This window comes from Lepidothrix coronata, unplaced genomic scaffold (genome assembly GCF_001604755.1).
Source record: "Lepidothrix coronata isolate B3197 unplaced genomic scaffold, Lepidothrix_coronata-1.0 Scaffold220, whole genome shotgun sequence".
NCBI classification, from domain to species: Eukaryota; Metazoa; Chordata; class Aves; order Passeriformes; family Pipridae; genus Lepidothrix; species Lepidothrix coronata.
The window spans coordinates 87,945-194,098 of NW_016690400.1; the positions used below are offsets into that span (position 1 = coordinate 87,945).

At 40.9% G+C, this 106,154-nt stretch overlaps 1 protein-coding gene across 1 annotated transcript; it reads right to left on the reverse strand.

The window, feature by feature from the left end:
- Positions 1-5,828: 5,828 nt before the first annotated feature.
- On the reverse strand, positions 5,829-99,817 carry DGKQ (diacylglycerol kinase theta). The gene is made up of 23 exons (XM_017833746.1): positions 99,619-99,817; positions 74,298-74,377; positions 64,738-64,837; positions 59,565-59,650; positions 58,746-58,871; positions 57,193-57,346; positions 53,163-53,231; positions 44,896-44,996; positions 43,201-43,424; positions 42,285-42,375; positions 38,577-38,631; positions 37,348-37,409; positions 36,947-37,097; positions 36,130-36,168; positions 34,422-34,537; positions 26,512-26,663; positions 25,020-25,168; positions 24,271-24,452; positions 22,713-22,813; positions 18,600-18,746; positions 16,926-17,037; positions 15,596-15,748; positions 5,829-14,425 (listed from the first exon to the last, which is right to left on the reverse strand). The coding sequence occupies exons 1-23, from the start codon at positions 99,815-99,817 to the stop codon at positions 14,327-14,329; spliced, it is 2,748 nt and encodes a 915-aa protein (XP_017689235.1). The 3' UTR covers positions 5,829-14,326.
- Between the last annotated feature and the right edge of the window lie 6,337 nt (positions 99,818-106,154).

Here is a 106,154-nt window from a genome sequence, read left to right on the forward strand (position 1 = left end):
ACTGGGAGAGGAGGATGTGCTTGGAGCACTCGTTAGAGCAGCAGCTGCCCAAGCTTTAGTGCCTGAAACCATAGTGTTTTGTTGACCGCTGATAGCACTGCCTTGTAACTTTCCAGCAGCTCATCCACAAAGGGCCCTTTGCTTTGGCAGTGCCTGTTGTGCTTTCCCAGCTAGTGCTGATGGAGTGGGCAGGTGCCCCAGGAGGGGGAGGCAGTCTTGGGACTGCAGGGTGGATCTGCTGGGGCTTTGCTCTGGGGCAGGGCTCTTCTCAGGGGCAGGAGTCACTCCTTGCGTTTGGACCATGGCTGTAGCAGCAGCTGTTTGGAGCACCCAGGCAGAAATTTGGAGGAGTTAGGAGGCAGGTAGTGATTACTGCAGAGCCAGAGACTATAAAACTGAGGTGGGCATGAGGGGATAAGTGGCAGGATCAGGGAGGAAGCCAGAGGAGCTGGCTGTGTGAGGAGTGGAGGTCTTGGAGGTAGAGGCCAGGGAAGAGAGACGTGCTGAGAAGGACCAAGCCATCCAGCTGCACAGGAAAGATTTGTTCTGCAGGTCCTTCCACCTCAGGCCCCCCTTGAGCCCAGCACTTTTTGACCTAGTCCTTGGACCATGCAGACCCTGCCCCAGCAACTTCTTGGTGCTTGTGCACCCACAGCTCTTGAGGGCTTTTCTCCCCACTTTTGTCCAGGCCAAGCCAGTAGTGTCTGGCTGGGGTTGTGCAATCACTGTCCACCACACCCATGTGCAGAGTGCTGTGGGCCCTGGCCTCTAGCCATGCTGGACCATGAATTTCAGGCTCCTACTTGATAGGAGCACTATGACAGTTTCCTGAAGGCAGGCAGACCTTTGCCACCAAGGCTGCCCAACTCTCAGCGACCTTGGAGCTGGCCCTGGAGCAGTGCTGGGCTTAGTTCCCCACTGCTGAATGCTATGGTTTGGCCCTCATGCTTTCAAACGCCTTGACCTTCCCCTCCTCAGGCTGCATGAAACATTGTTTTCTGAGCTCACTTCAAGCCCAGCACCATGAGGGCTCGCTGTAAGGCTACACCTTGGGCTGCCCTGTGTCCCTTTGCAGGCAGGTTTCAGAGAGCTGAACTCCCCATGCTGAATTTTCCCCCACAGGGGACTGGGTCCCTTGTTCCCTTCCTGTGTGGGGTGCCCCCAGGGCACATCTTGCCAGTACTTCTCCAGCATGCATGCCCCCTTCCAGAGGGGAATGAGCAGCACCCCACACCTTCCTGCTGCTCCTCCTTGCCGTGCTGAGTGCTGCTCTTGGGGGCTGGGCCACCTCACTGCCTAAAGAGACCCAGCAAGACCTGCTGCTGTGTCACCTGTCACCTGCTGGTGACATGCTCCTCAGCATCAACACTGGGAAAGCAGCTTTAGAAACTTATGCCCTCAGTACCCCATCACACTGCCATTTTTTTTCTTCCCCAAACTGGTGATAATTTCAGAGGATGATGCCCTAAAAAAAAAAAGCAGAATAAAATTTTTAAATCCATGAACCAGACAGTTAAAGCATAAACAGCTTTGCATAACGACAGCACAACATTTATCTTACAACAATTTTTAAATCGCAGCAATTTCACATCCAGTGTCTGTGCAGCTCCTCAAGCCTTCCATAATTCAGGTGAGGGTTTTGCTATCCTCAGTTAGAAAGCAAGAGGGCAGCAATCTCCACTTTGTGGGTTAACTAGGCGGCAAAATCGTGAAGCTGTCGGTGCCCAGCAGCAAACGTCCTTGTTTGTATTAAAAAAGACTCACTAGACCTAAAATCCCTGTTTTAGTAGCATGATACTTTAATGACACTGCTCCGTTTTTGTGCCAACACTTATCATAAAACTTGACAGACACCTGGGAGAATATTTACAATTAACAGAAACTCAAGCAGCTCCTTCTAACAGGCAGATGTAGCTGAGACTTTGGACACATTTTAGCAGGATGCAGTTTAAAGTTTATGATCAGAACTGCTAACACATCACAGTTACAAACGTAAAGGTACTGAAAAAAAATCTTCACACTGTTCACTTATAACCCAAAGAAGCCTGAAAAAAGTGTTAAATGGGAATGGCTGATGAGGAGTTAGGAAGAGGATGGAGGTACCAGCAGGGACTAAAGGTTGGGAAGCTGAGGTGGCAGAGTGAAGAATTAAAACATGTCACCCACTCAACTGAAGCAATCTCCTTTCCTGTAACAGAGCTGATGGAGGCTCTTCAGTTCTGGCATGTCCTAGATGAGGACTGTTTTTGTTGCAGACATGCTGAGACTCTGTCAGATGGCCTCCTCAAGTTTTTTGTTTAGACTGGAGATGATGGGGTTTGGCTGTGAGGACTGTGGCATATGAGAGTCATAGGTGACTTGCTACCAGTGCTGCTCCATGTTTTGTAGGGGAGGCTGCTATAGCAGAGGACACCAAGCTGTTGTGACAGAAAGATGTGGGAGCAGGACCTTCCATGCAAGGTTGTGTAGTAGCCATGTAACTGGATTAATTTGTTTCAACTTGGCCAGTTTGAAGCAGGACTGGCAAGATCCATTGCAAGTGTCCTTGCTGTTGGGAATGTTTTATGCTTCCTGAGCTACTGCAGTTGCTTGCAGGAGGGAAAGCTTCTTCGTGCCAGCAAGTCCTGACCTCAAAGTGGTGTGCAAATGGGTGGAGTTGTGAGCAGCATCCTCAGAAGTCCTGGGCTCACAGCAGCCTCAGGTAGCTGGCACAGACTCGAGGGCACTGTTCCAGCAGTGGTGTCAGCACTTGCCTGTGAGAGTGGTTGCTTATGATAAATGATCAATTTGATTCACAGCACAGGTTGGCTGAGGGAAGCCCTGAAGGTGACAGAGGTTGTCCCTACCCCATTTTCCAGTCTGGGATGAGGCACTGTCTGTATGAAGTTTCTCTGGATGTTTTCTGATGCCTACTTTGACCCTGACCCCATCTTATTACAAGGGCCCCATATTAAGTCAGCAGGCTCCTGGCCAGAGCACTTGTCTGGGCAGACTCCGTGCCTGACCTGTTCTACTCTTTAAACTCTGTCTATAACTGTTTTTGTTGTTGTCGATTTTCTCTCCTCTCTCTCTCGGATCCCTAGGAGAATTTCAAGGTGGATTTCTTGGTTGCAGCGTGAAAGCCAGATTCTGGAGAGACCAAGAGATTATGGTGCCATGAGAGGTCTCCAGAAATTGAGAGCCAGAGATGCATTCAGCAGTGAACTTTGAGCCCCGTTAGTTGGTGAGAAGATGCAGGTTTGGCTTATTTACGTTATTCATGTCGATGCTGCTTGCCTGTATGCGGGTGCCTGTATTGGCATGGCTCTGTTTGTTTACAACATGCTCCCATCACCCAGCATTTGGTCATTCAGCCAGTCATTCAGAGGAATCATGTGTGGTGCAGCACACGAGTTGTCCACAATAAGAAAGTATCTGTTTTAGGGGGCCAAAGCTGTCATCTGACGATCAATTTGAAGACCAAAATGGCTCCATCAACCCTTCAATTTAATTTCCTTGTGACTTTATTTGTCTAAAAGTTTTTTTTTTTTTTTCCTTAACTGTACTTCAGACACTATTTGTCTAACTGCTAACAATCCACTTGGAAGTCAAACTGGGATTCATCATGGCCAAACCATCCTTCCCATTCTCAGACACCAGTTCCCTTGATGGGAATGTGGCATGGCCAGATTGCAAGGCACAACCATACATGAGCAGGGAGAAATGCTGGAAGTTGTCTGCTCCAGCTGCAAAACAGATCCTTGTTCTTTTCTCAGCTCAGAGGAGGGCAGAGGTAGAATTCACTGGTGGATCATCACCAGTATAGGCAGACAACATTGCATCTTGGAAGTACCCGAGTTCCTGAATGTGTATTGAACTCTGTAAATATGAATTCTTCACTGAAGCCTATGGTGTCTCACTCTGAAATGGCAGGCAACTTGACCTGGTACCTTTCCTGACTGCACATAGGCCACTTCAGGTGTACTCCATGCACTGAAGTACACTCCATACATGGGGTGCAACCCACTGGGTACCCACACACACCTTTCTCCCCCAGATCCCTCCAACAATTTCTAGGCCATCTGGAGCCCAAGCTAGGAAGTCCCTCCACTTGTATTTCTTTGCTTGTTTTCCTCTTTCCCTTTGGCAGTTAGAGCACTCTCATTTAGGCCTAGGTAAAGGTTTCAAAGCCTCCCTGCACATGGGTAGGACTGAGGTTGTGCCTTTATGCTCACTAAGCAACTTTAAAGGAGCCACACAAGGTATCACAGCTTAGGTGTGCTGGCTGCACCTCCTGTTGGCAGGTTGGGTGCCACTCCCACAGCTTTGAGGAGGTGTTAGTCAGGTGTGATACCTGAGCCTCTAGCAGTGCTCTGCTAAGAAGGAGGATCATGAATTCATCACTGCTCACTTGTTCCCGGTTACTGGAGAATTAGATCATACTCTCTTTCAGTTTCGGGACTATGTATGAAGATGAATTTTTTGGTCATGTCTCCTGAAAACCAAGTTCATGTAGCTCCTGCACGCTGTTGTCTCACAAAGGTGTACCACAATCCCACCTGCACCATTTGGAGGGATTTCACCACATTCAGCACCTGCAGAGATACCTTCCAGATACCTTTGTTTTACCTACTAGACAGCTCAGCTGGCTCTTGTATTAGTCTATTTGAAATAAGTGCTGGGTTGCAACATGTAGAAGTTGAAAAGAAGTCCATGTGGTGCAAACAGCATTATGTTCTACTCTGCCACACCACCACTAGGACCTGAGGGAATAATAAGTGGAAAACGCTACTTTGCTTTCCTCAGTTAAGGGAAAAAGAACAATTTCTCTTCCGTTTTTAGGGCAAGCCACTTGGTGTAAAGCTTGATTAAATGGTGAACACTTCACTTGGATGTTTATGGTTTTTTTTCCCCCCCTACATGAAGGTCAGTACTTTGGATGCTTCCCCTCTTTTCCTACAACAGTAGTCTCAAACTGCAATTTTCTATGTATGGTTTTTAAATATAATTGTAGCTGCTTCAGAGCTTGTTGATTTGCAGTCCAGCAAGGAACAGTAAGGTTTACCCTGAGATGCTATGGCAAAACCGAGCCCTCCCCTGTTCTGCAATCAGTTGTTGAATAGAGTGGGGAGAACCAACTGCTCACTGCCAGAGGCAGGGTTAGTGCAGCAGGGACACCCCAAGTGCCAAGCTGATGGATTCCCCCATCAGCCAGGAAAGGCAGATCTTAACCTCCAGGGAGGGGTGGGCTGTGCACCCAGAGTGGGGCAGTTTCCACCTGGATCCAGCTCACTGTAGAGCCCTCCCACTTGTCCCAGCTGACTCCCTCCAAGCCAAGGTCCATGACGTGTGGCTTGAGTTGTGCAGGCCAGGTCCCCCACTGCTCACCAGAGCCACGCACAACGAGAGTATGAGTGGGCCTGTTCTCCACAACCTGACAAAACCAGGTCATGTGTTTCCAGAGGAGGGCAAATAGGGCAAGCAGATGTACAAAACTACCCTGGAAAAGCTGGATCATCATTAAAGTAACTCGAAACACCAGAAATGCTTAACACACTACAGTGCTATTGCAGAAAGACTCTTACAGTAAGTGCTATCCACAAAAATAAGGGTTCTAGACATGCTTGAATGTTGCAGGGTTCAAACTCAGTGTGTAGGTGTCGTCTCAAAATGAAAACATATGAAATCACACTTTTAGAACACAGCCACCCTCCCACAGGGCATGACCCAATCTCAACCAGCAAGGCTAGAGACTTCCTATAAAAGCAGTGTGCAGCTGAGACAAGGTATGTTTGTCTCTGCGTAAGTGTATTTCACTATTTTTAAAGCATGACTACTTCAAAAACATCCAGGGCAGAAGAGATGTTGTATTTTTCACAGACAAAGTCTAGTTACAGATCTCTGGGAACTTGTAAATTATATTTAGAATACAGAATTTCAAATTGGTGCAAAATGTACAGTCAAACACAAAACACATATTGCAAAATATATACAGAATTGTTCTAAGAACAGAACCCAAGGACAAACAGATGTTTAAATATAAGAGAAAAGTCCACCTTTTATAAATTACTTTTTCAAAAACCAATTATTACACCAGGTATGTTATTTGTAGACGAGTTACCACAATATAGTGACATGTCTCATTTGCAAGGCAGGCATTGAGAAACAAGCTACATCACTCAAAGCCAGTTTCTGAGACCAATCCACAAGTAAACATGTGTGATAATGCATTACTGGTTTGAGGCACACAATGTGTTTTCAACCACTTTAATGTTTATGCTTAGGCGCTTTTTATTCTGAGAATTAGGCAGGTGCACAAAGAATAAGCACTAGACACTAACTTGTCATCTTACATTAGTTTATTGGGCCAAGATGATTTATTACCAATGTATTAGAACATTCACAAGAAATGCTATGAGACACCTTAAGAGTATCCTGATAATAAAACAACATTCATACAACTGCATGAATTTGGATAATTTAAATAGTCAGAGGTGAAAAACAGTTATTTAAGCAATAGTGAAGCCACAGTTTGAATTAAGATGTCATAGGTTGTTCATAAGTAGGAAGGACACTGAAATCTATAGCAAACTCTGATGCTTTGCATTCAAAGCAGAGATGTTCTCTTCCAATAATCAGAACTTGCAGCTTCAAGGTATTGATTGCTACTAGCTATACAATTGCTAATTAAACTATCACAAGGATAACTTGCTTTGGGCATGTTTGGAATGCTGGAGTTGTACAGCTATTGCTATGCTACAGATCCCCGAATTGTGCTTTAAAATAGCAGTGAAGGCTTTATATGCACCTAAAATTACACGATAAATACTCAGTAATTCTTCAAGCACCTCTTGCTACTCGATTTGGCAAGACCAGCAGCACTAGGAAATGGGTGCCATGGTGAGCCAAACTGCTAGCAGTTTGACTCAGGCACTCCTGGTTTGTGCCTGCCTGCCTGCCTTCAGAAAGCAAAAGGGCTAATGTGGAACACTGTGTGACAGTGAGAGAGGAGGACTGTAAGTGCCAGTCACCAGACGTGTACCTTCCTGCAGTCAAGCACAAGGGCAGGCTCTCTGCTCTTCAACCTGATCCATTTGGGGAGAAGTTCTGCCTTGTAGAGCTGATGTTTATATTAGGAGTTGCTGCCAGAGGCATAGCAGGTGATACACACAATATAAATGAAACCACACCTTCTGAAATCAAGTTGTCCCCTAAATAACACACTTGAGCAGTGCACAGTGACACGCTAAGTGGGTGTGCTGCTAGGAGAGCTCTGAGGGGTAACTACACCACTAACAGTGCCCTATTAAAAAATTATTTGCTTTAGGATAGGTCTTTAATATCTACACACATTTATTTCAAGACTTCAGACCAACTTTTACAAGAACACTGATCTGCTTATAAAACATTCTCATAAATTATCTTCACCAAAAAAAAAGTCACTTTTTCAGAAAACATGTTCAGTACAACATTATCAGTAGAAATTCAGTCCTGTGAGTCCATGGCAGAAAAGTCATAATCTGCACTTAAATCTCTCCAAAGTGACATATGGTAAGCAGAAACAATGCTTCCAAAACACACAGAGTGCACTGTTTCAGTGAACACGTATGCATTTACAATCAATAGTCACTGTCCTGTAAACATTGAAACTGCTGCTCTAACTGCAGGTTAAGATCAGTAATTTGCATTCATTTCACTGCACTCCACACATAAAAAAGCTACATTGTTAAAAAAAAAAAATCCCCAAAAACATTAAATAGCAAAAGGAATGAAGACTTTGAGCTGGATCTCTCCTGCAACTAAATGTCAAATCAGTAAATATTGACATTATAAATTAAACTTGAACGTTACTTAAAACCTAAAACTTAGAATAGCAGCCAATTTGCTCAAAAGCATACATGAACTTTCAGTCAGCTGTAAATACATACTGTGATGGGAGGAAGAAGCCATCTCTCATTCCCAAACAGGCTTTCAAGAAGAACACAGTATTAGATATGGATGGGGATCAGGAACACTGCAGTCAGAGAAACTCCTTAACAATTGCATTCTACAAACTTGTTTTCTTTGCTACCTGAAAGTGCATCTTTGTATCTGTAGAATCATCCCCATATTTATACAAAAAGTACAAACATTGTGATTTTGTCACAGCCTAAGCCTATCTAACGTGTAGTTTCTAGTAAGTGCAAAAAGTGTAATGAAGTTATATGTGCACTGTGCATATATAAGATCAAAGCCTGAAAATGAGGCAACTTAATCACCATGAATTCAAGGTAGTTCAGTAGTTGCTGAGCCTTTACTGCACAGCTGTTAAATGGCTAAAGTAGAAGCTGAAGCAGAAATTAAAAATAGTCTAAGCCCATTAACAAAGCAGTGTTTTAGAGCAGGAACTCCATTCCCCCACTCACCATGCACATTTACCATCACGGGCTCATGCCTTTAGTACCAGTTTCTGTACAGAGCTAGGCCTGAAGGGCAAGAGGGCAGCCTAGCAGAAGATGTACAGTTACACTGAAGGTTGTGAGGAAGAGGTATGGGGTGCAGAATGAAAGAGTATCTACTGCCAGATCTCTCAAGGGCACAACTCCAATGCACCCCCATTATCACGAAGTGCTGGAATATGGACCAGAGGCTATGCAGCACAGAGCATACCCGCTCAGCACATTATCAAATACATATGCAGCTAAATCTGCCGTGTCTTCAACATAAGCCCTTTTAAGTGTCACAACAGCTCCACTTGCCTTCTCCTCCCACAAAATGAGGCTTCATTTGATAATGAGAGGTTTATATGTCAAGAGACTGCTACAGAGTCACATGCACACATAAATACTTAGCAATTCGAAAAATACTTAGCAATTCGAAACAGCTGGTATTCAAAACAAGTGCGTTATTTGCTCTTTAAAGAAACGAAATCTGTACAATACTTGTAAGAGGGTAACCGTGAAGATTAACAAACAATTGTCTAGAACAGTTCAATTAGTTTTGTTCCTTAGTTAAGTCTTGCAGTGGACTATGCTCAGCTTTTTCTATATTTTAAAATGCTACGATAGCCATTGCCATTGATTTTAAACACACAAAGACTTGATTAAAATCTAGAAAGAGCAAGAGGAGCTCAAACTGTACATGCACAGAGACTGTACTCTAAACACAGCTGTGTTTTTCACTGTATTGCCATCACGTGTCTTGTTGGAAAGCACAAGTCCTGCCTCCTGTCCAAAACTGGTGAGAGAAAGATCCAGAAGTGAGTGCTATCAGAATGCTCTAACGGAGCAAAAGCTGTACAATTAGGCACTGTGGAAGGAAATACAATAAGGCGTATTTTCAAAGGGTGTGTGCACATGTATGTATATGCATGTATGTACACGCACATATATACACATACATAAATAGTTTTTGGCAAAATGACAGTTTCATTTAAAAATCAATGCAGTGAAAACACCAGCAATTTAAATTATACAAATCAAGTGTAAAAGCCACGGGGAAAAAAGCAGCAAATATTCTAAGTAGCACCTGTATCTCAGGGATGAGCTTTTGAATTTCAGTTCTCCCAGTTCAAGGCAGAGGTTTGTTTACCCATCAGAACAGATTTTAACCAACTGACCACCTTCTCTCCTATGCAATATTGGGCTATTTCAAAGGAACCATGATTTTCAGGACCCTTCTCTCCCCAGCACTGGCAAAGCTTAAGTAGGACACTAGTAAAAGGTCAGGAGAGGGTATCTCAGCAGGAGGGATGCTAGTTGTGCTATCCGTGCCTGCCGTGATTTATAGGCAAGGACAATGGAGAGAGAATGAAGGAGTGTGTACTCAGGATAGCAATGAGCCTGTCTACAGTTACAGCTCCTGGTCCTGTGTCCCTCACATTCATTAACACCTGTTTAAACTAAACTGAGCCTCTTCCCCACCACCATTGCTACTGCGTTATTTAAAGTACTTGGCCTGTGACCACTAGGTTCTCATACAATGTTACTCTAAGAGTGAGTATGGAGACTCATCTATCTGCCCACTGTCGTGAAAATTATACTGCATTGTTTTGTTCAATGTAAAGACCGAGTCTAAATGTTTTGTATTAACTGCAGAGTTATCTCCCTCTTTCATTCAAGTCTTACATACTATGCAAGACAATACTAGGCCTTCTCAGACACTGTGTGTGATGAAAATGTAAAAAAGAAAAAAAAAAGAAGAAGAAAAAAAAATATTCTTGATACACTGGCCTTTACAGAACCTGAAAATGGAACATCTTAATAGAGGGGCTAAAGAGTGAGTTTCTCTTTTTAAAAGTTCTACAAGGGGTTTCCTATCTCAACTGCCCAGGAATCTATTTTGGCATCAAAACACAATAAACATCACTTTACAGTGCATAAAAATCTTAGAGGCCAAGTGCCTTTTTCTTAAGATACATTTTCATTCCAGTGTGGCACTCATCTACTCAAACAATATGGCAGTTGCTTTCTGGAAAAAAAAAAAAAAGAAAGAAAGAAAAACGTAACTCAGAGACTTCTTGTCCTGTAGGAGTCGGGTTACAGGAAGGATGCTGGATGAGGCATCCTGGGAAATAAAGTCCTGAAGTACTCCCACACATGGGCAGTGAGAAACCCATGGTGATGGGTCAAGGGAGTCACGTGTTACTTTGAAACCACATATATAAGGTGTTGTTTCATTTGAATAAAGCGGATTTGGCTCAGAACCCCCAACCAAGCTAGCCGGGTCCATGTAATTCATTTACGTATTATATTAATATGCCACGTTGTCCTCCACCAGGACCTCCTCTGCAAGTTGCAAAAAGAATACATTCATACTTCAGTGTCACATTGCTTCCATGATGCTACCCCGAGACAGGCTTGTACAGAGTTCCAGGGATGGAAAATCTCCTGGGGAGGACATGCCACACTAAGGGGACCTCTGATTAAAATACTGTGATCTGCGAGTTTCATGTTATTTCAGAAAACAGATACTGAGCAAAAGGGAGAGACAGTCAGGTCCTTAACAAGCCAAAAACTTGAAACACTGTCAGGCACATGCTGAAGGGTTATATATGTCTGGAAAATAATAAGACAGGTTTATTTACTTGGGTTGCAGAAGACAGCACCAGCAATCTTAAAATTTATGCACATTTTCTGTAACAAAAAGTCAAGTTTTCCTTTCTGTTACTGTCAGCAACTGAAAAGTAAGACCATGCATTCTTTCTGCTGCCCCAAGGATACAAAGCATTTTCTCTGTCTTTCTGGACAATTATGAAGCAGCATTCTATTTCAGATTTCCTCTCTAATTTGTGAGATTCATCCAGGGAGTGCATACCCTCAAATACAACACTTCATTCCTCCTACTTGTATTGCTGGTACCAGGATGCCAGAAGAGCTCCAGCTGATCCTTCATGCCCAGGGTCTGAAGCAGACAACCCTGTGTTTAATGATCAGGAAGACAAGGATTTTAGCTCTGTACTATCCAAACTATCTCCTTCATAGCACGAATCCAGTTTGCATGTCAGATAAAAGTTAAGTTGTAGCCCACACTGTGGTACCTGAAGAACATCCCTGAAATTAAATTAAGAATTTAAACAATTAAGAAGAGGTTTCACTGAAAACAGGAGTCAGTCCTCCAATTGCATCTCTACCAGAACATAAGAACAGACAGAATCACTAGATAGGAAGGAGAGGCTGCAGGCACCTGCCATTTTTCCATGGCTGTTTTGTCTCTATAGTTTTAGCTGTATCATTCTGTTGCTATAGATGACTCTCTTGTAGCACCCACATTCACACCTTTGTCTGCACCACGACTGGAAAGTAGAAAGCACAGATGTTGCTAAAGTTGGCCAAGTGCTTAGAGTACAGACTCATCAACAAGACCCCGTAAGAACTGCCTCAGCACGTAACTGGCTCCATCACAAAATGGCTTTTGCATATTTAAAAGTTAAATTTAAGTCCCCTGAAGCAGCGGGTGATGTTTTTTAGACACACTGGCAGGAGGAATGCTCCTAAAGCTGACACTTAAATGATGAATTCATGCCACCCATAGCTGAATTAGTTATTACTGTGCAACAGAGGACAAGTAAGCCCACTGTCTAGCTGAGTGGGCTCTAGGCAACATGGCTTAAGTAGCTCCAAGCAGCAGATACAAGTGGCAAAATAATGCAGGCCCCACCCCCTGCCCACAAGTGGCTCACAGGGCCCCTTGAGTATGATGATGACCCAAGGTGAAAGGTTCAGTCCCTGGAGAACGAAGGTGAGATGAGCCCAGCAGAGATGTGAGAGAAGAACAACATGACCACAAGCCATGGACAGCAGATACATGTGCATGGCAGGACCAGCACAGCTGCTCCAGTGCCAGTCTCTAGCACAAAGCTGTAAAAGGAGTACCAGATCTCCACACCTTCAGCAGATGAATAAACGCAGAGCATCTGAAGAGCACACCCTCATCCAAGTGAAAAAAGACAGCCACTGCGTCCCTGGGCCCACACCTGATAACAACACCAGCAACACCATCGAGGACTTGAGAAGCTGTATCAGGGGTTAATTACGCTGATACTTTTGGTCCATGTTTGGCCCAGCCACCTGTAAAAGTTTTGTTCTTTCCCTGCCAAGATATGAGAAAACAAGCACTGATAAAACGGAAACTTCGTCCTTGGAGACAGTTTTTGTATAAACTATATTTAATTGCTATTTTATGATTGGCTGATCGTCCTCCAAGGTTGCTCGAAGGAGAAACCGAAGACTACAGGTATGAAGTAAACCTCTAGACTCATTAGGAAGAGATCCCCCGGGTGCAGTGCGCAGGCGCGGGGAAAGCCATGCATGCGCAGAAGAGATATCACTTGCATCACGAGGGGTGGGACTGGGGGCCTCTGGCTGGGCAGTGCTGGCCACACCTGCCTAGGCTGAAGTCACTCAGTTAATTGTATAAAAGCAGAAAGCTCTTTCTTGGAGGGCAGCAAGCTTCACATCAAGGATAATGTTGCCTTTTGGCGGGGACGCCTGCCAATTTGTGAACTTACTGACTCTCCAAGGATGCAGATTCTGCAATGGGTAATTACAGGCACGCTAGGTCGGCAAGATAACTTTATGGGCAACAGCTAGGTGACGGGGGAGGTTGTGTTGGGGGCTTATTTCTCTCCTCCTTCTTCACTTTTGGGTTTGTTTGTTTTGTTGGCCACCTCTTGGTAATAAATATCAGTTTTGTTGAGCTTTCAATGGTGTCATGGTTTCAGATTTCAGTATGCTCTGAACCCTCCCTAATAATGAAGCCCAAACAGGTAAGTGAATTTTCATGATGGCTCTTTCATTCCCAGTTATTTGAAGCCTACAGCATGTTCCATGCACACTACAGGCTTCAACACTGCCCAAGGCTCCTCAGAGAAGCTATGCTGTACTTCATCTCTAACAGATGACTGTTCTAATTCACTTAACACTAAGTGGTACTTCTTTTACACTAATTAGTGATGATTCTTTTAGTCTCTGAGCTTGCTGTTATATAATAGTCCAACTGTGACAAATTCATGAAAAAGAAACAGCACAATTAAAGACAAGAAGAAAACTCTGGTGTCAAAGATAATGGTTTCAGTGACAGAAAAAAATTGGTATACCATAATACTGTCTTGGGTATTCTTATTTCTTTTTTACGTTAGCATTGTAGCTGCTGAAATTCAAATGCCTTCTAAAACAGGCTTTGGCTGACTAATGAGAAACTAAGTTGCAGCTGAAAAATTGTTCTACAGGTTGTTTCCCCTTCATTCATACTGCCCAAGTACTGTTGAAGTAAACTCTCTGAAATATTTTGACTCAACTGTTCCAGTACTTTCTCTCTTTCCAGTGCACTGGGCTCCTGTTATAGAAATAATCTCTCCTGTGTTTTGTGTTTTTCTCTTTACGGTAGTACTGTTTCAGCTGTGCTATTTGGACTGATCCAAGTTCTCAGCAGCTCATGTCTTTGCCTTCTTTTGGTTAGGACGCTATTGCAAACATTAATTTAAAGGAACACATTTTCAATTATGGAACAACTCACCAAAATTTATCTATGGAATGATTTTAAGAAGGAGCTAGAAGGAGGGGAGGAGTCTTTGTGAAGGCAGATGCAGAAATCTCAGCCTCCTGGAATCTCTGTTTGGCTGGAAAATGGAAATGGCTTATTGAAAAGCAACCCAAAGTAAACATTTCAGATGAGACAAGTGTTACATGATATTTGTGACAATGAGGCACTATCTTTGAAAGACAAAGTAGAACCCAGTACTGTCAAAATGTAATGAAAGGCACGCTCGTAGGCAACACTCTTCAGGAGTTGTCTGCACTTGGTTTTACTGAACCAGCTTGGTATCTACAGTAGGTGTGCTGCATCACTTCTGAACACAGGTCTCCACTTAGCGTCCTCCTTCAGAGACTGACATGCTATCCACTTTCATCTCTCTCAGGCTTCCAGTTTTTTTCTGTTTCTGCTTGGATTTTTTCAACATATGGACCTAAAATTGAAAATTTTAAAAGAAAGTGAGTGAGTATTAAAAGACCTGTAGTAAACAATAAGCTGATCTAAGGCAACTAACTAATAACCAAATAAAATGCTGGAACTGCCACAGAAAAACATGTAAATACACAACTATCTGACGCATCTATCCTTATAAAGCTACAGGATTAACTGGTTTTTTTACATAAACATATACACACATGTTATATGTATGCATATAGATGTATATGTATGTATGTGCATATATATATATTCCTGTACACTCATATACATACACATATATACAGATAACAGTACTAGTCACTAACTTGATAGAAAGATAAGAAATGTTTCTCACTGAAGGGCAAGTTAGGTTTGTTCTCCCTCTTTCTTTGGATTTCCCCCCCTTCTTCTCAGGAAAAGAATAAAGTTTAACATATTCTGAAACTTTGAGATATGACCCTCTCTTTCAGCCATTTTCCTTCTGCAAGGACCATTGTCCTGGTAGCTCTTCCAGGAGAGCTACAATTCTCTGAGACTGTCAAGACTGTCTGTAGCAACACATTTCTGCAAGTTGAAAAGGCATTCTTAAAGTAGCAGGCAAATGTGTAGACTGGTGTGCACCACAGTCAACTACCGCAAAATGTTTATTTCACAACTTCGAAGTCAATAGAGAAGCTAAATTCTTAGGCAGCTGATACTGTCTTCCTTTTACATACACATTGAGATATCAAGGAAAAACAGACACTGATTACTGCAGAGTTTCTTTTTTGCAGACCCTGCTCATCCATCACTCATTTTTCTCCTTTGCTACTCTGTGACAAACCTTCCCTTCTCCAGCAAACTGATGCCTACTTTGCACACTGCAATAGTATCATGGTCCTTATAGCTGTGACCTGCTTCAAGGCAAGCAACACTGCCTGGAAATCAGAATACAGAGGAAAAAATTAAGTCACTAGGCTGAAGCTCAGGGACTATTTTTTTAAACACAAGCCTCATCTCAGCCGCTGGAGAGACCCCTCAAAATACATTCTGTAGGAACTGCTGTGTATTTATCCAACAGTTAACCACATGTGCTGACTAGCTCCTTTAAGGTTGAGCACCAGAACACAACAGACAAGCAAGATAATATGATAACATCCAGTAGAGGAACAAAGTCATCTTGCTAAGAGAGACCTACAGCCAGTACCTTTGGTCCTGCAGCAGAAATTATAATCTGGCCAGGGGCCTGAATCCAGGGCTCTCCATCAACTTGAACTGGAATTGGCTTAAGGAGTGTTACACGAAAATATGAGCCTTGGGCTATGCGGATTCCTGATCGAAAACCACCTTGGACTTGACCCTGTTAGGAAGTAAAAGCCAGGATATCTATGACCCCAATTAACAAGAAGCACAAATACTAGCTGTGATTAAACTGGGTGGATAGTATCTTATTCTCACCTGACATTCTAAGTTTCAAGTAAAAGAACTTCTTAGGCAAAATCTGCACAGGATGCCTTTAGTGCCCTAGCATTAATTATTTCAGTTAGTGCAGAACTTGGACACCCCTGCAGGCTGCTGGAGGCAAAACAACTTCCACAGCGAAGTTGTTTGTACTCCAAAGCAACAGGTACACTCCTTGCTGCTTCTGCTTTCATGGAAGATTTAAGGATCTCTACCAAAATACTTCTTCAGTGTCTTTTAAAAGATCTAAATTAAAAAATGGTAAAGTTGGCCAACACCAAAGATGGAGCTGCACAAAATTTTAAGCACTCACCTTTCAGTTTTTGGTTGTTTTATAGATTAGTTATCTCTAGTTACCTGACCGCATATACTTTTTCAGCAGCAGATTTCTTTAAATAGTGAAAAAAATACGAATAAAAGACAAAAATAACCTGCTGTTCTACAGGACTGTGTTACCAGTAGCAGGCCACTGTATGGCCTGCTACGTAATATGTCATACCTCAAAGAATTAAAGTTCCATAAGTTGAGTCATAATATTCTTTGCAGAATGGCATACCATCTGCTTCACGTAGCGTTCAGATGAAGAGCAGCTAGCACCAGATTCTCAGCAACAGGGGCTGGAAACCCTGTGGCAGAAAATTATAAAGCCACCTGTCTAGAAGGAATCTCCACCCTGATTGCGATGAGGTACAACAAGATTTTTTTGCAAATACCCTAGGTGAAGAGTGCATGTTTTTGTAGTATTAGAGTGAGATCTTGTTTTCATCCCATGAACTGTTTGGTTCTGACACTATGTAACGAGAAAGCAAGTGCATTCTACAATACATACATATATGTGCATTTAATATATATGCATGCATGTAAGTTTCTGGACTTGGTTCAAAGTCTAGTCGAGTTATGAAGCATTGCCCCACCTGCTTTTAACAAGTTCTTCACACTCCTATTACTTCTTATCCAGCCTTAACGAAGAGGCATCATTTTTAGGACTACGCACTTGCAACGCACTGTTTGTTACAGAAATGAGCCTGTCTGAAAGAATGTGTGCTTCTTCTGTGCTTACTGGGATGCCAACTTACCATGTGAACGACGCCAGTCACACCAACAACTTCCAGCAGGCCGTCATCGATGCGCGGCTTCTCGAAGCGATTATCGCTGTCAGAGCCCCAGAGATCGGCTCCAGAGCCCCAGCTGTGAGGAGAACACACCACAGTCACCACCCACCCCTGCCTCAGGGCACCCTCCCTGGCACCCTGCTGGGGTGGCTGGTTTGACAGGCTTCCAAAGCCAGACACTCTGCTCAACCCTCATCAGCTGGAGGGATTGCAGTTCCTGCGTTGTGAAAACAGTAACTGTTTTTCCTAAAATCTGGAAGAATTCTGATAAGATCTTCTGGTGGTAAAAGAAGGAGTGAAGTAAATAGTTTCCACTGGAAAGAAAAAAAATGTAAGTAAGAAGAAAGTCATTCTGAATAGTTTTAGTTTGCTGGGAAATACAGGTTACAGCTTCACTAACCCTTACCTTTCAAGACTTAAGAACTTAACATAGCCCTTACTGGTCTTTTCAATATTCACAGAAGCTACTGAACAGAAACTAAAGCTACTGAACAGAAACAAGTACTAAGTTTTTATTCTTGTACCTGGCCAAACTCACTTGCAGTTATTAGCAGGTATTCATGCACTTCAATCCTCTGACATGCCTCTGACAATTAAACACCATGTTCCTTTCCGTGCAATACTGACCCTCCTCACTCAAATCACTCGCTTATTGTTTTTGTGCACGGACTGCTCGTCACTAATCGTGATTTTTTTTCTTCCACACAGTTCTCATGTGCAATGTATATTTGTGTACGTGTATGTGCACAGGTGTGTATACACGTAAAAATACGTATTTGAATAAAAAGTTGAAACATTTTCAGACTAAAATGCAAAGAGATACGGGTTGCTTAAGATAAGAGGGTACTCGAAAAATAATAGTATGGCAGCACTAATTACCTGCTGGTTTAGTGCAAACAAAAAACCTTCCTCTACCAACAGTACATCTAAGGAAGCCAGAATTCTGCAGACATGGCTTCCTTTCTTCCATGGCAGTAAGTCTAGCTCCCTGCAGGTGTCCCACAGCCCCGCAAAAGGTAGCTGAACTGAGGGTTTTCAACAGCTACCCAGGCAGCATCACAGACTCCATGTATATTGACCAGCTGCCTGTATGACCTGGGCAGTGTTTGACAGTTGAATTCTGTCTGGCCTTCGCTGTGAAACCCAGTCAACTATCTGAACAGTGGAGGAACAGGGGAAGATGACAGTGGACAGAAGTCATGGGCCTAGAGCCATGTCTAAAAAGCTATGTTTTGCTAGGAAACTGTGCCAAAAGAATTCTGAAGACCTTTGGTGGGGAAATTATTCCAAATTACTGCTAGGACAGAGAAGAAATAGCAAATGTATGGGGTTTGCACTGGGAAAACAGGATGGTATAACCTTATTATCATAAAAACGTCACCTTTATGTGGAATGAAATTGTGAGTTTCAATGAATCACAAAACCAGTGCCAAAATAGTATTAAAAACTAGCTCTTTACACATAGTTGCAAAGCCAGCGAGTCATGCAGTAATCAAAAATACCCAGTAATACACCTACTGATCTAAACCGTTTAACATTTTATCTAACCATCTGACATTTGATGTTCAAATACCAAGCAGCAATTCCACACATACAGCCAGGCATGCCTCCACAAGGGATCCTTCCTCTCCTTTTTACCTGGGTATATTAATAAAAATGAGTCCTTCTATACTTGGTAACTCCACCTCGTGCTGGTCCACTTGCAGCTTTATGTCCTTGTGAAGGTTTCTAGTATGACTTATCTTCTGCAGCCCAACTTTCACATAAACTCCTTTGTTGTGAAACCTAGGAGCAGACAAGTATCTTGTAAATAAAAAGTGAGGCCCAGCATATTGTATTGTCCTCTAGCAGGTATGTTTAAAGACTTTTTCAATTAGCATCCTCTTCAAATTCTTCTAGCTTTACTGCAGAAACAAAGCATAAGCCATGAACTGCTACTTTATATACCTTTTACTTAAGAGATGATTGCGCTGTCGAAGCGTGTGGAGATTGTGAAATTTTATTACAGAAAAATCATCCCTTTTAAAGCATTGCCTGAATGCAATGCCTCTTTGAAATGTAAACTTCTGGGTTGGAAGATTATATTTTTAGAGGTCTTCAGGACACATTTTAAAGTGTTTTCTCATGCAATGCTAGAACACTTATGGCACAAAAACATTTTATAATCTTTGCTCATTAATTTGAAATATACTTAGCTGCAGAAACTTAAAACAGGCTTAGGAGTGTTAATTTGTAACAGAGCTCTAACATCTCTAATTTTAGAATTAAAAAGATGAGGATTTTTATGGCAAAATATTTTAAGAATAACATAAACAAATGATAGTTAAACACACAGACTATTTTCTTCTATAATGGAAACGTTTGGATATATGGTCTTCAGGGCAACCTTAAAATAAGAAGCATAAATTTTCATTATTTGACCCTAATAGCACATGGGTGTCATTGGAATCCAACTCTGCAAAATCTCTCTAGCATTATGTCTAAATACTGTAGATATTCAAATGGGGAAGACAGACAGTTTAGCATGCAGGTTCTAGTCAACTCTTCAGAGACTTTTTCAGTTATTTTAAATTATTATATTGGGAATAATTAGTCCTGTGTCCTAACAGTTTTAAATAGCACTGAATTAAAGGTACCTCATGTAACACCATTTAAAATATACTTCTCCAGACAAGACAGTAACTGTCTATGCTAAGAAAGGTTTTGTCTAATTTGGATACAAATGAAAAATACTGGAATATCACTAGGAAACATAATATTTTAAATATCCCCAAGGAGTATTAATTTTCATTGCATGAAGCAGAAAGCCTGCAGAAACTGAAAGAATACAACACAGTGCCCTAACTGCAGAACACTGGTCTCAAACAACTGTAAAACAATTCTAAACGTGCATTAAATTGTGCAGAATATTCTCTCCTGCCATTTTGGATGGCACAAAAAAGATGTGGCCTCTTCTGTGACACGCGATCCTAAAGACTGCTCCAGTGGGAATGACTTGGATGAAGGGGTAGATGCCTTCACTGCTGACACAAAGGTTGGAGGAGTGGCTGACACCCCAGAGGGCTGTGCAGCCCTTCAGAAGGATATTGACAGGTTGGAGAGCTGGGCAGAGTGGAACTGTCTGAAATTCAACAAAGGCAAGTTCAGGGTCCTGTACTTGAGGAGGAATAACCCCATGCACCAGTACAGGCCTGGAGAGCAGCTCTGTGAAGAAGGACCTGGGGGTCCTGGTGGACAACAAGCTGTCCATGAACCAGCAGTGTGCCCTTGTGGCCAACAAGGCCAATGGTATCCTGGGGTGCATTAGGAAGAGCCTTGTCAGCAGGTCGAGGGAGGTGATCCTGTCCCTCTATTCAGCCCTGGAGAGGCCACACTGGGAGTGCTGAGATCCAGTTTTGGGCTCCTCAGCACAAGAGACAGGAGCTCCTGTCCAGTGGAGGATAATAAAGATGATCAGGGGACTGGAGCAACTCTCTTATGAAGAAAGGCTGAGAGAGCTGGGCCTGTTTAGCCTTGAAAAGAGATGACTGAGAGGGGACCTCATCTATGCGTGTAAGTATCTGAAGGCTGGGTGTGAAGAGGATGGAGCCGGGCTCTTCTTGGTGGTCCCAAGCAATAGGACAAGAGGCAACAGGCAGAAACTACTGCACTGCAAGTTCCACCTGAATATGAGGAACTTCTTTACTGTGTGAGTGACCTTGCACTGGAACGGGTTGCCCAGAGAGGTTGTGCAGTTTCCCTCATTGGAGACATTCAGGAACTGTCCATACGCAATCCTGTGCCATGTGCTCTGGGATGACCCTGCTTGAGCAGGGAGGTTGGACCAGATGACCCACTGTGGTCTTTTCCAGCCTGACCCATTCTGTGATTCTGTGAATGAAGGCAGATGTCCTGATCATTAAATTTTACACTGTGAAAAGAACTCACACAGCTTGGCACTCAGCAATGCAAAAACCATCACTGTCACAACATACACTATTTTTATCTGCCCTGCAATGCAAGTTCAGCATTAAATTCCCACAGGGAAGTCATCGCTGCACTTTGAGCTGCTAGCCTGAGCACATAAAGAGACTCCACTGAGTGAGGCAAGACAGCACACAGCTTTTGGGACATTTTCCATTTTAAGGTCTTGCTTCACAAGAGCACTCAACCCCATATTTCTTCCAAGGACTACCTGGAATTTCTGCTGCCACAACCTGAAACCTCCTGTTCTGCACTCAGGAGCAGCCAGTTCACATGCCAGCAGCTGCTGCATCGGATACCCTTTTTAGTTAATTTATTAAAAATAGTTTTAAAAAAGCGCTACTAATGCTGACAAGACTGTGCACTTGCTTACCATGGGAAAGTGAAAAGCCAGCCCTTTTAACAGTCATTGTCACAGGCAGTCAAAGGTAAATATCACGTGTCAGCACTGTTAACCTGCACAAGCTGTTTGCCTTCTGTGAAAACGTACCTCAGATTCAATAATTATTTCAGATTTCTTTTCCAGAAACATATAGCCCTTCAGATTTGAGGGAGGGGAAGGGGGAATCATTTCTTCTTTCCCACAAGCCCTTCAAGAATGGTACCAAGTCATTGCCCACTGAGCTGCAGGTGCTGCACACTGGGACTGACTGAGATAAAGATTACAGGAATGAAAAGCACATAGGACAATAGAAATCAAAGTATAACCCTTATATGGAGTGGCAATAAGAAAAGGACATATCTTTTAAGTACTGTTGCTTTGCAAACACAGAGGAGTTTATTCTGAAGAAAGAATGAAGATAACTCTTACATTATATTAACTGCAAAAGAAAATCTAGAAAAGTTTCATATACTAGAACAGGCACTGCCATACACTAACTTGTTGCCTGATTTTGCTACCTATGATGTCTTTAATCCAGTTGACTGAAAATGCAAACCAGTGCCTAATAGTAACCATAGAAACAATACCTTGTGTTATTCAGTTTTTAAGAAAAACACCATGAGCAATGCCTGTAATGACAGACAGAACACGGCAAGACAGGTGGGATTACACATCATTACACTCATAACCAGCTGGAGGATATTTTTAATAGCTTGAACACTGCACACTTGTAACTGACTGTAACTCTGGCAACCAAGACACAAATTAGAGGACATTTAATCATAGAGGAAAGCAGACAAAACAGCTTCTACAAGCAATTATAGATAATTACACAATTGTGATTTCTTTTGCTCATCAATTTGAGTGATTATGAGAAGAAAAAAAGTCCCATTATTGGTTGATCTGCATGCCAGAAAGGAGGAAGGTCTCTCTCAATACCTTTTTTATCAGTCTCACTTGAGATGGAGATTTTTTCTTTATCCTTAATACCAGCATGCAGGTGCTACCACAGCACTAAGCAAGGGTGTAAAAGGTACAGAAGTTCTGAAGAAGTTTTGAAAAGACTTTTAGCATGAGATATTTCCACTATCTCAAAATTTCACTGAACTCAATTTCACTCAAAATTTCACTGAACACTGCAAACTAAGAATACTAAATAACAATGACATGGCTTCCAAAAACTGCTTTGGTGCTCTCTCTTTGCAGAGGAAAAACCCCAAACCAAAGCAAACAAAATTCTGTGCCTACGAGTTCCTGGCTAACTTAATTCCTCCCTGTCCTAGCTCTGCCTCAAGCAATACTGATTTGTGGATAACTGTAGCATTTAAGATTATCAGCTGTAGTGTAAATTGGAAGTAATGCAACACCACAGAGCTGATCTTCACACCTGGTTTCCCCAGGATTACCTGCTATTAAATTTCCCTGGTTCTTCTTCTCTAGCATGATGGAAGTCCAAGCTCAACTCTGCATCAATGCCAAGACCACAGTAATTGTTCATCTGTACAATCTGATAAAAAAAAAAAAGGTTTTATTTCCTGCTTACATTCATAAACGAAGAAGTTCCAAAGTTTTTCAACAAAAGCAAGCTTTGCAGATGATCCTTCCAAGTCACTTGCATCTTGACAGATTCTGGAAAACATTTTCCAGAAACACTGCACTAAAAATAAAGCTGTAGGAAAAACTGTTGATATGCAGTCATTATTTCCAAAGTATCAGAAACTTCAAATTTTAATCTTAATTAAAAGTGACAGGCATAATAAGGCAGAAATAAAAACTAATGCAGAAATAAAACCAATCAACCTCTCAAAGCAATTCTTCACAAAGAACTGGACAATAACTTCACAAATTGCTGGACTCTAATGCCACTATTATTTTTGGCATCAACCATGGATTTATCATTACATCGCTAGGAAGATGCTCTTCCTTACTTTGGAAGGTGACCAGCTTACATCAGAGTGTAGAACTTGACTTCACCTACTCAGCTGTGTTTTATATAGCTCCCTATATGCCAGTCTCCAGTTTCTACAGATTTCTACCATTTCTGCCATTAATTCTTCCTTTGCATGCCATAGCTTTTTTATCCTAGTCCTTGACTCTCCCACCCTTCACCTTTAAAAAGCAGATTAGGCACCCAGGGAAAATCAACCCCCGTCTCCACCAAGTGAAAAATAGCTGGAACCTGAGTAACTTAAATCCTCCAACTGACTCATAATGCCTAGGATTTTCCAGTGACCAGACTAAAGGCTTAGATAATTGCTACCATTGTTACAATTTCCTCCTTTTTTTGTCACTCCCTTTTCCAATTTCTTCTTTTTGTCTGAAGACAGACAGAACCAGGATTCACATACAGCTCTGAAAGTCAACATCTACAACCAACATTTTTATTTTCCTAAATAGAAACAAGTTAATATGAACCAAGGACCAGTGACTTTCATTCAAAAAAGTGCAAATAATGGATGCCACATATACAGACATGCAGTGGCAGTAAGATGGCAGAAGGATTTACTTCCTGTATATGCTAGGAACAACTAGTAATTTCTTAAATTGTGAAAGGAAAGATGAGAGTACCTTTTGAGGAGGGGGGTGTTTTTGGGTTGACACTCCAGTTTTACAAGTGTTCTGGAAAGTGTTTGGCATTTTTTCCAAACCTTTCTCTTATTTGAAAAATAATTTTCTTTCCAGCTGAAGCAGACAGGTATGCCATTGCCATGTGAATCTTTTCATTAATCCTCTATCAGATGCTTTTTGCCAAACAGCTATGAAGCGTGCTCTGCAGTCAACCAGTCCTGCCCAGACTGAAACACTAGATCCAGATGCTGCTGTATCCACTGAGAAACAGCTCAGTGAGGCCCAAGCACGAAGCCAAGTGAGCAAAAAATTAAACTGTGTTAATATCCATCATCCTTGTGGTTTTTGATAGAACAACAGTTCCTAAGAATCAAACCCAAATGGTACTCAGCTCACCTTTGGAGGCTCAGGTTCTCCAATGCCATTCTCTGCACCTTCAGCCGGCTCTTCCGCATCCAAAAGGATAGTCCAGCGGTCCATAAGAACATCATCTGCCTCATCCACAGACACCAAAATGGAGTATGGGTCCTCCCCACTGTAGCCAGCTCCCCATCGCAAGACCCTCCCCAGGTCATTACCTGGGCAACAACAAAGAATGCCAAATTAAGACTGTACTTCACAATTAGAGCATCAGCCCTGTTCTACAAACCACATTGCATTGAGGTGCTCCAAACAAGTCATAGTTAGTTTGGAACAAAAAGTCAACAAGCAGAAAAAAATATCTTAAGTTTTGTTGTGATTGCACGTGTGCTTACTATTACATACAGACACAATCCCAGCTGGAATGTTTTCACACACACAAAAAAATGAAAAAACCTGTTATTGAGTTAAGATGTCAGGGAGCAACTGAGTTCACTGGTTTAGAGAAATGGCTGATGGTTGTCAGGAGGAGAACATCTTGCTTTCTTCAACTCCTGCCAACTCCCATATACCCCATACACTCTGGCTGCTTGCTTTTCCTTCAGAAAGCATGGCTGATATTTCCTTGAAAAGCTGATACTGCAATTTACCCTCCAGCACCAGCCAGCACTGATCACAGCATCTCTGCTGCAGAACTAAGTTCTTCATCAGAAAGAAAAATAAAGATAAAGCTTCTGGAGGACTCCTGCCCTTGGAAGAGGAATGGTTCTTGCCGTGATTCTCACCTGTTCCTAAAGGTAAGATGGCAACCGAGGGCTCTGAGCACACCAGCTTGTGCCTGATTTCCTCGAGTGCACCAAGGACCCAGCCAACGGTGCCGTCCCCTCCGCACACCAGCACTCGGAAGGAGGGGACTTTGGAGAACGTGTGAAACCTTCGTTGTAGAACAAAGCACATGGGAAAACAAATGTTACAGTGTAATACAGGAACTGCAAAGTCTCCTAACATGCTATTTAAGATAACACGGTATTATTGGAATTCTGCCCCACGCCCCACTTTACCATCTGTTTCAGGATCAACTTCAACAAAGTGAGTGGAAAAAGAGGAAATTTTAGATACAGCTGTATTTAAAAAAAAAGAAAACCACATTGCTCTAAGATTCTTCACTCCTCTTCAAGAGTTAAATGGTTAATCACTTCCATTTTCAAAGGCACAGAGATCTAACTAGTCATCATTTCAGTGCGAACATCTATAACTCTTTAAATCCTAGAGGAGACGTTGATTAGTGGTGGTGTTTTTTTACTCGGTCATAGGAATCACAGTACATTGTCTTCTTCACAGTACTGTTTTCCTGGTGACTCTTACCTTTTGTGGTTTTTCATCCCACATACAAAGATATCATGCAAAGGAATTTTTATTTCCCATTGCACAAGTAGGAGCATTTTGCTGTAAAGCTACAGAAAGATTCCAAGGCCAAAACCAAATGAACTAATTACTGAAATTGAAGCTTGAACGGCATTAGAAAGACAACAGAATTATACAGTTCTGAAAGAAAAATTAGTTTGGGTAATTTGTTTATCTTGCCTCCTGCATAAGCTGCATTTCTTCCAACAAAGCTTTTGTTCTGAAGATCTTGTCCTGACAGTTTTTTATTAAAGCAGTGCTGAAGAAATGAGGAATAGGCTACAAGCATCACTTTCAGTTTTATGAAGCTGGTAACAAAGTGGGGTTGATTAAATCAAGTCACCAGTTCCTGCCTCCCTACAAGCACATTATGTCCTGTTCCTTGTAGAAATGTTGCAGCTGTGATCAGCCAGGCTCTGTTAATTCTGTAATTGTGGCCAAGTTTCAAGAGTCAAGACAGAAAATTTTATTACACTTTCCTAGTAGTTCCCATGAAACATCAGAAGAAACAAAAGCAAAAAATCAGCTTTTGTGAAGAAATGTGCCACTTCTCTGTCCATCGCCATTCCAATGTAAGATATTTTTAATATTTATTAAAGATGTGCTATTGTAAAGGGCATTTGACGTTCCCAGGACCGGACTCTGGTAGACTTGACAGAAATCTATATATCAGGAACTACTCTTTTCTTTAGAGAACCTCAAAGTTTAAATCTGGTCTCACAGTAAGAACCAATCAGAACGGAATGATCCACTGCCCTGGCGTTCAGGCATAGAACAGAAGCAATTTAGATCTTCAAAATAAGTAAATCTAATACACCCTTTAAAAAAACATAACAATGTAAAAAATTTTTTTTTAAAAATATGATGACTTACCCAGGAAGTGGGCCCCCATTGGTAAGTTCAAAGACCTGATGTGGGTTTAGCAGCTTTCTAAAACTGTACAGCAGATCCCGACCTTTCAGCCCACCACTTTTTGGATTCACAAATACAAGAAGTGGGCAGCAATTCTGTGGTATCTTGGAAGCCTGAAAGAAAACAAGAAGAAAAGGATAAGCCAAACCCACGAATAGGAAGAAAAATTACTACTGCATCTCAGAAATATTACCTGATGCTTCCTTGATGCTTAGTAAAAAAAAATCCAGATTCTATAAATAAAAAGAGTCAATGTCCAGAAACAGACAGAAACTGCTGTTCTTGATGCTCTGGGAACTGAAGTCTCCTTCACCCACTCCAACTACACAGTGGAGCCAACATGAAACAAAGTCATTGTAAACAGCCCTTTTTACACATTTTCAGTAAATAGTCTATGCCAAAGAACAGCGTAAGGGACAAGAGTCATGTACAATTCAAACAGAGAAAGGAGAAAGCTTTTCAATAGAAAAAGAAAAGACAGAACTTCTCCCCAAACCAGCTGAAATTTTTTTCTTTAGTTTGGTGGTTGTCCTAGAATGCATGTTAATTTACAAGGCCAAAACATTTCAAAATGAGGATGTTTGGGCAGACACTGGCATGCCCCTCCCTGTAAAATAAGAGGCTGAAAACTTCTTTAAAAAATACGTAATTAAAGCTTTTGTATCAGGAGGGTTTAATCAGGAGTGCCAGTATCTTACGCTCTACTGAAGCTGCTGCTGAAAGGGCTCTCAAAGCATGGCCATGCTGCAGTGGAGTCTGGTACCAATCCACAAACCACTGCAAAGGAAGCCACTGGACATGGCAGAGGTGGGATTTCCTGGAGCACTCCATGGACTGCACAGGAACCGTACTTGCAACCTCCTTGGATGTCAAAACTTCCAGCCAATAGAAGCACCCCCTTGGGGCTGGTTTTCAGCCAGCCAGTCTGCCCACAAATCATTCTGTAAAACGACCTGTAAATAGTTCTAGAAAGATCAGAAGACTCCGGCACACTGTTCGTCTGTCCTGCCACGGGGCTGGGGGCAGGTACGTGCCAGAAAAGTTCACTGGACGTTTCAACAAGTGCTCTTCAAAACAGAAACGTTTGCCACAGTCCCTAAGTTGTGATAATTTGTATTTACACATTGGACAGGATTCAGAGAACAGCGATTTGTCACGCAGCTGACCAGATGGATTCAGGGAACAGAACAACAGTGCTAAATATAAGTCAATTTAGACAAGAATGATTCAGGGGGCGGTGAGGCAGCAGCATGACCGCAGCGTGCAAGCATGTGGAGAGATACCAACAGCTACAGAGAGGAGGAGACAGCACCCAGAGAGCCTCTTGACTGCTGTCTGTGAGCAACCACCAGAGAGCATGATCTGAGGTGAACAATGGAGAAATGAGGACAAATTAATGAGTTAAGTTTATGGGGATGCAAAATGGGGTATGACACTGAGCTACCCCAGACCATCATCTACCTGTGAGCTGATATAGACACTTAAAAACAAATGTTTGTTTGGGGCTTCACAGTACTTGAGAGATTTCCTCTAATCTTCCTTTCTTAAAATAGCTGACTGCTAATACTCTGCAAGTCACACCCTACCAGATGTGTCAAGATACCCACAAACACATAAAAATCCCTCTCCTCTAACACTGCCTGCATAAGCAATGCTCTCTGTTATCCAGTGTGAATTGTCCCTTGAAAAAGACAAAACACACTGGGAAGAGGAACACTAAGCAAGTAAGAAGGCTGGTGGAGCAGGCACACACTTCTCTTACCCCTTCGTTCCCTATCCTTTAGATTCTACCGGAGACATTCACTTTGAAAATACATCTGTTCTCCTGAAAAATAAATTAGCCAAACAAGGCCTATTTTGGGGGACAAAGAGCCAAAAGAGCCTCAAAATTTTGTTTTACTGGAAAGGTTCCACTGCTAGCAAAACAAGTAGGTTGGTGAGACAGAGGCTGGAAAGCTGTGCACACAGCTGTCTCCAAAGGAACCACCTTCATGCTGAACTGTGACAACTGAGGTCAAAACACCTCTTGCCTCTATATTCAGATATTATTGGAAAGGGAGAAGCAATTACTCAAAGCATGTCCAACACATAACAAGGGTAATACAGTCATTTCTGTTAAGCACATGAAAAGGATTACTTGTAGACAGCAAAGGAAGTCTATGGAAAACAATGCATGCCGCTGTCACAAAAAGGAAGGACTTCTTGAGTATTAAGGTTAACAGCTCAAGGATCCACACAGCCCAAAGAGACAAGTGGATTTCCTCCCCTTGAGCCATTCCAGGCATTAATGAAAGAGTAAGCAGAGCTCTGGTTTTTCCAGAAATAAAGGCTATCTTGTTATTCCACCAGTTCCTGCACCACCATCCGCCATATCCTGCCTAGTCCTTTGACAATCACAGAATCATCAAGACTGGAAGAGACCTTTAAGATCATCCAGTCCAAGTGTCAGCCTGGCACCGCCACTGTGACCCCTAAACCACTAAATATTCTATCACCCAGCACTAGAACACCTCCAGGGATAGTGACTCTACCACATCCCTGGGCAACCTATTCCAGTGCCTGACCACCCTGACAATGAAAATGTTTCTAATTTCTAATCTGAATCTCCCCTGTCTCAGTTTAAGGCCATTTCCTCTTGTCCTTTCCCTGCAGGCATGGCAGAAGAGACTGGCCCCCACCTGGCTATAACCTCCTTTCAGGTGCTTGCAGAGAGGGATGAAGTCCCCCCTGAGCCTCCTTTCTTGAGACTAAACAAACCCAGCTCCCTCAGCCATTCCTGGACGCTTCAAGAGCCTTGTTGCCGTTCACTGGACACGCTCCAGTATCTCCCTGCCCTTTTTTAAGTGAGGGGCCCAGAACTGAACACAGTAGTCGAGGTATGGCCTCACCAGTGCTGGGTACAGGGGGAGATCACTCCCCTAGTCCTGTTGGCCACACTATTCTCAACACAGGCCAGGACACCATTGCCCTCCTCAGCCACCTGGGCACACTGATGGCTCATGCTCAGCTGTCTGCCGACAGCATCCCCAGGGCCTTTTGTGATGAGCCACTTCCTAGCCACTCTGCTCCCAGCCTGTAGCACTGTGTGGGGTTAAATCCCATAAGCAACAAAAGGCAGAGCAGCTCTGAAAGGAAACATCACGTCCCATGGGGTAACAGCAAACCGTTCCCTTCCTGCACTCTTTGTCCAGCTTCTACTCTGCCCTACCTTCCCTCCTGACCATACCCCATTTCTTCCTCTTCAGAGCTTTTTTTACTACCTAAACATCATCTCCAGCCATTTCAATTTTCTGAACAATAACGGCAAACTGAAACCTCAGGCTTGGTCTAATGCCTGGAAACTTGCAGGCTTTAAAAAATGGGGGGTTAAAGAGACAATAAAAAGAAAAAAATACTAAGTTCTGCAGCTCAAAGTAAATAAAAACTTTTCCAAAAAAGAATGAGAGAAAAGAAAACAGCCCAACAATGAAGTCCAACAATTACCTTACTTGAATGTGACAGGAATATTTGATTATCTTCTGTTTTTAAGGAAATCAGTTTCTAAAAATATTGGTTTGGGACATATAGAAGTGACATGTTGAATATGTGTTTTATATTACTTGCTTTTCCAGGCAAGTTCTAATGCTCTAGGTTTAAAACCAAGTAACTAAAATAATTCAAATGGAACTTCAGGGAATTGCAATGATTTTTGAGACATGGTGAACTCTAAAGTATTCAAAAGCACAGCTGTGTTTAGTAAAGTCATCTGAGATCTTTCCCAAGTAAATATGAAGTATTGCAATTATGTATTACAGTTTCTACAAAACTGCCATCTAAACTTCCCATCAAGTGCCAATATTGTACCCCCAAAAAAAAAAAAGAAGTTAAACACATACCCTGAATGCTACTAAGACTCACAAGCAGCTGCGGACAATGCCTGGAGCTAAAATAATATCTGTATGTAGTGTATACTGAGCAGTCCTACTACTCAAAACTACTCTCATTCAAGTATCTTCTGATGTAAATTCCTAACTATACTCATTTAGTACTAGATGCATCTATGCAGAATAAAAAAGTGTTCTAGAAAGTGCTTATCCTTACCATTAACTTGCTTCCTATCATGACTCTTCATTAAGCGTAAAGGAGTAATAAACACTGCTAAATCCCTAGATAAAGGCCAGCTTCTAAGAAAACAATTATCTTTTGGTGGGGGTTAAAAACTCTACGGTGGTTTGTACAGCAAAGCAGGGCTGCTTTTGAGCTTTCTCAAAAGTACACTCTCTTACAATTACAGATGGTCACAAGGGTAGCACCTTTATGCTGGAGAATGTTTTTAAAACCCTTAGTAAAGCCTCACTGGGGACATATAAATGAGTTTGTTACAGGGCAGAAGACAGTGTGTGACTCACAGCCTGAGGACTCCCTTCCCCCTTTAGCGCTGGCTTCAGTGCTCTGCTTGAGGAGTGAAATCTGCAGAGGGGTTTTGTGTTGGCTGGTGTTCAGGAAGGAATTTATTGCTCATTTCTTAGAGGCAGCTGAAGGAGTCTGTGTGATTTAGACACTCTGACAGTCACCCTGAATTGCTTAATTTGTCAGGATTAGCACAACACGGCTTCAGGTTGGGGCAAGATGTTTATCATCTGCACTAATCCCCTTTCTGTTGAGTGTACTGTGTAATCACATCTCACAACAAAGCAGAACAAGGCGTTCTGAGCCACAGGCCTACCAGCATGACAACCATGGCACATCTTCCAGTGTGGTGGGCTGTCTCCAGGAACTGCAGATATCTCTAAGTGCCAAGTAAAATTCAACATCTGCAAGTGGTATGCCAGCAGCACATCCCATCTGAAAGGACTCACGATGGCCCAAGCACAAACTGCCTCCACCCTGGCCAGAAAGGTCTCATTATCTCATGAGGAATTATGTCCAAGATGTCTCTATGCATCTGGAGCAGCAGCTGAGTCAACTCCCAAGCTTTTTCTTTACTTTTTGGCATATTGCAGAAATGGAAGAATCATAGAATCATTAAAGATGGAAAAGACTTGCAAGACCATCAACTCCAACCTTTGGTCACCACTTTGTCAACTAGACCATGGCACTAAGTGCCATGTCCAGTCATTTCTTGAACACCTGCAGGGATGGTGACTGCACCACTTCCCTGGGCAGTCCACTCCTGTGCTTGACAACCCTTTCATTGAACGGTGAAAAGGGTGACAGCCTTTCAAAGGGGTGAAAAGTAATCTTCCATGGTGTTTTGGCAAAAAGGCTCATTAAACTATCATGCTTTTAAGTTGTAAGTATTTGTGTGAGGAATTAGTGGAACGAATAAAATGGAATTTTCATCTATTTAGGAATCTCCCACATCTTTTTCTATTACTCTTAAGGAACCTAAACATAAGAGGGCACTCCACTAGTAAAAGGCATTAGTGATAAAGGCACAAAAACATGTGCTGATATTGGCCTCATACAACTCTCTGCTGACTTTCTTTCTTGCCAGTGCTGCAAAAGAAGTTCTAGTAAACTAACTCTGAATTCAAAGATTCAGCCCTTCAAGGTCTTTCACCTTGGCATGATACCAAAGAGTGAAACCAAACTGTCCCTGCAGTTCCTCACACAGAGCAGCTAAATAGCTTTGTAAAATACTGTATTTTTTTCACACTCCAATTAAGAGAGTATTTTCATTTATTTGAATATTGTGAAATGAAAAAGTGTTTGATTAAGTTCTTAAGGGCCTGAAACAGCAGAACGGATCAACACATCTGATAAGACTAACTGCTTGACTTTCTAATAAGCAGTTGGTACAAACTGATTCTGCATTCAAACTTTGCAGTAATGGTAATTTGAGGGTGAATTGCTTCTGGTAGACCAGATTATGCCAGACTAGAACTGTGCCTCCTCCTTAGAAGGTATTTCAGACACGGAGTAAGCAAATCTCACCTCAGAAAAATGAACTAGCAGCTTGCTAACCACCAATTTACTTCAGTACTTCTATCAGCTCTTTAAAAGGGCTGTTTTATTGTTGGTGGTTGGGGTTTTTTTTCAAATGTAAATTGCAGTTTGCAAAAATCATTAGCCCTTCATTCCTAGTTTCTTTGTATTTCACTCACAAAAGGAATGTCAAACGTGGTGTAAATTTAGTATTGTGCTCAGTTCCTGTGTATTTCCTGGTACTGTATTTAAATGATCACATCTATAAACAAAGGCTAATATTATCACAGGATGAAAAATAGTCCAGGTTGGAAAGTACCTCAGGAGGTCATCTAGTTCAGTTGCTACCCAAAGCAGAGTCATCAATCACTCATTAGCTTACCCTGAGTAACTAGTGAATGGCATAAGCTGGGTGGCCAAATCATATCAAAACAACACTTCAAGTATCATTTAGGCTAACTGTTGTCTTATTTCAGTGAGATGACCAAGTATAAACAATACATGCTGAAATGGAAGTAGAATGTTTGTGCCCATGTACAGTCCCTCTCTCCTTCTTACACATTCGAAATTAATCCCTAGCAGTCCCCTGGAGTTTCTAAAAATATCTTGCACCAGATAACAGTTAATATTATCCACATTTTCCTGACATCAAGAAGTTCACTTCAAACACATCCAGTCTCAGAAAAACAGACACATGTAATCAATAGAGTGGAGTATGTTCAACTTCACACACCAGACACCAAACATAGGCTCATAATGCATTTGCCTGAAAAATACCAAAAACAAGTATCCAAAAGCAATTCCATCTTCATAATGCCTTCTGTTTCTCATAACAGGCACTGTGAAACCTAGTTTGGACGAGGTGGGGCCTTGGTTTCTAAGGATTTCATAAAACATAACTCCTGTGTATGCATAAGAACAAGGAGGGGGGACAGCTTTTAATCTTGCCAGTTGCATCTAAGCACTACCCATAGTATCTGCTCATACAAAAAAATAAATTTGCCTTCAGAAAACTTTGACAAGTGTAGCACTCATTTCTAAATGGGAAAAGCAGGTATGTAAGTAAGCAACTATGGCTACTAAACTCGAGACCCTCCCATCTAAAGTTGTTTCATAATTCCCATTAATTATGCAATTTTTAAAAGTTTTTGACATTCTGTGAAGTTCCAAGAAGTCAAACCAAGACTCTCACTTCACTTGGCATAATGCAACTCCAGAAAGATAGTAAATTGCAAGATACAGAACAGCTGAGCAGAAACTAACTATGGCAACATTCTCTTTTGGAGAGAACCTACATCATATCCTGGCTAAAAATATCACTTCACTCAGTTAATAATTTCTCTCTTTTCACCTTGACTCTACTTTCTTAACACGCAGCCTATTATCAAACCAACTGATTAATAAAAAAGTGATTTGTAACCATAAAAATTAATAAATCAAAATCAAACCTGAATTTATCAAAGACTCTTCCACTAAGTTTTTCAAAAGACTATGTTCTTCTGAAATCCACAAGGTCTGAACAAGGTCAGACTCCCTCTGCTACAGAATGGGGAAACAAAGATACTGTAAATGTGAAGATAAGCAATAGTACTTTACCTCATGGTTAGTGAGGAAACACATTTAGTCCCCAAAATAAAATTGTTGTAGACATTTTCAGACATGCCAGCTAAAACTAAAACATCACCAACTTTTTCATCATTGAAAGAAATAAAAAGGGGAAAAAAATTGTTTTTCTCCCCTTTATAGTTGCATAGTTAGGCAGTTGTATATTGACAATTCAACAGTAAAAGGACAAGTGATTTAAATCACAAAAGTATATCATTATGTCAAGTACAGGCTCTGAAGGATTTTTTTTTCATCACACTACTTAGAGAAAATCACTTATGGCCTCTTTAAACAAAAAGTGTTTTCATTTAGTTCCAGCAGAAAGACTTTTAGGGCAGTTGTTCAAACCCATCTCTTACCATAACTTCAGGAATCACCACAGCATTCAGAGGCTTGTCATTGATAACAGTATCTTTAACTAGCATATATATTCTTTCAGCTTCAGAAAAACATGAAATTTGGAGTACAACAGCACCTGTAAAGAGGCATCAGAACTATTTTTTATATTTTCTACTATTATCGGAAATAGGTCTCATATATCACAGCAAAAGTTCACTCAGTTTACTCAGAACATTACTCAGCAAAAGTTACTCCATGGTTGGTTGTTATTAGTGAATTGGGCTGTTCTGTTTCCAAAGCTTTCTTCAAAAGCCCAAAACACACCTCAGATTTTTGTTAAAGCAAAGTAGTTTGAAGACAAGCAAGAACTGCAGCACAGAACTGATACACATTTAAAGACTTCCTTTGAGCTTCAGAGGCAGGGAGTATTTCCATACTCTTTATCACAACTAATATGCTTTTCTCATCATGTACAAGTGACAAAGGTATCAGGTTTCATTCTGTATCTCATTATTAAAAATCCATTAGTTCCATTCATTAACAGTATCTCTGCAAGAATTACTGCAAGGAAAGATTTGGTTTGAGAATCAGTTTTAGATCTTTATATTGGCTTAGGTCCTGTATGAGGAAACTGGGGAAGAAGGGAAGACAAAAGAGAAAGATAAAATGAAATAAAAATAAAATAAAGCACTGTTAAGTTAGTTTAAAGTGAGAGACTTGATGAGGAAGAAAATGGGGCAGGATAAGATCAAAGTGCATAACAGGCAGCATATGAGATGTAAACTGGTCACATAACCTGGGTGCAACGAAAAGGGAGAGTCAGGAAGTTATAAAAAACACAAAAATACAAACAAAAGGAAGTGACAATAAAAAATCACATACAAACAGAAACATCTAAAAAACTCATGCATTTGGTTCAATGAAGCTGTGACATGAGAAAAGCATCGCAAATCCAATTTTTCTCCACTAAGAAATATTAAAAGGAGAAGGCACATCTGAAAGCTTTATAGTTTTCCTTATGAAAAGTATTAATTAGCCACGTGGAGACAGCAAATACACAAAGGAAGCACACAACAGTCTTCAAAACCATGATATGGAAAGATCCATTTAGCAGACATGTGAAGTTTAAGCCTGCCAAAGGATGTGAAACATCTCAAATATAGATGCCTAAACACACAAAAGAGAAAATTCCACACTTCTGAGTTTTACCAAATGCAGAATTCCATCTGACCACTGCACTAAAGCTGCCCTGAGCCACTGCTGCTCCAGCTCTCAGAAGCCACACGGCTTCTCCGACCTTGCTGAAATAAAATTCGTACAGCAAAAGCTCAAAGGATGAACAGAGATGAACGTATTTATCTTCTACAACTTCCAGCTAGCTATTAACACTCTGCTAGGAAACAGTGACTGTGAAACAATCCCAAACCTGAAGGGTTTTCATCAGTTCTGTGGTGTCAGATTGTTCAGCTGAAGTGCAACTTCAAACCTCATTTTTATGATGAAATATTACCACCTTCTGGTACACGAGGCATGAAGCCAACCTTTTAACTTTTTTTAATGAGGTAACACTAATCCACTGCTCTTCATAAATACAATGTGTTACATTCTACCCGAAGGGCTTTTTGGTTATGCAGTAGAACTAACATACTCTGAGCTTCAAATCTCTAGTATTAGGCTGCAGTTTTGAAAACAGACATAGTTTGTAAGAGTAAAAATCTTAATGCTTACCTTGTGCTTGATAAACATGACTCACAGATACTACATTTGCTGCAAAGGGTAAAAATATAAACACATAAAACCTTGGGTACATTTAGAGTAAATATTTAAAGTATTTTTAAAAGTTACATAAATACAATATAAATAAATACTAAAAGTTATACAAATATAGGGAGAACCTCCAGCTAACATTTTCCCTCTCCTAAGTTTACTCTGCAAGTAAGAAAAGCTAAACCGATCTTCATAAAAGGTGACTATGAATTCTTTCTAGCATTTTAAGTTTAATTCCTCTTGAAGTTACATAAAAGATTGGGAAAAACGCTTCGTTTCCCGAAACAAAAATCATGATGCATTCCTGACACTGTTTATAGTTGGTTGAAGGACAATTACGAAAAATCAATTACACTTCTTTGAAAAAGAAAAATAAATTCTTTTCCCTGAGTCCATATATGTGTGCATATATGTGCTTGTCCATATATGTGTACAAACACTGCTCACACTCCTCCATGACCAGACACAAAGTCCAAGAATAATGTGGAGAACAACCCCCACAAAAAGTGTCAGAGGTTAATAAAGGAAAGGGACATTCATGTACAGGGAATTAAACTGCATTGGCATTATCTGAATGGTTTAAGGTACGTACAGTTCTTTAAAAGAGTGATGCTTTTAACTCAGAAAAAAAAGCCTCCATGAGAGTATGAGGCAGAATAATTTTTTTAAAATAAGGTCAGAAAAAGTTAAAAAAAAAATAAAAAATAAAAAGGAGCAATAGATGCTACATTTTGTTCTGTACAAGTTAAAGTATCTGAAAATGCACCTGTTTACTTACTTTTGATAGCTAATTCTTCCTTGAGAATATTTGTGTATTCTTCAGCAGAAAGCTGAGGTGGAAGGCCACCAACAAATAAATTTACTTGCACAATGGATTTACTGTTTTCCACAATGTAAAATCTTGTTTGATTCATCTGACGTATTGAAGTCTACCAAAATAAAGGAAAATAAATGACGTGACATTTGGCAAAAAGATACTGTGAAACAAAATCCAAAACAGTTCTGCACTTAGCAATCACATCCTCTATGCCTAAAGAATATCACAAACAGAAGCAAACCTCAAGATCTTAGCTTCTCTACAGCTTGGGGGGTAAATGAACACTCACTTTTTCTGTAAGAAAGGGGACTCTCTATAAAATAAAAGGATCATGGTTGTGGTTTTTTTTTTTTCAGATTTACCTTTCGTATGTCCTTGAATCTGTTAAGAATCAGTTCTTGATTGTCCAAAACCATGCGCTGAACTGGAGACAGCAAGAACATTGATGATGTTAGAAAGCAATGTAAATTATTATCAGGCTCAATTAAACACATAAAAAAAAAAAAGAAAGAAAGAAAGAAAGAAAAAAATTAGGGAAAAAGCACAGCTCTGCATATAACTAACTTCAACAAAAAAGACCATGGTGACCTGCACTACTCATTATTCAACAGAAAAAACACTTAGGTGCTTGGAACAGTCTGAGTTTTTTCACAGTTCCTAAACACCACCCTCCTTTAAAGAAAGGCAGAAACAGCCTGGACCTACTCAAAATACAAGCAGTACTTTAATTAACAGTCTAAACTCCTTGACAGAAGATCTTAAAACTATATTCACTAACAGCTACATTAATAACCTACTCCTGTGTTTTAACAAAATTCTAAAAGAATTCTAACAACTTCCAGTTAAAGTAAGTTTGCAAACGATACTTTAAAATCGAGCACCAGAAACCAACCAAGGTTAAGACATTCACAAGGCTACAATAACCTTACAAAACAACTGCCTGATAATGCTCACACATAAAGAAAAGTATCGAGCCAGTTCTTGAACTACAAAGCTATGGTCAGAGATCAGACTACTTCAATGGCTTTATTTATCTCTCTGTACAACCTTAAGAATACTGAAGCACAAAGGGACGTGAACTTGGAGAACACCAGCACAGCTCCTGCAGGATCACAGAACACTTGAGCAATGCCAGGACTGCAGATTTCTGTACTTCCTAACACACACACATATTATTTGGACTATCTACGGACTATCTTAGGACTCAAACTTACTCTTGTTTGGGGGTTGTGTCGGGGGAAAGAAGAGAGACAGAGGGAGTCATTTGAACTTTAGAATTAATCTTTAATAAATAACTGCAATTATGTCAGTCAAACACAGCTCCCCAAAACAGGACAAAGTGTCAATACCCACCAGAAACCACAAGTAAATTTTTATGTGAGAACAAAGAAAGAGAAGGGAACCTTATTCTCAGAGGGCACACAAAATGAGGAGGACCAGCATCACTTCTGATGAAGTATTTCAACATCATTATGAAGCTTCATTTGTGTCTTTTTTTTGTAAAAAATGAACTGCAACTGCGTTGGAATGGGAAAAAAACCCCTTGAAGATCAGTTACAGATGTGCCTTTGACCAATGCTCCTTCACTTACCTTGCTTACTGCCCATAAGCACTTCTACCAATTTGAAATTCTGGAGGCACTCTGTCTGCCAAAAGATGCAACATGTAAATGCAGTTTCTGAACAACATAATTTTGCCAGATGTTTACGTTATTGTGTTATACACTGTACACACAGAGCATGAAAATTAAACATTTTTAAATCAAATCACGACGTTCTTCCTCTAACCAACTCCATCTGAGTCAGGAATAATCTTCATTTTACATGCTCATGGCACCAGGCTCCCATGCCCTTAAATACACTGGCATCCTTGCAGCCACATTATGAAGTGGCACCTGGCCAGCACAGTTAATTCTACTCCTGCTTCAGCGATCAGCAGCTCATCCAGGGTATTTCCTGAGTGCCCTTCCAGAGAAAGCATGCAGCACTGGGAATAAACCTGCTCTTTGAGAACATGGCCAAGGGACTAGGCTTGGCAAAAGCAGCTGACCATTCTCCCTCGCCTGGGACAACTCCACAGGCAGTGATCTCTTACATGTGCCACAGTCTCTTCTCCAAGCTTCTGCCAGACACCACTCAAGTGCCTTGCAGCTGGACCAGAAAAGCTGGCACAGTCAAGAGTTGAACCATTTACTACAATTATTGAAACCCTGAAAACATGTGACTCTGAGGACTGAAGAAGTGCCTTAATTTGTGGCCTTGAAACTCAAGAGAAAAATCCTACATGCCATGAACGGGGGTGTTAAGAGCCTCAACTTCCTATATGTGCTTTGCCTGATATTTGATGAAAGTGACTTGGAGGGGATCTTCATCACGGGCAAATTCTGGATATTAAAAAGAAATTTCCTGTATGCGCATCTTTTTACAGGGAAATGAGAAGAGCCTTTAAAAATTATCACTATTGGAGAAATCACAATTGTGCCTAAGAATTGAGTCTTTTACAGCATACAGTCAGCTTCCCAAACACATACATGGGAGATCTTTTCCAAACAGAGTATCCAACTTTTTGACAGTTACTTTTTTCAGGTGAGACAAAATTTTGCAGATAGTTGTTCAAATTTTAATAAAAGGTCCACAGCACTTGAGGAAATGGACTGTCAACAAATCCTAGAACTATGCTACGGTGCAAAACAAGCTGCCTGCATTACACAGCTGGGTACACCGAGACAGAGATCTACACTTATCACCTACTGCAGATAGATAGCCACACGCATGTTCCTGTGTACCCTGTAAATAGCCACGGAAGGCAGAAGTCACCCTCTGTGAAGCATGGCTGTTCCGTGGAGCAGCAGAGGTGTGTTGATCTGCTGGTGTGCTGACAAGCCCCAGCTGCTAAATGAAACGTGCATGCTACAGCTTTGTGTCTCCATTCTACTAAAATTCTACTAAAATGTTTCCTAAAAGTCATGCTATTTTGGCACTAACTCTAAGAAGTACAGAAGGGCAGGCAGATTGAAAAGAGACCATCTTCTGAGGAAAGCACGCGCATCTACAAGAGTACAAGATGTATCTAATCATTTCCAAAAGAATATGGTTTTGTTTCAGCCTCAAGTCCTTCCTTGCAGTCCTTGAGGAGTATAGAGATGCTGCTTGCCACCGAAAGGAGAAAATTTCTGCAGCCAAAGCTCTACTGGAGTTCAAGTTGGCCTTGAACTCCAATTGAGTCAAGCACTGTGAAAGACAACAATAAGGGATATTGTCAATATATCACTAGCAAAAGTAAGATCAGAGATAATATTGATCTGTTACTTCGTGAGGTTGGTCACCTCAAAAATAGGGATGTAAACAAAGTGGAGACATTCAATGCCTTCTTCACTTCTGTCCAACACCAGTGATGAGCTCTGGGACTCCCAGCCAACCCTGACCTTGTTTGAGACTTGCTGCTTCAGCCCAGTGCACATGAATCAATAGGGCCAGATGGAATTCATCCAGGCTACTGAAAGACCAGGACAATGTCATCATGGGACCTCTCTCCATTGTCTTTCAATGGTCTAGGGAATCTGGAAAGGTCCCAGTCAATGGCAAGCTGCTGTTCCACTGTTCAAGAAGGGCAAAAAGGAAGACCCTGTCAATCTCTTTCAGTGTCTGGTAAAATCATGGAGATGGTTATTCTGGGGACTATTTGAAAAATACTGGAGAGACAATGAAGTCGTCAGTCACAGTCAGCATGGGTTTGTGAGGGGAAGGTAGTGTTCGACAAATTTAATTTCCTTTTATGACAAAGTCACCTACCTAGATGACCAAGGGAAGCCAGTGAATGTAGTGGGTTTGGATTTTAGCAAAGCCTTTGATACTGTCCCTCACAATATCCTTCTGGATAACCTGTCCAGAACAGAGCTAGACAAGTCCATACTGCATTGGGTGAGCAATTGGCTGACGGGTCAGGCTCAAAGCATTAGAGTGTATGGGGTTACATCAGACTGGTGGCCAGCCACCTGTGTGGTTTCCCGGGGCTCAATTTTAGGACCATCACTCTTTCATGTTTATATAAATTGTCTGGATACAGGCATCAAATGAACAGGAAGTGAGTTTGCTGATGATACTAAGTTGAGAGAAGCTGTGGGCTCCCTTGAGGATAGGGGACCCTTACAGGGAGATCTGCACTGGCTAGAGAGCTGGGCAATCACCAACCGTACGAAATTTAACAGGAACAACTGTCAGATCCCCCTAGGATGGGGTAAGTAAGCCTGGGGAGGAGAGCTGGAGAGCAGTCCTGCAGAAAGACCTCATGGATGGGGTTGATGGCAAGTTGAATCTGAGTCAGCAGTGCCCTGGCAGCCAGGAGGGCCAACTGTGTCCTAGGGGGCATCAGCATCACCAGCCAGTCGAGGGAAATGATCGTCCTCCTCTGCTCTGCAGTGGGGCAGCCCCACCTCAAGTACAGTGTGCAGTTTTGGGTGCCTCAATGTAAGGACATCAAACCATTTGAGTGTGTCCAAAGCAGGGCGACCAAGATGATGAAAAAACTCAAGCTCAGGACTTAGGAGGCACTTGGCTTGTTCACCTTGGAGAAGAAGAGGCTGAGGGGTGACCTCACCACAATTAACATCTTCCTGAAGGGAGGCAGCGAAGGGAGAAGTGCTGATCTCCTCTCTCTGGTGACAAGTGATAGGACCCAAAGAAAGAGAACAAAGCTGCATCAAGGCAAGTTCAAACTAGTCATTCGGAAAAGGTTCTTCACTGAGAGGATGGCCGACCACTGAGACAAGATCCCCAGGGAAGTGTTCATGGCACCAAGGCTGTGAGAGTTCAAGGAATGTCTGAACAATGCTGTTAGTCATACACTTTGGTTTTAAGTAGTCCTGCAAGGAACAAGAAGTTGGTCTCGGTAATCCTTAGGGGTCCTTTACAGCTTGAGATGTTCTGTGATTCTTTGATTTCCTTTGCAGAGCAGCACAAAGAATCACGAGACAAGCATGATCATCCTAACAGTGACTGCCAGCTTCCTAACAAGGTAAGATTAGAAGTGTATGAACACAGTGATTCTGTGTTCACACAAGAATATCTGCTTGACCCAGAAAGACTGATGGTACCCTCCAGCACAGAGGAACCGTGCCTACCAGGAAGAATGCACAAAGCTCTGAGCAGCGTGCCAGTCACACGAGATCATCTGCCACACTAAAATCATGTATATTAACTGCAAACGAAGGAATTACAGTTCTTCTGAAGAGAAAAATATATGCACCCCACTTCAGGGTCACTCAGGTGGTATATGGACAGGCTTGGGATCTTTCAGTTACCTGCCTTCCAAGTAATGGAAGCACTTCTTTGATCACAGTCTGCACCGTGCTATCCTTATTTACTCGTAGAGAAACATATGCCATTCCCACCCTAAGAGAAAAGAAATACTTATTTTAGGACAATCATTTGACCTATCCTGTGTGTACCTTTTTTACCTAAGTGTCAAATTTGCATTAGTTGAAGAAAGTTGTTCACTGAGACTCATGGCAGATGCAGTATCAGTGCTACAGACAAGAAAAGACTTTCATCTCAAGGAACTGGTAATTACAATTGTAGCACTGCAAATTAGTTTCCTCTTATATACAAAATTACCTTCAAGTCTTTCATAAAATTTGGTAGTGTAGTTGCAACAGCAAACTGAACAAATGGTTAAATCTGATTGATCCCACAGCTCTTCAGAAATGGAAAGGTCACCAGACCATTTTGTTTTCACTGCCAAATATGCTTAAAATTTATACTGTCTCAGTGGCAAATGGAACAGTTATTTTTTTTCCTTTATTTTTTTTCCTCCTAATCTCACATGGGAACTTACACTGTAGTTCTTCCTACTTCATATTTCTTAAAAAAAAAAATCAATCAATTTTTCAAGTGACAAGTGCATGCCATCATTTGTTTACAGATATAGTTAATGTGAAGTTGCATCTTCCTGACCAAATACATGAAAATAGAACTGCAGAAGCTGTACACTATGTTCCATGCCTGTAAAGAAACCCAAGACTTCCCAGGCATGGAAATGAATAATATGCATATTACTCATTCAGAGAAATGAACAGAAGGATCCTGAAACACAGAAAAGGAAACTACATTCTCTGCTATACTTCTGCAGCTTCAATAACTGAAACAAACAGGGCTAGACTACAGCAGACAAATGTAGCCAAGCAGCATAGCCTTGTGATCAAGTAGGAGAATACTCACTTTAGCCAGGCAGGATAAATTCTGATCACTTCCTCGTCCTTTGGTTTGGCTCTGATGATCCAAGCTTCAGGAACGGATTCTCGGAATACTGAGCCCAAGTTGCTGTCCTCTGCAGCATCATTCCTGTTGATAACATCATCAGAGAGCAGCACCTGCTGCGTGAAGGTCTGCAGCTCGTACTCCTGCTGGTCATCATTTATATAGTACGCCCTCAAAGCAGCCTCCTAAAACACAGCAAGATAAATTAACATCTACTTGAAAAGACACCATTAAGACATGTGTAGCCACAGACATTTATAAATACCTTATTTGTGAAATGGACCTTTAATGCATGCTTTAAGCTCAGAGCTGTAGATAAACAGCAATGGCAAAAAACTAAAACAAGAGTGAAGTTTTGAAAACAAATTTTAGTGAGCATGAAAAAAGAAAACTTGAGATATCAATGGATTTGAACACAGTCCACAGTATTTTTGGCAAATGATAGTCATTTTAAAACCAGATATAAAAATTCAGCACCAGTAAAGCTACACTTGCTGCACAAGGAAAATGGTAAATTACATTTGATCGTGCCCAACTCTGCCTACTCAATCTTTTTGCACTAAGGGGATATAGAAAATTAGAGAGTTTCTCAGCCACAAGTCTGCCCTGAACACCTCTGAAGAGGAAAAGTAAGATCTGTCCTTGCAAGATGCATGCAGTCACAGGAATTTTACATCCATGCCCATGCCTGCAGCACCTTTGCTAACACAGATGCTGCAGTCAATACAGCCCAGTAACTCACTTGTGAGAACTGGTATTAAAAACAGCTGTCTGATAAAATGTGCTTGAAAGGCCAGTAGCACTCCTAAAGAAAAAAGTGTTTTCAGCCCTCTGCACTGTTTTCCTTAAAGATCTTAGACATGCAGAACACTACACTCCATTTTCAAAATTCCTCTTGATTTTCAGCACAGCATCAAGATAAAAATCCTAATGACCTTTACTTTTAAACTGTCAAAATTCTGAAGTAATAAATTCTCCAGAATACTCTTCCAAGTCCTTTATGACTTTGGGACCTCAACATGCTCAGTTCTCCTGTGCACCACCCCCTTCCCCCTCCAGGCTTTATTTCTGCACAGTGTGGGGTCTCTGCCTAGTCCAGTAAATTACGATCTCTACAGTACACCTGATTTAGTACTGAGTAATTTTTCCACCCCAGATGGAGCAGTGGAAAAACCAGTGAGTGGTCAGTATGTGATCAATAATTAATTACTTTCACAGCCAAGGAGCAGAGATAACTATAGTATGCTTCAGTGCTCACAGCTGATTAACTCAAGTGCAATATGGGTGGCTGTTCAGGATAAACATCAAACCACTAACTACTATAGTGAAGGAGCAAGATCCAAGGAGCTGGTTATCCAGTATTGCTCACATCAGTAATATCAGACTTCAGAGTCACAAGAGAAGGAGAACGACTGCTTAAAATGTGATACACTGTGGTCCCCATTATAGTAGAGATGTGTAAGCCACCCTTTCTTCAGATGCTCTAAAATAAGAGCACTACATGAAGACATTAATTACACTGTAATTAGACAGCCCATTTACAGATTTTCTTGGTTTTGATTTAGATTTGTAAAACTGTTAGCTTCTGACTACTGTAACATGTAATCATATGCCCCTTTATCACATTGGAATATTGACCTGCACCAGGTATCTTACCACAACTTCTTCATTTTTTGCAATCCTCGGAACTGAAATCAGTCGAAATTGATTGCGTTTCACTGCATCATTCCCATCAAATATCTTCAATGTTTGTTTACCTAAATGGAAACAATTACTGTATTTCAATAACACACCCACGAATCATAAAGCTACCTGAATAGAAAGGGTATAATGGAACTACTAAAAATCTGCTTTTAACCCACTGAAATGTTTCTTCTTGACAAGCTTTGAGGCTGAATGTTTTCATTTCTCTTTTGTTACTGTTCCTTTAAAACATGGGTAAATTCACAGAGGAAAGAGTATTTCAACTAACTATAGTTTTATCCTGGCTTTTGCTATAAGTGCTTACATATAACTATACTGTTTATGTTTCCACTTCTTCATCCTCACCATTCAAGACTGAATTTATAACTGACCAGTTGAACTCCTCGAAGACCAAGACACAAGTGCCATCCCCTTCAGAACAGCTCCCAAAGCACTGACAGTTCTGAGAGCATGCTTCTGAAGAAAGTCCTTAAAATAGCTGGTTAATTGTACAGGTAACAGGAGAAAATACAGGGACAACTGAAAATCTAGAAGAAAGAAGGTACAGCAAATGAACTTCAACCCTTTGCTGTTTTTCACTTCACTAAAGCTTTATCAAGTCCATGCTCAAGCCGTCGAGCACAGGTTGTTGCACAGACATCTCTGAAAGAGTGAAGAGTGAAGGATTTCAGGTTCACCTTTGAGAAAGATGAGTTATGACTCAGTCAGCTGTATGACAAAGTCTCTCTCTTACTTAAGTGACTATTTTAAGAGCAATAGCAAAGTGCAATCAAATTCTCAAAGAACAGGAAGCTTTTGAGAGGTTTTAGGAACAAATTAATATTACTAGTCCATTACATGTGTCCTTACCACCTGTATGTGGAAAGGAAAGCAAATTAACCAATCGAGATCAAAAAGGAGACTTCATGAAGACAGACCTTGTGTCCTCTCCTGATCACATCTTTATGAAGATACCTAATAAGATGCTGAGTTTTGCTTGTTCTTTGCAGGTTTCTCTCCCCACAGAGCTCATGCTTTACAGCAGACATGACTATTCTTCACTGACAGAATCTGCCCTTCTTATTGCAGTGTTGGACTGAACTGTTAACAGAAGTCACTCTTTGTATACATAGCACAATGTTACAGATTCTGATCTCATAATAAATCTGTACACCTGCATTCATCACAAAGTAATAAAATCACTAGAAGCTATCACTGGCAGTCTTGAGATGTTAGAAATATTAAGTGAAAGCCTCATACACCAGCTGCAATGCCTACATGACTGGTTAATCATGCAGTCTGTTAACATGGTAAAGGAGATCCATTACATGCTGGAGTCTACTTTCTTACAGCTTGGAAATACTTTGTAGTACAGAATAAAATACTTTTCCTCTAAAATAACATCGGCATTTAGGTTCAATGGAACATATGAGCCAACTACCATTTGCCATAGAAGGATTAAAAAGGAGAGCTGTAACTGGCAGAACAAAACCACCAAATCACCTCTAAACCGATGGCTGAAGAAAGCAAGCAAGACTCCCAGGCAGAAATGTGCATCATGGGGTACCTCAATGCTGCAGTGGCAGGGTATGAGGCAAGACTGCAGTGAATAACTACTTTGCAAGGACACTTCAGTGCTACCCTTCTCGAACCACCTGAATGCACACTGTGTCTAATCTTATTCCTGTTTTCAGTGCACATTCTGCAACTTCAGTCGCTCAAAAGCAGACACCACAGAACTAAAGGTTCATCTAATACTGTGTTTGAAAGCAGTCCTTTTAAAATGAGATTACCCCTCAAAGAAAAATCCTTCTACCTTAATTCTCATGACACTTATGTCTCTTTATTTTGAGATGTGAAAGCTACACTTGGACTTCTTTTTCTATGTAGACTCGTTCACTTCTTATGGCCTTTCTTCACTAACAATTCCACTGGGCATGGCACAATGTGTGTACAAGGACGATACCACTAGGTAACAAAGAACCCATTACACAGCTAAGTAGTCACCAGTAAAACCTCCCATCCTCCAAAGTCTTCTCACTTAAAGCCCCCTTTAAGTATTGACAGGCTGCAATAAGGTGCCCCTAGAGCCTTCCCTTCTCCAGGCTGAACCACCCCAGCTCTCTTAGCCTCCCTCTTAGCTCTTAGAGGGGGTGTTCCATCCCTCTAATGATCTTGGTGGTCTCCTATGGACTCACTCTGACAGGTCAATGTCCTTCCTGTGCTGAGGATTGCAGAGCTGGATGCAGTGTTCCAGGTGGGGTCTCATGATACTGGAACAGAGGGGCGGAATCCCATTCCTTGTCCTGCTGGCCATGCTGCTTTAGATGCAGCCCTGGATGCAGCTGGCTTCTTGGGCTGCAAGTGCACACTGTTGAGTTGCATTCAATTTTTCATCCTCCAGCACCCCAAAGTCCTTCTTGGCAGGGCTGCTCTTGATCCCTTCATCCCCCAGCCTGTATTGATACCGGGGGCTGCCCCAGCCCAGGTGCAGCACCTTGCAGTTGTCCCAATTGTTGAACTTCATGAGGTTTGCATGTGGGCCCACTCCTCAAGCCTGTCAGGGTCCCTCTGTAGGGCACCCCTTCCCTCTGGTGCACCTGCACCACTCAGCGTGGTGTCATCCACAAACTTACTGAGAGTGCACTCAATCCCACTATTTGTCACTGATGAAGATAATAAACAGTCTGGTCCCAGCACAGGTCCTTGTTACTGTTTTTCTCTTGGACATTGATACGAAAGCACAAAGGGTTTAAGCAGGAAGGAAAACAGCTAAATCCTACATGAAAGCCAAACTGAAGGACAAAAAAAAAAATTCCCTTCTTTCTACACAGTATCTACAACATTACAGATCTTTGGGCTTCTGGTTGTGCAGGTTTACTTCTGGCCCCTGTCAAGAAGAATGACCTTTGGAAGCACATCTCTAATTTCTTCTTTCCAATATGACTATCCCTCAGTACTCTTTTGAAAGTAGTTAGCTGAAACTTTTTATGTCTGTTTAAGGAAAATAACGACAAAATTTCCATGTGCAATGTACACTCTTTACAGCAATGGAAATGAATAATGCTACTGGAGAAGTGAGTTTGGGACATATGGTATGACACACTGTGACTTTTAAAAGTATTTTTGTTAACATGAAAAGTAGTATTACCAGTTGAATTTGGATTTTCAGTTCTCCAATTATCTATGCAGTGGTTGCTTCTGTCAAATTCTTTTTAGTCACAATATAAGAAAGATTTAAATACCATCAACTTTTACTTCTAAAGTACCCTTGAAACTCTACTGCCATTCCATTGAGACTATAGCATGCCTCAGAAGATCCACCCCTCTAAACTCTGCTAGATTTATGCCAGATAAAGTGAAAATCTTTTAGAAACAGATTTTTGCCAGAGTGATCACCATGGTAACTGTAGCATAGACAAACTTTAACAAAGACACACTGTGTCCTATGTGACCTTCTTTAGAGCTAACACAACTTGAAAAAACACAGCAAACACTGGTTACTGACAGCACAACTGATGTTCTGAGTATGGACTTTAATAACATTATCAAAATCTCCACTGTTATCTCTAGCAATCCAGAGGGTAGACAACCATCTGAGAATAAAAACATTCATCCAAGTTCTAGTACATGTTTTCATTCGAAGTGCCTTTGTAGTCTGCTCTTATGAGATACTAGCTGGCACGACAGAATCCCTAGCAATTTTAACTGGAGAATTTTTTATGAGCTCTCTGTGTCTTAAGGCCAGTCGAATGTTTCAAAAAGCTGGCTTGACTCTTATATATAAAACTGGTTTACAAGGAGAAGTTTAGATCTACAGAGCAGTAGTAGTGTCCTAAGCTCAAGCACATTCCTTAGCTAAATACACATTTATGCTCAGCCCTGTTTCCTTAAGGTAATCTGGTATCCATCACACAAAACAGAAATCATGTTCAACTTTGTCACTGTCCTCACAAGGGACACTTACTGCAACCTGATGAAAGATGGCTTGCTTGCATACAAGCTTCTGGGAAGCTTGTATTAACATTAACAAAAGAACAAACAGCTAAATACTGCAACTAGTCATCTAGAAGGACACTTCCCCACTGAAGTGGGGATGTGAAGAGCACATCCAACACATGTAAGTCAAGGGGTGTCTCATGGCAGTCTGATTTGTCTAACTAGCCTTGGCAAGAAGATCAACTATAACCACTTCTAAAGTTAGATAAGGCCTTTTCTTCCACCTGTTGCAATTTTTAAATATTAGAAAATGATCCAATTACAGACATGAAGTCTACATACCCCTACTTAGTATATATATTAAAAATAACAAACTCAGGCTAATATGCAACAGATGCACATATCAAATTTTGGTATTTAAAGGAGTTACTCCCTGTTTTGCAATACTGACACTTCACTGGTAAGTGTCTTATCTTTTCCTGTTGGATTAGACTACACAGTATCAGGACTTTCTCCTGAAAAACACATTAATTTCTTTCTTAGCATGTGATACTGAGCTGAAAATAACCTGTTATTCATGCTTTTCAAGGGGAAATAACTACAAAAGGTCAACCTCAGGCATAATTTACCAAATTATGGAATTTGATTTTGGAGGCTAAGATACCAAGTCTTCCTGGGAAAAGGATAAACAGCATTTGATGAGTCCAAAGTTCATGTTCCCTTTGACTTCCAAATCCCCACAGACAGGACATGGCTTCTGAAAAGACTTATATGTGGCTTGAGAGTGAGACAGGAAAACGATGCAGTCCTGAATATTTTTGCCACTGAAGAAAGCTAGAGGTCTACACCAAAAACCTATTGGTGAAAATCACTCTTAAAAGGCTAAATTCTAGCAACACAGATTAACAAGAACCATTCTTCCAAACAAAACTTCTGTTATCCACATGCTTTCTGCTCTCCTTCTCTACTGCTGCTTCATATTACAACAGTGGACTAACAAATTTTGGTTTATTTCAGTATTAGTATTCATAAGCTACAAGGCAGCATTAAGCTTTTTAAGAACTGTGTATTTTTTCTCTTATTGGCCTTGAAGACAGTCTTTCAGAATCCTAGGTTCTTGCTTTCTCCAGCTCTTCATCTTCCAGGAGAGCTATTTGCAGGTGTGTCCCTTCTCTTAACTTGTTTTCATAAGCAGCTCAAACTCCCCTACTTTCAAGACAATTGTGAAGCACAAATCTGCATTAACAGCCATCCTCCCATTCTGGTTGCCACTTCTTCACCCTTCTCCTCTTGCTTTTTAGAGCTTCTCCAAGCATCTGCCATATGTATCACCACTCGATCTGGTTTCACCAGCTTCAAATCCACTCAAATCATGTTTCAGAGAAAAATGTGACATGTTATCTGTAAGCAGTTAGAGCAGAACACAGTGACCCTTCTTATGAAAGCTGAACATTTTTCCAAGTATCTTTACAGGGAAAATCCCTCCCCATATGCTGTCTTTCCTTCTTCCAGAAAACAGTTTGTTCCTGCTTGCAGGTCTACAGTGAAGGTCTCCCCTGCGCTGTCAGCAGGTTTGAGACAAGACATAAGCAAGCTCTAAGCCAGTGACTTGGGTCTATCTAACACAAAACCATTTTATCTCTTACTCGTCAGGGCAAAACTGAGGATGTGGAAGGACGTGCTGTGAAACCTATGTTTGCTGACAACACTGCAGTCCCCATTTCTTCCCTCAAAGAGATTTCTCTAAAAACCTCCTCCAGAACAGGTTTTCTCTGGATGGCTGAATTTTGTCCTGTGTGAGACAGACACTCACTGAATCGGACAGTTCACATGGAGCCAGTGAGTGCTGAGAGACTCACAGGGCAGGGAGAGTCCTTTTCCAAACCTGCTCCATGTGCCTATTAAATCTGTGTTAATTTTGTGCTTTTGGTTTCAGTATCTTGGTAGACTAAATTTCATGGTTGATTTAACATATTTAAGCCCCCAAAATTAAGATTTAGATCTTTTAACTTTACGCTTCACTCAACAAGCCCATTACAACAGAAAGAAACAAAAGGGAATGCAGACCACTAATTCAAATCTTCTTCCAGTATTAGTCTACAGGCTTTGCACCCTTTTCTACTGGCTTCTTTCCTATGGAAAAAGCATGTCTTCACATACCAATATTATTCAATTTCTTCTGACTTGTTTTTCACTATTTTTAAAAGTATGCACCCCTAAAACACAAAGAGCTGGAATTAAGAAAAGTTACAATATTCTGGAATATAACTGAGTTCAGGCACTCCCGAGGGAGAGCATGGTAACATTGCAAAAGATGTGGCAAAGGTACTGAGTCAACACACAGAAGCTAATGAGCAGCTTCCTCTGGACTCCTATTATACAAATGTAACAAAATTTATAATATTTATTATCTAGAGACAGGTGGAAGAGGTCCAGCCCACTACAACCGTGTCACTCGTGTTTAATTCGATAGGTTATGACTTTATACACACAGACAGGCACAAAAGCACAATAGCTACAAGGTGACCCCTAATAACTTTATCAGGTAAGTTATCAGAGAAGCCACGTCCTGAGCTGACTCAAGGTCCTCAATCCCATGGTCTGGGGGTGGCACTTCCCAGATGAGTCCACAGGGGAAGTTCTGGGAGTCACCTCACTGACCAAGGAGGTTGTTCAGGTGGTAGGGCTATATGAGATGCCTGTGAAAAGCATTCTGGTGCGGTATTAAGAGTTGTTAGGGGAAGTTTAGGAGAGGAACCAAAGGCAGGGGAAATGAGAGATCAAGGTGGTTTGGGAAAGAAGTATGGGAAAGTACTGGGATAAGGAGATAAAGGAAGCTGGTCACATTTAAAGAGGTTGCTCATTGGTACTGCATGGCATCTGCCTTGCATCTGATCACCACAGTCTGTCCTGTCTTATCATTAAATGCTATTTCTGACTCTTTTTGTCAGTATGGTTATTACTGAGCTTTCTAAATAATAGCAAAGTTGCTGGGCCCTGCATTGTCTTATGTTTTGTGAAAACACATTAAGGGGAAGCAATATTTTTAATGTCACTGTTCTATTTAAAACACAAGTACTGGCTTTACACGAGCCTTGAAAATGTACCATCTACTGCTGCTTTCTCCAGTCCAAAGACAGACAGTGTATGTGAACAAATGACATTCTGAAGTTTGCATCCTTCCCCAAATTTTCACATCTTTCCCCTTCTTTTGGGAAGGCTAAACTAAAGCTGAATTGGCCTGTACTAGTACTTTCAATCAATCCAGCTGAATATCTGGATACTTAATTTTTTTCTTTTTGACAGTCAATAGGGAAATAGGCTTAGTTGTTGAAATGTCAAAGTCCTCACACTCAACCACTTAAGCCACTCAAAACACTGGAAAAAGTGAAAGTTTCTTAGATAAACTGCAGTTAGTCAGAGCCTTTTCCCACAACAAGGAAGCATGGTGGTGAATCATTACTTAGAATCATTAGGAGACACTGGTTTCAAATTTTAAAAAGTGAAATAAGAGGATGCTTGAGATCACTTCCATAACTGAATTATTTACTGAGCTGAATTTTTTTTAAATCCAGATAGCATTTGCACAATTATCCTCCTAATTTTGTAAGAACTTTAGGATTAAAAAAAAAAATAAATATTGATTTGAAATTTCCTTTTTTACAACAATCCACGCAGCTACATTAGGTAGCAAGCACCATGTTGTTCTAGTTACTAATATGTATGTGGGGGTAGGATGCCCTTAAATTGTGGTTTTACTTCATTTCCTGAAAACTAGGAGTTTGGCTGATACCAACCCCAGGCAGCTCTGCAGAGTTGTTTAAGACTTTAACCAAACAGGAAGCAACTAGGCTGTCTCAATCCTGATTACTGCAACATGCCCAACTAAAAAAAAAAAAAAAAAAATCCACCTGGTGTCTTTAGTAAGATTTGGATCCAGTAATTCTAAAAGCAAAAGGCTTTGAAAGAAAAGGCTTTGTCTGCCCTTTAAATTAGTTGCTTATCTCTACAGGTTGTTAACATCACGTTTTCTTTCTTCAGTTACCAAGGTGAGAGAAATGACTTCTTTGTCAGGATAATAAACAGATTATCAATTATGCCCATCCACCAGTTGAAAATAGCAGTAAGATATTTGTAAGGCCTTGGATAAATGTGTTGGACTAAAACTTTGGACCTCAAATTAAAACCCAGCATTAGAAAAATAGGCATTTAATATTTTGTCATAAGGCAATACAAGTTAAGATTATATGAATAAGGACTGGAATGGGTGACTATTCACCACTTACTAAAATTGTGCTTACTTGAATCCGTTGAAATCTGGACATCTTTTGCTGATCCCTGTGTTGAACCATCAACATCATCATCTTCATCTGTGAAAACAGAAACATTTAAAGAAAGGATTTCTGTCAATTTGAACTACGGGGGAGGGAAAAGGTGCTTGTCATTTAAGAGCAATTTCCACCAAACAAGCTAGCACAAAAGGATTCAGACAGAAAAGCACACTTTCTTTTTCTACCTATAGTAATTAATACAATAAAAACAGCATTGAAAAACCCAAATCTGCATTGCCATGTAACTACAGTGAAGGCATACCTGAGATCCTTCTACGATTAGCTTTAATATTGCAACTACTGCATTTCATCCCTTTCTAAAGCTGCAGTGTTTATCTATGACTGAAGTATATATGGTTTCCATTAAGTTTTCAATCACCAAATCAATCCAGGAACTGCAGCAACAGCCTTACAGTCAGAAATACAGGTGTAAGTAATTTCCACAACTGAAAAATAAATCTGCAGACACACAAAGAGGAAGAAATTGCTGTTCTCCAGAAGAGGACTTTGACAGCAGCTCATCACTCTCACTGAAAGCTGGGAGCTAACTTGTCAGCTAATAATGCACCCTGTAAAATTACACATAAAACGCTAAGATTAAAATAAATGCTATGAACATTTGCTTCTGAAGGTAACAAGCTGACTACATTCTCATTCCTGACACTCAGGGCCATACAAGAAGGCCAGTGCAAATCCAAACATTATCAGTTTTTCTTCTCTAAGGGTAGCAGTAGCGTGCAACACAAGTCAACTTGGTGTGCTTATCATATAATGGTATTACCCACACCCACTGAAACTCCCAGTCAGTCTTGATTCGGATGCAGGCAAAGCTCTCAAAAGATATAAGGCAGGCAACACCCTTAAAAAAACCTATGCCTTGCAGCTGAGGGAGAAAGCAGGAAATCAAAGCACAAAACAAGAATGAAATAATAAAATCAAATCGGTAAAGACAGATCTTCAGAGCAAAAGAGGTACTGGGGAAGTCAAAATACCAAAGCAGGGAAACCTTCAAAGAACCAGAATCACAGCATGTCAAGAAGGTTGCTAGGCAGGAGTCCTGACAACAGGTAACTTACTGAACATTTATGTATTGATTTAAGTGACTGCAAGAAAGACCAACAATAATGCTTTTGGGCTGGGGCTTTTAAAATAGAAAAGAAGTGTTGAAATACTTTCCCTGTTACAGCTGACAAACAGATCAAGTTTCAAATTGGAGAGAAATTTAGACAGTATGGGTTTGAAATACCCTGAAATAAAAGGAAGCTGAATGCCCTCTTGAATTTCACTTCAGACAAAATCAGGTTAAAAAAAGAGTAAGTAAATACAACAATAAGAAATCACTGCTCCTGATTGCTCCCAACCCTCTTCTCAGTTTAGATGGGAAGAAGCTGACACGTTTTGTTACTCTTTCTCATTCAATCAGGATAGTAGGGATATGTATACTAACAGCATCTTGAAACTATTCCAGTGAAGTTCAATGACTTATTTTGAAATTCACTGAGATGGGAGTCAGATGTAGGAAGCGGAGATAACTACCATTGCTTCCCCTGGTAGTTCAAGAGTTTTGAAAAGCATAGAGATGCTGGACATGAGGCTCAGCATTTATGCAGTGGCAAAGGCAGTCTGGACAAATGGTCCCCAGCAGGTCAAGGATGATGTATGTGCTCATTCACTGCATGGGACAAGGCAACTGGCACTTCCTGAACACCATCATGGGAAGAGCTATGCCTGCAGCACTTAACTCATCCAGGCAACTGCCAACACTTGTTTGGTACCTCAGACTGGTCTTTTCAGGATAATCTGAGTGATGCCCTTGGTCAGCTGTGGCAATAAAAGAGCACCCTCTGAGCATGCCCCTTCTGAACGTGAGAGCTTCTGAACAAGTGTGCTTCCACAACAGGTCCCACAGAAGTGCTAATTATTCTCCAACAGAGGAGCACTTTGCTCCCCTGAAACATCCCTAACAGGCACACAATCTTTGAGATCTGTGATTTGCCACCCAGAGCCTATGCCTTCACTTGGAGAAGCAGCAGCAGTTCCTGGGGCAGCTGTCCTGAGCTGTTTTGTGCTCAAAGGAGCATCAAACGCATCCTAACAGAGTGTTAGGGAGCTGCTGGACTCATTACACATCTCACTAACTCAGCACATGCCAGGAGCTAGAGGGTTTTTGGAAGAAAATGCAGGTTTGTTCTGTGAACATGGGTAACAAGAAGGACCACGAGGCCAGAGCACTGAGTTTCCTTGACACAGATGATGTGAGAATTAGTTTAAGACAATTCTTGGCTCCACCTTTGAGGAAGAATCTGGGCAGAGAAAAAGACCATATAGCCATGTATTTGGTGCTTTTGGTGGGGACCTGCAGACACTTTCAGACAGATTTCCAGCAGATGACTGAGAATGGCAAAACTCCAGCAAGGCTCAGCAAGACGTGAATGGTGTAAAAGGATTCCTTCGTATCATACTAAATCACTGGAAATGGCACAAATTAAGTTAGTGAATACATCTCCATCTCTGTGTGTCTGCTTCTGACCACCAGTTAATGGCTGCATTTTCTCAATTCAAATTACAAGACACACATTTTGACTAAAGAAATACAAAAAAATATTATTACTTTAAAAAACCTTGAATACAGATAACATAATCTCACATACTTAGCATGTAGCTTAAGTCCTGAAATGGAAAACCTTCTTCCATCACTTAAAATACTGAAGAAAGGGACTAGAAGATGCTGCTATAACTTGGGTTCTTTCACTCAAGAAGCTCTGTATTAAACTGTTATTTAGAGGTGCTTTAAAAATTAAAAAGTGAGAAAGTTTAATTCTGACATATTAAAAGAGCATACCACTGTTTAAAAGATAAACTTAGTTAACATCAGAAAAATCATACCAAAAGACTATCTAAGAGGTTTGTGATTTAACTTTTGTTAGTAATAATAACACATCCTTATTGTCACTTAAGTTTTGGGACACTTGCGAAATATCTAACAATAGACCTGAATCAAAGTTCAAAACGAGTCTTCCAGCAAAATCAAGCCCATCCAGACTGTTTAATTTCTGTTATTTCTTATGCTGGAAGCATTAAAATTCCATGACTTTCAAGTGGGTGCTGTACTTCACCTTCTCCCACTAGCAAGCAAATTCACTAACAAGAAAAATAAGTCACTGAAAAAAAAACAATCCACAAAAGCAAGCTAACGCCTCCTCTCTGCCAGGGCACTTTTGTAGGTCCATTCAGTGTATCTGGGTCACGCAGACCCAGGGTCATGCAGTTTATGCAGAAACAGGACTCCTGCCATAGCTTCTGCACATGAGAACACATGGCTCTTCCTAGCAACCAGCTCCCCTGCACAAAACCAAACCTACATGTTCCAAGCAGAAAGCTCAAGAGCAACCTGTCAGGTTGAGAAAAGTGCAGTTGAAAATATTTAATTTTTGTGAGCTATTATTTTGCCTACCTTTTATTTCCTTTCCTATTGTATTTAGGCACTAAAAAAAAAAGGCTTTACAAGAGCATAATAACCAAAATATAAATTGGAAAATACTTCAGTAACTGGAAAATACTTAAAAAAGAATTCTCTCGTTCTTAAGAGCTGTTCAACATTCACTCTAGATGGCAGCAGAACATTACCCTGGCTAGACACATGGTTTCATTTCAGCACAAAGATCTTAAAAGGACAGATGCTTAATTCAAGAGACAAGTCAAAATATCCGTATGCATGATATGACAAATAAGTGTAGCAACGATAACACACCACAGATTTTTCGATTTCAGCTTTTCACTTTCTGTGCACTTAGTGTTTCAAGAACAGTTAACGAATTGCCCTGCACCAGTAAAGAGAAGTTTCTCCTTTCTGCACACAGCGTGCATTTCAAACCCTCTAACCTGCCCCATAAATAGCAAGAAGTTATAGTACTGCCACAAAAGCCAGTAAAAATTAGCAATAATATGCTTCAGTGAATTACAACACTAGGTTAAATATACTCAATGTTGAAATTTTTACCTGATTCGGTTTGCAAATTTTCCGATATTCGAAAACAGTGCAATTTGCTGAAGTTGCGAGAAAATAACTGCACACAACTTGGAGGAAGAATCATATTCCTTAATCTTCCAAAGGTACATTCTGGTGGGACAATTATGTAGCAAGCAGCATGAGCCTATAAATAACAGCATCAGTTAAGAACTCAAGTGATACGCAAAGAAAGCAAATCTGTTTATAACAAAATATGACTGGAATTGCATAACTCAGGTTAGGACATATATAGATCTTTCGTTAATCACTTTCATGAAATGAATGGCTCGTTTTTTCATCCTAGATTTTCATTTGTTCATTTCAGTTTTTATATAACCAACAGTGGGAAGTCTTAATATGTGAAGAACTTTCAAGGATCACAAACCTGGTCTATCAAAAACTGAAGGTTTTTATACAGCAACATGGAGAAGTTTAAAGTTTTGGTCTCAAACTCTGAATCTTCCATTCCATACAGATATTTACTGGGGCAAAATGGGAAAGGTGCACAGGTTAAATTGAATAGCTTGAAAATAGCAGTATCCTCTTAACTCACTTGCAGATTCAGAGATAACAGTGTTTTAAGTTTTATTCCAAAATGTGACTGGCTGGTTTCTGCCTTTTTACTGCTGCAACATCTTCTGCCATTATTGAATACACTTACCTTTGTATCTATGGCCATACAGCCTGTTACATTTCTTAGATTCTTCTCAAAGACAGCCCCTCCCACCTCGGAAATCATGAACCAGATTAAAATACAAACCTCACAACGTGAAAAAAAAATATTCAAATCCTACCTGAAATACTGAATAACCTCAGAGTTTTATTTTAAATTATTATTACATAGACTACCTCATCTTGCATTAAGTGTCAAATTAATGATATATTACATATACTTTTCAGTTCCCACCTCATCAGGTGTTACTTTGCACTTTCATCATATTTTAACACGAGGTGGCATTAAGTGGATGGGCCAATTGTTATCTACACAGCACACTGTGTATCAGTATGTGAAAACCTGTGGCTTCCATGAAGATTACTGAAGTGCACCATCACCTTGCACAGGAAATAGACATGTGTCATATGAACGGAAAAACACAGAAACTGATACTGACAACTTAGAAAAATCCCAACCACACAGGCTAAGACCTATTCTATACTGAAATATGAGTAAACATATTAGAATGGTAAGTCTTTTCTTTGACCTTGCAGAATTTACGTGACTTGAAAGAAATTCTAATTTAACACAGAAAAAGTGGCTTCAGGCTTCTAAGCACAAATTCATATTTATTAGCCCCTGCTAAATTTTACTTCCACTGGATTTACATAAAGCTTAACTGCAACTTTGAGAGTTGCTCATATTAAAATGACTGTGAGGAAGATTTTCCATCTAACACATAAATATATATTTATATAAATTAAGTGTATTTACAAAGTGTACATAAAATATATTCATACAGTGTACAAATAAATTTTATCAAGTGTTTAAACAAGCACATGCACCTATATATATGGTTCCCACAAATATATGCAACAGCACAACATACCAGGATGCCACACCATTCACATCTCATGCCAGAGAGCACCTCAGAAGACCCACAGGTTTTTTTGCAAACTTCACAACGAGCACTTGAAGAAAGATTTCCCTCTCTCCAGTGGTGGTGGTAAGTATCCTGAGGGAACACATCATGACTTAGCATTACATCAAACAGATACAGAAGCATCTTCAATCCAAGTTTAAAATCAGCAATTCAAACAGCTCTGAAGAAACAGTAACACAGACTAGAACATTAAGTTTTTCTCAAGATAAATAGGAATCTGAACAATCTCACATTTCGCCAAAAGAAGTTTGTTAACATTATCAGAAGCTTATCACAGTGTTTTTTCTTCCTAGGCCACTAAAAAAAAATCCTTTAAAAAAAATCCTGAAATATCAGTATTTTGCAGTATGTTACTGTAGGAAGGTAAGAAACTAGGCAGTTTTGCCTTGTCAGACTGCAGGACAAGATAATGTTTGCCAGGGATGCAGTGCAGCCAACAGCTCAACACACAGAGAAAAAAGAGTTCCATGCCAGCTTCTGCAATGCAAATTTTAATAGAAGATGTTTAATTTTTTAAAAATTTTTAATTGGGACATTGTATGTATTGCACAGACTTTTCAGCAAGGGTTCAAAAGCATCGCGAATATATCAGCATTTAAGTTCATTTCGCTGTCTGTGAGACATTCTGAAAGCATACATTTCCTTTGTGTGCCAATAAAAGTGCATTGATAACTGGCAGCATGTGAAAGACTCCCCCTCCTCTAGCCCAGGTTTTCACACCAAAAATGCATGACCACTTTGCCCTGCAGAGGCATCTGCACTTACGTGGTCCAGGTGCCCATCCTGGTGACACTGTCGGCAGTCACTGCAAGCAAACAGGATACAGTCTGTGTGCACATGTAGCTCACAAACTAAAAGCATAAAAACAAGAAAACTTCCTTAGGTTGGAAACCACAGGGTTTTCTGCATCTCCCTCCTCCCTCCCTCCCTCATGGCCTCCATCTCTCCAATACTCCTCCACTTTTTCATGCCATACTTTCACTCCTTCACACTCTTTACATTCAGCAAAGATAGACAATAAAGAAGTTTATCAGCATTGTCCTGTGTGTTGCTCCACTTGCTCTGTGTTAAAAAGATGTAGCAAGTATAAGGAAAGGCTGAGCTAATTTTGCACATAAGAAGAACTTGTCATATTTCCTCCAATACAGCAAGTTAAATGTGTACAACTGCTTGGCTTTGTCTTGCAGTTCCACAGGAACTGCTGCCTACTCCAATATAATTGTGCCTGAAGACTACTTTGGTTTAACCAAATCCAAAAAAACACCAAATGATAGAAGCATTAACAGAATTATCTTTCTGCATCCAAATATCATCAAGTCCTGACTACAAAACAATGGTCTTCCTGAATCAATATTCCAGTCCCTTTAGAAAGCCTTTTCCAAGCCCTGCTGCAGAGCAGGCAAGCACTTGATGAAAGAGTTGAAAGCAGCAGATGCTTTTCTGCTCTCCACTCCTGGAGCTGTTAGGAGCACAAGGAAACAAAAGACAAGGTATGTTTTAGTACCAGCCCCGGCAAAGCAAGGGGCATGGCGCCAAAAGAGCAGGAAGGCTGTAGCCACCTCTCCTGCTCACAGCCATGGTCCACGGGAGACACGTCAGAGGTGAGATCAGCCATGGACCCACACAGCATGTCTGCACCAGCAAGGACTTGCTGTGTTTGTGAAGATGACATCAGAACATGCAGAATGACTGGAGAATGTCAATCCCAGGGAGACTGCAACAGCCAGAAAGCATGTTTTACGGAGGAAATAAATCCTTTTTATTGACAGATGATGCTCAATGCATTCAATTTTAGACATGACCCAAATAAACGGGTATATTAATCGCAGATAATTGTCCAAAGTATGTCTGTAATCACCATTTAATCACTGTTTCATCGTCATGGAAAGGAAATAATTTTTTCAGAGCACTCTCCTAAGTAAGCTTAACATTGTCTTCCAAAATACATGTTAGATACTATGGGAGCTGAAAGAAAATGGAACTGCACACACACAGAGTTCGATTTCGGGACTTGTCCACTGATCATTTTTCGGTGTTCCCATTTTATTCAAATCCCCTCGTAAACAGCACCTGATGTTTTTCTTTTAGTTAAACGGAATTCCCAGGATCGTCCTAAACCAGTGCCTCAATCCCACACATCCACCTCACATCACACGGTGGCTGTGCTCAGCCACGAGAGAAAAACACATGCCACCATGCAGACCGTTCAAAGTGGTTTTCAACTTTGAGAAACACAGCATTCTCTCTTTCAAAGCACTTAGCCAAGGTCGACCCTCCCTTTTGATTCCGATTAACCAAATGCAGGCGCAGAGTGACTCAGCTTGTTCCCACAGACACTGTAGGTGGAAGAAGTTTCAGAGAATCTTATAAAGGTTTAGGTAAGTTTTGGTTTTAAAATAATTTAATTATCTAAAAGCTGACTGGAAATATCAGATGTGAAATAAAAGAATCTGCAGCTATGCCGCAAAGGACGACTTACTAAAAAAAATACTACTAAAAGATCTCAATACAAAGCTTCATTACTGCCAGAGTTAGGAAGGTTCTTTACGGACCTCGTAGACAGAGATGGATAAAAAAGATTCTCCTGTAGCTGATTTGTAAATACTTGTGTATACAAGTGTTCAGGGAAGGCATTTTCATTAAGTAAATGAAAGCAAGAGTCAAGCATCAAATTCTTAAAATATTTTTCTATTCTGGTCAAACAGGTTATGTCTCCAAGTATATTAAAAAAATATGAAAACTATAACCTGAAGATTGGAAGACAGCAACTGCACACATTAACCACATTATTTGAAAATACCTTGAAAACAGTATTAAATAAAGTAGAGAATAATATGTTATTTTGAAATCACTCTCTGGACTCTAGAAAAGGTGATCACAACTAATACTGTCTTTTTCTAAGACCACAGAAGATCATAATTTACCACCACACCGAAGCAGACTCTTGACCAGCTTAACCACAAACTTTCACGTACAGCTGCCCATATCGCGAGTCTTCACTGTGCTCAAGAACTTCCATATAAGCTGTGACAGTCCCTCCTTCACTCACATTTCTCTATATATTCCCGTTAGATATAACAGAAATATTCTACCATTTTGCCAGTTCAACTAGCAGGCAAGCTAGATGCTTTGAGTCATATCCTTGGTAATGGTAAAAGTATCTGTAGACCAAGTTACAGCTTCAAGGAACTAACAAAAGCCTGCTAGCTCAGGCACACTCTTTCCTTTGCTATGCTCCCTAAGAAGACAGAGGGGTTTTTACCCTTAGTTTAATTCACATCTGTTGCTCCTAACACCAATCTAAACTCAGAACTAATAAGAAATGTGTTCACGTGAATGGCAAGAATGTCTCAGGAGTTAATCCCTTCCCCAGCTATCCTGCTATGGGAAAGATGTAGTTTTTGAATGTAAAGATGAAGTCAAATCAGAGGCCCTACAAAAAGAAAATTCATCTTTATCAGCCCTTTCATAGTTCTTTAACTCAGAATGATGATCTTCTGTTCAAGCTAGTCAGGAAAGTGGATTTCTCTATGATTGCCAAAAAACCCAAGCTGATTAATTTCAGATACATAAACTTGGAAGAAGAATGTTTAAAATGTTAGCTCCCTCCTTCTCCAGTAAATCTGCTGCTCCTGGTCAATGCTTAATAAGAAACTTTTGTAAAGGATTCAACACTAAAAAAAATGTTTGGGTTACTCCTATTTCTCTTTCTTACTTTCCAGCCCTTCTCAGAAAGAAAAGGGAGAGCAACTCTCACCATCATGAGTCCAAGTTCAACTGATACCAGAATTCTGGTAGTAAAAATAGCTATCCAAAGCAATTAGTAATTGTCAGCAAAATTTGGAGTCCAACTATTGTAATTTTTGCCAATGAACTGCATGTACTTATCTCACCAGGGGATAATATACATGAATGCTCATTTCTGAGAACAGATGACCTCCTGTGCACCCTCAGCATTTAATACTTGCCTGAAAACTTTCAATTTCCTTCCAGGATAATTTGTTTTATCTTAATTATGATTAAGAGTCCAGGAAAAGTTCTTAATTTCAGTATCAGATGAGAACATCATAACCAACAGTAGACTTGTAATATTAAGCTAAGTCATTAGAAGTAAGCAAAAAACTGGAAGAAAGTTCAACTTCCTCATCTGGATTTAAAAGCTCTACAGCTCAAAACAGTTGACTTCTAAAACAAATTCCAAAAGCATTTTGAAGAGTAAAGGAAGAATCTTGTTCATTTTATGAACTTCAACTGTCCCTTTTAAGATACATTTAGAAAAGTATCAGAGAAACAAGCTGTAGCCTTGTTGGTATTTGGAAAAAGGAATACAAAACAAGTCACACCACACAAAATAAGAAAACTGTTTAATATATTTGAGGAACACAATTCAGAACCTTCAATGAACCCAGTAACCGTTACACCTGATGGGGCCCTGCTCTCCTGGAGATGGATAACACCTGCCTGCCCATGGGAAGCAGTGAATTAATTCCTTGTTCTGCTTTGCTTGTGTGTGTGGCTTTTGGTCTTCTTATTAATCTGGCTTTATCTCATCCCATTTGCTCTCTAGCTGTTACCCTTCGATTCCCTCCCTGATCCTGCTGGTGGGGGAGTGAGTGAGTGTCTGTGTGGGGCTTGGTTACCAGCTGGGGTTAAACCATGACAAATGGATACGATGCTAATAACAGTAGAACTGAGAAAGCAAGAACATAAAAAGAAAAATTTAGAAAGCTTGAACTAAAACTGCTCACTAAACAGAAGCTATTTTTCAACAGTTAAGACGGTATAGTTGGCAAAATTTTTCAAATTTTCTATCTCATGCCACACAAGTTCTGAGTCTTATTAAGACAGATGACCAGAAAATTCTCTGTATCTCTTTGACCATTCCACCAAACCACCCAACTCACTGTGGTAACTATATTAAGTGACAAATTCCCACTAGTCAGAAGAAGATAGTTTGGTTTCATTATGCAACTCAGCAGACAAAAGCAGAAACAGAAATACTGCACCATTATAAGCCTAAATACCCTGATCAAAGAGGAATGTTTCCCCTACAAATACACAGAGAAAACCATATTAAATATGACATTATCTTTAGCATAAAAGCTATTTTGAAGGTACTTCAATCCCCTGCAGAATTGGTTCTTCACTCATTAGACTCTTTTTTTTTTTAAACAGTTCACAGGTAATATTCCTTTAAAATACTAAATTTTATTTAACCTCACAACAACAACTGAAGAACAACTAATAGACATTTAAGACAAAGGAGACAAGAGAGAACTAAGGAGCTACCCTACATCAAAAATCAGTCAAGTACTCATGCCAATATGTATTTCAAATAAAAATTCTAGTGTTTGGGTGATTTCTTTAATTACTGTTTTTTCAGAGAATCCATGTCAGAACACTCAGAGCAGTACTATTTTGACAAATAATATTTTCAAATATCTTTCCATTGAAGGTATCTCATCCTCATTATAAGTAACAGATATTTGAAACTAGTAACACAGGAAATTCTACATTCTTTTCTAGAAACACGAATACCTGATGATTCCCTGTATCAAAAGCTTCCACTGGAAACAGAAATAAATTACCTCAACAGGACAAGTCTTTTGTTATAATAGCTTCTCATCCTTTGCACATCTCAGGCATGCATTCATTGCACACCATCACCACCACAGACCTAATCAAAGTAAGTCGGAGGAAAGATGAAAAGAGCGTACAGGTTGGACAGAGTTCGTGCTTTATTCAAGGTGATTGATTTATTATTCCTTAACCTGAAGTTTTCACGATCAATGAACAGATAATAAACAAACCAGAAACTTCTCAAATGCCGCAAGAGCATGTATGTGTATACCCACACACCCTGGAGGTATGCAGTGCAAGGAAAGTGCACTGTCACTGGAGAACACACAGGCGGCTGTACAAGGAGGGTTTAAGTTACCTTCACATCGAAAGGCAGGTGACTCCAGTGACTTCCTGCACACAGTGCAAAACTTTCTTTTGTAATGTCCTGGAGGCCCAAAACAGTGTGCAACTGGAACCTGCCAGTGAAGAATGCATAAGACATCATCAACTTCCGAAGTGTCAGTAAAATTCACAGAAGCCGCTTTATCTTGCAACATGGGGCAGTATATACAATACAGACTTAACTAAGCACAAGAATAAATGCACTGGCAAATCATCCTTTAAAAGAAATCATACTTAAAATATATTTTAAATACCTTAACTGTTTTTTAAATCCTTGGGAATTAATATGTGTTGTATATATTTTTCAGCGCTGATCAGCTTCCTGATGATTCACAGCAACATGAATCCAAAGGCTTCCTTTGGGACTTACCTGCAAACACATTTCTTCTCCTAAGTATTCTTAATTGAATCAAGGACAATTAAAGAGTAACAGTTGCAACGGCGAACAAAATACTCTAAAGGCACACTCGAGACAGCTTTTAAAATCTCAGTGTTGCCACGGTTCAGTACTCTCCACATGCCTTTCACCTCTTCTCCCACTACAGCTCAGCCAACTGGCTGATCAGGACAAAGGCATTGATTGGTCTTGCCCCACCCCATCCAAAACTTCAAAGGCTGAATGGTACAGAGATCCAGCTCCTAAGTACATCCATACGGAGGTTCCTGCTGACTGTAGGTGCAAGATGACACATTACAATACCCTCTTTCGAGATCTGTATCAATAGCTTTAGCAAAGGTATTTCACTTATCTGAAAATGCAGGTTTTTTTTCTTGCTTAGTGATTAATAATGAAGATGACAGTACCAAAAGAACTACAGAAGAAGAGAAGAAAAATGAAGACTAAGAAACATCCTTAAGCTTTATAATTGTTCTAGAGACTTCTTCTTACAAGATGCACAGCTTTGTTAAACTGACATTCACATTAGAAGGATGGAACCTAATGACATGTTTAAAGTCCTAGAATCCAAATGAGTTCCATAGGAGGTTGCCATGATTTAGGTATTTAGTATTACACATCTCACAGGCCCTTCTTGCTATGACAAACACATCAGACTTGTCTTCTAGTTCTTGCATCACCAAAAAAAAAATATTTCCAGTAAAAGCTGACAAATTATTATTTAGGCATGACGTGAAATTTATCATTTCTGGTAAAAAGTTGGAAATAATGACTAAAGATACACGTAGTCACAGATAGCTTCTTTTCTTCCCAGATGGACATTAAAACAAGCCTCCAAAGTTATTCAGCAGGATTTGAATTTTTCTCGTTCTATATTAGGGTTTTCCTGAGAACCACTAGCAGCAAATCTGACACATGATTTGATGACCCCAGGGAGTCACTTCCAGTTATAAACGTCTAAGATTCCCATGCGTATTTCCGCCTCCGAAAGCGTAGGGACAGTAACACTAAACAATCCTGTATTTCAAGCAGGCACAAAGAAAGAAGTGAGATAAAGTTTTGCCAGGTGCAATACAAGGAGGAAAGAACATGGCTGGAAGTTTGACTAAGAAAAATCAGTAACACCCAAACTGCAAAGCATGTGGTTCCTCCAGTCCTCCTCAGAATTAAGCTTTGGGAGATAAAAGAGGATAAAGAGAGGTACAAAATATGCCTATGTTATCCAGCATGAACAAAATCATGCACAGCAGCTGACCAGTGGAAGAGAGTCACCAACTCACTGCCTCAGCAGACCGTGTTGTCTGAAGCAATTCTTGGTCCCTGACTGATCAGGGAACTGCCTTTCCAGATCTCAAGCTCCACACCAGGCTGGGCTGCCAGCTAGCCTACCAAAAGGATTTCCTGTTAGTATCTGCAATATGATATATTAAAAAACATCATTGCCTCCAAAAGCTTCAATTCTTAACCTAACGTACAAGTTTAGGTTTTAAAAACACAGACAAATTCTTCTTGTGGGTCCATATCCTACTCCCATCATTCTCTGCAGCCCTCCAGCTCTAACTGACATAAAGTTCATAGCTGACTTGCATTACTTTTGGTTTTTTAAATCAGAATTCTCTAGTCATACAATGCATGTTTACAAAAAGAATAATAAAATAAGGATGTTCTTGGTGGGAAAAAAATATTCTGGAGAGCCTGAGGAACTTCAATCAAACTATCTCAGATTAAGTTCAAGGCTCATAATCCCTGTCCACTCTCCTTGCACTTTCATCTTACTTCTTCAAGAGAGGAAAAACCCAAACCTTTTGGTACAGTAATATACAAGTTGTCTGGCTCAGCTATTGTGGAGGTAGTTGTATTCTTGTTCTAGCTGCTCCAAAAATTAAGGTTTGGTAGGAGAAGGCTACTTCCACGAAATTCACCCTACAAAATGAATTGATGTGCAGAAAGAGATGATGAGAACAGCTTTGTGAGCACAATCTCAGCCAGACACTGCAATTGCAAGGAGTACGGAAAAGCCCTTTTGGGATTCTTTTCCAGTAAGCTTTTCTGCACATCCCAAGGTGTCTTTAGGTTTCAAGTGTCACCTTTAAGTCATGTGCCTGCCCTACCCCTGCCACAGCCCCAGGCACGGTGGAGCCAGATGTCCCCAAGGCAGAATTCCCCTTGAAATCAGACACAGAGGAGACCTCCTTTAGCTCTGAATTGGTGCACAAACTGTGTTGGACACCCAGAATGAGCAACCAATCCCTTCAACAACCTGTGTTTGAAACACAGGGGACTCTTCTTTGCTGGCCATGAGCCTGACAGAAGTCAAACTTATTCAGGGTCTGACTGTACTTATCTGGAAAACTCAAAGGAAGAAGACCAACTCTAAATTCTGCAGTTGTTCAGACCATAGTGACAATCCTCTGAAGTCTCAAGTCATTGCCAAAAAGAAGGGAAAAATTTGCAGATTGAAATTTTAAGGCAGGTGGGGGGAGAGAAAGGGAAAAAAAAGGAAAAAAATTTGTTTCTTCAACTTCTTCCTTTATGAAACAAGTCAAAGAATCTTTGTTTATTATATGTGTTATTATTAACTTGCCTTAGAAGTGACAATTTTTAAACCGCTGCAGAGTCTGATGGAAAATGGGATAGGAATAAGACAGAAAAAGAGAAAAAGTAAGAGCAAGTACAACACAAGGAACACATCAGTTACATAATGCTTCTCCCAACATTTTTTTGTTGCTGAACAAGTTCCAAGCACCCAATACATTAGGGGAAAAAAAAAATCAAAACTCAGACTGGGAAAGCCAGTGAGGCAGCATGTCAGAATACAAAATGTTAGATATTATTCCTTAGTTTATATCCACCTGTATAACTGCAGGAAAGTACAGAGACATAAGGTGGCCTACAGAGAAAAAGTTAATAATTTATGAGAGTTTAAAACCATTTTTGCAACACAACTACTTAAATTACCTTATGAAAACCACTAAAATCAATTTCCACAGAAAAATACAGACAATTTCTACTAGTAATACCATTAAATGACATCTAAATGCCCTTGCAATATTGATCCGAAGCACATCAACAGAAAGTATAATGGAACACTCTGCCATAACCTCCAGAATGACTTTGCACTCACGGACAAGATACTCCTAGTTCCTGTTCTGTTTCCTGCCCTCTGTTAAGAAATGCAAGGCATTAGAGAATGTAACGCATTTCTGTAAAAGTTCCTATCAACCCGTAATAAAATTTGATCCTATAGAAACCTAAAACTTAAATTCTAACTCCTTCAGTGCAATCTGTGCAAATGAATGGCAGTTCTGCGTCATAAGAAAAGAAAAGCAACAAACTGCTCTTAACATCCAAACTTTGGAAGAAAAAGAAAGGATAGAATTGTTTTGTTTTGGTAGTACCACTTAAAGTTGTTCCTTATCCTGAAAGGCCACAGGGTATCAAACATGTGGCCAACAGTTTATCATGAATTTAAGTGCTCTGCCACTAAGGCAGAATCATCCTGTACAGAGCAGCCCAGCTACCATCCACACCCTCTGATTTGTGGGTAGAGTCAGGCCAGGTCGTCTTACTGGTCTGCAGCCTTCAGGATACTCCAGCAAGGGAAAAAATACGGCTCCAGGAAGGCCTGTTTTTCACCCAGCAGCAGTTTCTTTCCTACCAGCTCAAGCAGAAGGAAGTTTTAGTTCAAATTCTAAGGCAAAAACTTCCAGGCTCAAAGGGGAATGAGAGAAATACAGATATACCAAATGCCAAAGTGACAGCTGCTGTCTTGGGCAGTCTAAAAAAAGAACTACCTACTAAAAACTTTTTCTAGTCCTACATCTAGATATTATTTTGCCCATGCATCTTCTTCCCCATCACATCAGGGTGACTCGCACTCGGTGTGACTTTGTAACACACACCAGAGAGACTGAGAAAGCAGGTCAGCAGGACCTGAAGTAGTGTGGAGCTGAACAGCTTCCAAACAGGAAAGGTACACAGAAAGAAGGACACAAACACTCTCAACAACAGCCTCTAGAGACTGAGTAAAAGGAATTTAACTCGAGGTCACTAGTTTTCAGTACAAAAACGCTGTGCATTTTAAGGATAAGCACAAGGAGCTTGGAAGCAACCATCTTCTTTAAATGCCAAGAAGGGTAGTTGCACCAAGACTGCTTCAACACAGGACCAAAAAAAATTTGCTGGTAACAATTAAAATGGTGTTCCTGAAACAAAAACATGTAGGGATTCTGATGTTTCAATGCAAAAGTACTTCCCTATCTAAAGTTTCTAATGTTCACTCCAACACATAAACCTTTGCTCTAGGGAGGTAGATAGGGTGATCACACCTGACTACACCCCATGACTGTTCTGTCTAGATTAATATTCTAGACTATATCCTCTCTGAGAGAAGCTATCAACTTTGTGATTCAACTTTTCCCAGTATTGACATATTCTCAATTACTTCCTTGTTACTCAGTAATCACAAAGAGCCCTTTTATTTGTTTGAAACCTCTCTGATTTAGAAGCAAAATATTTCTGCAACTTGAACACACTATTTGCTCTTGAATGCCCTCCCTATTTTTTTCTCCTTTTAGGGACAATGCCTATCAGTTGCATTCAAACTGACATTCTTCCTCTGAGCACTTGATATATCAATTGGTGTTTAAAGGCAACTTAAGTACACATTCTGTATGGTAATTCTGAAGTGAGATAAGAATATGAAATTAAATGGTGTCCCAACATACCACAGAACAGGAGAGACAAGAAAATCAATTACTTAGTTATCAAAATATTAATTGGGGCTAATGCAAGGGAATAATGCACACATTCATACACAATCTCACCATATCCAGGATTATTTTTCTCCATCCTACAGATCTCTGTGACAGGACATTTGGCCTTATCTACTCTAAACTCTCAAGGACCCTTTGGATGGAAACTATATAATTTCAAACCAGGAATATATGATACTTCTACTCAAAAGTAAGACTTGTGTAAAAGCTTTCCACTGCAACTAAGAGTTGCTTGGACTAGTATTTTTTGTACTGGAAAGAAAAAAACAATATGCAAAAGTCAGTCACTTCTTGCTTTTAACGCTGCAGAGGAAATCAATGTCCACCTCCTTTTATCAAGACAAAGAGTTAAAAGAAACAAACACAGTGATATCCCACAATGCTTCTGAAACTGAAGAGTCACTGACAGAGCTTTACAGGCTCCCAGGCAGCTTGCATCAAGTTTCAATAGAGCATAATAAGCTCTCCTGAGTTTATGAATTTAGGAGGTGCTAGCCCTTCCTTCCCCTTAACCCCGAGGGAAGGGTTTAACCCTTCCCTTTAACTCTGAGGTTTCACTTCAGGGAGGAAAAGGAGGAAATATCAATGCAGTGCCCAGATTACCAGGGAGCAGTTTTAAACTTCATTTGGATTCAAAATTATGCCTTGTGGCTGTTTGACTCCAAGCTACTGCCTTGCTGAAACAACACAAGCATGAGTCAGGTGTTGGAGAACTAGAGACAGACCTTCTGGCCACAAGGTGGTCAGAGTTATCCACCAAGAGCCCAGGTAAAATCATAGAACTGTAAAATGGTTTGGGTTGGAAGAGGCCTTTAAAGGCCACCGAGTCCAAACGCCCCTGCAGTGAGGAGGGACATCTTAACTTGATCCGGATGTTCAGAGCCCCATCCAAACTGGCCTTAAGCACTTCCAGGGACGGACCATCTACCACCTCTCTGGGCAAACTGTGCCAGCATTTCCCCACACTTATGGTAAAAAATTTCTTCCTTAAATCTAATTTGAATCTATCCCCTTTTAGTTTAAAACCATCACCCCACCTTGTCCTACCACTACAGGCCCTGCTAAAAAGATCTTCTACTTTCAGTTCGTTAGGAACTGACCCAAATAACCACCCTGCCCACAGCTGAATTCAGCAACCAGAGGGAGAGACTCAGGTCAGCAGACAAGGAAAAGAGCAGATTGCCCTGCAAGAGCCACGACCTTCCCATTCACTATCACAGCCCACAAATGCAGTGGCTTTCCTTACAAAGCAAAGTCTTATTTTTAGCTTAAAAAGCTTCAGGAGAAGATAATGACCCAGACTAGCATTTTTCCATTATAGTCAACCTGGCTTTAAGAATAAAAGCACACAAGGAAGTCTCGTGAGCAGTCCATAAACTCTTCTTAAAATGGAAATACTTAGGAAATCATTACCAATGATACCAGCAATGCACCAAGGCACCAATAAGGAAAAACAAGCATAGCAAATACTTCAATAAAATATCATTTTTCATATGATCTCATTTCAATTTAGTTTTCAAAGAGCAGTTATATACAAAACACACACATTCTTCTACAGCAAATCTAAGAGGTAAAAAACTTGCAATACAGCTTAAATTCCAACCTAATAAGGGAAACCAAAACTTTACATTTTACACCCAAAGAGGTCTTATTTTTACTGTTATTTTGTTTTGTTTGGGCGTTTGAGGGTGGATTTTTTTTTTTTTTGTCCCATTCCCCCCTTTTTATTTAAACATGTACCACAGAGTAGGCAAATACTTCTGGGAACGCAGGAAAGAGAGGGCTTGAATTTGGAACAGTTTCCGAGACCTTACCAGTGGAACAAATCATATCCACTGCAAACCTGTTCAGAAAACCTATCTGTGAAGGCTTGTTTTGAAACATCATGACCTGGAATACCAAATGCAGGTGATAGTGATTTACACTAGTGCAAAAAGTTCCTAGGGCAGCCTTAAGAACGAATTCCTCAAGAGTGATCTGAGGCTGGATGCAGTTGTAGCATGCTTATTACTCTGTGGGCCTTCACTTGACCCTGGGAAGGAAACCCTACTGTCAGGAATAAAAGTTTCCACAAAACATCTGCTGAAAAATTATTTGCTGCTGGGTTGACTTAGTATCAAATGACAGACGCTCAGATGAGCTTTAACAATTGCCATCTTCTCTAAATGAAATCCAGGCAATTAAAAAAAATAATTCCATTTCTGTAATACACTGAATATTGACATAGCTGAAGGAACTATTAAAAAAAAAATCCTGCCAGTGTTCCCTCCTACGTCAGACCTTTTAATAAGTAAATAATAAATATTCTGAAAGGAGAGATTAAGCAAATAAATTTTCCACAAATTGTATAAATGATTGTCATTTGTTTTTTTGCTCTGTTATATTCTTTAAGCAAATGCCAAGTTCAGTATTTGGTTTGACAGAGCTTGCATGCAAAATGATATCTCCCATATGGTGGACGTCACTTGTAAAGCAGACCAGGATTAATGGAACTTGGATGGCCACGTCAAGGAGGACAAGACTGTCCAGAACGAAAAGTACACTCCAGAATTTTCAAAACATAATCATTATAGCTCAAGGCAGATAACACAAAAGGCTCTTTGCAGCTAAATGCAGCAACACTGAACTGCAGACAGTCTCAAGGACTGACAATGCCACCCAGATAACTATCCTTGCTGTGCAGTAAAATTCAGGCTTAACGTTTACACATAAAATCATAAGATAAATTTTATGTTTTGAGGCAGGCAGATTATGGGGACTGCCAAAAGAGCAAAAATAGTTACACTGACATCTACAACTGATGCAGATGGAAACATTAGTAAGTTTAAATGTAGGATTTTTACCATATAAAAGCAAAGGAATAAATACTATTTTGACAAGTGAATTAAATTTAGAGCAAATCCAAAAAAGAAGCAGTCAGAAATTATTATAACTCTGACCCTCTGAGTTAAATCCCTGTTTTCCAGGGTTTGCCATCCACCCCAAAGGCGCTTACAAAGACACCTATATCATCTGACTGATTACTCCTTTTTCTCATGCTACAACGACTGATTGCCAGGATACTGAAACAGCAGTAGATGCTAATTCTTAGTAAAAGCATTTCTCACTACCTACATTTCCCTTTACCAGGGAAGTTCTAAGACTTACAGCAGTATTTCTTACTATTTCACTGGCAACTTTCTATGTCAACCTTTTTGATGCTTAAGGTACACCTCTCAAGCTGAAAATTACGTAAGGGAGAAGCAGCACGTTGGCAAAGCCTGCAGCATTACTATCTAGACAAAGCATATTTCAGAAAAACAGATGGGTAATTTTTCTCTATTCAATTCCTATAACCCAAGCTATATATTGCTTAAACTTTCATGTCTTGGCTCCTGCACAGGCTTCCACAATATAAAGGAACTTGGAAAATGTTTTAGGACACAAAGAAGGGAATCAGCTCCCCTTCACAGGTCTACGCAATGGATTCCCATAAACGCTTTTGGTCAGCAAGGTCTGTAATGCTGATATTACAGCCATGTCTCATCTGACTTTTGCATATGGCTCCTTAAGGTATTTGTAGTGTTTTACTACTTCTCTAGTAAGCTTCTCATGACCTTCTTCCTATCTGTTCCTCTTCTGTCATCCTTTCCCAAGTGAATAATACACTTTGTTTTCTCTTCAATTTAGCTTCTTAATATCTTAGTTGCATCCTATTATCTTCTGTAAAGTTGATTCATCTTTTACACCCTTTAGAAGCAACGTCTTAAGCATGAAGTCTTATGGGAGATAGTCACATGCCATGTGAAGACAAGTACTTTATTAATTACCAAAATAAATTTTGAAGTACTACCATCAGTTGAAGTCCTGCCCTCTTTTTTTGGCTTTGAAATCCTCTACTTTTAATGCAATGACTTTATTTAGGATGCAGCAATCAACAGAAAACAAACATAGCTTTTTTTTAGGCAGAGAAGCTACAGTGTCTTCCCAGTAATATATAACTTCTGTAAAAAAAGCTGCTGATGAGCATAGTTTGTTTTTATGACACATGGTACAGTTTTCAGAGAGCACTGATATCAATCAGTCTCTCCAGTTCATTACCGTGAGACTTCCAGGTAAGGACACACAGTAAGAACACCCAGTAATATTTAAACAAAGCAAATAACTGGTCTTCAAAGACAGACTATCTACAGCTCCCCATAGCAGGGACTTTTCAAAGGAAGTGTAGCTTTGGCTTTGAGCAACTATAAAAGCCTCAGTGACTACTAACACAATTTATGCATTACGATATTAAAATCCCACTGCTATACTACATCATGTTCATTTGTGATAAATTTCGGCTATTATCCAAAGAAAGAGACAAGGCACTGTGAGCTTACTCACCCTTACAAGGCTGGGAGCAATACATGAGCATGGTATCTTGACATTCTTGAGGCACTTTTCATGAGACATGAAGTTGCAAACTGTGGAAATAAAATAAGAACCATGAGCAAATCTTCACAAGCAAGGGACTTTGTGAAACACAAACAAACAAAAACCCATATGGAGTAAAAAACAATTAGGAACACATTTTTTTAATCACATTTGCTGTACTCTGGGTTTGAGAACGTACATGACTGTTGCACTTTGTGCAGTGCGTGAACTCCAGCATGTTCCGTTACTAAGATACTGGCAATGGAAAAGCAAAGGAGAGTTTAACCCAATGCATTACAGGCAAGTTATGTCCTCCCACACTCTCTCTCCATAAGTATCAAAACGAGCTCTTAAATTTCAAAAGAAGTTTTAAACAGTCCAGAATAGCTCTTTGATGTAGCCAAAGCAGATGGACATGCTTGAAAGTGAGTTATTCTACAAGCTAGTGCATGTGACATAAATAAATGGGAGAAAACAAAGTATTGTTACACACTGAACAGAACGGATGAAGGAGACAAAATTAAAGGTTACCAGTTGCACGCAGCTTTGAAAGTCAAGAGCAACTAACTGTTTCTTTTATTACAGGTTTATAATTTCATCCAAGCACCAGAAAGCGTGCTTTCAACCATGACAGTTCGAAAAAAATCACTTCTCGTGGGGGGTGGGGTATTTTCCACAGCTTCTTACCATGGATTTGCATTACATTAAGCTGTGCAAAAAAAAAAAGGGATTCTTTATTACATTCCCGCCACTTCAGATTAATTAGGAACTAATAAGCCACGAAGCTATGGATTTAGAGTTGTCCTTATTACTCTCTACCAGTTCAAGCACGAGGCCTTATGCAGACGCTTAGGCCCTGACCTCTTGTGTGGAAGTGCAGACCTCTCCCAGTGCCTGGGCAGAGGATCACTTGCCAGTGGCAACTGTTGCTGTACACAGGGGGTTTTCACACTCCAAGTGCTTCAGACTTCCCATCTGTAGGCCATTGCTGCCACTGATTGTATTTGCTAGTGCCATCAAAAGCAGTCAAATTCCTCTCCTCCCCCTTTCCTGCTCATTGACTTCTGATTGCACAACACTGCATTGCACCTTCTTCCATGCCAACTGAAGCATTAAAATCCAGGTCCACTTCTCTAAGCAACTTGCTGCCAGCCTGTGCAAAGTAATTTTTCCTTTTGGTAGCACAAAAAGAAGGATGACTACTTTCCCATTGGCACTCATCTTAATGTCAGCAGTAGGCAGAGTTTGTTTTTCATTACTCTGCAAGTCAGAAAAAGAAGCACTGCAAGTCACTACTGTGTACAAACATGTTGTTCATCATCCATGACTGAACCCAGAGTGATTACTGCACCAATGAAATGAAGTAGGAAGGAGCAGAAACAAATCTGCTGGGTGACATGAAATGTTATGCATGTCTTTAAGGCTGATGGCATTCCTGAGGGGGAATGCCCCCCAAAATGGCATAAATAAGGAGAGGAAATAGTCAAGAAAGGATGACAAAGCAGATTCTCAGAGCTGAAAATGCAAATGTTCAACATATTTGGAGGTGGTCTCTGTGGTGGAAGGGGTGCACAGCCCTTCAGTGCAGAGGAGACCAAAGAAAACAAAGTCATTGTCCAGGCAGAAGAACGGTGAATCTCCTGCTCCAGAAAACAGGTATAACTCCACACAGAAAACTGGTGAATTCTCATCACTTACTTATGTTGTCTCAACATGGATGTAGTGATAACATACTTAATGATAACACACCAAAACTCACCTGAGGTCTCAGCAATATTTCTACTGATGCTTTTAGGAGGGTCACCTGCTTGCTGTGAGAGCAGGTCTGCAGAAGCTACAGGAAAAAATCCCATTATCAGCTAATCTGAAATTTACCACATACATCCCATCACCAGCGGAAGACATCTGCCCCAGCCACTTGTTTAGGTGGCCTCTTCACTATCCCAGAGTGGTGCCCAAAGCTCAGCTGAGACCTGGCGAGGTGAGGGAACAGACCTCTGCAGGCAGAATCATCGTGACAAAGGTCCTGATGGCTTCAAACCATGAAAGGCAGAGAATGACGCTTTGAATATAAACTGGTAGATGTCAAGAAGTTCATGACGAGGTGAGGTGTAGTCAAAGAGGAAGCAGCAATGACTAATGAAATTCAGTGAAATGACACTGTTTTCCCTCATTTTTTTTAATTCAGAAGCAGGCTGGCTAGAAAGGAAGGAACAGAGCAAGGCGCTGCAGACTGATCACAGAAATGTTATGATCTGCAAGGAGCAGCAGGCAACTGAAGTCTGCAAGGCCACTATCTTCAATTGGCTACCAGATTTAAGTGCACACAAACTCAATGCACAAGTAAACTGAGCCCTACACAAACAGCTCAGGGAATTCAGAGAATAATCGATCAATAGATGAGATGCTTCTTCCACAGACCTTGACAGATGTTCTCTACTTATTCAGACAACTCAAGTCACTACACAATACCACTCAATTTTCTCTTTGCAGTGACAAACTCAGCAAAACACGGACCTGCATAAAGACAGTAATACACGGTTCAGCTAAGAAAACACCTCATGGCACAGAAAAAATGCACTAAACCAGTAGCTTCAGAGAAGCAGTAAAAACAAAAAGTTTCAGACAAGAAGCAAAACAGGAAGGTGCATAAAGGTTCTAACTGTTCAAGTACATACAGAAAAAAAACCAACATGCAAAAGAGTTAATTCCCTAAGATTTCAACTGAAAAACTGAAGCATTTGCAAATAATCCAATTAAGGAATATCAGGAGACAAACAGTGGGAGATAAGGAGTGCCCAAACAGACACGGCAACATTCTCCACAAAAGATTTTGACACATTTTTTTCAGGAGGTACTCACAGACTCCCTCCTCTGCTTGTCACATTCCTCAGGAGGTGAAATTACTCCTACAAGTCACCATTTTGTTTTTATTTTCCGCATTCCACAAAGAAAGAAATAAACCCAAAATGGCAGCAAGTCAAACTGAAGCATAGGGGTAGAGGGTAGGGGAATCCTGAATTCATATCAATAGTCCCAGAGAGGCAACACAATTAAGCCTGAAGTTCTGACAGCCAGGAGGGAGTTTGTGTTTTTTTTTACAGGGTGACCTTTTATTAGGGAAAAGAAGCCAGAAGACACTGTGTGTGAAGTTTCAGGAGATTAAATGCAAAATTTTGAGGAAAAAGCATTTAAAGGAAGCGGGCAGGCTGTTCTCTTTAGAGGAAGAGGATTTCTTGATGCTACAAACTTAGTGATGAGCTACAAGCAGACACAACTATGAATTGCCTAAGTCAAAACAAAGCAATTTCAATTGCATCTTCAAACACACTACACAAAACCGATGGTCTCAGTCAAGCTTGAAAGCCTGCAGCGCTCCCTGCTCCCTGCATTCTTTAGCTAAGCATCTTAAGCACTGTCAAAAGTACCCAACAGCATGGATGAAGGGAGAGACAAACACACAAAGTGTATTTGAAGAAAACAGTGCCTGCCACCTTCAAACTGGACTTTGAATACAAGGCACCTATATCCAGGTTTAAGCCGCATGAAGTTATTCAACACTGACAGAAGATGAACAGTCAGGATTTCAAGAGACATTGTCAGAATCTACAAATTCATTTACTTAAAGCTTTAGGGGACTTTACATGGTCTCTCCAAGCACCTAACTATATGCTCAGGCATACAGCAACCATATTTGACAAGTTTCCCTTGTTCCCTTCCTCCATTCAATAGCAAATTACCTCCTTCTTGTGAAAGATTAGTAATTCCCACTACACAGCAAGAAGCCATGTGTCCATCAGGCACCACAGGGCTGCTCCCTGTCCACATCGAGCACAATATGTGGCTTTACAGCAGTCTCTGCCCATAAGCCATTGCTTTTCCTACCACATTTTGTTTCCCTTGGTGTTTTGATAAAGATAAATGCAATGTGTACATATGGCAACACTGAGTGAACATGCAGCCAGTAGCCCTCCAAGATACACTATAAAGGAAACAGAAAACATCTCTCTCCAGCCCTCCTTAGGAAGACAGGAGATAAAATCTAGGAATCACTGTAACTCATGAGTTGTGTAACACATCCTAGAAAAGTTAGGACTATTTACACCCTCCAATATATCACACTTTTTTCACATGAGCGTTTTTGTCTCTATCCTCAAGACAGACTTCAAAGCAGAACTCAAAAGTATGAAGAAGAAAAAGGTGGATTATGTCCTGTACAGACTCTAGCAATGTATCAGTGTCCTATGCAAATGATGTCTGGGTGAGAATTGCTTATGATGTAATACCAAAATTAACACATAATCTTCTTTCTCTTTTTGAAAAGATCACCTAGTCCTGAGGAAAAGTGTGCAAGATGTTAAAAACTAGTTTTGTTTCCTCTTTGGGGCAATACCATATCTCAATTTTGCTGTTTTTCAAATATAAATTTATTTGTAAATTTGCATTTTAAAATGTTGGCCTTCATTTAATTTTTATTTTATCTTTAACAATTGTATTTTTAAATCTAACTTTACATTTCTTAAACACTTTTAAAAGCAGAGCTACCAAATTGCTTTCCAAGGAGGATAAAGGAATATCAACACAAAACCAAAATGGATTTGATCTCTCCTGGAAATGTAACACAAGACTCACTGTGGATCTGTTCACTGTGAGAACTCATTTTGAGCTTAACAAAAGCACCTGCCAGGTAAATTGCAATTCCTCCTCCAACCCCTCTGTTGTCTGGATTTGTTGTCCTGCCTGCCATCTCCTGCCCCTCTGCCTTGGGTTTCTGCCTCTCAGTTAACTTGCAGCAGGAGCCACAGTCAGCATTAAGAAAGACTCTCCCTCTCACAACAATTCCCTTCGGTTGAACTCACTGCAGGGTGCCATCGCTCATGGGTTCTGCACGTTGTGGTCTGCTACTCACACAGGAGCCATCAACACTGTCATGGCCACAGGTCATATTGAGGACTCCGAAAAAGAGAGAGCTCCTGCACCCGAAGACAGAGGCAAGTTCCAGCAGCTGAGCGCTCTCTCCGCACACAACCTTCAGCGAACTTCAGTAACTCCCAACAACACGCTGTTTTGGCCAACTGGCATTGCCTGTCACGGAGCCAGCACAGGGAAAATGTCATACTCTGACATAAACTGACAATGCGACAACTCCTCAACATTGCCTGGATGACTTGGCAAATAATAATTTCATTTTGTTTGGCATTACTTACGAGTGCTGTACCTCACTCGCATTTCGCTTGCTTTCACCAACTATAACTCCCAGCAAGTGCCTGCCAATGTTCCTTCTAATCTTTTAACAAAGGTTACAGATTACTGAATGACCTAGCTGACTAAAGGGCTTATTCTTGCTTTTGAAACAAACCATTAAATCAGTCAGGAATATCTTAGAAACTCAGAATTGTTTTGCCCAGCTATGAGAGCACAATAAATTTTTCATTTCTGGAAAACTTAAGTGCAATGCATTAAGGAACATACCCAGTTTATCAATGTGAATATAAATAAAACTAAATTAAGAGCAGTAATTCTCTGAGGTATCTTGTTAAATATAAGACTTGGAAGCAGTCCCTTTTTTGGAGAGTTTACTGGAATGGATGGCCTGACATACGTAGGAGTTACATAAACGAAAAATCTCTAGAGTCCTCTACAAAAAGCCCTATTAATGCACATAGATTACATGAAAGAATTACAAGGGGGATTAAAAAAAAAAGAAATGAGAATGTGCGCACTGTGATTTTATATTATGGCACAGAGCTGGCCATAATTTTGTGTCACTCCATTCTTTTCCTAATAATATCTAGCATTCCATTTGCCTTTTTTTTGACAATTACAAAATGGACACATATTTCCCCAGATGCATCATTACAACTCTAACTTCATTTCCTGCCTATCTGTAAAAGCTGACTCAAGGCCCATCAACTCATAAGAATACTTTTCCCGCTTCACAAACATCACTTTACATTCAACCACTCCAAGCAATAAAATGATAGATTAAAATTAATTCACTTAAAATATTCTTCTGCAGTCCTCAGCAGCTGGTGTCTCACCTCACTACTGGCCTTTATGGAGGGGGTCCTGGGCTGTTAATGGAAGAGTTGTGTAGCACAACACCCTAGTACAACACCCCTGACATAAATCCATGTGCAACCTCACCTGAGCTCATTGCTTCCCTCTATTGCTTTTGTCTGACACCCGGACACAGGCATGCAATCAGTGTCTTTTTATTGCAGCATTTCACACACTGTGAATGCCAACTTTCAATTCCACTGGGAACCTTCCATGCACAATATCCTCCTTTATATCTGTTTTCTGCCATGATGCTCAGAAAAACAAGACTAAGAGAAGGCTATGGTTATGCTTAGCAACTGACTCTGGCACTGGATTTGGATAGCCACAGTAATGTTGTCTATATTTTCCTAAGTACATGGAAATTTTACAGGACAAAAGAGAAAAAAAGTTTCTACCAGAATAAATACCTAACAGTTTGGGTTTTTTCAACAGGAGTCAGCAAGTGTTATAGATGATCCCTCTCTAAACACAACATCTTTAAAAAGTTAACTTTAAAAGAAGATTTAACAGAGGATGGACAAACGGGGACAAAGTCCTCACCAGGTACCTACAGTGTAACTTTACTCCTCCTACTCTGAACTGTGTCTCTCTGCACTCACAGGTTAACTTCCACACCCCAGGAATCTCTCTCCTCCTTTTTCACATGACAACCTTCAACCCAGTGCTACATCTTCTATATCAAATAAAACTAATCTGTAATCAAATTCTTCTTTTTCTATCTGAACAAGTCCCAGGAGCTGCAAGAAGCAACTTTTTCTGCCAAAGACTGGCAGGTCTCTCAAAAGAGAGGACTATGCCCCTTAACACTTCCCACCACATATTTCCAGACTTAGCTGTATGTGACTGCAACAGGCCACAACTGCCCCAAATTCTGACTGCCCCAAGAGGGTAATTGTTTGAAGACACTTCTTGTGTCTTGACACAAGAAGTCTAGCTCCTTACAGGTGGCAAAAGGACATGTACCTTGTGGTAACTTTGGCCAGGGCCTGCATTGCTAGCAGACAGTTCTGAGAACCAACTGTCTCCTGGCTGCAAACTCCAGGGTGATGAGCACCAAGAGTAGGACATTGTTGCTGTTTCTCCAGGAAACTGTTGGGGTTTGATGGACCCCTTGGGAAGGTGACAGCACAGGCATTTTTTACCCTACCACTCACCCGGTGCAACAGACCGCCAACTTGAGCAATAATTCACAGCCATCAAGTTTAGCAGCACAAAGCATAGTGCAGGTCAAGCCTTGTGCTTCATAACCAAGTGTGACTACGTTTTAAATGCAACAGGTACTACAGCAAGAATAATGGCTCTTGCCATTTACTCCAGAGGAGTAATTCACTCCAGCAGGGTGAATTTTTCAATGTCTTTTCAAGACTTCCAGTAATTTTCATTAACTCCAGTAGAGAGAGCATTACTGTTAAGAGTGCATTACAACTGCATCTAACTACGAGTCTGAAGAGTCAAGGTCAGACTCTCACATACTGTAATCAGCACGATTACTTTCAGCTTGTTAAAAGCACAACAACTTACAGAAGCCAAGGTTCTTTAACACGAGATTATAAATTTGACCATGTAGAATATACCTTAATTTATCATGATGAAAGAATGAATTAGGGGTAAACCAAACCCTAAGAACATTACCAGGCTTCCTGTAATGCTTAGTGCTTTGAACAGATAGCCACCAGTACTTCTAGCAACACAAATATTTCTCTTAAACAGATGCAATTGTTACAGATCTTTGTTCCATACGTCACCAACTTATATAAGGCATTCAACAACCCAGAAAAAGAGGAAGTATTTGAATTTGCCTATGCCACAGTTTTTCAAGTGGTTATTCTCAACCCTCCCCTCACTGAAAAATAAAATAGCACTCAGCAAGTGAAAAAACAGCTCTTTTTTAAAAGCACTGTCAATCACTGCTAGAATAAGAGAAAACAAGATGTTCTCTTACTGCCCCTCCTATTCAGGAAGGGGATGCAAACACTTGTTCAGTCCAGCCAATTTCCCCAGGGTTGCTCAGAAACATAGCAGAATCCTCTGTCTTCTGGTGGACCAGCAAACAAAACTGCTTTACTCCAAGACCTGGAAGAGCTTTGAAAATTCTCATTTAGTTTGCCATCAGTCACAGAGATGTCAGCTTCCACCTTGGTTCTGCCAGGACTCGCAGTCATGAAACAGCAGCACTGGTTTATATAAAGAGGCTGCTATGAGTGCCTGGGGAAGGAAGACAGGTACAGAAGATCTGGACATGGAAGAATCAGCTTGCTCAAATTAGTTTAATAAAAGTCCCCTATGCACATAAAGGCAAAGATGCCCGGTGCAGGAGGCATAGCTACTGCAGGATACTTAAAAGACAGGAGGAGGAAGGACAACTGTAGATGGACAGAGCAAAACAAACAAGAAATCTAGCAGAGCCAGGGAATAAACCAAAGCTTCAAAGCTGTTACGCAAGACAACAGTAACAGTCTCTACTTTCCAAACAATGAATCAGTGGGACTTAAAGGGCATATCAGCACCACCACAATTCAGGCCAAGTCAGTCTGACTATCAAAACAGTTTTATTTTAGTCAAAACGGAGTAGGTTATTTCCTCTACTCTTCCTGCACATAGCATGTGCCTGATATAACAGAAGCCAAAATACAGGCTTAATCTTAGAGTGCCTCTGCCCTTCAGGACATCACTAATTTCTGAAGTTGTCCTTGGTGTGCAAGCAGGCTCATTATGTTCTGCAGGACTGCCTTTGCATACACTGAAGAGATCCATTGATAGTTAAAAGACAATAGCTTTTAGAAAATGCCCACAGGCTAATTAGTCACAGATTGGAGAAACAGACTTTTTTATTTTTAATCCCAATGTTCTTAAATTACATTATATAAAACACACTGTTTGTGTAACCATTCAAGCCAGTGGAGGAGACACTATTTTCTCGAGTAACTCAAAAGCAAGACTTTCATTTCACTGGAAGTTTGTGGGACTTCAATTTTACATTTGTTACACAACTTTGAGCTCCTTTTCCATTGTAGCAGCTTGCCAACACAGATGCATTTAGCTTTTCTGTTTAGGACTGTGACCACAGGCCAGCCTGAATACTGTGACTATTCACTGAAAGGAATGCTGGATGCAGTACACAGACCTTGCCAGCTTATTTCCCAATTCAGCAGAAACATGCACAGACCTGTATGCAGTATTGGTGTGCTCTCTCAGGCAAAGACACAACCTAGTTTAAGTTAGAAGTCTGTTGTGCAATGCTTGCTAAATGTCACCAGGAAAGCTGTCACTAGGAGCTTTAGTCTTCCCAGAACATTTCAAACAACGGCAAGACAGGAATGGAAAAATCTCTGAAAGCTTTAAGAAGTCAGGCATTAAAAACACTTTCCTCTTTTTCACTGTGGTAAGAAACCTTGGGCTTTTGCTTGTCTTACAGTTCAGTGAGACCACATTGCAGATCCTCTTCCTCTGAATATCCAGAGGAAATGAGAACCCTGTTACAATTTTCCAGATAATTACTGAGCGTCCTTATAGGTCACTTGTATCTGCCAGCTTTATTCTCTGCTTTATTCTCTCTCCAGGACTCTCTAGTCTTGTTAACTAACCAGTCATACCTGCCTCTGCTTTAAACAGAGACACCAGTATATACCCTGTCCAATAAAAATGCAGTTTGACTCCAAGCAATGTGAATTGCCTTGTACTGTATATTTCCAGAATTGTCTACATGAGAACAACCTCTATTTACAGGTATAGATATCCCAAAGAAACGTTTTTGTAGCACTTGAGCTCTATAATTTCAAGGTAACACATCTGAATTCCTGTTCATTTGCATTTCAGATAGGCTGTTAGGAAACAACAATGTAACAAGACAAGTGAAAACAAGCTACTAAAAAATGAAACAGTCAAATGAGTTCAATTATATACTTGAATGGTCAATCATAAATGCAACAATTTGGTTATAGTAGGTTTGCTTGAATTGTGGTAGCCTCACAAAGCACCTGGGCTACCTTAAGCGCCTCTCACTTTCTCATCCATAAGGCTGTAAATATTCTGAAGCCTGATGACAAACTATCTTGCTTCTCCATCTTTCTGGTACAGTAAAACAAGTATGGACAAATGGGCTAATGGAATGTCACCTGCCAGAACAGCACCTTCCCCATCCTCCCACCTCCTGACTTCATCCAGAGCAGGTTCCCCAAATACTGCTAAGCAGGCGAAGCTGGAGCATCCACAGCTGGAGAGACAACAAAGGCACCTGCTCCATGTGCTCAGTTCCACCAAGGCTTCACACCCCAAAGAGAAAGTAACAACTGCACAGGCAAGCTATGCCATAGCAGCAAAAGCAGCCATCTCCATTTGGTCAAGAGGCTTTTCTAAGTTACAACCACGGTCAGCAGAAAATCTAGACACTGTACCAGCTGTGCCTATACAAAGAAGAGGGGTCCACCCAGTCCAGTCAAGATTCTGTAGTCCATTATCCTTCCATTTTGTACAGTATGGCCAGTAAAAAAATGGCCTGTCTGAATACAGCTTTGATGAAAGGAATTAGCTCCATGGTCATATCCACAGGGTAGTGGCCAACAGCAAAATGTCTGGATGGAGATCAGTAACTGGTGTCCCTCAGGGGTCCACACTGGGACTAGTACTGTTTAATGTCTTCACACAGACAGCAGCATCAAGGGCACTCTCAGCAAGTCTGCAGACCACACCAGGCTGAGTAGTGTGGTTGACACACCTGAAGGATGGGATGCCATCCAGAGGGACTTGGACAAGTTTGAGAAGTGGGCCCATGGGAATGTCAGGAGGTTCAACAAGACCAAGTTCAAGGTTCTGCACCTGGGCCAGGGCAACCCCTCTATCAGCACAGGCTGGGGCTGAACAGATCGAGAGCAGTCCTGCTGAGAGGACTTGAGGGTGCTGTTGTATAAGAAGCTGAAGAAGAGTGGCCAGCAGGTCGAGGGAGGTGATTCTGCACCCCTACTCCACACTCATGAATCCCCACCTGGAACACTGCATCCAGCCCTGGGGTCCTCTGCACAGGAAAGACATGGAGGTGTTGAAGCAGGTCCAGAGAAAGGTCACAAAAATTATCAGATGGCTGGAGCACCTCTCCTATGAAGAAAGGCTGAGAGAGTAGGGACTGTTCTGCCTGAAGAAGAGAACCCTCCAAGGAGACCTTATTACAGCCTTTCAATACTTAAGGAGGGATTATAAGAAAGATAGCAGGGGCCATTGCAATAGGACAAGGGGTTATGGTTTTAAAATAAAAGAGGGTAGTTTTAAGCTGGATATAAGGAAGAGATTTGATTTGATATGATAAAGGTGTTGAAACAATGGCACAGGTTGTCCAGAGAAGGGGTTGATGCCCCATCCCTGGAAGTGGATGGGGCTGTCCCTGGTTGGACGGTGCTCTGAGCAACCTGACCTTGCTGAAGATGTCCCTGAGGGGTGTGGAAGTGGGGTGTTGGACTTAAAGTCCCTTTCAACTCAAACTACTCTATGATTCTATCCTATGAAATTTTATGAGAAAGATGAATTCTACACAGGCTTCACTTTTCCCCCTTGAAAGACAGCTGGATCACACTTCCCTGCAAAACTAAGGTGAGTGCAGAATTTCAGAGGCATGTGATTTCAGTACTGAACAGGTCCCCAACATTAAGAGTGTTTTCTTCTTCTGAGACATGAAAGATGACTAATGTCAAATTCACATTCAAATCCAGAAAGCACCGATATCTTTTCTTTTCTTGAGGATTAGACCAAAGACAGGACAGTACCCTAGGACAAGGCACTGGTTCACTGATGGAAAACTAAAAATCTCCAAGAGGTCTACAACGTCAGGAGAGAGCTCAGCAACTCATCTTCTAACAATTTCATAAAAAAAGATACCACAGAGGAAGAGGCCTCCCACTCACAATGTAAAGTTGCAGAGGGAGGCTGGCAGGACACAGTTTTTGCCCTCTGTTCACTGAATTTATCTTTCCACTGTGTAGTTCCAGCACAGTAATAGTCAGTCACACCCACAGTGCAACAGACCATTGGGATGGCTGTGACTCTCCTTCCAGTGGGGAGAAACCGCAAGCTCCCAGTGTTAAGGGGATAGCACTAGTATTCAATGATGTTGAAGACAGAAATCCGAAAAGAAATTGTCTCTGAGCCACAGAAATCTGTCTATCTGAGGGCAAACCATTAAGCATTCCAGTAGCTCTTTTGTACAAGCCAGATACAAGACCATGTAACACAGCTATGACTTCTTCCCAGGTCTTTCAGACTACAGCCTTTACACAGCCAGAAGGGGTCAAGCCAGCTTGAAGGCTGAGAGAAAACTTTTGATCACACTCACTGCACATTCAGTGAAAGGCTCCTTAACAACCTTCAAGGGAGAGGAAAGGTCCCCCAATGGCACCCAACTCAATGTCATCAAGATGCCATGGAGGTAAGAAGAAAATCAAGTACCAGATACCAGTACAGACAAGCCTCTTGAAGACCATTTAAAGATCAGCAATTTCCTCTGGCTCTGTCTTAAGCTGGTGCCTCTTTTGTCTTCTGCTGCAGATTGCCCATGCAATCAGCTGAACAAGTGGCTGGAACAAAGATGTGCCAGCTCTGCAGCACCTGTAAGTGCAACAAGACAGCAGGGGCAGAGAAACATGCAATGGTTAAAAATAGAAGAGTGACAAGAAAGATCCAGCTGGTCCACAGAACCACCTATTGCAGGACACACACATACCAGCATCTTTGCCATGCTAAAGTCATGGTACTCAGCTCCCTGCAGCAGTTGTCTGCAACAGCTTCTCCAAGTCACTGGTTTCAGGATGATGCTTTACAAAGAGAAACTTTGTCAGTTGTTTATCAGCACTCTCCAGCTGATTCACAGCAACTGGTCAAAACAAAGAGCTATAGCTTACAGCATTCAGAACAGAATAGCACAACAAAAAACACAAGGCAGACTGATTCAGCCCTCAGTTTAAAGGAAAATGCACTAAAACAACTTGACATTTACTGCAAGTGTTCTTGCAACTGAAACTCATCATAAAATCATGGTTAGAGCTGGAAGAGACCTTAAAAGATCATCCAGTTTCAATCCATCCTGCCATTCACTAGACCAGGTTGCTCAGGGCCCCATGCAACCTGGCCTTGAGCACTTGCAGGGATGGGGCATCCACAACTTCTCTAGGCAACCTGTTCCAATGCTTCACCATCCTCTGAGCAAAGAAATTCTTCCTAACATCTAATCTAAACCTGCTCTCTTCCAGTTTAAAACCATTGCCCCTTGTGCTGTCACTATCTGCCCACATAAAAGGTCCCTCTCCCTCCTTTTTGTAACCCTTCTTAAGGTACTGGAAGGTTGTAATGATGTCTCCCTTAAGCCTTCTCTTCTCTGGGCTGAAAAGCCCAGCTCTCAGCCTGTCTTCATAGGAGAGATGCTCCCTCCCTCTGATCACCTTTGTGGCCTCCTCTAGACCTGGTTTAACAAGTCCATGTCTTTCCTGTGCTCAGGACCCCAGATTTGGACACAGTACTCCAGGTGAGGGTTTCACAAGGATAGAGTAGAGGGGGAGAATCACCTCCCTTGACCTGCTGGCCACGCTGCTTTTGAAGCAGCCCAGGATGTGCTTTGTTTCTGGCAATGTGCAAGTGCACACTGCTGGCTTGTGTCCAGCTTTTCACCCACGAGAGCCCCCAAGTCCTTCTCCACACAGCTGCTCTCAAAGGATGACTTCTCCTACTCTCTGCTCATGTCTGGGATTGCCCCAGGCCAGGTGCAGCACTTTGCACTTGGACTTGCTGACTTCATGAGGTTATCGTGCCTAGGTAACCTGCATAAACACTGCAAGGTTCCAGCCCTCACACATGTGGCCTCCTTCACCACTATCACTGGTTACCCAGTACAGCACACATAAATTCACACACCACCGTGTAAATGTCATACTTCAGTAACAACACAGACGTCTCCAGTGAAAAACCAGTCCTGTTAATACCTCTGCAGTGTTAAGATATACTCAAGCCAAAACACCTCTCCATGCATAAAAGGGAAATAACAGTAACAGATCTTACTTTAAAAAAGAAGAATTTGAGTTACTTAAATAAACAGAGTGGATTGCAGCCGAACTTAATGCACAGTAGGACTTCATAAGCTGTGACAGCATTTTGTCAGAAAAATGTGATATTGACACAGTTGCCTGGACACTCTCACAATACTCAAAGACTTGGAGACATTCTCAACACTGGAGCATTCAGACCAGCTGTAACATAGCCCTCACCTATGGGGCCTGTCACCAGAGGCACACAATGTAAGCTACACAGGTATCCCACAGAGGCCCAGTGCGTTTGCCCTGTGCTCTTAGCAGGAGGGGAAACCAAGAATTCCCTCCAAAACACACATAAGATATTGAGTGGACTAAGGAGAGGCAGGCAGTGTTTCGCATAAACCCAGCCCTTTCCATTTCAGTGATGTAAACAGGATGTAAGCAGGAGGTTTGCAATCCCTCTTCCACCTTGCCTCCTAAAAATTGAAAAAAGAACATAAAAATACATTAAAAAATCCTGAAGGTACTAGAACAAAAAACACTGCTAATCTTAGCTACAATAACACACACATACCTCCACAGCACTGTTACAATTTTTAAAGAAATGTTAGATACAATTAAATGTAGGTAAAATTATTAACCCCAAAACAAGCTTTCTTCAACTTTTAATGTGGGTAATCTCAGGATTATCTAGAGCATCTCAACACTTCCTATCACCACAAAACAAAACAAGCCAGAAAACAAGACACCCCAGTTGCCATAGCAACCTCTACTTCTCATTCCTATAGGGCTTCATTTCCAAGCTGCATCACACGGAGAAGTGTATAAAACTATAGTATTTGACTAAACAAAAAACAATCCTGGAAAGAAGAGAGAAAAAAAAAATGCAAAAAGCTAAGAAACAGTCCTGTGCAAACCGGGTAAGTACATTCAGTATTTTCTCCAATCTGGTTACTACAAAGCTGTTGACATGGTCAGGAAACAAAAGGCAAATGATTCACAGAGTGGTGAACCAGGAAAACAAAACACACAAGGCACTATTTCCAGAAAGGCTAGCAAATTGAAAGCGCTAATCTCTGTGATTTTTTTTTTATGCCTATTCTTAATTTTATTCACTTCAAGCATTTTAATAAGATTCCTGTTAAGAAAGTGTGAGGATTCTAGTTCCACCACTCAGGCTTGAGTCATTGATGAGATTCAGGACTATATTTATCTTGAATTAAAGGAACAGTCCTTTCACATCAGTAAGATCAGACAAAATTCATAGATGCTGAGCATTTACATCTATCCAGAGAACAGAAGCCTGCAGTGACAGGTTATATAAACCATTGACAAATATACCAGTACTTCCAAGGCATAATAGTTTTGCTCACAAAACAGTAAAATTCAAAATCTATCCCTGAAAAACTATAAATCTTTCCAAAAAGGGACCAAATTATATCAAGGTCTTGTTTATTTTGGTTTGGTGTTGTTTGGCGTGGTCCTTTCAGTTAATCAGGCTGACAGGGCAAGTTCTTGTAGCACTTGCTCTTAATTTACTATGCAACAGCATCAGCTATTAATTTATACACATGAATTACCAACACATGTTGAAAGGTTCTTGAGGCTTCCCATGAGAGCAGATTTAAGAAAAAAGTTGCACTGAGCAAAAGAAAAAGTGAGAAAGTTACACTGAAAAAGTGTAATATATCTCCATTATCTTATGGATTTATTTTTTAAATAATCTGTTTGCCCTTCTTGAAGAAAAAGTTCTTGAATGAAGAATACAATAGCTTCAAGAAATCTCCAGGCACGTGCCATACCGGAGCTATTCTGGAGCAAAGAAAATATAATAGGAATAGAATAAGAGAGGTCAAAACCAGAACGGACACAACAATATTTAGCTGTTTTGAAGTGTATTTTTACATTACAGTATTTTTATCTCCTCCTCTGGCCTATTTTTGAAAAAAGGATTCGTCTGGTGAGGTCTAACAAGTCTCAGCTGCTGTCAATTAATTTCTTCACACAAGAAACTACAGGCATGTAAGTCAATGGCACAGAAATCAAAACAGGAATCTTTTAATTTGTTTTTGTTTTTAAGGTTACATCTATTATCTTCCACACCTTGCCATTTTGGATCACATGTCTGGTTTCTCACTCAGCACCTTCTGTTTACAGAGTTAAGTCTGCCCAGCATCCAGACAGAGGGTCAGAGCATCAAACATAATTGCAAGCACCATTTTCTGGAAGTCTCAACCCCCTTCAGGACAAAAGAATTGTGACTACTTTTTGGAAGGGCTGCTATTACCACCAGTGACAACCCTCCAGCAGTGAGGGCAGGCACACCGCTCACAGCTCACGTGCACACCTTCCAGGCACAACTTCCAGTGTGGCACTTATGCCACCGGCGTATCCAACAGCATCCATGGCCACCCAAAATTTGGGCATCAACTTGCAAAAGTGTCTTGACGGTTTCAAGTTATCTAAATATTTGTGAATATGTGAAAATTCTGAAATCAGCTTTTCCAGTACTCCTCATCACACTGTTTTGAGAAGAGCTTGAATGTGAAAAAGCAGTTTTGCCTAGGTCATTACTCAGCCCACATCTTTGTTTCAAGTCTGAGGGCTTCCTTCTACAGCAGATACATTCCAGGACTGCTAGTCCCAGTCAGTTTCCCATGCAAATTTTTATGTGTGATGACTTACACTCACTCTGTCACCCCAACTAAATTCTGAAGATAATCTGTCATCTCACAAAAGGTAATTTTTATTCTGAAAGAAAGCATCCACAGTCTCAAATAGGACTAGCCTTTTCACTTTAAGTTCAGATCCCTCCCTCACGCCATCTTCATGCTGAGAGGAATCTTAGCAATTTCCTTGTATTCTTCTGCCTTCTTTTGAAGATTCCAAGCAAAGAAGATCCCAGCCATGTAATGATTTCAGCACCGAGGAAGTATTTTTGTTTGAAACACTTAAGGAACTGGGTGGTAGAGTATTCCTATGTTCAGTGGCTAACAAAGTTTATCAGTTATTATTTCCACACTCTGTAGAGAAAGTATTGTAGAAAAAGAATAGACTGAATTACAGTATGACAAACCAAGACACTAAAGAGTGACACAATCTGCCCAGCAGAAAGAAAAGCAATGAGGAACAGAGATATTTTTTAAAGTATTCTTGCACTTAAACTGGATGTCCAATTTTCTAGCCACTATAATCTAATACTACCCTGCAGAACAACACAGTGCTCCCATTTTAGCACCTGAAGACCAAATAATTCATTTTCTTACAAGAAAATCTGTTTAGCCAAGTATTCAGAATATCTCTAACACTATTCTGTATATAAATCTCCTGAGATGGATTAAATTGTGGTTCAAATACAGCATTGTTTATTCTAAATATTAGCTTCTTTAGATCTTAAATAACATTACTTTTACAATAGTAAGTGACATGACAATTATATCATACAACTGGTATTTAAAAGGAAGCCAAGTAAGTGAGTGATATCAGCATATTGCATTCATAATCCTAAACAAATTTCCAAGTAGATCACTCATATTCAATTTTAAACAGGATAAAAAGCAAACATACAAAAAAGTTTCAAATACATGTGTTCTTCACATAAATATATATGAATATATATGTATGAATATATACACAAACACATGTACACACTCCCATTCTTCTAGAGTCAAGCAAATAAAAATATTTAAATAAAAACAGGAAGTGAAATTAGAGGTTGACTGTACTCTACTGAATAACAAACTCCCACACGGGAGACAACAGTAGTCAACAATATGGTTTAAAAGGAAGAATACTGTGGTAGCACACTTAAAAAAACAAAACAAAACAAAAGAAGTACACTTCCAATGCGTTTTTTATCACACTGTGATACACGCGTTAGCTTTTGTGCTCTGCTTGGGAGTGTTTCCTAACAGGCTCCTCTCAAAACTGAAAGGTGCCATGAAATGAAAACGCTGGGGGAAAAAAACAAACGAAAAAGAACAGGAGTTGATCAGCACATATTATTTTATCCCTTAGAAAGGTGTATATGCTATACATACAACCTACTCCTTCCCCACTGGAGCTGAGTCAAGTTAAACACGTTCAGGTAACTTGTATGTTTGTATGGCCAGTCTTCGCGAGCGAAGATTTGGGAAAGGTCATTAACCCTTCGAGCCTGCGCAGTGGATTTTTTAGGTGAGACCCAGCATGCGCTGAACTGAGCCCACCCTTTAATCCTGAGGTTCATCTGCCGGGGCCGAGCAAGCTTGGACAGTGGCAGTGAGGGTCTCAGGACGTAGGTTTGTTTAGAGTGACCTTCTCTTAGATGGATTGCCTCACAGGGCTGACGAGCTCCATCTGCCCGGGGGGCTGTTTTCCACACATGTTGCAAAAGCAGTTTTGCCAAAGGGATTTTTGTGAGCCAGCTCAGGATGGACCTAACTGAGCAACAAGTAGCCCAGAAGAAAGTCAGCTGGAGCTACTGAGATGCAGAGTTAGAAACAACTCTGGAAGAAACCAGTGACATAACCAAAAAGCAAAGGTCCCCCAGGGATAGCCTGACTGAATGATAATTCAAAGCTTCCCCGTGAAAAGAGAGCTCCAAAATCAGGAAGAGAATCCTGAAGTAGCAAAGTAACTAACTGACAAGTTATAAAGGCCTTGTAATGAAAAAGGAGAAAACAGACAAACAAGCAAAGTGACCCTGCCCAGAGGTAACCCACTGGAAAAAATAAAGCAAAATTCCTTATCCCTGGACTAATAATTCACAATAAGTCTGGTGGTGGGTGGAATAAACAGAAACATTTGTTACAAGCTGCCAAGAGGAGAACAAAAAGTAAAAACCTTGTGTGCCTTGTATGCCATTCTCCTGACAGTAGAAGCAGGAGGCCCCCACCTTGGGTTGCAATTACAATTGGGTAATGACCCAGACTGGGTTATAAAGCAATTGTCAATGCAAAGTGACTGCTTAATGGGCTTATTTTACATGGAAAACCCCAGGACACTTAAGTTACTGGGAAAACATCGAAATAAAAATAACATCACCACCAGAAAAGAACTGCTGAACAATAAACTGAGAAATCACACAGAGATGTGCATTGCTGAGAAAGATGCACCATAACCTATTTTAATACAAACTTCTACATCTATAAAGAAGGAATGCAGGTCATCTTCAGAGCAAGGAACGATGTTACTGGTTTCCAAAAAGAAGGCAAATGTGAAGCAGGGAGTGCATCAGCACACACCAAATACACATAAACATCACAGAAAATCGGAACAGGCAAGTGCTTCTCCATCCATGAAGTACTGAAGCCACTTCTGACTGCAATGCTGCACAAGTTTTACAGAAAATGCTGTTAAGTGGCTCGGTACAGTACTTAGAAAATGTTTTATGCGGAAACCCTTGGAGTTTAATGTTCTTTGTTTATCACAAAACTAGTCAGGCATTTATCTCCCACACAACTGCAAGAGAGAATTAATAGCTTTTTAGACCCTTAGCACAGCACTGCAAGATCTATGGTCCGTGGGAAACTTCCCAAAGGAAGACTGAAAATTTTGTGCAAGATTAAAACAACCAGTGGATATTAGCCTTAAGGATGGCTGAGGAACACCTGAACATAGTAAGTCTAACCAATATTTGATGAAACATCATCTAGAAAGAAAACCTGCAGAGTACCATCAGCAGCCAGTCTGTACCATGAGGGGTTGATGAGTACCACCTTTAGTGCTTTTGGAACTCATCGCCGAGTCAGACTGATGCAGTAAAGCAGACGATACATGAAAGTGCTGTGCAAAGCTTGGTATTGGATTACTGGCTTTAGCACTTTCTGTAGTAAGTTATTTACTGCCTAATTGAGTTTCTGGACTGAAATTTGGACTAATGCTATCAACACAAACTATAGCTTCCAGCTACAGAAGCTGTGTGCATCCTCACAAAGCTCCCTGTCTTTTTCTCTGCATCACTGATGGTGACAATGATATTTTCCTCTGATACACTGTCAGGAGGAGGCAGGGAAAAGAAAAGCATAAATTCTCTTCTGTACAAAATGCATTATCCTTCAAATCCAGACCAATAAGTTGCATTTTTCAATGTGTCAGTCAATGCTACAAACATTTTCCCAACACGTATTTCAGCTTGACCAGAAATAAGCCAAGTTTCTGTATTAGGTTTTATTTTGGGGAGTGGTTTTTTGTTTCAGGTTTTTTTTTTCTTTTTTTGACAGTCTGTGTTTGTTCCCAAGATGAATTCAGAGTCATATGGCTTCATCTACGTTTTAAATGCAGCAAAGTCACATCCACTCAACAGCATCTCAACCACAAACTCAAACTGCATCTCAACATCAATCATCTTACTGTTGCATGGAAAGGACCCACCACTGACAAGGAAACCAGAATAAAGCCAGCAAGTCTTGAAAATTCAAACTGGTTGGAGGATAGAAGCAATATTTTACTATGGTTTTACCTGCTTGCAGCTTTTATATTTAGTTCCAAATGGTTCAAAAGCAAGCCAAGCTCGTCACAAGAAGGAAAGAGTTTGTCTTCCTTTTGAACTGCAAGCATTAAGACTTTTGCGGGAATCTCATACATTGCTCACTTCCCTTCAAAACAAAGCTGAATGAAACCTGCAGGGTCAAATATGTTTCAGATGTCTGTCTCAACAATAGAACTAACTAGAAAGGATGAGAGTTCAAGGGGATTGCTCCTTGTCTCCTTATTCTCTGCTACTATTTCCGTATCTCAACAAACTCCCTGTTCATCTGACTCACAGCCTTAAACGAAAACACACCTTCCCTATCTAATTTCTTAGAACAGCCTTTAAATATAGTAGACTGCATTCAAAACATGCCCAGAATATGCACCTGCAGACCGCTGCAGAGATGTTGTCTGAACATCTCCAGACTCTCCTACACCAGCAAGGAACAACATGGTTTGCCCATATCTGGGACGTGCCTACACGAATCACAGCAGCTTTAAGTCTGTCTTGCCAAATCAGAGATTTATGGCACAAATATAACTCAGATTCACCATTTACATTTCGTTCTGGAAAAGCTGCACTGTTGCCAGCCAACATCTAAATCAGATTAGGAGAAACAAAGATTTATGTATCTTGGAATATATTTGGAGGTTCTGCTTTGAATACAAAGCCTAAAAATAAAAATAATTTAAAAATGCCCAAAACCTCAAAAAATAAATACAAAACCAGAAAACAAGGATACTGCTTCTCAAAGTATTATTTGACTTAGAGTTTTCATATCAAGACAAGTACCCTACCTGCTTAAATGACATTTCCCTAGTAGAAACAGACACAAAACATACCGAAAAGTCCATGACAGCAGCTTCCCATAAATGTCCTTATTAAATATATATAGATACAAAGAACATAAAAATGCTTAAACAATTGTTAAATTTGCAAGCAAAGTTGCTTATTACTTAAATCCCTTACATTTTACCTTTGGCTAAAATAAACCAAACAGGAACATTTTCACATTAGAAAGTTTTATGGTACTGGAAATATCTGCAGCCCTCAAAATGTACAGATTCACAATTCTTCCTACTTTTTTATTCTTGAAGTGTTTTATGTAAAATAAAAGCACTGTGAAAAGTGCTTTTATTGATGGCTAAAAGTAAACCCAAACTCCAAATTAAATATCTGCTAGCTATCTTTTAGTGTATGAAATTGGTTCTTCTGCAAACTACCAATGAGAGCTCTCTTTACTTCTTATACAGACTTCATATATTTAATATTTTTCATTTTTAAGATGCATACACATGCACAAACCCTAGCCACTTACACTGCCTTTTCCTTGCCAGGCTTGAGGAAAATTAAACCCACTCTAACCTGAAATGACCTGACTTTGGAAAGCAAAGGCAATATAAGAGAGCAATTTTTCATGTTACAATTCAAGCATCACTTATTCTTTCACACGTGCACACACTTAACAAAGGAAGTCACAGCTACAAATAGTAACGTGGTAAGAAATGTAGCCATTTACAAAGGGTTTACAGAAAACAAATTTGTGGGGTAGAGGAGGGTGTGAAAAGAAACCACAGATGCAAATCTAGTTGGCTGATATTACAATAAGTACATGCACAGAAGTTTAATACTGTAAAATCTTCAGACCCAACTGGACACGTAATCCACATAGCAAAACTACTGCTTTCCCTGTAAAATTTCACTTGTAAAAACATCTTGTTGATCTAGCAAGGGAGCTGCAATTGTCCCCTGGAGTACCTTCAATCCCTTACAAAGTGCTGGCAACAGTGGTTCTGGCCTTGAACTGGAGAGGGAAGCAGTATCTTATATCTAAAAAAAGTGAGATGCAGGACACTTTGTGCCTTGCACAGAGAGCATCAGAGCATCTCTTCTACGTATCCTTCCGAGTTCACAAGAAGAAAAGACCACTTATCTTGGCCTACATTGTCAGAAGTGTTTTGAGAAATCATTTTATTTACTTGTATTTCTGCTACGCAGCTATGTAAGCCATGTGGGCATATGCCAGTCTGCTGAGTAGTTGACACATATACTGAAAAACTCCATAGACTTGGTAATTCACACACACACACACACATATATATATATTCACATTTCCAAGGGTCAATCACAATTAAAACTCAAATCCGGGTCACTCAGGCCACATAAATACTCAAAATAATAACAGCTAAGAGGGATTGGGGGTTTTGTTTGTTTGTTTGTTTTTGTGTGTGTGGATTTTTTTCTCCTTTCTATAACTGATGGAGTCTCGTCATCAGCATGCTTGGTCTGCTTCACAGTTTGAAAACTTTCTGTTTTGAAGACGACCAACTTAAGTGAACATCAACATAAACAGCATCAGGAGACTGAACATCTGAACCCAAGGATTTGGAACAGCAACCATTGTAAATTCACTGAGAAAAAGGCCCCTCAACGGCTTAATTTTGAAGCCTGTGGGTGATTTATCAAAGGGAATCCAAATATCAGCTCAGATGCAATTACACTTCCAACCCTAAACTCTCTGTGGAGAAGAAAAAGGAGACAGCAATTGTCTACCGAGTTTTTCAAGTCTATAGCAAATGTCTTCTTCACTAATAGCTGGGTGAGTTATTTAATTTTTTTTAGCTGCATAGCACTCTGAGAGATCACCCTTTAATCACTTTCTAAAGAGTAATGATCAAACTCCATTGGTTACGGTAAACATGACAAGGAGGTAATCATTAAACAGAATTTACTTAAAATCATTCAAGAAATCATATTAGCACTTATTAAGTAACTTGTCAAAAGCAGCCACCTTGAGCAAATGACCCATCAGGTATTTTTTAAAGTTGTTGTTTAGAAGTAAGTTGTTTGAAGGACAAACATAACACTAAGAATAGCTGGGTGAAAACAGACAAATGAGTAGGTTCTTCACCCAAAGGAAACACTGATCTGCCAGGTGGCATTATAGGGTTTTCTCACATGCTCTGAGCAAGGAATGTTACAGCTAATGAAAACTAAGAGTATTTCCTCACACAGGCAACTTGTTTGGGGTGGAGTTTTCAGACGTGGGCTTAAAATACATATATCAACAGTGCAACTTGGAAGTGCCTCATCAACACATGGTCATCAGACAGTGATGCTAGTGATCCTTGTCCAGAATTCTGCCTGAAAAGCCAAAGGGGAAAAACAATTCCAAGATACAAACTGTCAGTTTGTAGGAAAAACCCCGTAAATTCAATTTGCAGCTGTGCACTACCTTTTAGTATATAATGCGTGAATGGAAAAAAAAGTGAGACATCCTGGGCAAATGCCTTTCATATTTTTCTATCTGTTACCATTACAAAAACCATTCAGTTCTTCAAGTGACAAAAGTGACACCTGAATGCCCATTTTTTTAACTCCATTTTTTTTAAGTCAGCGATAGAATAAGAGACCACAGGAGACCGGTTTTGTGCATTTTCCCAATGTAAGAAATTTTCACTTGAGTTTGGGGCTTTTTGGCTAATTAGGGTAAGCAGTGACTTTCTGTTATGCAGTCAGAACAACACATCCCTTGGAAAAGTTTTAAGCAAATATTAAACCATTCTTCCGGGACTTGCTTTGCACCACACAGAAACTACTTCCACGCAACTTAACTGCGCACCCTCTTTACCCACAGCAATGACAAAGGCAGGAGATATATCAAGAACTGCAAGGTACTTGTTCTACACCTACAGCCTTGTGTGATACCCACCCAAACAATGAGGCTCTTGTACAACCCCACTCTTTCAGATGTGGTTTTGGAGCTGCAACTCAAGCTGGCCAGGCTGCATAGGCTCATGAACACATGAGGGTGCCGTTTTGGTTTTGTTTGGGTCTTTTTTTGTTGGTTTGGTTTGGGTTTTTGTTTTTCTTTAAAGAAGGACACAGAGATCCCCTCTTGTCCCTATGACACCACTTGATTTCACTGCATCAGAACGAGCCATGATTTTGTCACCTTCAAGAACCTCAGCTGAGGTCATGCAGGCAGACAAGGAGAGCTAGTGATTCCTTCTCCCCTCCCTGGCGTCAGACGAGGTTTAAAAGGTTCAAACTCCACACTGGTCTCAGCTCCTCCATGCCATCAGGCATTTCCGCAGCCAGGGGCACGCCTGGGATGGATCCACTGTGAACTGCTGAGGTGGCTGGTGGCTCACAGTGGGTCCACCCCAGGATGAGCCGTGGCACTGCTGGAACATGGCAAACACCCGAGGTCACCACAAAGGAGTGAGCAGTGCCACACCTCCGACTTTTTATTATTATTGTTAGAACTTTTATTATCATCATTACCAGGGTTGTAGTTATTTATTATAATTATTAAAATTATTATTGCTAGACTTACTATTGTCAGAACTAATTCTCATCACTTGCTAACAGGAGTAGAATTTTCAGTATTGTTGTTTCTGGACTTGATTTCTGCGATTTACTACTATTACGATTAAAATTTTTATTACTACTGTTAGAAATTTTTTCGTAGAACGTATTGTTTTCATTATTATATTTTGGATAGTATTTTAGCACCATATTTTATTAACATATTTCAATATTATATTTCAGCCCTGCATTTTAGTATTACATTTTTGGATTGGTTTTAATTATTATGCTTTGTTAGTATATTTTAGTGTTATACAGTTTGTTGTTAGCCATTACTATTAGAGTTTTCATTAGCAGTATTTTTAGTCATTTTTTTTTTCCTCCCCCCCACACCTGGCCCCGGACGCGTCCCCAGCCGGTCCCGCCCGACCCCCGCGGCGCGCCGGCAGCCCCTTACCCTCGCACTGGTAGCCGGCCAGCCCCCAGATGAAGTCGGTGCAGTAGTGGCAGAAGGTGGGCTTGGTCAGGGTAACCCTGCGGAACCCGTGGCCCGGCGGGCTGCTGCCCCCCGCCGCGGCGCGGCCCCGCCCGCCCAGCACCGGGCTGGAGGCCGGGCTGCCCCCGCCGCCGCGCAGCGAGCGCGCCCCGTCCGCCATCCCCGCCGCCCGCCCGCTCCGCGCGGCACCGCCGCTGCCCGCGCTTCCGCCCCGGCCGCTCGCGGGGGCGGGCGGGGGCGGTGCCGCGGCAGCGCCCGGGCGGGCGGCGCCGCGCTGCCCCCTGGCGGCCGCGCCCTCAGGGCCGTGTCCGCTCCCTGCTCGGGCGCCGCCTCCCCGGGCAGCCCGTTCCGCAGTCTAGCCACCCTTTCTGTGAAGAAATTCCTCTTAATGTCCGAACTCAGACTGCCCTGGCACGGCTTGAGGCTGTCGCTAATTGCCTGGGAGAAGAGGCCCATCCCCACCTCCTTTCACGTAGTTGCAGTGAGTGAAAGGTACCCCCCGAACCTCCCTTTCTCCAGGCTAAACAACCCCAGCTCCCTCAGCTGCTCCTCACGAGGCTTGTGCTCCAAACCCTTCGTTGCTCTCCTCTGGACTCAGAGGTGAGACCTCCAGTGTCTTACCACAACATTAAACTGGAGAGTTTTGCTACCCCATTCTCGTACTGTTTTAGAGCACACAAAGCTCCACCTCAGGATTTCTGATGCTACACTGGGAGAAGATGATTTACCATAGGGTTTGCCTTCTAAACTCAACATCTCTGCCTCTATGAAAAGTCATAAGGGGTTCTGGTGAGCAGTCTCCTTCCTCTGAAACATAGGGCGTTTTGTCCTTTATGTTCACTTCTTGTTGCTAGTTTGGAAAGCATTTACAGGCCCGGGTGTTTTTCTGTTGCTAGTGTCCGGAATGCTTGTTTCTTTGAATGTAATTACATTAGACAGCTAGAGTAGGTTGGGACAAAAAAGGAGGCTGTGCCTTTGGATTTTGTGTATATAGATGTATGCTGTCCACGTCTCTGCTCGTCAGACTGGGTCCTTGATCTCAGCTTTTGACAATCTCTTTTGACAATCTGAAACACATCCAGATACATTCATTAAGCCATGAAGGCAAGAAAAGAGTAGTTAAATTTTTCATTCTTGGCCCTGATTTATTTGTATTTTGGTGAAAGGTGTAATAAACCATCCTGTTGTCCTGTAGACCAGCAGTGAAGCCCTTCTAAAACTTCTTCTAATTTCTCCTACTCTTATTTTACATCTCCTTTCCACGTTGTTAGTATGGATGTATTTATGATCAAGAGGATTTGACCTTCTCAAGGAGAAACAGTAGAAACAACTTAAGTGACCAAAAAAAGCATAACATGACCTTTTATGGTTGGAGAAAGAGTGAGAAATTAGATACAAAAGCTTTGAAATATTTCTAATTGCTCCTAAAAACATGATTTAGAAAACATACCCAAGATACTTTAGAGATGTATCAAGTCCTAGATATACAAGACAATAGGGAAGAGAGAAGCAGTGTGAAACCTTTGAAGGTGTTTGCCACCTTCAAAATGAATGAGCCAAAGCCCTTAATGATAGGTCCCATCTTCCACAAACTCAGCCTTGCTTTGGTCTTTGTAAAGGTCATAGTGCAAGGCCTCTTGGAACATTTCTGGGCACAGGGAGGAGAAGACGATGAGGAGGAGCCAGTAATGGATTTGCCAGCAGTCAGTGATGCCTGACCAACCTGATTGCTTTCCATGACAAATGGATAAATCTGTGTAGGAGGGGACACTAGTGGAACCTTGACTTCAGCAAGGTTTGTGATTTGGTCTCCCACAATACGCATGTACCCAAACCAGAACGTTATGGTCCAGCATGGGTGGACAACTACATGGGTAAAAAACTGGTTAGATGGTTGAGCACAGCAGGTAGGGATTAGTGGGTCACACTTGAACTCCACCTGGAGGCCCATAATAGGAGGAGTACTACAGGAGTCTCTCCTGGGACCTGTTGCATTGAGCACCTTTATCAAGAACATAAAGAAGATGATGGAGAGCAGGTTTGAACGTGACACCAGGCTGGGGGAACAGTCATTACACTTTTGTCCAGAGGGACCTGAACAGGCAGGAGAGATGAATGATATCATAGAATCAAAGACTGGTTTGGGTTGGGAGGTACCTTAGAGATCATCTGACTGCGTCTGCCATGGGCAGAGACACCTTTCATTAGACCAGGTTGCTCAAAACCCCATCCAACCTGACCGTGAGCACTTCCAGGGATGGGACATCCACAACTTTTCTGGGCAACCTGTTGCAGTGCCTCACCGCCCTCATGGTAAAGAATTTCTTCCTAATATCTAATCTAAATATACTCTCAGTTTGAAGCCATTCCCCCTTGTCTTATAACTACGTGCCCTTGTAAAAAGTCCCTCTCCAGCTTTCTTGTAGGATCCTTTCAGGTACTTGAAGGCTGCATTTAGGTCACCTGGGAGCCTTCTCTTCTCCAGGCCGGACAATCCCAATTCTCTCAGCCTGTCCTCACAGGAGAGGTGCTCCATCCCTTTAATCAGCTTGGTGATGTCCTCTGGACTTGCTCCAACAGGTCAATGTCCTTCCTGTGCTGAGGACCTCAGAGCTGGACCCCACAGTGTTCCAGGTGGGGTCTCACCAAAGCAGAGTAAAAAGGCCCCTCCCTCACCCTGCTGGCCACGCTGCTTTTGATGCAGCCCAGGATACAACTGGCTTTCTGGGCTGCAAGTGCACACGGCTAGCTCACATCCAGCCTCTCATCCACCAGCATCTCCAACTCCTTCCTGGCAGGGCTGCTCTCAATCCCTCCTTCCCCCAGCCTGTGCTGATAGCGTGAGTTGCCCCAACTCAGGTGCAGTGCCTTGAACTTGGTCTTGTTGAACATCATGAGATTCCCATGGGTCCACTTCTCAAGCTTGCCCAGGTCCTTTTGGATGCCATCCTGTCTTTCAGGTGTGTCAGCCGCACCACCCAGCTTGGTGTCATCTGCAAACTTGCTGACAGTGCACTCAATTCCTTCATCTGTGTCATTAATGAAGATATTAAATAACACTGGTCCCAATACGAACTCATGAGGGACAGCACTTGTCGCTGATATCCATTGGGACTCTGAGCTGTTGACCACTACCCTCCGGATGCCATCAATTTCTTATCCATCTAACAGTCTACCAATCAAATCCATCTCTCTCCAACTTAGCAAGAAGGATATTGTGGGGGACCATGTCAAAGGCTTTAAAGAAGTCCAGATAAATGACGTCTGTAGCCCTTCGCTTGTCCACATCAGTATTTGGAAATTGAGAGATAATGTGTTGGCTCATGAAATGAAGTGGCTCATGAAGTATCATCTTCGTAGGCAAGAGAAGTTTCAGATTTGTCGCTTTTTTACCTCTCCAAGTTGGTGATGTCTGAAAAAAAGCAAATCCTGATCTTCGTTTAAATAGGATACCTTTTTTTTTTCCCCAAAAAAATCTCACAACTGAAGAGATAAGGAGAATGTTAGATCACATTTGTGCACTCTTTGTCTGCGATGGAAAACAAAAGACAAATTCAACTTTTTATACCTACACTACAAAAAAGTATAGGGAGGTACCTAGTATGTTTTCTTTTTTACTTCATAGTAGCTTTACTTCCTGAAAAAAAAATTCTTTACGACAGCTGTTCTGATCACACTAGAAATAAATCAAGTACAGACTTGTTAGTTAAAAGCACCAACAACTGCCCGTGACTAAGAGAAGCAAAAGCTCTATATGGAAAGCTAACACAAAGTTCTGGCTCAGTTCCAAGTTATGCAGTAAGATAGCTGGTATGTCTTTCAGCGTTTTATTTATTTCTTTATTTATCCAGATTAAGAGATTATACCTTTTCAGATAAAAGGTATAATATAGAACACATTAGACTGCACAATCTAAAAAAAAATAATTACATATTAATATTTATATATCGAATATATATCCACTTTTCACATGGGTACAAGAAGAAAATGCTCCAATTTAAATTCATCCATCTCCTGTGGGGAAAAAAACCAACCCTACAGAGACCATATCAAGTAATATATCTTTATTTTACCAAAATCATTATAGTCAGCACTAGTAAATATTTAACAAAAAGGTAGAGAAATTTATCACAGGCAGACATAACTGCTGAACTCATATAATATTTTAGCATTTATACTTCTTGCTATCACAGGAGCTTCTCTTGTTCTGCTAGCAAAAGCAAGATTTGTAAATAATAAGCCTTATCAGAACTGAAAGGAAAGAAAACTATGTAACAAGATAGTGAAGTCAAAAGGCTGAAGTTTTATGTCCAATCAGCTAGCAAATATGATGATATGACAGGCAAGCTATTTGTGCTTCAGATACACTGATTTTAACATTTAATAGCTTATTTCCGGCTCTTACATTTTAGAACAAATAAATTTCTGACAAAGAGCATAAGAGATTTGCTCAGAATTAAGGAATCACTTCTCTGGGAGAAAAAAAACAAACAAACAACCAGCCAAACAGAAAACCAACTACGGTTTGTTTTATTTATTGTAAAGGATTCTTAGTTTAATTTATTTGATCATGTTTTTTCTCTGGACGTAGGGAACACGTAAGCAATTCTTGTGAATAGAGTAGCTTAGTCAGTGCGTTTTGAACTGTGAAATATGCAGAAACATCCACATGTTAACAGATTTTTGTTAAGGTTTGGTAAGGGTTGTGCAAACTGAAAATAAAATGTCCAAGTCTGATGTTGTTAGAACCACATAGCAGCTTCTGATTCTACACTCTAATCACGTATCAGAAACCCAGTATATGAAACACCATTTATATATATACATACATAATTTCTTTCCTATATATATACACACACACATATATATACATACATATACATATTTACATATAGCCTTATTTCTCTTTATGTCTGATAGAACCTGTCAGTCCACAGGATAAATGTACTCCTTCACCAGCAAGAATATAAGGAAACACCACCTGTGCTAGACTCCAGAGCGATGTGGTCACGCATGAGACACTCCTTTGGCTGTGTCACTGGTGCCCACATGGCTGACAGGAGGTGATGGTCTAAGGTCATCCCAGACTAAGGGGCCCGGCAAACAGCAAACCTTTTGAGACAGTAACTATGGTCAGCGAAAGCAGAGTCTGCAGCCACCATCACTCACTCTGTCCTCGTGAGGGGATGGGTTTCAGGCTCAGACGCCTTTCCTGACTGAGCTTGTTTCTGCTTAACTGTTTTCAGAGTGTTGCACCTGAGTGTCCTCAGTTCATACCTGCATGAGCAAGAGGAGCCATTCTCCTCTTGCCAGGAGTCGCAAGCTCCTAACCTTCCCACCTTGGGAGTCCCTGCCTACTACAAACTCAAGCTTGCCCTTTAGTCGTCCTTAGCTGTTGCAGATGAATTCTTTCAAGAATTCATCTTCATGAAATTTAAGGGGTTTATTGATGGTTATAAAATTAGAATTAAACAGTTATTAAATGATAATTAAATAGTAATATAATTAAAAAATAGCTGTACAGGAGAGCTCAATGGGCTCAGGGTGGGGCTACAGATGTCTATAGCGTAATGAGATTGATTTGTAGTCAACTTGCTTAGGTGATGGAGTACAGCCAGAGGAGTTGTAATTTTGTCTAGTCCCAGCTCAGGCTGATTCTGTCACCTCCTGATAAGCTGTGGCCTAGGTTCCTTGGTTCCTGAGAAGATAATGGCCCGTCACAGTTCTCTAGGTTTGCGCATCAGGGTTGATTTTGGTTGGACCGGCTTGTCGGTGCTGCCTGAACCGAAATGCTCTCACTCAGTCAGAGCACATGGACCTGCCACCACAGCATAGGGCTCCAGCACTCACCTCTGCACAACTACCTCCTTGGAGCTATCCTATTGTTCTCCTGCCCATCTTCTCTGATGATGTGGGGTGTGCTGGCCCCCTCCCCATAGCTTCCACAGCAGGCAGCCCTGCACCTCAACCTCCCCTGGATGAGGCCAGTATCATCCTGGGAAGACGGACAGGCACTCCATATAACCTCACACCTGGAGGGCCTCCCATCTTCTTCTGGAGCAGCATTTGGGCTGGTGCTAAGGGGCATGCTATCATGCTGGCTTCAGCTGTCCTGCACAGTCTTCAGAGGTATGTCTGTGTCCTTTTGGTTTCCCTTGTTATGGGACTGCTGGGCCAGCTCCCCTGCACCAGTTTGATCACTACTTTCCTCTGGTACAGCTGGACAGAAACAAACACCCCCTGACCAGGAAACCACTGACTTGGATCTGCTGTGTTTCAAAATAAGGAAAACAGAAGCAGGAGCAGAAGCATATGTGAACAATAAAAAAATGATCTGTTAAGTGCTAGGTCCCTATTTGCTCCCCCTGGTTAACATTACACTTCATCCTTCTACTCTGTAATAAAGTTTATAGCTAAGGTGGATTCTGTTGATTGATGGAAAGATACATCCTGTGAGTGGTGCTGAAAGCACTGTTTTTGCAGGTGTCTGTTTCATT

Coding starts and splice junctions, on each gene's coding strand:
- DGKQ (XM_017833746.1), bottom strand. CDS start 99,817: ATGGCGGACGGGGCGCGCTCGCTGCGCGGCGGCGGGGGCAGCCCGGCC. Junction 64,838..74,297: donor TTGCTCCCAGCCTTGTAAGG/GTGAGTAAGCTC, acceptor CTTCACTGGCAG/GTTCCAGTTGCACACTGTTT. Junction 24,453..25,019: donor CATCTTACCTTTAGGAACAG/GTGAGAATCACG, acceptor GTTGTTGCCCAG/GTAATGACCTGGGGAGGGTC.